This window comes from Trematomus bernacchii, unplaced genomic scaffold (assembly GCF_902827165.1).
Source record: "Trematomus bernacchii unplaced genomic scaffold, fTreBer1.1, whole genome shotgun sequence".
NCBI classification, from domain to species: domain Eukaryota; kingdom Metazoa; phylum Chordata; class Actinopteri; order Perciformes; family Nototheniidae; genus Trematomus; species Trematomus bernacchii.
In genome coordinates this window covers 1-122,500 of record NW_022987775.1, presented here as the reverse complement: position 1 = coordinate 122,500, position 122,500 = coordinate 1, and the positions used below count along the sequence as shown (strand labels likewise).

The 122,500-nt window shown below is 44.6% G+C and overlaps 6 protein-coding genes across 12 annotated transcripts; 5 read left to right on the top strand and 1 right to left on the bottom strand.

Moving 5' to 3' along the window:
- Positions 1 to 20,574: 20,574 nt before the first annotated feature.
- lgals3b (lectin, galactoside binding soluble 3b) lies at positions 20,575 to 30,425 on the top strand. The gene is made up of 7 exons (XM_034148968.1): positions 20,575 to 20,632; positions 22,650 to 22,671; positions 24,599 to 24,668; positions 26,628 to 27,067; positions 28,773 to 28,861; positions 28,972 to 29,140; positions 29,961 to 30,425. Exons 2-7 carry the CDS (start codon positions 22,666 to 22,668, stop codon positions 30,117 to 30,119), a joined length of 933 nt encoding a protein of 310 aa, XP_034004859.1. The 5' UTR covers positions 20,575 to 20,632; positions 22,650 to 22,665; the 3' UTR covers positions 30,120 to 30,425.
- A 2,746-nt stretch (positions 30,426 to 33,171) lies between these two features.
- fbxo34 (F-box protein 34) lies at positions 33,172 to 74,869 on the top strand. The gene is made up of 3 exons (XM_034148967.1): positions 33,172 to 33,380; positions 53,823 to 53,990; positions 71,509 to 74,869. The coding sequence occupies exon 3, from the start codon at positions 71,516 to 71,518 to the stop codon at positions 73,505 to 73,507; it is 1,992 nt and encodes a 663-aa protein (XP_034004858.1). The 5' UTR covers positions 33,172 to 33,380; positions 53,823 to 53,990; positions 71,509 to 71,515; the 3' UTR covers positions 73,508 to 74,869.
- Positions 74,870 to 76,259: 1,390 nt separating this feature from the next.
- jmjd7 (jumonji domain containing 7) lies at positions 76,260 to 100,700 on the bottom strand. Of its 3 annotated transcripts, XM_034148978.1 has the most exons (11): positions 100,532 to 100,700; positions 98,569 to 98,722; positions 97,696 to 97,834; positions 97,122 to 97,236; positions 80,924 to 80,980; positions 80,727 to 80,822; positions 80,570 to 80,646; positions 79,956 to 80,115; positions 76,587 to 76,657; positions 76,507 to 76,516; positions 76,260 to 76,451 (listed from the first exon to the last, which is right to left on the bottom strand). In XM_034148978.1, exons 1-11 carry the CDS (start codon positions 100,578 to 100,580, stop codon positions 76,414 to 76,416), a joined length of 966 nt encoding a protein of 321 aa, XP_034004869.1. In that variant the 5' UTR covers positions 100,581 to 100,700; the 3' UTR covers positions 76,260 to 76,413. The 3 variants fall into 3 exon arrangements, with proteins under 3 accessions (XP_034004869.1, XP_034004867.1, XP_034004868.1); XM_034148976.1 differs by having other exon boundaries at positions 76,507 to 76,657; XM_034148977.1 differs by having other exon boundaries at positions 76,260 to 76,657.
- Positions 81,358 to 95,647, top strand: LOC117497095. Of its 2 annotated transcripts, none has more exons than XM_034148974.1 (14): positions 81,358 to 81,999; positions 82,652 to 82,765; positions 83,245 to 83,447; positions 84,113 to 84,380; positions 84,779 to 84,856; positions 84,935 to 85,096; positions 86,900 to 87,046; positions 87,116 to 87,370; positions 87,738 to 87,875; positions 89,574 to 89,826; positions 90,566 to 90,901; positions 93,808 to 94,038; positions 94,528 to 94,659; positions 95,130 to 95,647. In XM_034148974.1, the coding sequence occupies exons 1-14, from the start codon at positions 81,595 to 81,597 to the stop codon at positions 95,510 to 95,512; spliced, it is 3,105 nt and encodes a 1,034-aa protein (XP_034004865.1). In that variant the 5' UTR covers positions 81,358 to 81,594; the 3' UTR covers positions 95,513 to 95,647. The 2 variants fall into 2 exon arrangements, with proteins under 2 accessions (XP_034004865.1, XP_034004866.1); XM_034148975.1 differs by having other exon boundaries at positions 81,360 to 81,999; positions 90,566 to 90,871.
- A 182-nt stretch (positions 100,701 to 100,882) lies between the features above and the next one.
- On the top strand, positions 100,883 to 112,781 carry tbpl2 (TATA box binding protein like 2). 4 transcript variants are annotated; one of them, XM_034148971.1, is made up of 9 exons: positions 100,883 to 101,026; positions 102,883 to 103,027; positions 104,160 to 104,376; positions 105,178 to 105,198; positions 105,287 to 105,374; positions 108,773 to 108,864; positions 109,642 to 109,809; positions 111,383 to 111,477; positions 112,540 to 112,781. In XM_034148971.1, the coding sequence occupies exons 1-9, from the start codon at positions 100,979 to 100,981 to the stop codon at positions 112,614 to 112,616; spliced, it is 951 nt and encodes a 316-aa protein (XP_034004862.1). In that variant the 5' UTR covers positions 100,883 to 100,978; the 3' UTR covers positions 112,617 to 112,781. The 4 variants fall into 4 exon arrangements, 3 of the variants coding, with proteins under 3 accessions (XP_034004862.1, XP_034004860.1, XP_034004863.1); XR_004557342.1 differs by lacking the exon at positions 105,178 to 105,198 and having other exon boundaries at positions 105,251 to 105,374; positions 109,642 to 109,821; positions 112,540 to 112,554; XM_034148969.1 differs by lacking the exon at positions 105,178 to 105,198 and having other exon boundaries at positions 105,251 to 105,374.
- A 941-nt stretch (positions 112,782 to 113,722) lies between these two features.
- On the top strand, positions 113,723 to 122,305 carry atg14 (autophagy related 14; the record flags this gene model as incomplete). Its single annotated transcript, XM_034148973.1, is given in 3 exon segments — positions 113,723 to 114,241; positions 118,196 to 118,258; positions 122,282 to 122,305. Coding segments are annotated over 3 exon segments (383 nt in total), but the record flags the coding sequence as incomplete, so codon positions are not given.
- Between the last annotated feature and the right edge of the window lie 195 nt (positions 122,306 to 122,500).

The window sequence follows — 122,500 nt, the reverse complement described above, 5'->3', positions numbered from 1 at the left end:
GGTCTGCAGAGAGAATGGGTCTGCAGAGAGAGTGGGTCTGCAGAGAGAATGGGTCTGCAGAGAGAATGGGTCTGCAGAGAGAATGGGTCTGCAGAGAGAGTGGGTCTGCAGAGAGAATGGGTCTGCAGAGAGAATGGGTCTGCAGAGAGAATGGGTCTGCAGAGAGAGTGGGTCTGCAGAGAGAATGGGTCTGCTGAGAGAATGGGTCTGCGGAGAGAATGGGTCTGCGGAGAGAGTGGGTCTGCGGAGAGAATGGGTCTGCGGAGAGAATGGGTCTGCGGAGAGAATGGGTCTGCTGAGAGAATGGGTCTGCGGAGAGAGTGGGTCTGCGGAGAGAATGGGTCTGCGGAGAGAGTGGGTCTGCGGAGAGAGTGGGTCTGCGGAGAGAATGGGTCTGCGGAGAGAATGGGTCTGCAGAGAGGATGGTCTGTAGAGAGAATGGGTCTGCAGAGAGAATGGGTCTGCAGAGAGGATGGGTCTGTAGAGAGAATGGGTCTGTAGAGAGAGTGGGTCTGAAGAGAGAATGGGTCTGCAGAGAGAATGGGTCTGCAGAGAGGATGGGTCTGTAGAGAGGATGGGTCTGCGGAGAGAATGGGTCTGCGGAGAGAATGGGTCTGCGGAGAGAATGGGTCTGCGGAGAGCATTTCTCCGCGATCCCAACTTAGTAGCCCGAAAAACGTTTACCCATTTCAACAGTCGTGGTAGATACCTTGTTTGTTTTAAACATCATAAATACACGAACAACAATGAATACTTACAGGTTGTGTACCCGAACTCCCGCTGGTCCAAACAAAGTAGGAACAGCATCGTTCTTCAGTACGCTCTGCATATCCACCATGAGTCCTGAAAGGTTTGGGAAGCTTTGTTTCGTGAAAGGCTGGCAGAGGGTGTGACCTCTGGGTATCCCCACGTCAGAGTACCCAGGAAGTAAATGAGAAATCTCCAACGAGGCGTTGTGTTAGAGTTTTACTCGCTACAGGGTGTACTTTGAGAGTTTGTGACTCTGCACACCGTTCACATGCAGAAAAACCTTCATAACACAAGGGGACGGGTGATAACCAGAAAAGCATGACATGAGACCTTTAAGACATGGTTGTACTGTTGGGTGGATAAAGATGGACCTAAAAGATGGACCTGTGTGTTTTTCAGGTCTGATGAGACGTCACTGAAGATGGAGACGGACGAGCTGCTGAGTTTGAACGATTCACCGCAGCTGATCCATCTCTCTCCTCCTCACTGAGACACCACTTTGTGATTCTCCCACACAGCACTTTCTGAAATCTAACTGTAGTGTATCCAGCAGGAGAGCACCAGAGGAGGGGTCGCTCTCCCAGGACGGACAGATGTGCAATAGATACTATAAGAAAATACACTTTCCTGGCTCCCATTCGTATCAGAACATCAAACACATCGTCCAAACTGAAAACCCACATGTTTAGTTTGAAGCATTCATTTCAACATAAATACAAATACATTGATGCACTTTAGCCCACAATAATGCACAAGCACTTAGAATGGTTCGGCTTGTTGGAAGCAAACATGTCTGCATTTTTCTTTTGTGTTTGTGTCTTTGTGGTTTATTGATCTAACTTCAGTCGCCTTGGAGGTTTGAGGGAATTCATCTGCACCTCATCAGGACCTGAAAGTCTCTGACATTGCTCTGCCGAATGTGTTCTTAGAGTTTTATACTTTGACGCATCAATAATTATAATCAGACGCGTAAGGAGGGGTACATTTCATTCAGATGCTAAACCTTACGGGCGTCCTTTCCTTTAATATCATTATCTTTTATAAATCAGATCTTGAGGCGGTTTGCAGAGTTTGTGATTCTATCAGCGTTAGCGATCCCTTCTTTATGAATTCACCCGTCGGTGTTTTCTGTCTCTGTCTCCTTTCCTCTTTCTGTCTCCTTTCCTCTTCCTGACTCCTTTCCTCTTTCTGTCTCCTTTCCTCTTTCTGTCTCCTTTCCTCTTCCTGTCTCCTTTCCTCTTCCTGTCTCCTTTCCTCTTCCTGTCTCCTTTCCTCTTCCTGTCTCCTTTCCTCTTCCTGTCTCCTTTCCTCTTCCTGTCTCCTTTCCTCTTCCTGACTCTCCTGCAGTTAATTTCCCCCTGCAGCTAAAATGTTTTTTCCTCATTTGCATTTCAAGCCTCTGAGCTCATTTCACTAAAACACACTCTGTAAATCCAGGAAAGTCAGATTTTACTGCTCTGTGCTGCCAATAAAACATCGACCTGCAGACGTTTTACTACAGGACACACTGACAGGTCTCTCTCTCTCTCTCTCTCTCTCTCTCTCTCTCTCTCTCTCTCTCTCTCTCTCTCTCTCTCTCTCTCTCTCTCTCTCTCTCTCTCTCTCTCATTCTACCTCATGCTCTCTCCATTCAGCTTTAACACAATATTGAATGATCAATATAATTGACTGTCTCTCTGCAGGAGCTCCATCTCGATATTGACGCCTCAGTGTGATTTACACATGGAGGAAATGAAGGCTGCAGACTTAAGAGCACTGGTGACTGATGCAGGTTTGAAATAAAGGTGAGAGATTGAAGCGTTTCATTACCTCCAATAACTGAACACCTGTAAATCTGCACCTGACGTATAAAAAAAACCTTTTAAATCAGGTTCATGCAGCCGGTAGTTATGCACCCCGTTTCTGCAGCTGGCAGAGCAACCCCCATGAACACACACACACAAACACACACACACACACACCAACACACACACACACACACACACACACACACAACACACACGCCTCGAGGCAGTAATCTCAGAGGTCAGTCTGATGTCATCACTGACATGGAGGATCACAACATAACTCACATCAACACCGACACACACCGAGTGTTTACTGCTGCAGGCTGCTAATGCAATCTGTGAGTGTGTGTGTGTGTGTGTGTGTGTGTGTGTGTGTGTGTGTGTGTGTGTGTGTGTGTGTGTGTGTGTGTGTGTGTGTGTGTGTGTGTGTGTGTGTGTGTGTGTGTGTGTCTGAGAGAGTGTGTCAGCTGTAACGTGTTCTCATGGAAACAGAAATACCACTATCTTTGCTGTGATTGGTCAACCGCTTAGAGATGTCCCGCCCACTAAGCCTATCACGTACAATGTGTCGGGGCGCTAGCCAATAGTAGCGTGTGTGTTACTTAGTGATGTCACTATGTAACACTATGACCTTTTCCATTCACAGAACAATTAAAGAACACACTACAGGAAAGAGACCCGAAAAAGCCGAATAGGGCCTCTTCAATGAACGTTAAAAAACATCCGTAATCATAAAAATGCCAATATCTGGACATATATGGCTGTCACAGTAAATAGCTTGTCTGTCTGTGTGTGTGTGTTGTGTGGTGTGTGTGTGTGTGTGTGTGTGTGTGTGTGTGTGTGTGTGTGTGTGTGTGTCTGTTGTCTGTCTGTCTGTCTGTCTGTCTGTGTATGTCTGTCTGTCTGTCTGTCTGTCTGTATGTGATTATAATGAACACAGAATAATAAAATTGGACCCGCTGGGTGAATAAAAAATGAATGATATTCCTCCTCCTTCTCCCCTCAGGTGAGAACAGGCTTAATTAAACGGTTCGTGGTCATAGTGTGTGTGTGTGTGTGTCTGTGTGTGTGTGTGTGTGTGTGGTGTGTGTGTGTGTGTGTGTGGTGTGTGTGTGTGTGTGTGTGTGTGGTGTGTGTGTGTGTGTGTGTGTGTGTGTGTGTGTGTGTGTGTGTGTGTGTGTGTGTTAATCCTGCATGCTGTATTAAACACTGCCATCTCACACACATTTAATTGTCACTGCAGGCACTCAGAGGGAAAACTCACATTTTTATCCTGAACACACACACACACACACACACACACACACACACACCCTCTTTCATTCTCTCTTTGTCTTAGTGTCTTAGTAATTGTCATTTAGGCATATTGAATATAATTATTTATAATGAGTTTTAGTACAGCTTGTTAGCTTAGCTTAGCATAATGAATAGAAAGTAATACAAACAGCTAGCCTGGCTCTGTGTGCTGTATCTGCAGCAGTTAATATTAAAGTGCTCAGATCATTATCATAATGTTTGGGGGATTATAAGACAATGGGCCCCTGGACACAGACATGCAAAATACCCTCCACCTCTCCAAGAGCCAGACACACACACACAAAAAAACAAAAAAAAACAAACACACACCAAACAAATGTTGATTTGTGTGTATGTGGTGGTTGTGTGTCTCTGTGTGGTCGTTGTATGTGTGGTGGTGTGTGTATATGTGTGGTGGTGTGTGATATGTTGTGGTGGTGTGTGTATATGTGGTGGTGTGTGTATATGTGTGGTGGTTGTGTGTATATGTGTGGTGGTTGTGTGTATCTTTGTGTGGTGTGGTGTATATGTGTGGTGGTTGTGTGTATATGGTGGTGGTTGTGTATTGTGTGGTGGTTGTGTGGTATATGTGTGGTGGTTGTGTGTATAGTGTGGTGGTTGTGTGTCTCTGTGTGGTGGTTGTGTGTCTCTGTGGGTTGTGTGTGTCTTTGTGGTCGTTGTCTCTGTGTGGTGGTTGTGTGTCTTTTTGTGGTGGTTGTGGTTGTGTGTCTGTGTGTGGTGGTTGTTGTGATGTGTGTGGTTGTGATGTGTGTGTGTGGTTGTGTGTATATTTGTGGTAGTTGTATATGTGTGGTGGTTGTGGTGTATTTGTGGTGGTTGTGGTGTGTGTATATGTGTGGTGGTTGTGGTATATGTGTGGTGGTTGTGTGTATATGTGTGGTAGTTGTATATGTGTGGTGGTTGTGTGTATATGGGTGGTGTTGTGTGTCTATGTGTGGTAGTTGTATAGTGTGGTGGTGGTGTGTATCTGTGTGGTGGTTGTTGTGTCTATGTGTGGTGGTTGTGTGATAGGTGTGGTGGTTGTGTGTATATGTGTGGTAGTTGTATATGTGTGTGGTTGTGTGTATTGTGTGGTGGTGTGTGTATTGTGTGGTAGTTGTATATGTGTGGGGTTGTGTGTATATGTGTGGTGGTTGTGTGTCTGTGTGGTGGTGTTGGGTATATGTGTGGTGGTTGGTGTATATGTGTGGTCGTGATATGTGTGGTGGTTGTGTGTATATGTGTGTGTGGTGGTGTTGTGTGTATATGTGTGGTTGGTTGTGTGTATATGGGTGGTGGTGTGGTATATGTGTGGTAGTTTGTATATGTGTGGTGGTTGTGGTGTGTATATGTGTGGTGGTTGTGTGTATCTGTGTGGTGGTTGGTGTGTATATGGTGGTGGTTGTGTATATGTGTGGTGGTTGTGTGTATATGTGTGGTGGTTGTGTGTATATGTGTGGTAGTTGTAATATGTGTGGTGGTGTGTGTCTATTGTGGTGGTTGTGTGTCTCTGTGTGGTCGTTGTCTCTGTGTGGTGGTTGTGTGTCTCTGTGTGGTGGTTGTGTGTATCTGTGTGGTGGTTGTGTGTATATGTGTGGTGGTTGGTGTATATGTGTGGTGTTGTGTATGTGTGGTGTTGTGTGTATATGTGTGGGGGTTGGTGTATATGTGTGGTGGTTGTGTATGTGTGGTGGTTGTGGTATATGTGGGTGGTGTGTGTATATGTGTGGTGGTTGTGTGTATATGTGTGGTGGTGGTGTATGTGTGGTGGTTGTGTATATGTGTGGTGGTTGTGTGTATATTTGTGGTGGTTGTGTGTATATGTGTGTGGTGGTTGTGTGTATATGTGTGGTGGTTGTGTGTGTATAGGTGTGGTGGTTGTGTGTATATGTGTGGTGGTTGTGTGTATATGTGTGGTGGTTGTGTGTATATGTGTGGTGGTTGTGTGTATATGTGTGGTGGTTGTGTGTATATTTGTGGTAGTTGTGTGTATATGTGTGGTGGTGTGTGTGTATAGTGTGGTGGTTGTGTAGATGTGTGGTGGTTGTGTGTATATTTGTGGTAGTTGTGTGTATATGTGTGGTGGTTGTGTGATATGTGTGGTGGTTGTGTGTGTATATGTGTGGTGGTTGTGTGTATATGTGTGGTGGTTGTGTGTATATTTGTGGTAGTTGTGTGTATATGTGGGTAGTGTATATGTGTGGTGGTTGTGTGTATATGTGTGGTGGTTGTGGTCATATGTGTGGTGGTGTGTGTATGTGTGGTGGTTGTTGTGTATATGTGTGGTGGTTGTGTATGTGTGGTGGGTGTGTGTATATGTGTGGTGGTTGTGGTATATGTGTGGTAGTTGTATATGTGTGGTGGTTGTGTGTTATTGTGGTGGTTGTGTGTATCTGTGTGGTAGTTGTATATGTGTGGTGGTTGTGTGATATGTGTGGTGGTTGTGTGTATATGTGTGGTGGTTGGTGTATATGTGTGGTGTTGTGTGATAGGTGTGTGGTGGTTGGTGTATATGTGTGGTGGTTGTGGTATATGTGTGCGGTGGGTGTGTGTATATGTGTGGTGGTTGTGTATATGTGTGGTGGTTGGTGTATATGTGTGGTGGTTGTGTGTATATGTGTGGTGGTTGTGTGTATATGTGTGGTGGTTGTGTGTATATGTGTGGTGGTTGTGTATATGTGTGGTGGTTGTGTGTATATGTGTGGTGGTTGTGTGTATTGTGTGGTGGTTGTGTATATGTGTGGTGGTTGTGTGTATATGTGTGGTGGTTGTGTGTCTACTGTGTGGTGGTTGTGTGTCTCTGTGTGGTGGTTGTGTGTCTCTGTGTGGTGGTTGTGTTATATGTGTGGTGGTGGTGTGTATATGTGTGGTGGTTGGTGTATATGTGTGGTGGTTGTGTGTATCTGTGTGGTGTTGGTTGTATATGTGTGGTGGTTGTGGTATATTTGTGGTGGTTGTGTGTATATGTGTGGTGGTTGTGGTATATGTGTGGGGGTTGGGTGTATAGTGTGGTTGTGTGTGTATAGTGTGGTGGTTGTGTGTATATCGGTGGTGGTTGTGTGTATATGTGTGGTGGTTGTGTGTATATGTGTGGTGGTTGTGTGTATATGTGTGGTGGTTGTGTGTATTGTGGTGGTGGTTGTGGTATATGTGTGGTGGTTGTGTGTCTATTTGTGGTAGTTGTGTGTCTAGTGTGGTGGTTGTGTGTATATGTGTGGTGGTTGTGTGTCTATGTGTGGTGGTTGTGTGTATATTGTGGTAGTTGGTGTATATGTGTGGTGGTTGTGGGTATATGTGTGGTGGTGTGTATATGTGTGGTGGTTGTGTGTATATTGTGGTAGTTGTGTGTATAGGTGGTGGTTGGTGTATTGTGTGGTGGTTGTGTGTATATGTGTGGTGGTTGTGTGTCTATGTGTGGTGGTTTTGTGTAATTTGTGGTAGTTGTGTGTATATGTGTGGTGGTTGTGTGTATTGTGTGGTGGTTGGTGTATCTGTGTGGTGGTTGTGTGTATAGTTGGGTGGTTGGTGTATAGTGTGGTGGTTGTGTGTATATGTGTGGTGGTTGTGTGTGTGTGGTGGTTGTGTGTATGTGTGGTGGTTGTGTGGTATCTGTGTGGTGTGGTGTGTATCTGTGTGGTGGTTGTGTGTATATGTGTGGTGGTTGTGTGTATATGTGTGGTGGTTGTGTGTATATTGTGGTAGTTGTGTGTATATGTGTGGTGGTTGTGTGTATGTGTGGTGGTTTGTGTGTATATGTGGGTGGTTGTGTGTCTATGTGTGGTGGTTGTGTGTATATGTGTGGGGTGTGTATTTGTGGTAGTTGTGTGTATTGTGGTGTGTGGTGGTTGTGTCTCTATGTGTGGTGGTTGTGTGTCTCTGTGTGGTGGTTGTGTGTCTCTGTGTGGTGGTTGTGTGTCTCTGTGTGGTGGTTGTGTGTCTCTTTGTGGTAGTGTGGTATATGTGTGGTGGTTGTGTGTATATGTGTGGTGGTTGTGTGTATATGTGTGGTGGTTGTGGTATATTGTGGTAGTTGTGTGTCTATGTGTGGTGGTTGTGTGTATATGTGTGGTGGTTGTGTGTATATGTGTGGTGGTTGGTGTGTATATTTGTGGTAGTTGTGTGTATCTGTGTGGTGGTTGTGTCTTATGTGTGGTGGTTGTGTGTATGTGTGGTGGTTGTGTTTCTGATATGTGGTGGTTGTGTGTATATGTGGTAGTTGTGTGTATTTGTGTGGTGGTTGTGTGTATATGTGTGGTGGTTGTGTGTATATGTGTGGTGGTTGTGTGTCTATTGTGGTAGTTGTGTGTCATGTGTGGTGGTTGTGTGTATATGTGTGTGGTGGTTGTGTGTCTATGTGTGGTGGTTGTGTGTATGTTGGTTTGTGTGTTCTTGTGGTGGTTGTGTGTTTTTGTGGTGGTTGTGTGTCTCTGTGTGGTGGTTGTGTGTCTGTGTGGTGGTTGTGTGTCTCTGTGTGGTGGTTGTGTGTGTGTGTGGTGGTTGTGTGTCTTTGTGGTGGTTGTGTGTCTCTGTGTGGTGGTTGTGTGTCTCTGTGTGGTGGTTGTGTGTCTCTGTGTGGTGGTTGTGTGTCTCTTTGTGGTGGTTGTGTGTCTCTGTGTGGTGGTTGTGTGTCTCTGTGTGGTGGTTGTGTGTCTCTGTGTGGTGTGTGTGTCTCTGTGTGGTGGTTGTGTGTCTCTGTGTGGTGGTTGTGTGTGTGTGTGGTGGTTGTGTGTCTCTGTGTGGTGGTTGTGTGTCTCTTTGTGGTCGTTGTGTGTCTCTGTGTGGTGGTTGTGTGTCTCTGTGTGGTGGTTGTGTGTCTCTGTGTGGTGGTTGTGTCTCTTTGTGGTCGTTGTGTGTCTCTGTGTGGTGGTTGTGTGTCTCTGTGTGGTGGTTGTGTCTCTGTGTGGTGGTTGTGTGTCTCTGTGTGGTGGTTGTGTGTCTCTTTGTGGTCGTTGTGTGTCTCTGTGTGGTGGTTGTGTGTCTCTTTGTAGTCTTGTAGTATCTCTCTTTGGTTGATTCATATCCCTAATTATTATTTTTTGTGTCATTTTGTGGTCTTTTTTGGTCATTTCTAATTATTTTTTGTTTTGTTTGTGTCTCTTTGTGGTCGTTTTTTGGTCATATTGTGACTTTTTTTGTCTCAAGTTTCTTTATTTTGTAGATGTGTGTCTCTTATTAATGTTTTGGTCTCATTTTGGTCATTTTGTGTTTTCTAACTTGTTCTCTGTCTCGTGTCTTTTGTTCCTTTCGCTCATTCTGTGGTCACTTTGTGTCTCTTGTTTCTCCTGTTGCATCTTCTGCATCAGAATCAGGATCATCTCTGTGGAGCTGATGAGAGTTGAGTTGAGTTCACTGCTGGACTCTGTTTTTACTGTTTGTGGTTTCTACTGTAGCATCTGCTAAACTCATTTACACACACACACACACACACACACACACACACACACACACACACACACACACACACACACACACACACACACACACACACACACACACACACACACACACACACACACACACACACACACACACACACACAGTGACCTCAGCTGTCGGGCTGCTGGTGATTTAATAAAGTAATTTAATGAGAAAACGTTCATGAGCCTCAGATTTACGGTGGGAAGATCATGCTGTGTGATTACTTAGAATGCACCAGGACATGAGCTAAATGATACGATGAAGACATGTGATTAAACCTTCACACACTCTCTTTACTCTCGACTTCATTTTTCTCCTTATATTCTGCAAGTAAGAAAATGTCTCGTTGGACAGGAATCAGTCTTTTTATTTTACAACAGAATTAGTCACAAGTCAGTACTTAGGAGGGGAATCAATCTAAAAATAGTCCCTTGTGGATGGTGTCTTATTTATCCTTAACCATTTATTTTATCTTTCCCATTATACGGGGAGATGTCATTTCCTTCATGCTAGCCCCGGCTTCCAAGATGAAATCGAGTCAGTGTTTCACTATTAAGCTTTTATCTAAATGTGAATTTCAATCCTCCTGTTTCATGCACATTTTTAATCTGCACATAAAAAACTTGACGGAGGATTGCATGCGCTGATTGTCTGATTAAATCTTTAAAAGATTACAAAAAAAAGTCTATATTCTTGGCTGAAAAGTTGGTTAAGTTAGATGACTGAAATATGGTCTGACTTTCGCCACCTTTAGCTTAGCGGTGGTGACGTGAAGTCATGTGACCGTGCTGTAGTTCCTCTATAGCCCAACATTAGCCACCTTTAGCTTAGCGGTGGTGAAGTGAAGTCATGTGACCGGGCTGTAGTTCCTTTATAGCCCAAGATTAGCCTCCTTTAGCTTAGCGGTGGAGACGTGAAGTCATGTGACCGTGCTGTAGTTCCTTTATAGCCCAAGATTAGCCGCCTTTAGCTTAGCGGTGGTGACGTGAAGTCATGTGACCGTGCTGTAGTTCCTTTATAGCCCAAGATTAGCCTCCTTTAGCTTAGCGGTGGTGACGTGAAGTCATGTGACCGTGCTGTAGTTCCTTTATAGCCCAACATTAGCCTCCTTTAGCTTAGCGGTGGTGACGTGAAGTCATGTGACCGTGCTTTAGTTCCTCTATAGCCCAACATTAGCCTCCTTTAGCTTAGCGGTGGTGACGTGAAGTCATGTGACCGTGCTGTAGTTCCTTTATAGCCCAACATTAGCCACCTTTAGCTTAGCGGTGGTGAAGTGAAGTCATGTGACCATGCTGTAGTTCCTTTATAGCCCAACATTAGCCACCTTTAGCTTAGCGGTGGTGACGTGAAGTCATGTGACCGTGCTGTAGTTCCTTTATAGCCCAACATTAGCCGCCTTTAGCTTAGCGGTGGTGAAGTGAAGTCATGTGACCGGGCTGTAGTTCCTTTATAGCCCAAGATTAGCCTCCTTTAGCTTAGCGGTGGAGACGTGAAGTCATGTGACCGTGCTGTAGTTCCTTTATAGCCCAAGATCAGCCGCCTTTAGCTTAGCGGTGGGGACGTGAAGTCATGTGACCGTGCTGTAGTTCCTTTATAGCCCAACATTAGCCTCCTATAGCTTAGCGGTGGTGACGTGAAGTCATGTGACCGTGCTTTAGTTCCTCTATAGCCCCAACATTAGCCTCCTTTAGCTTAGCGGTGGTGACGTGAAGTCATGTGACCGTGCTGTAGTTCCTTTATAGCCCAACATTAGCCACCTTTAGCTTAGCGGTGGTGAAGTGAAGTCATGTGATAATGCTGTAGTTCCTTTATAGCCCAACATTAGCCACCTTTAGCTTAGCGGTGGTGACGTGAAGTCATGTGACCGTGCTGTAGTTCCTTTATAGCCCAACATTAGCCGCCTTTAGCTTAGCGGTGGTGAAGTGAAGTCATGTGACCGGGCTGTAGTTCCTTTATAGCCCAAGATTAGCCTCCTTTAGCTTAGCGGTGGAGACGTGAAGTCATGTGACCGTGCTGTAGTTCCTTTATAGCCCAAGATTAGCCGCCTTTAGCTTAGCGGTGGTGACGTGAAGTCATGTGACCGTGCTGTAGTTCCTTTATAGCCCAAGATTAGCCTCCTTTAGCTTAGCGGTGGTGACGTGAAGTCATGTGACCGTGCTGTAGTTCCTTTATAGCCCAATATTAGCCGCCTTTAGCTTAGCGGTGGTGAAGTGAAGTCATGTGACCGTGCTGTAGTTCCTTTATAGCCCAAGATTAGCCTCCTTTAGCTTAGCGGTGGAGACGTGAAGTCATGTGACCGTGCTGTAGTTCCTTTATAGCCCAAGATTAGCCGCCTTTAGCTTAGCGGTGGTGACGTGAAGTCATGTGACCGTGCTGTAGTTCCTTTATAGCCCAAGATTAGCCTCCTTTAGCTTAGCGGTGGAGACGTGAAGTCATGTGACCGTGCTGTAGTTCCTTTATAGCCCAAGATTAGCCTCCTTTAGCTTAGCGGTGGTGACGTGAAGTCATTTGACCGTGCTGTAGTTCCTTTATAGCCCAACATTAGCCTCCTTTAGCTTAGCGGTGGAGACGTGAAGTCATGTGACCGTGCTGTAGTTCCTTTATAGCCCAACATTAGCCACCTTTAGCTTAGCGGTGGTGAAGTGAAGTCATGTGACCGTGCTGTAGCTCCTTTGTAGCCCAACATTAGCCACCTTTAGCTTAGCGGTGGTGACCTGAAGTCATGTGACCGTGCTGTAGTTCCTTTATAGCCCAACATTAGCCACCTTTAGCTTAGCGGTGGTGACCTGAAGTCATGTGACCGTGCTGTAGTTCCTTTATAGCCCAACATTAGCCACCTTTAGCTTAGCGGTGGTGACCTGAAGTCATGTGACCGTGCTGTAGTTCCTTTATAGCCCAACATTAGCCTCCTTTAGCTTAGCGATGGTGACGTGAAGTCATGTGACCGTGCTGTAGTTCCTTTATAGCCCAACATTAGCCTCCTTTAGCTTAGCGATGGTGACGTGAAGTCATGTGACCGCGCTGTAGTTCCTTTATAGTTCAAGGTTCAAGGTTCAAGGGTTCAAGGTTCTTTATTGTCAATCTGACATAGCTACAGAGTAATTATGCAGTTGAAAATCTTATGTCACAGGCTTCTCCAACAATGCAACATAATAACATAACATAATAACAATAAGAGCAAGAGCAATACAAAAATAATAATAGTTATAAAAATGAAATAAAGTTATGATGTGGAATAGTGCAGTATGAGTCTATATACAAGTTATTGGAATGATATATATATATTAGGTATTAGATACATACTACTGAGTAGCAGTTGAATGTTTGATGTTGTTTCAACAGTTCAATTGTTTAACAGTCTCACTGCCCGCGGGAAGAAACTGTCTCCGAATCTTCTTGTCCTTGCCCGGATGCTGCGGTAACGTCTGCCAGACGGCAACAGAAAGAACAGTTTGTGGCTGGGGTGATGGGGGTCTTTGATAATCCGTAGTGATTTCTTCCTGAGCCGCTGGGAGTAAAGGTCCTCCATGGATGGCAGCTCCGTCCTGGTGATGTGCTGTGCAGTTTTCACCACCCTCTGTAAAGCCTTACGATCGAGGTCGGTGCAGCTGCCGTACCAGGCCGTCATGCTGCCAGTGAGGATACTCTCTATCGTGCACCTGTAGAAGTTGCAGAGTATCCTGGAATCCATTTTGAACCTCCTCAGCCTGCGGAGGAAGAAGAGCCGCTGTCGAGCTTTCTTGGTGATGGTGGTGGTGTGAAGAGACCATGTCAGGTCCTCAGTGATGTGGACCCCAAGGAACCTGAAGCTTTTGACTCTCTCCACCGTAGTCCCATTGATGGCGATGGGGGCGTGTCCCTCTCCCTGCTGCTTCCTGTAATCCACAATCAGCTCCTTTGTTTTGCTGATGTTGAGATGGAGGTTGTTCTCCTGGCACCAAGATGTCAGGTTTTCGACCTCCTCTCTGTACGCCGTCTCGTCATCGTCTGTGATCTGGCCGATGACGGTCGTGTCATCAGCAAACTTCACGATGGTGTTGGAGCTGTGTGTGGCCACGCAGTCGTGGGTGAACAGGGAGTAGAGGAGAGGGCTGAGCACGCAGCCTTGAGGGGCACCGGTGTTAAGAATCAGGGTGGAGGATGTGATGTTTCCCACCCGCACTGCCTGGGGTCTGCCCGTCAGGAAGTTCAGGATCCAGTCGCAGAGGGCGCTGTTGAGCCCGAGGTCTCTGAGCTTGATGGCCAGCTTGGAGGGCACAATGGTGTTGAATGCTGAACTGTAGTCAATGAACAGCATTCTCACATATGTGTTCCTGTTCTTCGGGTCCAGGTGTGAGAGGGCAGTGTGGAGGGTGAGGGCTATGGCGTCGTCTGTGGACCTGTTTGCTCTGTAGGCAAACTGCAGGGGGTCCAGAGATTCAGGGAGGGAGGAGGTGATGAATAATTTGACTAACCGCTCAAAGCACTTCATTATGATGGAGGTGAGTGCTACTGGGCGGTAGTCGTTGGGGCAGGTGATGATTGTCTTTTTGGGGACAGGAATGATGGTGGAGTGTTTAAGACATGTGGGGACTACAGACTGCAGCAGGGACCTGTTGAAGATGTCTGTGAACACCTCTGCCAGCTGAACTGCACACACCCTGAGAACACGGCCAGGGATGCCATCAGGTCCAGGAGCCTTGTGTGGGTTAACCCTTTTAAAGGATTTACACACATCTGCCCTATTTAAAACAAAAGGGCAGTGTAGCTCCTGGTCCCTCTGTACCTCCACAGCCCGGCTGCTCTCAAAGCGTGCAAAAAAACTGTTTAGCTCATCTGGGAGAGATGCGCACGCAGACACTCCCGCAGCACCCCCCGCTGCTCCTTTGTAGTCAGTCATTGTCCTTAGTCCCGCCCACATATTCCTAGTGTTACAGCCTTTGAAGTCAGATTCCACCTTCTCTTTGTACTGTCTCTTTGCATTTTTTATTGCTCTCCGGAGATCATACCTAGACTTCCTGTACTCCTCCAAATCTCCCGCTGTGTGCGCGAGAGTGCGCGCTTTCAGTTTGCCGCGCACCTCACCGTTTACCCAGGGCTTTTGATTTGGGAATGTCCGTACAGAAACCTTCGGTACCACGTCATCGATGCATTTCCCAATGTAGCAGATGACAGTGTCCGTGTGTGTGTTGATGTTATTGTCCTCAAACACACTCCAATCCGTAGATGCAAAGCAATCCTGCAGTGCTGAATCTGACTCCTCGCTCCATCGTTGTACTGTCCTTGTTATCGGTCTGTCCCTTTTAAGTTTCTGCTTGTAAGCAGGCAACAACAGTAGTGAGATATGGTCTGATTTGCCGAAGGGAGGGCGAGGGAGAGCCTTATATCCATTCCGGAAAGGGGAATAAACATGGTCCAGTATGTTTCCCCCGCGCGTCGGGAAGTTTATGTGTTGGTAATATTTTGGCAAAACCTTCTTCATGTTGGCGGTGTTGAAATCTCCGGCCACAACGAACGCCGCATCTGGCCGTGAAGTCTCGGTTTTATCAATAAACCCAAACAGCTGATCGAGTGCCGTGTTGTTGTCGGCGAGTGGCTGCGGCGGGATATACACTGCTGTTATCACAACAGATGTGAATTCCCTCGGCAGATGGAAGGCCCGACATGAGATCATGAGGTGCTCTAGCTGTGCGGAACAGTCCGATGAAATAATCTTCACATCTGAGCACCAGTTGTTGTTAGTCATTACACACACACCGCCTCCCTTACTTTTCCCCGAGTTAGCAGTCCGGTCCTGACGAAAAATAGAGAATCCATCAGTGACAATAGCGGAGTCCGGGATAGCGGGGTTGAGCCAAGTCTCAGTGAGAATTAACACGTTACAGTTCTTAATGTCCCGTTGAAAAGCAATCCGGCTTCTGAGTTCATCTAGCTTATTTTCAATGGATTGAACATTAGCCAGAAGAATACTCGGAAGAGGGGGCCGATTCTCACGTTTTCTCAGTCTGACCAGCAACCCGGCCCGGCATCCTCGCTTTGTCTTCTTCTTGCGTCTCTCAGGTAGAACAGCAACAGGTAGCCATGGTGAATCTCCATTGTTTGTCGGAGGGTTAATATTGTCCACGAAGTTTCGCAATTGGAAAAGTTCCTCTCTGCTATATTGTATGGCAGAGTAGGTGCGGTCGGCTAGCATGTTGCGAACCATGTTAAAAGTAAAACGGCAAAGTAAAAGAAATATGTACAAAATACGAAAATGGGCAAAGTTGGAGAGGAGCACGTAGACAATGCGGCCATCTTCACCGGCGCATCTCAGCGAAGCCCAACATATAGCCCAACATTAGCCACCTTTAGCTTAGCGGTGGTGACCTGAAGTCATGTGACCGTGCTGTAGTTCCTTTATAGCCCAACATTAGCCGCCTTTAGCTTAGCGGTGGTGACCTGAAGTCATGTGACCGTGCTGTAGCTCCTTTGTAGCCCAACATTAGCCGCCTTTAGCTTAGCGGTGGTGACCTGAAGTCATGTGACCGTGCTGTAGCTCCTTTGTAGCCTTACGTTGGCTTTATACTCCTGGTGATTTAATTTAGACAGTTGTGAAGTCTGTATAAGAAGCAGAGGTTTGTTGGTTCAGCTCTGACAGGATCAACATTCCTCAGAATCAGAGCGAGCTGCAGATCTCAGATCAGACGATAAGATCTGTGTCCTGTTCGCTCAGCTTCTCTTTGTTTTTGGAAGAAAGACAGAATATTATCTGCGGCTGATCTCTGTTCTCAGTCAGACTCTCACTGAGCGTGTGCGAACAGCTCGCTGCAATGATGACACTGATCTCCACGGGTTGTTGGTTTGTCTTTCCGCTGTTGATGCCTGTAGTGCAGACATGTGACCATGGAGGGATTACTGAATGGGCCAACTAGGCTGAAACCCAGGGGCCAAGGGGGTCAGGGGCCCCTCAGTGCAGAGTCTCTTTTTGAAGTGACTCTTTACATGTCTTATTGGAAAAATGAAACCACAAAGACACACTAAACAACCGCAAAGAGATTTAAAACCACTACAATGTGTCATAAAACCACCAGAAAGAAACATGAAACAACCACTTATAAACGTTAACCAACCACAATAAAGAGACGTTAAATAATAACAACACACTAAACCACCGCACTGAGACATAAAACCACCAAAATCACAAATAAAACCATCAAATAGAGACATTCAATAATATCAACACACTTAACCGCAAAGAGATGTAATTCAACCACAAAGACACAAAAAAAAAACCAATATGGAAAAATATTTCCGAGTTTAAATTAGGACAAGTGTCTAAATGAGACGACTAAGAAGCATCACGCCCAACATTAGCCACCTTTAGCTTAGCGGTGGTGACGTGAAGTCATGTGACTGTGCTGTAGCTGCTTTATAGCTCAACATTAGCCACCTTTAGCTTAGCGGTGGTGACGTGAAGTCATGTGACCGTGCTGTAGTTCCTCTATAGCCCAACATTAGCCTCCTTTAGCTTAGCGGTGGTGACGTGAAGTCATGTGACTGTGCTGTAGCTGCTTTATAGCTCAACATTAGCCACCTTTAGCTTAGCGGTGGTGACGTGAAGTCATGTGACCGTGCTGTAGTTCCTTTATAGCCCAACATTAGCCTCCTTTAGCTTAGCGATGGTGACGTGAAGTCATGTGACCGTGCTGTAGTTCCTTTATAGCCCAACATTAGCCTCCTTTAGCTTAGCGGTGGTGAAGTGAAGTCATGTGACCGTGCTGTAGTTCCTTTATAGCCCAACGTTAGCTTTTTACTATACAAATCATAAAGTGGTGTTAATATGTGGAGATTATCCTGCTGAACTAAAGGTGTAGAATCATAAACGTTTGTTTGACACAGATTTTCATTTTTTAAATTAATCCAAAATCCCATGTATTTTTGTTGAGGGAGCCCTTATGCTAACTTCAGGGTCACAACTAGAAGGATAGTGGAACATTTAAACCACAACCCTCTAACCTACATTGCTCCAACACACACACAAACACACACACACACACACACACACACACACACACACACACACACACACACACACACAGAGCAGCCCCCCCCTCTTACTGTCGTCTGTTTGGGTCTCTGCTCTCTTGTTGAACTTTTTTTGCGTCGAGGTCAGCAGCTCAACTCGGATTATCCCAGTCTGCAGGCGGCTAAAGTATATACTGTTCATACTGTAACACACACACACACACACACACACACACACACACACACACACACACACACACACACACACACACACACACACACACACACACACACACACACACACACACACACACTCTTCTCTGAGCTCAGACTGCAGAAGGATCAGACTCTGAGAGGTCCTGTTTTAAGCATTCAAACACACCACTTACAGTCTACAGAAGCCAACAAAGATATATACCTAATAAATATGCTAAACATAAAATACAAATACCTTTAATAAACTCATTCTGTCAGTATAATATATTTAAAATATTTGTCTTGCTTATTTTTTTGTATTTCTTTAAACAAGTTTCTCTCTTGTATATCAATAATGATTATTAATATCTTTAAATCAGCTAATTATGAAATGACTGGTTTGAACTCCTCTAAATAGAAACATAATGTGGCTATATATATATATAATTACACTTCATGCATATATAATATTTATTACACATACGTTTTGTAACACTGGAGGAACTAAAGAGTTAAATCTTACCTCCGATCAGATTATTTCACAGACAAATTTCCTGGCTGGATTTGGTTTGTTGAGTCAGCTGCTTTAACATTAAACCTCAATTTGGTTTCTTAATGTGAAAACCAGAACCGGAAGTGTGATATTTGTCCGCAGCTCCACAGCGCCCCCTGCTGTGCGTCTGCAGCTCTGCACTGTGAGAGCCTGGAGTGGCTCTGCTGCCCCCTGCTGTCTGTCTGCAGCTCTGCACTGTGAGAGCCTGTAGTGGCTCTGCTGCCCCCTGCTGTCTGTCTGCAGCTCTGCACTGTGAGAGCCTGTAGTGGCTCTGCTGCCCCCTGCTGTCTGTCTGCAGCTCTGCACTGTGAGAGCCTGGAGTGGCTCTGCTGCCCCCTGCTGTCTGTCTGCAGCTCTGCACTGTGAGAGCCTGGAGTGGCTCTGCTGCCCCCTGCTGGATCATACAGGGAAGCAAAGATTAAAAGTTGTTATGTGCACAATATTTACAATTTAGTTGTTGGTAGAGAGAGATCTTGTACTTGAGTAGTAGTACTCAGATCTTGTACTTGAGTAAAAGTAGAAGAACACAGATCTTCAGTATTTATCAGTTTATATTTGATATCCTTTTTTTACTGTAACTGTGGTAAACGAAGGATTTGGATTTTAAATTGTCTATAGGGGGCAGAACGCTCAGTCATCTTCATTTCAGTAACCATGAACCAGACAACACACACACACACACACACACACACACACACACACACACACATGAATGACCATGAGTCACCGGTAACTGTATGAAAAGGATTCCTATTTTACTGGAAGATTTTCTGTGTGTGTGTGTGTGTGTGTGTGTGTGTGTGTGTGTGTGTGTGTGTGTGTGTGTGTGTGTGTGTGTTGTGTCTGTGTGTGTGTGTGTGTGGTGTGTGTGTGTGTGTGTGTTCTGTGGTGTGTGTGTGTGTGTGTGTGTGTGTATGTGTCTGTGTGTGTGTGTGTGTGTGTGTGTGTGTGTGTGTGTGTGTGTGTTGTGTCTGTGTGTGTGTGTGTGTGTGTGTGTGTATGTGTGTGTGTCTGTGTGTGTGTGTGTGTGTGTGTGTGTGTGTTGTCTGTGTCTGTGTGTGTGTGTGTGTGTGTGTGTTGTGTGTGTGTGTGTGTGTGTGTGTGTGTGTGTGTATGTGTGTGTGTCTGTGTGTGTGTGTATATCACGCTGTCAGAGGTGATGCTGATCATTAAGAAATCTAAATTTGATCCAGTTCCGTGCAAACACAGGGTAGGCTATTCAAACTTTGTTTTGTTCACTTTTGAATTCTCATATAATACGGCCAATGTATCATATTTTATATATGTTTATTATGTGGTTATATATTTATACATTTTTTAAATGAAGTATGATGATATATTAAAAAGTTAGATACGTCATTACACATTTTTTTGTGATTATTGTTATTAATAATGTCCTCTCCTGTATGTAGTGTCTCTACTTTAAAGAGTCCTCTCCTGCTGATGTTCAGGTGTATATCAGTATGTAGTGTCTCTACTTTAAAGAGTCCTCTCCTGCTGATGTTCAGGTGTATATCAGTATGTAGTGTCTCTACTTTAAAGAGTCCTCTCCTGCTGATGTTCAGGTGTATATCAGTATGTAGTGTCTCTACTTTAAAGAGTCCTCTCCTGCTGATGTTCAGGTGTATATCAGTATGTAGTGTCTCTACTTTAAAGAGTCCTCTCCTGCTGATGTTCAGGTGTATATCAGTATGTAGTGTCTCTACTTTAAAGAGTCCTCTCCTGCTGATGTTCAGGTGTATATCAGTATGTAGTGTCTCTACTTTAAAGAGTCCTCTCCTGCTGATGTTCAGGTGTATATCAGTATGTAGTGTCTCTACTTTAAAGAGTCCTCTCCTGCTGATGTTCAGGTGTATATCAGTATGTAGTGTCTCTACTTTAAAGAGTCCTCTCCTGCTGATGTTCAGGTGTATATCAGTATGTAGTGTCTCTACTTTAAAGAGTCCTCTCCTGCTGATGTTCAGGTGTATATCAGTATGTAGTGTCTCTGCACTAAAACCTAACACACCACAGGAAAGGTAAAACCCTTAAAGCAGAATAGGGCTTCTTTAAATCATTAGGAATATATATGAGAGTTAAAAACTATGATTATAAAGCAAACATGGGTGTCATAGAGAGTGTTCACTATATATTATATCTAATTATATCTAATTATATACACAGGTTTATTACAGGATGGGTTACAGAGTGAAACCTGATCCATTTAAACAGTAGCCTCGTGGATGTTGAGTGTGTTTCAAACTCCTAAAACATCAAAGAAATTAAAAGGTGAACAAAAAATCCTCCCTGTTAGGAAACACTTAAATGAATCTGCTTGTTAGTTACCATGGCAACACATAATATATATAGTATATACAACAGAGCAAATAGTCTATCAATGATATCGCCCTGAAGTGTCCGTGGGTGGGGGAAAAGAAAAACCTGTTCTGAATCAAACAAAAAAATAAAGTTGACATGGCAACATTCCCAAACACCCCCCCCCCCCTTACACACACACACACACACACACACACACACACACACACACACACACACACACACACACACACACACACACAGGGTGTGGTCTGTGAGGACAGGGTGAGGCTCGGGACTTAAAAACTCTCCCGGTGTTTCACACACACTGTCAGTCTGTGAGCAGCTGCCTCAGGTAAACTCAGGTAGGTCTTATACTTTGTATTCATGCACTCTTTTTATTCTGAAAGGTCTTCTTCATCTTCCTCTGACGATGTTTTAAAACTACTAAGAAGAAGCAGGAAGTAAATCTGAAACCTGAAACTTCTCGCGAAAACTAAAAAATGGAGTGTTGTTTTCTGCCTTCTTCCTTAACACTGAAGAAGACAACCCGTTTTCTGTGGATAGAAATGGTGTCTGGTGTTCTGTTGTTGGTCATTTGATGTACAGATCATATTTCACTTGTTTACTTGCTGAGTTTAAAAACAAAACAGTTTAACAAGCAGATCATAATGCATTATAGGCATGGGCATGATAGAAAGAGTTTAGTAGGATATATAGTATACACACATGTATGTTACAAACACAGAGTGAAACCTGATCGTTTTAAACTTGTTTACTCACTGCATTTTCCAACAAGCAACATTCTTAATCTTATTAGAGAGAATAAATAGATGCTTATAGAAGTCAACAGATTAAGTTAACTGATTTTAAAACCTTAATGAAGTAAAAGTATTTGAGTATTATCAGCAAAATGTACTTCAAGTAGCCTACCTAAGGTAAATGTACTTCAATGTTCAGCCAAATATTCAGTTTTTGTGTTTTACTATTATATACGGGTTGTTTTTCTTTTCATTATATCATGATTTTTAGAATATTGATTAATGTGATGCATATCAATGCTGCAGTTTAGTGTACAAGTAACAGCAACATGGAAATACTAGAGTAATGTCCCGCAAATTAAATACAGTCAATGCAAAAACAATTACTGATGAGAGTCTGCTGACAGTTAGAGGAAGCAAACAGTAAACGCTGCTCTGTCGTGCGGTGTGTGTGTGTGTGTGTGTGTGTGTGTGTGTGTGTGTGTGTGTGTGTGTGTGTGTGTGTGTGTGTGTGTGTGTGTGTGTGTGTGTGTGTGTGTGTGTGTGTGTGTGTGTGTGTGATGTGTGTGTGTGTGTGTGTGTGTGTGTGTGTGTGTGTGTGTGTGTGTGTGTGTGTGTGTGTGTGTGTGTGTGTGTGTGTGTGTGTGTGTGTGTGTGTGTGTGTGTGTGTGTGTGTGTGTGTGTGTGTGTGTGTGTGTGTGTGTGTGTGTGTGTGTGTGTGTGTGTGTGTGTGTGTGTGTGTGTGTCCAACACCACAGAAACCAGAGCTTCAGATCCTTGTAGGCTACTAGTAGGCTACCACACTGTGGAAACACTTTGACAAGTAAAAGTAGGTAGCCAAAGTATAATCAGTTTTTTTTGTTATCCCCTGTGCTATATTATATTATTGATAAATACGTTTATTAAATTATTATTACAAAGCAGGATTTTACCGTTGTAGTTGGTTGAGGTGCAGCTAATTTTGAGCTATTATGTATTTAATATTATTTTTATTATTATTGAGGATTATGTATAATTTATTATTTCATATTTATTTATTTACTTATCATTGTTATTATTATGTATGTACCTTTTTTATTTTACATTATTATTATTTTTCAAAATCAAATCAAATCAAGTTTTATTTATATAGCACATTTTTAAACGATTTTTGGTCGAGCCAAAGTGCTGACCACTTGTCAGATTAGTTATGCAGCAGTTAAATACTTATAACACTAGTTTTACAAAGAAGAATTGCCAAACGAATGTCTGTGAAATTGCAAATAATTTCAGAAAATACAGGAGTTTTAAGTGCAAAGGTTGTGTTGTGTAAAACAGGAAATATTGCATTTTATAATCAAGCGTAAAGCTGAAATACGAGTAGGAAAGCTGGAGGCTAAACGTTAATACTGTCAGAGGTTTGTACTACAAATAAAGCAGAACTCATTAAAGAGCTTAGTATTTGACATGTTAGGAATATGTAGTTTCTTAAACTCCTTCACACAGTAGGAGGAAGAGGAGGAAGATGAAGAAGAGTTTCAGGTTTCTATTCTCCATGATGGGACTCGCCCACCACACCCTCAGACATTGTTTTATTTTCCTGTAGTTTTCAAATGTTTCTTTGTGTTTCAGATCACAGTCGAGCAACATGAATGTAAGTCTGAGTTTCATCCCTCACCTGAATCCTAAATGTGATTTAATGTTTACCGCTGTGTAGCATGTGTTCATTTAGATGTCTAAACCAGACTAAAATAAAGCACATTACATCCCCTAAAGTAAAGAAAGGGCAGGTTTTATTGCAAAATTAAGTTAATGTTTAATATTACTGTGTGGAAAGTCATTACCCGACTTAGATTAGGTCAAACTGTTGCTAATCCTAGCCAGAAATTAGCCCTTTAACTTTTCCCTTTAGGCCTTCTGTGACAGTCACTCCCCTTAAATTGTTATTATGAGCCTAAACAATGAGCATTGCTACTTCAGGTCACCACCGCTAAGCTAAAGGTGGCTAATGTTGGGCTATAAAGGAACTACAGCACGGTCACATGACTTCACATCACCACCGCTAAGCTAAAGGTGGCTAATGTTGGGCTATAGAGGAACTACAGCACGGTCACATGACTTCACATCACCACCGCTAAGCTAAAGGTCGCTAATGTTGGGCTATAAAGGAACTACAGCACGGTCACATGACTTCACGTCACCACCGCTAAGCTAAAGGAGGCTAATGTTGGGCTATAAAGGAACTACAGCACGGTCACATGACTTCACATCACCACCGCTAAGCTAAAGGTGGCTAATGTTGGGCTATAAAGGAACTACAGCACGGTCACATGACTTCACATCACCACCGCTAAGCTAAAGGTGGCTAATGTTGGGCTATAAAGGAACTACAGCACGGTCACATGACTTCACGTCACCACCGCTAAGCTAAAGGTGGCTAATGTTGGGCTATAAAGGAACTACAGCACGGTCACATGACTTCACGTCACCACCGCTAAGCTAAAGGTGGCTAATGTTGGGCTATAAACAAACTACAGCACAGCCACATGACTTCACATCACCACCGCTAAGCTAAAGGTGGCTAATCTTGGGCTATAAAGGAACTACAGCACGGTCACATGACTTCACGTCACCACCGCTAAGCTAAAGGTGGCTAATGTTGGGCTATAAAGGAACTACAGCACGGTCACATGACTTCACGTCACCACCGCTAAGCTAAAGGCGGCTAATATTCGCAACCGCTGCTTTTTAGACACGTAGAAGCTTCAGACATTCACCAGTGGGGTATTAACTGACATATTTTATGTTGTAGAACAAAATGTGAAAAACTTCTTTAGCTTGTGTTGATCACAGACTTTATTTCAGGCAACCAAAAACACATACAAAAAAACATTGACTTCAAGACGAGGGAACAGGAAGTGGTAAAATGCTGACTAATTTCTGGGTTTTAGGAGTCATTCCTGTACCACTCTTTTACAGTCCTGCAACAATGATACCCACATATACCTAATTCTTTTTCAGAGCATTTGATTTATTAAGGATAATTTCAAGAAATATAAAACATTTTTGACCAACCCTAGCTTTAACGGCAATGACCTTGTTCAGTTAGCTAAGATCATAGTTCTACTGTATACTATAGGGGCGTTCACACCAAGTACTTTGAAACTGACACAATACAGACACTGTAGCTTGTGTTTGCCTAGTGTGTGTGTGTGTATGTGTTTGGGGTTTAAGGGGGTAAGAATGTAAATAGGGAGGCATTCATCTCTTAAACCAACACCTACATACAGAACATTCCTGATGAGTCTGTCACCAACACACCCTGAAGTCTGCACACACACCCTGAAGTCTGCACACACACTGAAACACACTGTGCTGCGTTCAGGTGCAGCTCTGAAACATTTGTTTTTATGTGTTTGTTGGTGATGGGAAATACGGCTCTTTAAAGACAGCTGGATCTTATGGTTCTGTTTGCTGTTTTTACTATGTTTAACTGCAAAATAATTGGGATAATGATAGGGTAATAGTTGGGTCGGTTTCAAACGTAGACATCCCGTGATTTCCTTTTTCTATCTCTGCAGCTGGAAGACGCCCTCGGTGGTTGGCCCGCTGGTGGGGGCAACAACCCGCCCACCAATCCCTCCTGGCCAGGTAAGAATACCATCATCATTACACTACACATACTTATTCTTCAATATTATTAATGGTATGAAGTCCAAGAACAGGGTTATGGGATTGAGGATCCTTTTATTGAATTGTATTGAATTCGCATTAGATTTGATTTGATTATATTCAACTTTATTGTCATTGCACAGAGTACAACAAAATACAGTTTGCATCCAACCAGCAAATTAGTTTTCGATTAATTTACATAACAGTACAAACACTTTGTCCAAAATGTCAGATTCTTGGGGACACAGAATCATGCTAATTACTTTTTTATCAATTTCAAATATTTCCGCTTGCATCGACTGAATTCCTTCCTCTGTTTGCATTGACCTTATAGAATTGATTCCTTTACAAAAAACACAATATTTCACTGAACATTTAAACCTAGAATCTTGTAAATGTACGCCTACAACTTTAATCCTGGAGTGTTTCCCCAGAATACGACCCCTGTCTCTAAATCGATGAGTATTAAGAGATAATGTGTTCTTTTCCCCATAGTGACGCTGCACATTATCCCGCTTATTACACGGCCAAATACTAAACAAACTATCGGCTCGACTCCCAATATTAATTGTAAATATGTTATTGAGTTAAAAATCATCGTATTTCTTCAGCTAAGAAAATAAAAACTCTGTTCCTCTGCGCACCGACGGCTGGAACTGAGACAACAACAACTTTACGGCAGCACTGTCCAAATCTGTTTACAGTTTCTGATCCACTAACACGTCCTTAACCTCTGCAGAGCCCTTAGTGTTCACTTCCTGTTAGTGTCCACTTCCTGTTAGTGTCCACTTCCTGTCTGCCTTAACCTCTGCAGAGCCCTTAGTGTTCACTTCCTGTTAGTGTCCACTTCCTGTCTGCCTTAACCTCTGCAGAGCCCTTAGTGTCAACTTCCTGTTAGTGTCCACTTCCTGTCTGCCTTAACCTCTGCAGAGCCCTTAGTGTCCACTTCCTGTTAGTGTCCACTTCCTGTCTGCCTTAACCTCTGCAGAGCCCTTAGTGTCCACTTCCTGTTAGTGTTCACTTCCTGTTAGTGTTCACTTCCTGTCTGCCTTAACCTCTGCAGAGCCCTTAGTGTTCACTTCCTGTTAGTGTCCACTTCCTGTCTGCCTTAACCTCTGCAGAGCCCTTACCGTGTTCACTTCCTGTTAGTGTTCACTTCCTGTTAGTGTTCACTTCCTGTCTGCCTTAACCTCTGCAGAGCCCTTAGTGTTCACTTCCTGTTAGTGTCCACTTCCTGTCTGCCTTAACCTCTGCAGAGCCCTTAGTGTTCACTTCCTGTTAGTGTTCACTTCCTGTTAGTGTTCACTTCCTGTCTGCCTTAACCTCTGCAGAGCCCTTAGTGTTCACTTCCTGTTAGTGTTCACTTCCTGTTAGTGTCCACTTCCTGTCTGCCTTAACCTCTGCAGAGCCCTTAGTGTTCACTTCCTGTTAGTGTCCACTTCCTGTCTGCCTTAACCTCTGCAGAGCCCTTACCGTGTTCACTTCCTGTTAGTGTTCACTTCCTGTTAGTGTTCACTTCCTGTCTGCCTTAACCTCTGCAGAGCCCTTAGTGTTCACTTCCTGTTAGTGTTCACTTCCTGTCTGCCTTAACCTCTGCAGAGCCCTTAGTGTTCACTTCCTGTTAGTGTCCACTTCCTGTCTGCCTTAACCTCTTTTCCTTTCTCTTTCTTGATCCTCCTTACCAACGGTCAATATAGTCCTTGACAGTGGTCTGTACTACGGTATTAACAACGTGTCATATGTTCTGAAGTGACCAATCGGAAGCGGAAGTATACGATTTAGCCGTGTAATAAATTGTTTTAATCCGACCACCAGGAGTCGCCAAAATCCAAAAATCAAATCCAACAGAACAGATTAATAAAAACAGAGAAGTCTGCAATTAAAAACAGTGTAAACCACATTCAAGTCAACTTACTCCCAACCCCATCTGGCCTGCAGCTGCGGGTGGAGGAGGAGGTGGAGGTGCCTGGCCTGGAGGTCCCGCACCAGCTGCAGGTGGAGGTGCCTGGCCTGCAGGTCCCGCTCCCGCTGCAGGTGGAGGTGCCTGGCCTGCAGGTCCCGCTGCAGGTGGAGGTGGCTGGCCTGCAGGTCCCGCTCCCGCTGCAGGTGGAGGTGCCTGGCCTGCAGGTCCCGCTCCCGCTGCAGGTGGAGGTGCCTGGCCTGCAGGTCCCGCTCCCGCTGCAGGTGGAGGTGCCTGGCCTGGACCCCAACCTGGAGGTCAACCTGGGGGTGGAGGTGCCTGGCCTGGACCCCAACCTGGAGGTCAAATGCCCAGCCAGCCAAGCCAACCTGGCTGGCCGTCTCCTTCACCTGGACCTGGACCTGGACCTGGACGTGGACCTGGACCTGGACCTGGCTATGCCCCCCAACAGAGTCTGGTGAGACAGAACAAGAGATTAATTATGGAACAATTGTGGGGAGTGGATGGATGGAGCCGGAGAGATTGTTGGATGGATGGATGGATGGATGGATGGATGGATGGATGGAGCCGGAGAGATGGATGGATGGATGGATGGATGGATGGATGGATGGATGGATGGATGGATGGAGCCGGAGAGATGGATGGATGGATGGATGGATAGATGGATGGATGGATGGATGGATGGATAGAGCCGGAGAGATGGATGGATGGATGGATGGATGGATGGATGGATAAATGGATAAATGGATGGATGGATGGATGGATGGATGGATGGATGGAGCCGGAGAGATGGATGGATGGATGGATGGATGGATGGATGGATGGATGGATGGATGGATGGATGGATGGATGGATGGATGGATAAATGGATGGATGGATGGATGGATGGATGGAGCCGGAGGGATTGTTGGATGGATGGATTGTTGGATGGATGGATGGATGGAGCCGGAGAGATGGATGGATGGATGGATGGATGAACAACGATGGATGAATTGGAAGGAATTTTTGATTGGGTGGATTGTTGTTCGATGGATCGGTGTTTGATGGATGAATGGACGTATTGATGAAGGATGGAAGGATTGGATGGATAACTGGGGGGATTATTGGACGGACGGATCGATTACCGATTACTTTGGTGGATGGATGGATATCCGAATATTTAGGTGGATTGTTGTTGGATGGTTGGCTGGATGGATGATGGATGGACGGGTAAATTGGAGGGATTATTGGATGGATGGATGAATTAATGAATGGATGGGTGAATTTGAAAAAAATGTTGATGGATGAATGGACGTATTGATGAAGTATTGAAGGATTAGGTGGATAACTCGGGGGGATTATTGGATGGACGGATCGATTACCGATTACTTGGGTGGATGGATGGATGGGTGGATGGATGAATTGGAGGGATTATTGGATAGATGGATGGATGAACAATGGATGGATGAATTGGAAGGAATTTTTTATTGATGGATAATTGTCAAATGATTGGGTGGATTGTTGTTCAATGGATCGTTGTTTGATGGATGAATGGACGTATTGATGAAGGATGGAACGATTGGATGGATAACTGGGGCGATGATTGGATGGATGGATTGATGTCCGAATATTTGGGTGGATTGTTGTTGGATGGTTCGCTGGATGTAAAATTGATGGATGGGTAAATTGGAGAGATTATTGGATGGATGGATGCATTTTGCTGAATGTTTGATGGATGAATGGACAGTTGGATGAAGTATTGAAGGATAGATGGATAATTGGGGGGGATTATTGGATGGACGAATCGTTTACCGATTACTTGAATGAATGGATGGACTAGGATGGATGGGTACAATGGAGGGATTATTGGATGGTTTGGTGAAGTGATGGACAGACAGACGGATGGATAGATGGACTGTTGTTGGATGGGTGAAAGGATAATGGATGGGTGAAAGGATAATGGATGGGTGAAAGGATAATGGATGGGTGAAAGGATAATGGATGGTTATCAGATTATTTTGATGGATTGTTGGAGGAATAAATGATGGATGGATGGTTGAATCAATAAATCAATGAACCCATGGATTGTTATTGATGAATTTGTGGGGATTGTTGGATGAATGAATAGTTGATGGATGGATAATCCATTGTTCATGGAAATGAAATCTGTTTCCTGTTTACAGACGGTTCCGTACAGCATGCCTCTGCCCGGTGGAGTTTATGACAAAATGCTCATCACCATCGCTGGAACCATCAAATCAAATGCTGACAAGTCAGTATCAACACTTTAACATGAACAACGAATGGATGGATACATGACTTCACTGTATGACACTGTAATACGTTTAAAGATTTTGAGTTGATGTGTCTGTTGTTTTCCAGGTTCATAATTGATTTAAGTACATCCACCGATCTGGCCTTCCACTTCAACCCTCGCTTCAATGAGGGCGGCAAGAAGGTGATCGTCAGAAACAGCTTCATCAGCAAGAAGTGGGGGAGAGAGGAGAGAGATCTGCAGAACTTCCCCTTCCAACAAGGGAAGCCATTTGAGGTCCAATATTTAATTTATACTAAGAACACTTGTTTTTAATAGCATTCACAAACATTAGGTACGACCGTTTTTCACCTCATGAAACTTGTGTGGTTACGGCTGCCGGGATGTTTTTGTAACTACAATAGTTACAATAAGTTCGAAACTTTTCTTTCATAACAGCAGCTCCATTTGCAATATCAACAAGGACAAATGAATAAGACAAGAAACAAGAAAACAGACATTTAACATAACATTAAAATCACTGAGTACAAGATTTTCAATACTTTTTAATGTTCATTTGAACTGGGATTTACTTTACATTTAAAATCATGTTACCCTGTATTTCAGATTTGACGGCAACAATTCCTCTCGGATGTTACGGACATGTTTGGGTTCAGAAACAGTGTTGTTTTCAAGCCTCTAGATTTTCTATTTTGATAGGCTGATAAACAGTCGCCAATGGGAGTACTTCTTCCAGGAAGATGAGGTGCTTACCTCCAAAGATACCACATACCTTAGCAATATTAATTTCAGCCATTAGCTATGACAGAAATGACCAGATTGGCCAAAAAGCCTTCCTTTTAGGTACTGAAGCTCCGAGTGTCGACAGATGACCAAAAGAAGTTCTTCCTACATTTCTGACTCAGCTTCACTCCAACTTTTGGCTCAAGGTCAAACATGTTTCTGCGTAGACAGAATGTATTTGTCCATTCGCGTCTTTGCATTGACTTTGTTTATGTTTGACACCAAGCTGTGACCAAACACACAGTGAAGTGGGGTTCAGGGCTAATCTGTGGAAAAGCAGGTTGATGATGATTTTGTGGATTTTCCTTTGCAGATGAAGATCTTGTGCACCAACAAAGAGTTTAAGGTCGCCGTCAACAACTCTCATGTCCTGACTTTCCATCACCGGGTCAGCAACCTGAGATCCATCAATGTGCTCAACATCTTCCACGACGTCACCCTATCCAAGGTCAACGTGGAGACCATGCCATGAAGAAGATAACTAAGAGATCTACTGGGAACCCACCAGAGATCTACTGGGAACCCACCAGAGATCTACTGGGAACCCACCAGAGATCTACTGGGAACCCACCAGAGCTGGGGATCCTCAGGAGATCTACAGAAGCTTGTCAGTTCATCCAAAATAAATCTTAAATATATATGTAGATGGTTATTGGTCAAATGTTCTTTTAAACATAAAACATCAACAGAATGTTCTCAGTGTTTCTTGTATTAGTTTGTATTCCTCTATAACACTATACATTAGTATTGACAATATAAATAAAGTGTTCAACATACATTTGTTGGCGTTTGTGTCTGTATCTGTAACCCTGACCCCTGCTGACCCCATCAGTACGACAGAAAGGGTCAGACTTTGATGGTGAGTCTTCTCTTAACAGGATTTGCTCCAGTAAACCTACATAACAATTCATCTTTTATTCTAAATAAACAATCTTTAGGGCATTTAAAATAGACTTTCTGTGTTTATCTTGTGTTGAGTTTTGTATGAGTAACATCGTAGTGCCCAAGTCACAGAAGAACACTCAGTGATGATCCTGGTTCGGTTCAAATAATAAACAATAAATAATGCACATCCAAAGATATTGACACATTGCTCTTCCTTGTTTAAAACCTGGAACTACATTACCCACAATACAATGCACGTAGAAAGCCGACAAAGGTGTGGTACATTCAGGTGTGTTGTGTAAGAAGAATGTCAGATTGGAATCTGTGGCTTTTAAACAGTTAACTCACATGTTGCCCCACGATGTGTTTCATGAGAGAAAGACACAGCAGGATGTTTGTTTGGCTTTTTGTAGTGTTGGATTGTCCTATTGTGTCTTTGTGGTCATTGTGTCTCTTTATGGTATATCTCTGAGGTGTGATGGTTAGTTTGGGTTTTGGTGGTGGTTTTAAAGCTCTTTTTGTTACTTGTGTCTCTTTGTGATAGTTTGACATCTCTTTGAAATCGTTTGGTGGCCTTTTTGTGCTCATAGGTCTGCTTTGGTCGTTCTGTTTCAGGTGTTTTTATGTCTCTTTGTGGTATTTTTGTATCTCTATTAGGGCTGTGCGATTATGACAAAAATCATAATCACGATTATTTGGGTCAATAATTGATATCACGATTATTAAATACGATTATTCATTGACTTTGAAAAAATCCATTTATTGAACTTTAAAACAAATACAAATAATAATTTGAACTGTATTTGTTTAACTGTTGATTACCCTGAACGTAGAATTCAACTGAAAAACCAATACAAAAATAAATAAAATAAATAATACATTTAAATAAATAATATCAAAATAATAAATACCAATAAACAAGATCAACAAATATTTGGGAGCGCACTTCCCCAAGCTACTAAACATATAAATACAAATAAATGAGACCAAAATTAATTAGATCAAATATGTTGCACTGTCTCAACCTAGCAAAGCTAAATAATTGTTTTTTTCGATTATGTTGTTTTCGTAATTGTGGCAGGCCAAAATCGTATTTGCGATTAAAATACGATTAATTGCACAGCCCTAATCTCTATGTCTCTTTTTTGTGTCTCAGCGTTATTGTTTCTTCCTTGTTGGCACCTTGTTCATTTTTACAGCCAAAGGGACCCCTGACTCTTTGGACCCCTGTTCAGTCATCTTTCCGTGTGTGCAGCTGTGCTCCCCAGCAGCTGGAAACACAAGCAGAGGAGGGAAATAGTGTGAGTTCCCCCATGATGGAGGGTCAAACTGCCACCAGAGGGCGACACTGAAACACATATTGCTGCAAGTGTCCAGGTTCCTATTAACTATGTTCAGAGGAAGAGGAGGAACAGAAGAGGTGGAGAAGGGAAGACGAAGAACAATCATTTATTTAAATAAGAAAATAGTCAGTTTTGTTCAAATCTGATCAGCATCATTTCAGTCAGACTGATCAAAAATGTGTCCTGGTCTTGCCCTTTGACCCCTAATGATCCCGGTGTTTCCGGTTCTGCAGGTTGTGTCTGATGTATTTTTTATAATGGAAACCTGCAGCAGGTTGTTGTTGAAATTCAACCCGACTCAAAGATGTATTATTAACCGAGAAGAGGTCTTCCTCCTCTCTGTTGCTGTGAACCAAAACACTCTTATCATGTCACAAACCTATAGAAATACATGCTGGGTCAATAAGCTTCATTCAACTTTTATTTTGTAAAATATGTTATTAATTATTATATTAGACACAAATAAATAAAACGTTTCTTCCAGTTTGAGAAATGTTGTACATTAAGAGTTTGAGATATATGATCATGCATGCAAATTAAGTCCATTTTGTTGTGTTGTTGAATGTTGTTGTTTATTTGTTATGCATTTTCTTCCCCCAAAAGTCATTGCAGCACAAAGGAGTTAAAAACAGACAAAAAAAAACGAATACCAAGGTGTAAAAAAGTAGAACAAAGAAAAATGTTATTCTGTACAACTCTTAAAATGAATACTCTTAATAATCCCTCTTAAATGGTGTACTTCTACTCCACTACATGTATTTAATCCCTTTAGTTACTTCACAGATGTGGATGAATGATGTGAAATATAATCAAGTGTTAAATCAGACTTTAGTTCCACCTGGAGTAAATCCACAAGCTACCCTGCAGTATACAAAGTCATTCAAACTAGCTGCACCTTTACCAGCTTTGAGAACACTTTCATGATCAATCATTATAAAACATATCATATATATTATTCTGAAATGGACCAATCTGCACAATGACTACTTTTACTTTTTGTACTTTAACTATATTTTGATGCTAATACTTTTGTACCTTTACTGGAGTAACATTTTGATTGAAGGACTTTTACAAGTACAAGATCATAGTACTTCTACTTTTACTCAAGTATATCATCTGAGTACTTCTCCCACCTCTGCATTTCCCCGTTGCCGACCAAATAAAGTAATTCTGATTCTTTTAAAATGCTAAATCTTCCGGATGAAGTATCAGTACGGAGACCCCCCACTGATGGAGACGATCTTTGTCAAGCTTCCTACGTCATGACGCATGGCTCCAGCTGGACGTCACGTCACGTCAGTATTTAGTTAGCTCAGAGCAGCAGACAGGTTCGGCTGCTTCGTTTTAAACCGTGATTTGACGTGTACTAAAATAATTGTATCAACAGCTAACTTAGGACACCGAAAGACGGGGTGTTTGACATTAACGAGTCGGACTGGGAAAAGAGGAGTTTATCAGTTCCCGTCGCTGCCAGCAGGTTTTCACCGAGACATTTCCTCCTCCAGGTTAGTCTGACCCTCGGCCTCTTCTCTGGCTGTTAGCTTCTGATGCTAAAGCTAACAGCATCAACACACTCACGTTTACTGTAAAATCATGTTTTATTTAATGACGATGCGTTTTTTTTACCTTGCTCGCACTTCTAAGTTAGTTAGCCGCGGTGGCTAGCTAGTTAGCCAGGTGTGTCATGGTTTCAAACGGCAACGGCTAGTAGCATGCTAGTTAGCGCTGTGGCTAGCAAAGTTTGTCGACTTGTCTCGGAAGTCAAGCTCTGGTTACAGGCTGGCTGCTGGGTTGTGTCTGTTGATTGATTTTTCTCACAGGCTTTGTGTTTGTGTGATTCTTGCTGACTGTTTGTACAGGTTGGCTGTGACAGGCTGGTTTTCTGTGTGTTGAGACAGATTTCTGTTTGTTACAATCTGTTTGTGACAGTCAGTCTGTTACATGCTAGTTGCAGTCAGTCTGTTACATGCTAGTTGCAGTCTGTCTGTTACATGCTGGTTGTTTGTGACAGTCTGTCTGTTACATGCTAGTTGTTTGTGACAGTCTGTCTGTTACATGCTAGTTGTTTGTGACAGTCAGTCTGTTACATGCTGGTTGTTTGTGACAGTCAGTCTGTTACATGCTAGTTGTTTGTGACAGTCAGTCTGTTACATGCTAGTTGTTTGTGACAGTCTGTCTGTTACATGCTAGTTGTTTGTGACAGTCTGTCTGTTACATGCTAATTGTTTGTGACAGTCAGTCTGTTACATGCTGGTTGCAGTCAGTCTGTTACATGCTAGTTGTTTGTGACAGTCAGTCTGTTACATGCTAGTTGTTTGTGACAGTCTGTCTGTTACATGCTAGTTGTTTGTGACAGTCAGTCTGTTACATGCTGGTTGCAGTCAGTCTGTTACATGCTAGTTGTTTGTGACAGTCAGTCTGTTACATGCTAGTTGTTTGTGACAGTCAGTCTGTTACATGCTAGTTGTTTGTGACAGTCTGTCTGTTACATGCTAGTTGTTTGTGACAGTCTGTCTGTTACATGCTGGTTGTTTGTGACAGTCGGTCTGTTACATGCTAGTTGTTTGTGACAGTCAGTCTGTTACATGCTAGTTGTTTGTGACAGTCAGTCTGTTACATGCTGGTTGTTTGTGACAGTCAGTCTGTTACATGCTAGTTGTTTGTGACAGTCAGTCTGTTACATGCTAGTTGTTTGTGACAGTCAGTCTGTTACATGCTGGTTGTTTGTGACAGTCTGTCTGTTACATGCTAGTTGTTTGTGACAGTCTGTCTGTTACATGCTAGTTGTTTGTGACAGTCAGTCTGTTACATGCTAGTTGCAGTCAGTCTGTTACATGCTGGTTGTTTGTGACAGTCAGTCTGTTACATGCTAGTTGTTTGTGACAGTCAGTCTGTTACATGCTAGTTGTTTGTGACAGTCAGTCTGTTACATGCTGGTTGTTTGTGACAGTCAGTCTGTTACATGCTAGTTGTTTGTGACAGTCAGTCTGTTACATGCTAGTTGTTTGTGACAGTCAGTCTGTTACATGCTGGTTGTTTGTGACAGTCTGTCTGTTACATGCTAGTTGTTTGTGACAGTCTGTCTGTTACATGCTAGTTGTTTGTGACAGTCAGTCTGTTACATGCTAGTTGCAGTCAGTCTGTTACATGCTGGTTGTTTGTGACAGTCAGTCTGTTACATGCTAGTTGTTTGTGACAGTCAGTCTGTTACATGCTGGTTGTTTGTGACAGTCAGTCTGTTACATGCTAGTTGTTTGTGACAGTCAGTCTGTTACATGCTAGTTGTTTGTGACAGTCAGTCTGTTACATGCTAGTTGTTTGTGACAGTCAGTCTGTTACATGCTAGTTGTTTGTGACAGTCTGTCTGTTACATGCTAGTTGCAGTCAGTCTGTTACATGCTAGTTGTTTGTGACAGTCAGTCTGTTACATGCTAGTTGTTTGTGACAGTCAGTCTGTTACATGCTAGTTGTTTGTGACAGTCAGTCTGTTACATGCTAGTTGTTTGTGACAGTCAGTCTGTTACATGCTAGTTGTTTGTGACAGTCAGTCTGTTACATGCTAGTTGTTTGTGACAGTCTGTCTGTTACATGCTGGTTGCAGTCAGTCTGTTACATGCTAGTTGTTTGTGACAGTCTGTCTGTTACATGCTAGTTGTTTGTGACAGTCTGTCTGTTACATGCTAGTTGTTTGTGACAGTCAGTCTGTTACATGCTAGTTGTTTGTGACAGTCAGTCTGTTACATGCTAGTTGTTTGTGACAGTCAGTCTGTTACATGCTAGTTGTTTGTGACAGTCTGTCTGTTACATGCTAGTTGTTTGTGACAGTCTGTCTGTTACATGCTAGTTGCAGTCAGTCTGTTACATGCTGGTTGTTTGTGACAGTCAGTCTGTTACATGCTAGTTGTTTGTGACAGTCAGTCTGTTACATGCTAGTTGTTTGTGACAGTCAGTCTGTTACATGCTAGTTGTTTGTGACAGTCAGTCTGTTACATGCTAGTTGTTTGTGACAGTCAGTCTGTTACATGCTAGTTGTTTGTGACAGTCAGTCTGTTACATGCTAGTTGTTTGTGACAGTCTGTCTGTTACATGCTGGTTGCAGTCAGTCTGTTACATGCTAGTTGTTTGTGACAGTCTGTCTGTTACATGCTAGTTGTTTGTGACAGTCTGTCTGTTACATGCTAGTTGTTTGTGACAGTCAGTCTGTTACATGCTGGTTGCAGTCAGTCTGTTACATGCTAGTTGTTTGTGACAGTCAGTCTGTTACATGCTAGTTGTTTGTGACAGTCAGTCTGTTACATGCTAGTTGTTTGTGACAGTCAGTCTGTTACATGCTAGTTGTTTGTGACAGTCAGTCTGTTACATGCTGGTTGTTTGTGACAGTCTGTCTGTTACATGCTGGTTGTTTGTGACAGTCTGTCTGTTACATGCTAGTTGTTTGTGACAGTCTGTCTGTTACATGCTAGTTGTTTGTGACAGTCTGTCTGTTACATGCTGGTTGTTTGTGACAGTCAGTCTGTTACATGCTGGTTGTTTGTGACAGTCAGTCTGTTACATGCTAGTTGTTTGTGACAGTCAGTCTGTTACATGCTAGTTGTTTGTGACAGTCAGTCTGTTACATGCTAGTTGTTTGTGACAGTCAGTCTGTTACATGCTAGTTGTTTGTGACAGTCTGTCTGTTACATGCTAGTTGTTTGTGACAGTCAGTCTGTTACATGCTGGTTGCAGTCAGTCTGTTACATGCTAGTTGTTTGTGACAGTCTGTCTGTTACATGCTAGTTGTTTGTGACAGTCTGTCTGTTACATGCTAGTTGTTTGTGACAGTCAGTCTGTTACATGCTGGTTGCAGTCAGTCTGTTACATGCTAGTTGTTTTGTGACAGTCTGTCTGTTACATGCTAGTTGTTTGTGACAGTCTGTCTGTTACATGCTGGTTGTTTGTGACAGTCTGTCTGTTACATGCTAGTTGTTTGTGACAGTCTGTCTGTTACATGCTAGTTGTTTGTGACAGTCTGTCTGTTACATGCTGGTTGTTTGTGACAGTCTGTCTGTTACATGCTAGTTGTTTGTGACAGTCAGTCTGTTACATGCTAGTTGTTTGTGACAGTCTGTCTGTTACATGCTAGTTGTTTGTGACAGTCAGTCTGTTACATGCTGGTTGCAGTCAGTCTGTTACATGCTAGTTGTTTGTGACAGTCAGTCTGTTACATGCTAGTTGTTTGTGACAGTCAGTCTGTTACATGCTAGTTGTTTGTGACAGTCTGTCTGTTACATGCTAGTTGTTTGTGACAGTCTGTCTGTTACATGCTGGTTGTTTGTGACAGTCAGTCTGTTACATGCTGGTTGTTTGTGACAGTCAGTCTGTTACATGCTGGTTGTTTGTGACAGTCAGTCTGTTACATGCTAGTTGTTTGTGACAGTCAGTCTGTTACATGCTAGTTGTTTGTGACAGTCAGTCTGTTACATGCTGGTTGTTTGTGACAGTCAGTCTGTTACATGCTAGTTGTTTGTGACAGTCAGTCTGTTACATGCTAGTTGTTTGTGACAGTCAGTCTGTTACATGCTAGTTGTTTGTGACAGTCAGTCTGTTACATGCTAGTTGCAGTCAGTCTGTTACATGCTAGTTGTTTGTGACAGTCAGTCTGTTACATGCTAGTTGTTTGTGACAGTCAGTCTGTTACATGCTAGTTGTTTGTGACAGTCAGTCTGTTACATGCTAGTTGTTTGTGACAGTCTGTCTGTTACATGCTAGTTGTTTGTGACAGTCTGTCTGTTACATGCTGGTTGTTTGTGACAGTCAGTCTGTTACATGCTAGTTGTTTGTGACAGTCAGTCTGTTACATGCTAGTTGTTTGTGGCAGTCAGTCTGTTACATGCTGGTTGTTTGTGACAGTCAGTCTGTTACATGCTGGTTGTTTGTGACAGTCAGTCTGTTACATGCTAGTTGTTTGTGACAGTCAGTCTGTTACATGCTAGTTGTTTGTGACAGTCAGTCTGTTACATGCTGGTTGTTTGTGACAGTCAGTCTGTTACATGCTAGTTGTTTGTGACAGTCAGTCTGTTACATGCTAGTTGTTTGTGACAGTCAGTCTGTTACATGCTAGTTGCAGTCAGTCTGTTACATGCTAGTTGTTTGTGACAGTCAGTCTGTTACATGCTAGTTGTTTGTGACAGTCTGTCTGTTACATGCTAGTTGTTTGTGACAGTCAGTCTGATACATGCTAGTTGTTTGTGACAGTCTGTCTGTTACATGCTAGTTGTTTGTGACAGTCAGTCTGTTACATGCTAGTTGTTTGTGACAGTCTGTCTGTTATATGCTAGTTGTTTGTGACAGTCAGTCTGTTACATGCTAGTTGTTTGTGACAGTCAGTCTGTTACATGCTGGTTGTTTGTGACAGTCAGTCTGTTACATGCTAATTGTTTGTGACAGTCAGTCTGTTACATGCTAGTTGTTTGTGACAGTCAGTCTGTTACATGCTGGTTGTTTGTGACAGTCAGTCTGTTACATGCTAGTTGTTTGTGACAGTCAGTCTGTTACATGCTGGTTGTTTGTGACAGTCAGTCTGTTACATGCTGGTTGTTTGTGACAGTCAGTCTGTTACATGCTGGTTGTTTGTGACAGTCTGTCTGTTACATGCTAGTTGTTTGTGACAGTCAGTCTGTTACATGCTAGTTGCAGTCAGTCTGTTACATGCTAGTTGTTTGTGACAGTCAGTCTGTTACATGCTAGTTGTTTGTGACAGTCTGTCTGTTACATGCTAGTTGTTTGTGACAGTCAGTCTGTTACATGCTAGTTGTTTGTGACAGTCAGTCTGATACATGCTAGTTGTCTGTGACAGTCTGTCTGTTACATGCTAGTTGTTTGTGACAGTCTGTCTGTTACATGCTAGTTGTTTGTGACAGTCAGTCTGTTACATGCTGGTTGTTTGTGACAGTCAGTCTGATACATGCTAGTTGTTTGTGACAGTCAGTCTGATACATGCTAGTTGTTTGTGACAGTCAGTCTGTTACATGCTAGTTGTTTGTGACAGTCTGTCTGTTACATGCTAGTTGTTTGTGACAGTCAGTCTGTTACATGCTGGTTGTTTGTGACAGTCAGTCTGATACATGCTAGTTGTTTGTGACAGTCTGTCTGTTACATGCTAGTTGTTTGTGACAGTCAGTCTGTTACATGCTAGTTGTTTGTGACAGTCAGTCTGTTACATGCTAGTTGCAGTCAGGCTGTTACATGCTAGTTGTTTGTGACAGTCTGTCTGTTACATGCTAGTTGCAGTCAGTCTGTTACATGCTAGTTGTTTGTGACAGTCAGTCTGTTACATGCTAGTTGTTTGTGACAGTCAGTCTGTTACATGCTGGTTGTTTGTGACAGTCAGTCTGTTACATGCTAGTTGTTTGTGACAGTCAGTCTGTTACATGCTGGTTGTTTGTGACAGTCAGTCTGTTACATGCTAGTTGTTTGTGACAGTCAGTCTGTTACATGCTGGTTGTTTGTGACAGTCAGTCTGTATGCTAGTTGTTTGTGACAGTCAGTCTGTTACATGCTAGTTGTTTGTGACAGTCAGTCTGTTACATGCTAGTTGTTTGTGACAGTCAGTCTGTTACATGCTGGTTGTTTGTGACAGTCTGTCTGTTACATGCTAGTTGTTTGTGACAGTCAGTCTGTTACATGCTAGTTGCAGTCAGTCTGTTACATGCTAGTTGTTTGTGACAGTCTGTCTGTTACATGCTAGTTGCAGTCAGTCTGTTACATGCTAGTTGTTTGTGACAGTCAGTCTGTTACATGCTGGTTGTTTGTGACAGTCAGTCTGTTACATGCTAGTTGTTTGTGACAGTCAGTCTGTTACATGCTAGTTGTTTGTGACAGTCAGTCTGTTACATGCTAGTTGTTTGTGACAGTCTGTCTGTTACATGCTGGTTGTTTGTGACAGTCAGTCTGTTACATGCTAGTTGTTTGTGACAGTCAGTCTGTTACATGCTGGTTGTTTGTGACAGTCAGTCTGTATGCTAGTTGTTTGTGACAGTCAGTCTGTTACATGCTAGTTGTTTGTGACAGTCAGTCTGTTACATGCTAGTTGTTTGTGACAGTCAGTCTGTTACATGCTGGTTGTTTGTGACAGTCTGTCTGTTACATGCTAGTTGTTTGTGACAGTCAGTCTGTTACATGCTAGTTGCAGTCAGTCTGTTACATGCTAGTTGTTTGTGACAGTCTGTCTGTTACATGCTAGTTGCAGTCAGTCTGTTACATGCTAGTTGTTTGTGACAGTCAGTCTGTTACATGCTGGTTGTTTGTGACAGTCAGTCTGTTACATGCTAGTTGTTTGTGACAGTCAGTCTGTTACATGCTAGTTGTTTGTGACAGTCAGTCTGTTACATGCTGGTTGTTTGTGACAGTCTGTCTGTTACATGCTAGTTGTTTGTGACAGTCTGTCTGTTACATGCTAGTTGTTTGTGACAGTCAGTCTGTTACATGCTAGTTGCAGTCAGTCTGTTACATGCTAGTTGTTTGTGACAGTCAGTCTGTTACATGCTAGTTGCAGTCAGTCTGTTACATGCTAGTTGTTTGTGACAGTCAGTCTGTTACATGCTAGTTGTTTGTGACAGTCAGTCTGTTACATGCTGGTTGTTTGTGACAGTCTGTCTGTTACATGCTAGTTGTTTGTGACAGTCTGTCTGTTACATGCTAGTTGTTTGTGACAGTCAGTCTGTTACATGCTAGTTGCAGTCAGTCTGTTACATGCTAGTTGTTTGTGACAGTCAGTCTGTTACATGCTAGTTGTTTGTGACAGTCAGTCTGTTACATGCTGGTTGTTTGTGACAGTCAGTCTGTTACATGCTAGTTGCAGTCAGTCTGTTACATGCTAGTTGTTTGTGACAGTCAGTCTGTTACATGCTAGTTGTTTGTGACAGTCTGTCTGTTACATGCTAGTTGTTTGTGACAGTCAGTCTGTTACATGCTAGTTGCAGTCTGTCTGTTACATGCTGGTTGCAGTCAGTCTGTTACATGCTAGTTGTTTGTGACAGTCAGTCTGTTACATGCTAGTTGTTTGTGACAGTCAGTCTGTTACATGCTAGTTGCAGTCAGTCTGTTACATGCTAGTTGTTTGTGACAGTCAGTCTGTTACATGCTAGTTGTTTGTGACAGTCAGTCTGTTACATGCTAGTTGTTTGTGACAGTCAGTCTGTTACATGCTAGTTGTTTGTGACAGTCAGTCTGTTACATGCTGGTTGCAGTCAGTCTGTTACATGCTAGTTGTTTGTGACAGTCAGTCTGTTACATGCTAGTTGTTTGTGACAGTCAGTCTGTTACATGCTGGTTGCAGTCAGTCTGTTACATGCTAGTTGTTTGTGACAGTCAGTCTGTTACATGCTAGTTGTTTGTGACAGTCAGTCTGTTACATGCTAGTTGCAGTCAGTCTGTTACATGCTAGTTGTTTGTGACAGTCAGTCTGTTACATGCTAGTTGTTTGTGACAGTCAGTCTGTTACATGCTAGTTGCAGTCAGTCTGTTACATGCTAGTTGTTTGTGACAGTCTGTCTGTTACATGCTAGTTGTTTGTGACAGTCTGTCTGTTACATGCTAGTTGTTTGACAGTCAGTCTGTTACATGCTAGTTGTTTGTGACAGTCAGTCTGTTACATGCTAGTTGTTTGTGACAGTCAGTCTGTTACATGCTAGTTGTTTGTGACAGTCAGTCTGTTACATGCTAGTTGTTTGTGACAGTCAGTCTGTTACATGCTAGTTGTTTGTGACAGTCTGTTACATGCTAGTTGTTTGTGTCAGTCTGTTACATGCTAGTTGTTTGTGACAGTCAGTCTGTTACATGCTAGTTGTTTGTGACAGTCAGTCTGTTACATGCTAGTTGCAGTCAGTCTGTTACATGCTAGTTGTTTGACAGTCAGTCTGTTACATGCTAGTTGTTTGACAGTCAGTCTGTTACATGCTAGTTGTTTGACAGTCAGTCTGTTACATGCTAGTTGTTTGTGACAGTCTGTCTGTTACATGCTAGTTGTTTGTGACAGTCAGTCTGTTACATGCTAGTTGCAGTCAGTCTGTTACATGCTAGTTGTTTGACAGTCAGTCTGTTACATGCTAGTTGTTTGTGACAGTCTGTCTGTTACATGCTAGTTGTTTGTGACAGTCTGTCTTGTTACATGCTAGTTGCAGTCAGTCTGTTACATGCTAGTTGTTTGTGACAGTCAGTCTGTTACATGCTAGTTGCAGTCAGTCTGTTACATGCTAGTTGTTTGACAGTCAGTCTGTTACATGCTAGTTGTTTGTGACAGTCTGTCTGTTACATGCTAGTTGTTTGTGACAGTCAGTCTGTTACATGCTAGTTGTTTGTGACAGTCAGTCTGTTACATGCTAGTTGTTTGTGACAGTCAGTCTGTTACATGCTAGTTGTTTGTGACAGTCAGTCTGTTACATGCTAGTTGCAGTCTGTCTGTTACATGTGACAGTCAGTCTGTTACATGCTAGTTGTTTGTGACAGTCAGTCTGTTACATGCTAGTTGTTTGTGACAGTCAGTCTGTTACATGCTAGTTGTTTGTGACAGTCAGTCTGTTACATGCTGGCAGTCATTCTGTTACATGCTGGTGTTTTGTGACAGTCAGTCCTGTTACATGCTATGTTGCAGTCAGTCTGTTACATGCTAGTTGTTTGACAGTCAGTCTGTTACATGCTAGTTGTTTGTGACAGTCAGTCTGTTACATGCTAGTTGTTTGTGACAGTCAGTCTGTTACATGCTAGTTGTTTGACAGTCAGTCTGTTACATGCTAGTTGTTTGTGACAGTCAGTCTGTTACATGCTAGTTGTTTGTGACAGTCAGTCTGTTACATGCTAGTTGTTTGACAGGTCAGTCTGTTACATGCTAGTTGTTTGTGACAGTCAGCTTGTTATATGATAGTGGTTTGTGACCGTCAGTCGTTACATCTAGTTGTTGACAGTTCAGTCTGTTACATGCTAGTGTTTGTGGACAGTCAGTCTGTTACACTGCTAGTGTTTGTTTGTATGACAGTCAGTCTGTTACATTGCTGGTTACATGCTGGTTGTTTGTGACAGTCAGTCTGTTACATGCTGGTTGCAGTCAGTCTGTTACATGCTAGTTGTTTGTGACAGTCAGTCTGTTACAAGCTGGTTGTTTGTGACAGTCAGTCTGTTACATGCTAGTTGCAGTCAGTCTGTTACATGCTAGTTGTTTGTGACAGTCAGTCTGTTACAAGCTGGTTGTTTGTGACAGTCAGTCTGTTACAATTACAGTTTGTATTTCCATAGGCTGTTTGTTATAGTGTCACTGTGTGTGTTATAGTGTGTGTTACAGGTTCTGTGTTACAATTTACTTTTTGCAGGCAGTCTAGTTGTCTGTTACAGGCTGTGTGTCACAGTTTGTTTCTGGCAGGCTGGTTGTTTGTTTGTTTGTTTGTTTGTTACAGTATATGCTACAGTGTGTTTGTCACATTCTGAGTGTTACAGTTTGTTTGTTAAAAGTTGGTTTCTGTTTCCTGGATAGTTTGTAGTTTTGTTGGTAGCTGGTTTGTTGGTAGCTGGTTGTTTGTTTATCAGAATGCTACATGCTAGCCTTCAGGCTAACCCTAACCCATAAAAAGCAACAATTGAAACATTGTTAAACACCAGAGCAACTCAAATGAATGGTACTTATGTGTGAGGATCTATACCAAACAAGTTATTTTGATTGACCCAGTCCATAATGCCATTTCACAAATTATGTTTCATTGTTCAGCTAAGAAATATATTGGGTAGTCAGTCAGTAAAAAACGATGTCAACAAACAATAAAAGGCACCAGCAGCACTTCCTCCACGCCTTGTGTTGATAAACCACCAAAATCATGAATGACTGGGAAATGTACTCTCTTACAAATCAGAAAAATACGGGCTCCATGTTTTCCCAAATGCTTTTGAGGAGCCATTCAGGGAAAACACCTGATCTCTTCTTACTTCTTATCCAGTGAGTATGAGAGGGAGACACAGCAGCTTTCTATTTTGTAAATACTGTATTACTCTTCTAGCTGGAACATTGGCATAACATATTGCCTCTCTTTTGTATTTAGGGAGTGATCATTTCCATTTAAGTTTTAAAAACAAATACAGGTAAAAGTTATGTTAAAAAAGTATTTCAAGCTAGACTGGAAATGTGCGTACAACTTTTCAGCCATTCTCTCGAAGATTGAGGCACACACACACGCGCACACGCACACACGTACACGCACACACACTTCAGTTGTGATATGCTATCTTTGGGGAGAGAGCACACGCCTAAACACAAAACATAGACCACGTAAAATAGCGTTAAAGCTGTAACTTCTTCACGTTCTGTTCATACTTTATTGATTAGGTTGAATTCTTATCTTACACACCTTTTATTGCAACTGTGTTTTATTCCTGCTGTATTTTCTGATCACTTCCTGTTGCAGACTCCTTGTTTCATTGATTTCTAATCAGCAGCGTGTTCCTGTCTCTGGAGCTGCACTTTGAACTACTTCGTGTGTGTGTGTGTGTGTGTGTGTGTGTGTGTGTGTGTGTGTGTGTGTGTGTGTGTGTGTGTGTGTGTGTGTGTGTGTGTGTGTGTGTGTTGTGTGTGTGTGTGTGTGTGGTGTGTGTGGTGTGTGTGTGTGTGTGTGTGTGTGTGGTGTGTGGTGTGTGTGTGTGTGTGTGTGTGTGTGTGTGTGTGTGTGTGTGTGTGTGTGGTGTGTGTGTGTGTGTGTGTGTGTGTGTGTGTGTGTGTGTGTGTGGTGTGTGTGTGTGTGTGTGTGTGTGTGTGTGTGTGGTGTGTGTGTGTGTGTGTGTGTGTGTGTGTGTGTGTGTGTGTGTGTGTGTGTGTGTGTGTGTGTGTGGCATCTCCTGTGGGCGGGACGAGGATAGGAGTCGAGGAGGGGAATTAGAGAAATGAGAAACCTTCATAGTCTAAGTGTCTGTTTAGGGGAGTCTCAGATTAAAAAAAACTTCTATCCAGGTGCATTTTGGGAAATGTAAGATTTGGTGTTTCTCCACTTCTCTGATTTGGACGATTCTGGTTTGAACTGGATCAGCTGTCTGAGTCATGTGACCGTTTTGTACAGCTTTCTGTAAGTGAGGAATACTTGTCTCGGCCTGTTCAGCCAGACGACCACACCCTCCACTGCCTCAACCACAAGGCATGCTGGGAAAACACCAGAACGCTGTGAGGGTGTGTGTGTGTGTGTCGGGAAAAGGGTTGCAAAATAACGGGTTATCTGTCTTGGCCGTTTGTCATGTGGAGATAAACTTGTACCACCAAGAGCTACAAGATAATACAGCTGACTCATTTACAATGCATTGAACTTTGAAGTTACCTTGAATAACAACATCAAACATTCCCTTTTAAACCTCTCCAAAAAAGACTTAATACATGTCAATGTGAGACTTATCTTGGATTAGGGTTGGCCAAAATAAAATACTTTATTGATCCCAAAATAGGATTTTTACATTGTTGTAAAAAGACATTAAAGGTCCCATGTCATGCTTTTCTGGTTCTGACCCGTCCCCTTGTGTTCTGTAGCTTCTCCATGTAGACGCAGAGTCTCTAACCCTCAGAGTGCACCCTGTAGCTTCTGCATGTAGACGCTCTGCAGAGTCTCTAACCCTCAGAGTGCACCCTGTAGCTTCTCCATGTAGACGCAGAGTCTCTAACCCTCAGAGTGCACCCTGTAGCTTCTCCATGTAGACGCAGAGTCTCTAACCCTCAGAGTGCATCCTGTAGCTTCTCCATGTAGACGCTCTGTAGAGTCTCTAACCCTCAGAGTGCACCCTGTAGCTTCTCCATGTAGACGCAGAGTCTCTAACCCTCAGAGTGCACCCTGTAGCTTCTCCATGTAGACGCAGAGTCTCTAACCCTCAGAGTGCACCCTGTAGCTTCTCCATGTAGACGCAGAGTCTCTAACCCTCAGAGTGCACCCTGTAGCTTCTCCATGTAGACGCAGAGTCTCTAACCCTCAGAGTGCACCCTGTAGCTTCTTCTCCATGTAGACGCAGAGTCTCTAACCCTCAGAGTGCACCCTGTAGCTTCTCCATGTAGACGCAGAGTCTCTAACCCTCAGAGTGCACCCTGTAGCTTCTCATTTAGACGCAGAGTCTCTAACCCTCAGAGTGCACCCTGTAGCTTCTCCATGTAGACGCAGAGTCTCTAACCCTCAGAGTGCACCTTGTAGCTTCTCCATGTAGACGCAGAGTCTCTAACCCTCAGAGTGCACCCTGTAGCTTCTCCATGTAGACGCTCTGTAGAGTCTCTAACCCTCAGAGTGCACCCTGTAGCGAGTAAAGCTCTAACACAGAGAAGACCTGTCTATGCTGCCCCAGAACGCCTCGTTGGACATTTCTCTCTTTACATTTGTTTCTTCCGGGAACCAAAATGGACCAATCCGCAGAGCTCCTCACACAGCAGGATCCACTATCAAACGCAGTGGGGGGGCCTTTAGCGTACATTTTCAACTAACAGGGAGTCCCATTGACTTGCATAGAGCTCCCTGGTTGGTAATAGACGAGTTGGGATGGCGGAGAAATGCTCTCTGCAGACCCATTAGCCGCGTTCACACCAAGTACTTTCCTGCACTTAGTTCCGGCACTCAGTGCCCCGGCGCTTTTAGCCCCAGGGCACTTAGTACCCCCAGGGCACTTAGTACAGATCGCGTTCACACCGGAGTACTTTTCCCTGAGGGAAGATTACGCAAATGAGCCGCTGACGTCACTTCTTCTTCTGCTTTGGCTTTACTGGCAGGCCACAAACCACTTCACGGCGAGTACAGTAGGTGGCGGTATGCACCTTAAAGTTGTTTGCAATCCGCTACAAAACAAGAGAAGAAGAAGAAGAAGAAGAAGAAAAAGTTCCCGCGTATACTGCGACGCCCACCCACTCGCTGTACATTAGGCGTCTGTTGTTTACGACCTCAGACATGATGGAGATGGAGTCGACTGAAGTTGTGCTGTTTGTGCTCATGTTATACAGCTTTGTAACTGAGTTCATGCAGCCTGAGCAACTTGCGTACAATAACAAAACAAGCCGAGCACGAGTGGTGGTGGAGAACGCTTTTGGCAGACTGAAGGGCAGGTGGCGGTGCTTGATGAAAAGAAACGACTGCAAGATGGACAAGATCAAAACCCAGGTGGCAGCATGTTGCATATTACATAACCTTTGTGAAAGTAATGAGTACAGGGACGAATGGACTGCCTTACCGGAGACCCAGCTTTATGAGGCGTCTGAACAGCTCTCATGAGGCATCTGAACAGCTCTTATGAGGCATCTGAACAGCTCTTATGAGGCGTCTGAACAGCTCTTATGAGGCGTCTGAACAGCTCTTATGAGGCATCTGAACAGCTCTTATGAGGCGTCTGAACAGCCCTCATGAGGCATCTGAACAGCTCTTATGAGGCATCTGAACAGCTCTTATGAGGCGTCTGAACAGCTCTTATGAGGCGTCTGAACAGCTCTTATGAGGCATCTGAACAGCCCTCATGAGGCATCTGAACAGCTCTTATGAGGCGTCTGAACAGCTCTTATGAGGCATCTGAACAGCTCTTATGAGGCATCTGAACAGCCCTCATGAGGCATCTGAACAGCTCTTATGAGGCGTCTGAACAGCTCTTATGAGGCATCTGAACAGCCCTCATGAGGCATCTGAACAGCCCTCATGAGGCATCTGAACAGCCCTTATGAGGCATCTGAACAGCCCTCATGAGGCATCTGAACAGCTCTTATGAGGCATCTGAACAGCGTGTAAATTGTAAACATTTTGACAATAAAGATAATCTTTTGTACAGTGCTTTTGTTTCTCTTTTATTTTCCAGTCAAGACAGGCAACATTACAATAGTGTACAGTGTGGCAATATAATAACAATAAACTGTGCCAGGTGTGTTGTATGCACAGTAAATTGGCTCAGCAGCAAACCCACCGTTATTATTTATCTTTACCCACTGCATCCGTCTGCCATAAACATACATGTTAGTTTCGGCCCGTAGTGGACTCCATTTTGTGTTGTGTAAAATGGGGGGGGGAATTAAAAGTTTGCAAATCCCCATGTCCTCCTCAGAGGATAATCATAAAAACATTTAGTTTTAGGTCAAATAATATTTAAAATTATATAAATTATCATATTTGTGTATGTGCCCCTGCCATTCCTCCACAAGGTTGCAACATTGATGATAAATAAATGACAAATAAAGCTTTGCCAGTTTATAACCGATGAAACATGATGGTATCAGAATAATCACTTACATGTGATGGATAGGATGCTACGGTCACTAAAGATAAAGTGTCAGGAGAAATAAGCAAGATACAGGATCTGTTCAACAGTAAATAGAAGTTCACATTTTTAATGTAAATAAAATAGAAGTTGTACATGTAAATTAACATTATCAATATAAAATAAAGTGTCAGTTGTATCAAGACTATATAATAACAGTAATAACAATAATATAAAATGAACTGGTGAGCTTCTTGTCCTCCGTTTCCTGGGCCTTGGTGAACAGCACCATCTGATCCCCGTGCATCGACTCTTTCACCACGGCACGCCGGTCCTCCAACGCCTGGGCGGTGTCAAAGAAATTCGCATCCCGTGTCCGCTTTCCTAAGAGGGGAAAATAAGCAAGATACAAGATCTGTTTAGTCGCCATGTAGTTTTACAACATACTAGGAATGTGTTTTTGGTATTTTCACAAATAGAATTAAGGTTTCACAAATCTGAAACTGTGTTATAAAGAATGTTTGGCCTCTCTGGGATAATCCAGTCCAAATAAATCGGCTATGCAGCGATTTAAGAGGTTCAAACACGGAGGATTGTGCTTCATGTATGCTTGAACTTTGTTTAATGTTGTTGAGGCAAGTTTTCGTACCGGAAGTCATGTGACCTCTAGCCCGGATGTTTACAATGTTTGTGAGAGAGTAAAAAGGCGCGAACATTTGTAAATGCCGGTCTAGGCGAATACGTTTTCACGCTGTTTCATAATTGTACCAAGAAGGAAATAAACATGATTGTGAACATCAGTTCGATGCGTAACGTTCTTTCAAGACCAAGTTACAGTGTGTGTACCTTTGCGTTTGGTTGCTGGTAAGGGGGGGCGAGCTAGCGCTGTGATCTAGAATGCAAAGCTCGCTTGTTTCCAATCCCGAGAGTTGTCCATCCTCGCCTGAAACACACGATTAGTGCCATGAGTTAGTGAAGCAAATTACAGAAACACTGCACAGTTATTCACAAGTCAAAACGTTTTCATAGCGGCCGAGAATATCTAGCTAGCTAGATGTAGCTAGCTCGGGGCCGGTGTTAGCCTATTATGGCTAGCATGGCTAGCTTGATCTACTGAGCAAATAAAAGTACATCTGAGACCATTATTGTGCAGATTAAAACCCCAGTGCATGTAGTTGATTTTACCTTCGTCGTGGTCGTCATCGTTGCCCGAGTTTCTTTATTTTTAGCCGGTGTGCCGTGGGGCTGTGCACAATTCCCAGGTCGAGTGAAAGCTACTGAACTGGCTTCAGTAGCATTCCCTGGGTCGCGTCCTCGGCGTAGATCTCCAGAAGCGCCGACACCTCCTCATCATTTCTTGATGCTTGCCATAACTGCTTTCAAAAACAACTCCGTCGGTCCGCTGGGTTTTCGTAGCGAGGAAAAACAATGGCGGCTCTACAAAACATTTTCACAGTTTACGGGCGTGGTTTGCAATTCGCCCAGCCAATCAGCACTGGGGCACTTTTCACCCACAGGAAAGTACGATCTCTCAGCGGGCTCTAAAAATGGGGGTAAAAGTTCCCGAGATTAAGTACGATTTTTGGTGTGAACGCGACATAAGGGGTACTAACGGAACTAAACGCGAAAAGTACGGTGAAAAGTACTCCGGTGTGAACGCGGCTAATATCAAGCCACACTTATTGTTTTTTCTTCGGCTGTGAGTGTTTGTGTGCTCAGGATGAGCTTCACCAGGGACGTGCACAGACATTTGGAGGGGCTATTGCTCTAAACTGGACAAAGGGCCTCTCCCTCGAAAAAAAAACATAAGACCTTTTGAAAATTCGAACTTGTTTTTAACGTAAAAGGTTAATAAAATAAAAACTCAACACGGTCATTGCAAGTGACTCTCAGTTGACTTTTATGTGCAACTACTAAATTCATCATTCAGGCACATTTTTTGTTTTGCGGTCCATATCTCATTAAAGTATCTAATGTTAGTAACTATTAAAGAACAAATGGGGTTCTGTTTTAATGTAGTTTGCCCTTTGTACCTGCTGTGCAGACACTCTGATAACATAGGGCTTTAACTACTTACCTTAAATAAACTCACTAGTTAATGAAACCAGTTCAATACGCATTATTCTTATTCTTATCATTCTTTATGAGCGCTTCTTTATTACTTATTTATTTAGTATTCCATAATTTAATAACAGAGATGGTCAAATGTAAAGTAGAGACATAAATCCTACAATGAAGCGGGACAGTGAAGTGTCCTCTGTGAGAGGGCGATCAAGAGAAGAGAGGGAGTGGCCCGTTGAGGGAGTTTACAGACGGAAAGACACAGAAGCACAATAACAAGTATATTTAGGTGTATTTTTTGTAAATAACCGACGGTGTCAAGAGGAAGTGAAGTCCCCTGGTTTGTCCCCTATACTCTAACTGCAATGAGAAAACTCAAAATCAATATAAGCATATTTAAAAACGGGACAGATTGACCCGGGGATTGGCCTCCAAAACCAGGCAGGCACATGATCACCATCGCCGTATGAAGCCGGACTCGGAGGGCTTTCCTTTGCTATCAGCTGTCAGATTGTAAACAAAGTCACGTGACTGGGGACAGAGGACAGCGCTGACGAGGTGTGCTTCCCGCAGCGAGACGCTACTAATTGTGGGCTTATCATGTCGATTCGGCCACAAAAAAAATTCTCGCCCTCTCCAGAGTGGCAGGTCAGCCAAAAAGGGCAAACGGGCTGTTGCCCGGGCAACATTAGCCCGTACCTGTGCACGTCCCTGAGTTTCGCGCTGTCCCGCTGTATCGCCGACCCGGAAACCACACCAGTAAGCCAGATCATTGAGCAGCGAGCCTCGCAACGTCCAGACCAATCAGAGCACAGTGGGCTCACGGGGGGGGGGGGGGGCAGGAGCTCCAACAAGCCGTATAGGACAGAGCGTGAATACACAGACTATACCAGAGTTCCCGTTAGCCGGTAATTACCGGACTATGACCGGTAAAATATGCTGAAGACCGGCAAATCTAAATCTCTCCGGTCAAAATGTCCGGTCAAAATAATTTCCCTTTAGCACAATACCGCATCAGTTGCGCCACTTACGTGACAGACAAGAAGAGTCAATTCTAATGTCTAACACGTGGAGAAAGAGATGTCCTGTATGGGTTGATTGTGCGTTGATCTGTTGGTAATGCCTCTGGGTTCCGGTGGGCATGTAAACAAATGCATAATGCTGCGCTATACTTTGCGGCCTCACCCGGTTGCATAGCGACGCTTATTGTTGAGGTGTCTTTTAATAAGCAGGTAGTCATATCATTAGCTAGAACTAGCTAGATCTGATCGATATGGACATAAACGCGAGTGAAGTCTAATCTGACGAGTCGACACGCAGCTCTGCATGATCACCTGCAGCGGTGAGCAGAGCAACACACACTTCAGGTTAGAATATCACGTAGTTATTTTAATGACCTCTCAAACTACCGTAACTAGTTATAGATATGTTTAGTTTGACTGTCGGGTCACTCATTACTGGATCTGCGAGCTGCATGATACTGACGGGCTGTCAGGAGAGAGCGCTCCGTTTATTATTCCCGTGTTTTTGTAAGTTACTGAACACTTTTGAATAATGTAGTTAATCTACTATAATTAGTTTGTTTAATATCGAATCATATCAATTTGTTTAAAAGCTCAATAAATAAGAAGACCTTTGACCGGCACTTTTCTCATTTTGTCCGGAAGATTTCAACTTTAACGGACATGTTGACCGGCAAAAAAATATTCTAACGGGAACTCTGTACTATACAGAGATGCTGTATGAGAAACCAATGTGAGTTTGGAACATTGAACAATATAAATCTATTCTAGTAGACCTCAACTATGGAATTATGATCAGTAGAAATGGCCATGACATGAGACCTTTAAACAAACAGTTCATATATACATTTTACTTATGACAATAGAACAGATTTAGAAACAACAGAAAAATAGAAAGCTATATATCTATGGCGTACAGTACACATTATAAAATACACATTATAAAAACATACAGAATAATAAAAAAAAAACACTAGTAGACTAACCTACTATACTACTTCTAAATCAAATATAAACATAGGACATACAGAATATAAAGTGTGCAAAGTAGTTGCCGTTTTAAATACAATGATGACAACTTTGAGTAAATTATAAACAATTCTTCAGGGTTATTGGAGGGAAGAACTCCACAACCTTCAACATCCAAGCAAGTTGTGTGACATTTTCCCAGATGGCCAATAGATGTCTTAACTAGTTTATTGTTCGGCCTCCATTAGCGTGACTTACAATAGAACAAGTTACTTGGCAGCGTCTCATGTTGGTTTGATCTGAAGGATAATGACTCCTGAAGGCACGTCTGAGAGAGTCGGCTCTTTAAAGCAAAATGTCCCTTTTTTAAACCCTAATTCACAATGTGTATCTTCAATGTGAAATGCTTTAATGGTGCTTGCAGGATTCTTGCTGTTCTGGGTTTGGATCCTCTTGGTTGATTTAGACTTATTGTAAATTGTGGACAAGATATTGAACCCTAAATTGGTGTGTGTGAGTGTGTGTGAAGTCTTCCTGATCAGGTGGCAACTTGTATGGCAGCCAGTGTCTATAAACGTCATGTTGGGAGAATCATGACTTGTTTATGTAGAAGTGCTTTGAGGGTTTGCACAAAATGGAAAAACACTGTATAAATGTACTATGATTTCAAATTGAAGTTTAAAATTCCTAAGCTTAAGAAGCTACTGGTTGTACTGCATGTTATTGATAGCATGTATTGAGCTATCAGTGTAGCGTAAAGTACTGAGGAGGATACAAATGTGCTGGAAAGTGTGTGTGAACTCTTTTATCTGGTAACCAGTAGCAACACACCCACAGAGTCATGAGTAGGTGATGGTCTGACTCTGAACGCAGTGTGTCTGCGCTGGCTTATTGACCACCTGATGCCTTATATAGACACGAGGAGAGCGTTCTGGAAGCTGATTGGTTCACACCGACTGACACACACACACACATTCTATCACCCTCACACACACTCTCTCTGTCTCCCTGTAAGCAGATCTGAGAGCAGCTGCTGGGTGTCACTCTATAGAAGCAGCTGGACCATGTGCTGCTGCTGCTGCTGCTGCTGTTGTTGTTGTTGTTGTTGTTGTTGTTGTTGTGGTCCAACACTTGGGATGTTAAGAGAACGGAAACATAGTGCCAAGTCGTTCCGAAAACGTCACAGTATTTATTTTTCTGCAGTACCGTCAGAGCTCAAGACTAATATTATCACAGGGATGGTAGAACATGTAGTCACGTGTTGTTATAGTATCCAGCTGATTGTGTTCACGAGTCATTCTTCCACATTTACTACACGCCTGTTAGCTTTCCAGCTCGGACAAGAAACTGTTCGTAGCACTTGCACTGGTTTGGATTATCCAGAGCTAATGTGCCTGCAGGGTTCTTCCTTTGCGAGTTTGTATAGTAGCTTTAGGAAAAAGCATCAGCTAAATGAAATGACTGAATCTTGATGTTGCAGGAGGGCTCCTTGATATTGTATAAATGTTCCCTTTCTCTGGTGGTCATAACAAACTGCATTTCTTTGGGTTTTGGACTGAAAAACAAGACCTCTAAAGATGAGTCTCATGAACTTTGAGAGACAGCTTTTACTGTGTTCAATGTTTAAAAAGCAGATGTAAGTTGCAGCCCTATTTGTTAAACTAATGTCTGTATTTATCTGTGTTCCAGTCTTGAGGGGGAGGAGCCAGAAGAGACACGGTGTTTGTTTCTGTTTCCTGTCTGGGAGGAAACAGCAAACGTCTGAGAAATGTGAAACTGAAGAATCGGAGGAGCTGTCACTCAAAACAGGACCACACCCCCACCATCCCCATCAGCCAATCAGCACGCAGTCTGAAGGTAAACGTACACAACTTGATTTTCTAGCTTCAAAAGGAAAAAAGTCGACTGACTCCCAAGGTGCATTTCACTCAATCAATCAATCAATCAATCAATCAATGTTCTGGGATCACTTGTAATAATGGTGACCATCTTTCAACACACTGTATGTTTCAAACTGTCATTCTGTTGCGTTTTCTCCATGGCTTTAACATGTTCCACCTCCATGGCTTTAACATGTTCCACCTCCATGGCTTTAACATGTTCCACCTCCATGGCTTTAACATGTTCCACCTCCATGGCTTTAACATGTTCCACCTCCATGGCTTTAACATGTTCCACCCTGCCTCTCCATGGCTTTAACATGTTCCACTTCCATGGCTTTAACATGTTCCACCTCCATGGCTTTAACATGTTCCACCGTGCCTCTCCATGGCTTTAACATGTTCCACCTCCATGGCTTTAACATGTTCCACCTCCATGGCTTTAACATGTTCCACCTCCATGGCTTTAACATGTTCCACCTCCATGGCTTTAACATGTTCCACCTCCATGGCTTTAACATGTTCCCCCTCCATGGCTTTAACATGTTCCCCCTCCATGGCTTTAACATGTTCCACCTCCATGGCTTTAACATGTTCCACCTCCATGGCTTTAACATGTTCCACCTCCATGGCTTTAACATGTTCCACCTCCATGGCTTTAACATGTTCCCCCTCCATGGCTTTAACATGTTCCACCCTGCCTCTCCATGGCTTTAACATGTTCCACCTCCATGGCTTTAACATGTTCCCCCTCCATGGCTTTAACATGTTCCCCCTCCATGGCTTTAACATGTTCCACCTCCATGGCTTTAACATGTTCCACCTCCATGGCTTTAACATGTTCCACCTCCATGGCTTTAACATGTTCCCTCTCCATGGCTTTAACATGTTCCACCTCCATGGCTTTAACATGTTCCACCTCCATGGCTTTAACATGTTCCACCTCCATGGCTTTAACATGTTCCACCTCCATGGCTTTAACATGTTCCACCTCCATGGCTTTAACATGTTCCACCTCCATGGCTTTAACATGTTCCACCTCCATGGCTTTAACATGTTCCACCTCCATGGCTTTAACATGTTCCACCTCCAATGGCTTTAACATGTTCCACCTCCATGCTTTAACATGTTCCACCTCCATGGCTTTAACATGTTCCACCTCCATGGCTTTAACATGTTCCCCCTCCATGGCTTAACATGTTCCACCCTCCATGGCTTTAACATGTTCCACCTCCATGGTTTAACATGTTCCACCTCCATGGCTTTAACATGTTCCACCCTGCCTCTCCATGGCTTTAACATGTTCCACCTCCATGGCTTTAACATGTTCCCCCTCCATGGCTTTAACATGTTCTACCTCCATGGCTTTAACATGTTCCCCCTCCATGGCTTTAACATGTTCCACCTCCATGGCTTTAACATGTTCCCCCTCCATGGCTTTAACATGTTCCCCCTCCATGGCTTTAACATGTTCCACCCTCCATGGCTTTAACATGTTCCCCCTCCATGGCTTTAACATGTTCCACCTCCATGGCTTTAACATGTTCCCCCTCCATGGCTTTAACATGTTCCACCTCCATGGCTTTAACATGTTCCACCTCCATGGCTTTAACATGTTCCCCCTCCATGGCTTTAACATGTTCCACCTCCATGGCTTTAAACATGTTCCCCCTCCATGGCTTTAACATGTTCCACCTCCATGGCTTTAACATGTTCCACCCTGCCTCTCCATGGCTTTAACATGTTCCACCTCCATGGCTTTAACATGTTCCACCTCCATGGCTTTAACATGTTCCCTCTCCATGGCTTTAACATGTTCCCCCTCCATGGCTTTAACATGTTCCCCCTCCATGGCTTTAACATGTTCCCTCTCCATGGCTTTAACATGTTCCACCTCCATGGCTTTAACATGTTCCCCCTCCATGGCTTTAACATGTTCCACCCTGCCCTCTCCATGGCTTTAACATGTTCCCCCTCCATGGCTTTAACATGTTCCACCTCCATGGCTTTAACATGTTCCCCCTCCATGGCTTTAACATGTTCCACCTCCATGGCTTTAACATGTTTCCCCCTCCATGGCTTTAACATGTTCCACCTCCATGGCTTTAACATGTTCCCCCTCCATGGCTTTAACATGTTCCACCTCCATGGCTTTAACATGTTCCACCCTGCCTCTCCATGGCTTTAACATGTTCCACCTCCATGGCTTTAACATGTTCCACCTCCATGGCTTTAACATGTTCCCTCTCCATGGCTTTAACATGTTCCACCTCCATGGCTTTAACATGTTCCACCTCCATGGCTTTAACATGTTCCACCTCCATGGCTTTAACATGTTCCACCTCCATGGCTTTAACATGTTCCACCTCCATGGCTTTAACATGTTCCACCTCCATGGCTTTAACATGTTCCACCTCCATGGCTTTTAAACATGTTCCACCTCCATGGCTTTAACCATGTTCCACCTCCATGGCTTTAACATGTTCCCCCTCCATGGCTTTAACCATGTTCCACCTCCATGGCTTTAACATGTTCCACCTCCATGGCTTTAACATGTTCCCCCTCCATGGCTTTAACATGTTCCACCTCCCATGGCTCTAACATGTTCCACCTCCATGGCTTTAACATGTTCCACCTCCATGGCTTTAACATGTTCCACCCTGCCTCTCCATGGCTTTAACATGTTCCACCTCCATGGCTTTAACATGTTCCCCCTCCATGGCTTTAACATGTTCTACCTCCATGGCTTTAACATGTTCCCCCTCCATGGCTTTAACATGTTCCACCTCCATGGCTTTAACATGTTCCCCCTCCATGGCTTTAACATGTTCCCCCTCCATGGCTTTAACATGTTCCACCTCCATGGCTTTAACATGTTCCCCCTCCATGGCTTTAACATGTTCCACCTCCATGGCTTTAAACATGTTCCCCCTCCATGGCTTTAACATGTTCCACCTCCATGGCTTTAACATGTTCCACCTCCATGGCTTTAACATGTTCCCCCTCCATGGCTTTAACATGTTCCACCTCCATGGCTTTAACATGTTCCCCCCTCCATGGCTTTAACATGTTCCACCTCCATGGCTTTAACATGTTCCACCCTGCCTCTCCATGGCTTTAACATGTTCCACCTCCATGGCTTTAACATGTTCCACCTCCATGGCTTTAACATGTTCCCTCTCCATGGCTTTAACATGTTCCCCCTCCATGGCTTTAACATGTTCCCCCTCCATGGCTTTAACATGTTCCATCTCCATGGCTTTAACATGTTCCACCTCCATGGCTTTAACATGTTCCCCCTCCATGGCTTTAACATGTTCCACCCTGCCTCTCCATGGCTTTAACATGTTCCCCCTCCATGGCTTTAACATGTTCCACCTCCATGGCTTTAACATGTTCCCCCTCCATGGCTTTAACATGTTCCACCTCCATGGCTTTAACATGTTCCCCCTCCATGGCTTTAACATGTTCCACCTCCATGGCTTTAACATGTTCCCCCTCCATGGCTTTAACATGTTCCACCTCCATGGCTTTAACATGTTCCACCCTGCCTCTCCATGGCTTTAACATGTTCCACCTCCATGGCTTTAACATGTTCCACCTCCATGGCTTTAACATGTTCCCTCTCCATGGCTTTAACATGTTCCCCCTCCATGGCTTTAACATGTTCCCTCTCCATGGCTTTAACATGTTCCCCCTCCATGGCTTTAACATGTTCCCCCTCCATGGCTTTAACATGTTCCACCCCTGCCTCTCCATGGCTTTAACATGTTCCCCCTCCATGGCTTTAAACATGTTCCACCTCCATGGCTTTAACATGTTCCCCCTCCATGGCTTTAACATGTTCCACCTCCATGGCTTTAACATGTTCCACCTCCATGGCTTTAACATGTTCCCCCTCCATGGCTTTAACATGTTCCACCTCCATGGCTTTAACATGTTCCACCTCCATGGCTTTAACATGTTCCACCTCCATGGCTTTAACATGTTCCCTCTCCATGGCTTGAACATGTTCCCTCTCCATGGCTTTAACATGTTCCACCCTGCCTCTCCATGGCTTTAACATGTTCCACCTCCATGGCTTTAACATGTTCCACCTCCATGGCTTTAACATGTTCCTCCTCCATGGCTTTAACATGTTCCACCCTGCCTCTCCATGGCTTTAACATGTTCCACCCTGCCTCTCCATGGCTTTAACATGTTCCACCTCCATGGCATGATGTTCCTATCTTACCTGTTATCATTTGTGTTGCTATTTGAACCCAAAGAACAGGTTGTAACCCAAAGCTCAGCGAGAGGAGCTCACAGAGTCTGTAGTTGGTAGGATAACGTCACTAATGATGTAACTGAGTCTTGGTATGAAAAGTGACTCATTGCAGTTACACAATCCTCCATGAAGCCCCTCGAAACTCCCCTTTAAACACCAAACTGCAGCAGAGACCTGCAGCGGGATTCAGCCCCGACATGTTTCACAGCCTTATATCATCTGGTGTAACGTCGCATACAACATGCAGCCAGATGTCACTCAGGCAGCAGGGGAACTCTCCTTTCACACGTTTTGTAAGAAGAATTGAACAACCAGGAAACAAAGGCTGTGTTTTGTTGACAGTATATATTAAACCCTAAAGGAAATAACTTGTGTAAAGAGAAACCAGAAAGGGTTTGCAAAGACATCAAAGGTAAATGTCACTTCTCTGGTTTTACCTCCGAGTATCGACTTTTAAATGTGAAGGATATTGAGTTTGAAAACGTGCACGATGCTGCAGGCGAGTCCTCGTCACTGCAACTGGAAACAATTAGGATTACACAACCTGAAGCCAGAGAGGCCAATCAGAGCCAGACACACAGAGGTCAGAGGTCAGAGGTCACACACAGCTATCACTATAAAGTCAAAGGAGATATCTGCTTTATCTCACATGTTAAAATGTCTAATGTGAACACGGAGAACACAACACATGATAGGCTAAGGGGCGGGACATCTTTAAGCGGTTGACCAATCACAACAGAGCCGGCCAGCTAACCAATCAGAGCAGACTGGGCTCTGGTTTCAGACAGAGGGTGAAAAGAGCTGCTGCAGCACAGAGAAAAATAAAGAGCTTTTTGAACATTAAAGCATGGAGACATGTAGAGACACTACGTACTGATATACACCTGAACATCAGCAGGAGAGGACTCTTTAAAGTAGAGACACTACATACTGATATACACCTGAACATCAGCAGGAGAGGACTCTTTAAAGTAGAGACACTACATACTGATATACACCTGAACATCAGCAGGAGAGGACTCTTTAAAGTAGAGACACTACATACTGATATACACCTGAACATCAGCAGGAGAGGACTCTTTAAAGTAGAGACACTACGTACTGATATACACCTGAACATCAGCAGGAGAGGACTCTTTAAAGTAGAGACACTACGTACTGATATACACCTGAACATCAGCAGGAGAGGACTCTTTAAAGTAGAGACACTACATACTGATATACACCTGAACATCAGCAGGAGAGGACTCTTTAAAGTAGAGACACTACATACTGATATACACCTGAACATCAGCAGGAGAGGACTCTTTAAAGTAGAGACACTACACACTGATATACAACCTGAACATCAGCAGGAGAGGACTCTTTAAAGTAGAGACACTACATACTGATATACACCTGAACATCAGCAGGAGAGGACTCTTTAAAGTAGAGACACTAAATACTGATATACACCTGAACATCAGCAGGAGAGGACTCTTTAAAGTAGAGACACTAAATACTGATATACACCTGAACATCAGCAGGAGAGGACTCTTTAAAGTAGAGACACTAAATACTGATATACACCTGAACATCAGCAGGAGAGGACTATTTAAAGTAGAGACTCTACATACTGATATACACCTGAACATCAGCAGGAGAGGACTCTTTAAAGTAGAGACACTACATACTGATATACACCTGAACATCAGCAGGAGAGGACTCTTTAAAGTAGAGACACTACATACTGATATACACCTGAACATCAGCAGGAGAGGACTCTTTAAAGTAGAGACACTACATACTGATATACACCTGAACATCAGCAGGAGAGGACTCTTTAAAGTAGAGACACTACATACTGATATACACCTGAACATCAGCAGGAGAGGACTCTTTAAAGTAGAGACACTACATACTGATATACACCTGAACATCAGCAGGAGAGGACTCTTTAAAGTAGAGACACTACGTACTGATATACACCTGAACATCAGCAGGAGAGGACTCTTTAAAGTAGAGACACTACATACTGATATACACCTGAACATCAGCAGGAGAGGACTCTTTAAAGTAGAGACACTACGTACTGATATACACCTGAACATCAGCAGGAGAGGACTCTTTAAAGTAGAGACACTACGTACTGATATACACCTGAACATCAGCAGGAGAGGACTCTTTAAAGTAGAGACACTACGTACTGATATACACCTGAACATCAGCAGGAGAGGACTCTTTAAAGTAGAGACACTACATACTGATATACACCTGAACATCAGCAGGAGAGGACTCTTTAAAGTAGAGACACTACATACTGATATACACCTGAACATCAGCAGGAGAGGACTCTTTAAAGTAGAGACACTACATACTGATATACACCTGAACATCAGCAGGAGAGGACTCTTTAAAGTAGAGGCACTACATACTGATATACACCTGATATACACCTGAACATCATCAGGAGAGGACTCTTTAAAGTAGAGACACTACATACTGATATACACCTGAACATCAGCAGGAGAGGACTCTTTAAAGTAGAGACACTACATACTGATATACACCTGAACAATCAGCAGGAGAGGACTCTTTAAAGTAGAGACACTACATACTGATATACACCTGAACATCAGCAGGAGAGGACTCTTTAAAGTAGAGACACTACATACTGATATACACCTGAACATCAGCAGGAGAGGACTCTTTAAAGTAGAGACACTACATACTGATATACACCTGAACATCAGCAGGAGAGGACTCTTTAAAGTAGAGACACTACATACTGATATACACCTGAACATCAGCAGGAGAGGACTCTTTAAAGTAGAGACACTACATACTGATATACACCTGAACATCAGCAGGAGAGGACTCTTTAAAGTAGAGACACTACATACTGATATACACCTGAACATCAGCAGGAGAGGACTCTTTAAAGTAGAGACACTACATACTGATATACACCTGAACATCAGCAGGAGAGGACTCTTTAAGTAGAGACACTACATACTGATATACACCTGAACATCAGCAGGAGAGGACTCTTTAAAGTAGAGACACTACATACTGATATACACCTGAACATCAGCAGGAGAGGACTCTTTAAAGTAGAGACACTACATACTGATATACACCTGAACATCAGCAGGAGAGGACTCTTTAAAGTAGAGACACTACATACTGATATACACCTGAACATCAGCAGGAGAGGACTCTTTAAAGTAGAGACACTACATACTGATATACACCTGAACATCAGCAGGAGAGGACTCTTTAAAGTAGAGACACTACATACTGATATACACCTGAACATCAGCAGGAGAGGACTCTTTAAAGATGTCATGCTGGACTTGATAAATGATTAAAATAATATATATATATATTTAGTCTCCTCCTCTCTCCATGTGCTGTGTTGTTGTTTTTCCTTTGTCTGTTTCTGTCATTGGTTTAAAAATAATCAAAACTCCAGAAAATATGTTTCCACACAAACCAAAACAAACTGAACCATTATGGGTTTCAATTTGGACCGAGCTCATGGTTTGGTTGTTGTAATAGTTATATTCGCATCAAATTTAAAAGTCTGAAAGTCCGAGTTGTGGAAGGTCCTTAACACGGGAAAATAATACGTTGTGTTTTATAGTAAGATAAGTTGTGGCAACATTAAGGAGGCAGCTCTGCAGAAGAGATTCAGGTTTGCTCAGACTGGGTGTGTTAGTGGGAACACATCCAAAGTGAGAGCTGCTGATGTAATGCTGCAGAGTAGGAGTGTGTGTGTGTGTGTGTGTGTGTGTGTGTGTGTGTGTGTGTGTGTGTGTGTGTGTGTTTCTCTCTGTGTTTTTATCATGATGTAATCCTCTAGTTAAAATAAGTGTGTTCCTGCACATGTCTGTACATGTGGTTGGGAGAGAACACAGAAAACATTCAGAGGAAAGGAAGTGTCAGAAACAGAGGCTGTGATTCGCTGAGACACCTGTCAATCAAAGCTCAAACACATAACAGGTGAAATGATCTTTACTTTAGGTTCATTTTAGAGCTTTTTCCAGAGTGTTCTGTGACGTGAGGTTTAAAGCTCAGGAAAACACCTGTAATGCGGCTTTCACACCAGCGCTTTTCCCTTTCTAGCTCCTAGCGAGAGCTTTTCTGGTTCAGCTCCGGTTTCCCTTTTCAGCTCCCGCTCTGTTCACACCGCCCAGCTGCCGCTGCTGCGTCATGACGTCACAGTTTACGTCGCTGATTTTCTCCAACAACAACAACGGGGGGGGGACTGCGTCGGGTCGATGATCGTGTTGCTTTTAATCATACGAAGCCAGATTAAATTAAATAACGACTTCTCCAACCTTATACTTTTCTCCAGAGTGCCGTGGTTCATTGTTTATTAATGTGTTTCATTTAGCGACCGCTGCAGTGCTGGCTGCTCTTCCACGGGAGTGTATTCTCCCGTTAGCTCCGGGTTAGCTCACACGGCTCTAAAGTATTCACTGTCTGTCACACAAGCAGCTGATACATATCCCCAGTTCCCCTTAAGTGAATGTGTGTCAGTCTGAATTGACGCTGTTTGGCATCACAACGCTGTTATGAAAGTTTCTCTGGTATAACATGGGTGATGTTAGCATAGCAACCGAAGCTAAACTGACTACTTGCTAAGCCGTTTTCTACAGGCACTTTTTACCGACGTATTTTTCATTATGATTCTACTTGTGATAGTCGGACATGACAACCTGTGCAGCCCATGTATTGATTCCATCCGATAGCTGCTATAATAACAAACGTCTGCCTGCTCTCCACAATGATCAATAACAGCGAACGGATGGTCAAAGTAAGGTTTCCTGCACGCCTCGACGTAAGAGACGCCGCGTCATAGCTCCGAAGCTCTTGCCTCTGGACCGACAATTTTTTGGAGCTGGAAGTGAACCGCATTCCGGAGCTATGACGCGCCGCCGCTGCGTGTGAACAGGAACAAACGGCGCTTTTCAGGCTCTAGCTCCCAGCAGGAGCTGGAAAAGCGCCGGTTTTGAATGATGAATTTGAATGAATGATCCACCTCTCCTACACAGCGCCCCCTGGAGGATAGTCGTGAATGAATTCTCCACCTCTCCTACACAGCGCCCCCTGGAGGATAGTCGTGAATGAATTCTCCACCTCTCCTACACAGCGCCCCCTGGAGGATAGTCGTGAATGAATTATCCACCTCTCCTACACAGCGCCCCCTGGAGGATAGTCGTGAATGAATTATCCACCTCTCCTACACAGCGCCCCCCTGGAGGATAGTCCGTGAATGAATTCTCCACCTCTCCTACACAACGCCCCCTGGAGGATAGTCGTGAATGAATTCTCCACCTCTCCTACACAGCGCCCCCTGGAGGATAGTCGTGAATGAATGATCCACCTCTCCTACACAGCGCCCCCCTGGAGGATAGTCGTGAATGAATTCTCCACCTCTCCTACACAGCGCCCCCTGGAGGATAGTCGTGAATGAATTATCCACCTCTCCTACACAGCGCCCCCTGGAGGATAGTCGTGAATGAATTATCCACCTCTCCTAAACAGCGCCCCCTGGAGGATAGTCGTGAATGAATGATCCACCTCTCCTACACAGCGCCCCTGGAGGATAGTCGTGAATGAATTCTCCACCTCTCCTACACAGCGCCCCCTGGAGGATAGTCGTGAATGAATTATCCACCTCTCCTACACAGCGCCCCCTGGAGGATAGTCGTGAATGAATTCTCCACCTCTCCTACACAGCGCCCCCTGGAGGATAGTCGTGAATGAATTATCCACCTCTCCTACACAGCGCCCCCTGGAGGATAGTCGTGAATGAATTCTCCACCTGTCCTACACAGCGCCCCCTGGAGGATAGTCGTGAATGAATTATCCACCTCTCCTACAGCCCTGGAAGTCAAGCCCCCTGGAGGATAGTCGTGAATGAATTATCCACCTCTCCTACACAGCGCCCCCTGGAGGATAGTCGTGAATGAATTATCCACCTCTCCTACACAGCGCCCCCTGGAGGATAGTCGTGAATGAATGATCCACCTCTCCTACACAGCGCCCCCTGGAGGATAGTCGTGAATGAATTCTCCACCTCTCCTACACAGCGCCCCCTGGAGGATAGTCGTGAATGAATTATCCACCTCTCCTACACAGCGCCCCCTGGAGGATAGTCGTGAATGAATTATCCACCTCTCCTACACAGCGCCCCCTGGAGGATAGTCGTGAATGAATTCTCCACCTCTCCTACACAGCGCCCCCTGGAGGATAGTCGTGAATGAATTCTCCACCTCTCCTACACAGCGCCCCCTGGGCATAGTCGTGAATGAATTCTCCACCTCTCCTACACAGCGCCCCCTGGAGGATAGTCGTGAATGAATTCTCCACCTCTCCTACACAGCGCCCCCTGGAGGATAGTCGTGAATGAGATTCTCCACCTCTCCTACACAGCGCCCCCTGGAGGATAGTCGTGAATGAATTATCCACCTCTCCTACACAGCCCCGCCCCCTGGAGGATAGTCGTGAATGAATTATCCACCTCTCCTACACAGCGCCCCCTGGAGGATAGTCGTGAATGAATTATCCACCTCTCTACACAGCGCCCCCCTGGAGGATAGTCGTGAATGAATTATCCACCTCTCCTACACAAGGCGCCCCCTGGAGGATAGTCGTGAATGAATTCTCCACCTCTCCTACACAGCGCCCCCTGGAGGATAGTCCGTGAATGAATTCTCCACCTCTCCTACACAGCGCCCCCTGGGAGGATAGTCGTGAATGAATTCTCCACCTCTCCTACACAGCGCCCCCTGGAGGATAGTCGTGAATGAATTATCCACCTCTCTACACAGCGCCCCCTGGAGGATAGTCGTGAATGAATTCTCCACCTCTCCTACACAACGCCCCCTGGAGGATAGTCGTGAATGAATTCTCCACCTCTCCTACACAGCGCCCCCCTGGAGGATAGTCGTGAATGAATTCTCCACCTCTCCTACACAGCGCCCCCTGGAGGATAGTCGTGAGTGAATTCTCCACCTCTCCTACACAGCGCCCCTTGGAGGATAGTCGTGAATGAATTCTCCACCTCTCCTACACAGCGCCCCCTGGAGGATAGTCGTGAATGAATTCTCCACCTCTCCTACCAGCGCCCCCTGGAGGATAGTCGTGAATGAATTCTCCACCTCTCCTACACAGCGCCCCCTGGAGGATAGTCGTGAATGAATTCTCCACCTCTCCTACACAGCGCCCCCTGGAGGATAGTCGTGAATGAATTCTCCACCTCTCCTACACAGCGCCCCCTGGAGGATAGTCGTGAATGAATTATCCACCTCTCCTACACAGCGCCCCCTGGAGGATAGTCGTGAATGAATTATCCACCTCTCCTACACAGCGCCCCCTGGAGGATAGTCGTGAATGAATTCTCCACCTCTCCTACACAGCGCCCCCTGGAGGATAGTCGTGAATGAATTCTCCACCTCTCCTACACAGCGCCCCCTGGAGGATAGTCGTGAATGAATTCTCCACCTCTCCTACACAGCGCCCCCTGGAGGATAGTCGTGAATGAATTCTCCACCTCTCCTACACAGCGCCCCCTGGAGGATAGTCGTGAATGAATTCTCCACCTCTCCTACACAGCGCCCCCTGGAGGATAGTCGTGAATGAATTCTCCACCTCTCCTACACAGCGCCCCCTGGAGGATAGTCGTGAATGAATTATCCACCTTTCCTACACAGCGCCCCCTGGAGGATAGTCGTGAATGAATTCTCCACCTCTCCTACACAGCGCCTCCTGGAGGATAGTCGTGAATGAATGATCCACCTCTCCTACACAGCGCCCCCTGGAGGATAGTCGTGAATGAATTATCCACCTCTCCTACACAGCGCCCCCTGGAGGATAGTCGTGAATGAATTATCCACCTCTCCTACACAGCGCCCCCTGGAGGATAGTCGTGAATGAATTCTCCACCTCTCCTACACAGCGCCCCCTGGAGGATAGTCGTGAATGAATTATCCACCTCTCCTACACAGCGCCCCCTGGAGGATAGTCGTGAATGAATTATCCACCTCTCCTACACAGCGCCCCCTGGAGGATAGTCGTGAATGAATTATCCACCTCTCTACACAGCGCCCCCTGGAGGATAGTCGTGAATGAATTATCCACCTCTCTACACAGCGCCCCCTGGAGGATAGTCGTGAATGAATTCTCCACCTCTCCTACACAGCGCCCCCTGGAGGATAGTCGTGAATGAATTCTCCACCTCTCCTACACAGCGCCCCCTGGAGGATAGTCGTGAGTGAATTCTCCACCTCTCCTACACAGCGCCCCCTGGAGGATAGTCGTGAATGAATTCTCCACCTCTCCTACACAGCGCCCCCTGGAGGATAGTCGTGAATGAATTCTCCACCTCTCCTACACAGCGCCCCCTGGAGGATAGTCGTGAATGAATTCTCCACCTCTCCTACACAGCGCCCCCTGGAGGATAGTCGTGAATGAATTCTCCACCTCTCCTACACAGCGCCCCCTGGAGGATAGTCGTGAATGAATTATCCACCTCTCCTACACAGCGCCCCCTGGAGGATAGTCGTGAATGAATTCTCCACCTGTCCTACACAGCGCCCCCTGGAGGATAGTCGTGAATGAATTATCCACCTCTCCTACACAGCGCCCCCTGGAGGATAGTCGTGAATGAATTCTCCACCTCTCCTACACAGCGCCCCCTGGAGGATAGTCGTGAATGAGTTATCCACCTCTCCTACACAGCGCCCCCTGGAGGATAGTCGTGAATGAATTCTCCACCTGTCCTACACAGCGCCCCCTGGAGGATAGTCGTGAATGAATTCTCCACCTCTCCTACACAGCGCCCCCTGGAGGATAGTCGTGAATGAATGATCCACCTCTCCTACACAGCGCCCCCTGGAGGATAGTCGTGAATGAATTCTCCACCTCTCCTACACAACGCCCCCTGGAGGATAGTCGTGAATGAATTCTCCACCTCTCCTACACAGCGCCCCCTGGAGGATAGTCGTGAATGAATTCTCCACCTCTCCTACACAGCGCCCCCTGGAGGATAGTCGTGAATGAATGATCCACCTCTCCTACACAGCGCCCCCTGGAGGATAGTCGTGAATGAATTCTCCACCTCTCCTACACAGCGCCCCCTGGAGGATAGTCGTGAATGAATTCTCCACCTCTCCTACACAGCGCCCCCTGGAGGATAGTCGTGAATGAATTCTCCACCTCTCCTACACAGCGCCCCCTGGAGGATAGTCGTGAATGAATTCTCCACCTCTCCTACACAGCGCCCCCTGGAGGATAGTCGTGAATGAATTATCCACCTCTCCTACACAGCGCCCCCTGGAGGATAGTCGTGAATGAATTCTCGCTGTAGTCTCTATGCAGTTGTTTAAGGTTTATTTATAAATATAATATTTATATATATTTCATTTCTTGCCTCTTTGTAGTCATTTGGTGTTTTGCATCTGTTTGTAGTTCTCTTGGTCTCTTTCTATTCGTGCTCCAAGGCTCTCTGAGTGACGTGTAGGTGAGGGCCCTGAAGGCTCAGGTGAGGGCCCTGAAGGCTCAGGTGAGGGCCCTGAAGGCTCAGGTGAGGGCCCTGAAGGCTCAGGTGAGGGCCCTGAAGGCTCAGGTGAGAGCCCTGAAGGCTCAGGTGAGGGCCCTGAAGGCTCTCTGAGGGACATGTTGTAGGTGAGGGCCCTGAAGGCTCAGGTGAGGGCCCTGAAGGCTCAGGTGAGGGCCCTGAAGGCTCTCTGAGGGACATGTTGTAGGTGAGGGCCCTGAAGGCTCTCTGAGGGACATGTTGTAGGTGAGGGCCCTGAAGGCTCTCTGAGGGACATGTTGTAGGTGAGAGCCCTGAAGGCTCGTTGAGTGACATGTTGTAGGTGAGGGCCCTGAAGGCTCAGGTGAGGGCCCTGAAGGCTCGTTGAGTGACATGTTGTAGGTGAGGGCCCTGAAGGCTCAGGTGAGGGCCCTGAAGGCTCAGGTGAGGGCCCTGAAGGCTCTCTGAGGGACATGTTGTAGGTGAGGGCCCTGAAGGCTCTCTGAGGGACATGTTGTAGGTGAGGGCCCTGAAGGCTCAGGTGAGGGCCCTGAAGGCTCAGGTGAGGGCCCTGAAGGCTCTCTGAGGGACATGTTGTAGGTGAGGGCCCTGAAGGCTCAGGTGAGGGCCCTGAAGGCTCAGGTGAGGGCCCTGAAGGCTCTCTGAGGGACATGTTGTAGGTGAGGGCCCTGAAGGCTCTCTGAGGGACATGTTGTAGGTGAGGGCCCTGAAGGCTCTCTGAGGGACATGTTGTAGGTGAGGGCCCTGAAGGCTCTCTGAGGGACATGTTGTAGGTGAGGGCCCTGAAGGCTCTCTGAGGGACATGTTGTAGGTGAGGGCCCTGAAGGCTCTCTGAGGGACGTGTTGTAGGTGAGGGCCCTGAAGGCTCTCTGAGGGACGTGTTGTAGGTGAGGGCCCTGAAGGCTCTCTGAGGGACGTGTTGTAGGTGAGGGCCCTGAAGGCTCAGGTGAGGGCCCTGAAGGCTCAGGTGAGAGCCCTGAAGGCTCGTTGAGTGACATGTTGTAGGTGAGGGCCCTGAAGGCTCGTTGAGTGACATGTTGTAGGTGAGGGCCCTGAAGGCTCGTTGAGTGACATGTTGTAGGTGAGGGCCCTGAAGGCTCTCTGAGGGACATGTTGTAGGTGAGGGCCCTGAAGGCTCGTCGAGTGACATGTTGTAGGTGAGAGCCCTGAAGGCTCTCTGAGGGACATGTTGTAGGTGAGGGCCCTGAAGGCTCGTTGAGGGACATGTTGTAGGTAAGGGCCCTGAAGGCTCGTTGAGTGACATGTTGTAGGTGAGGGCCCTGAAGGCTCGTTGAGTGACATGTTGTAGGTGAGGGCCCTGAAGGCTCAGATGAGGGCCCTGAAGGCTCAGGTGAGGGCCCTGAAGGCTCTCTGAGGGACATGTTGTAGGTGAGGGCCCTGAAGGCTCAGGTGAGGGCCCTGAAGGCTCAGGTGAGGGCCCTGAAGGCTCTCTGAGGGACATGTTGTAGGTGAGGGCCCTGAAGGCTCTCTGAGGGACATGTTGTAGGTGAGGGCCCTGAAGGCTCTCTGAGGGACATGTTGTAGGTGAGGGCCCTGAAGGCTCTCTGAGGGACGTGTTGTAGGTGAGGGCCCTGAAGGCTCTCTGAGTGACGTGTTGTAGGTGAGGGCCCTGAAGGCTCAGGTGAGGGCCCTGAAGGCTCAGGTGAGAGCCCTGAAGGCTCGTTGAGTGACATGTTGTAGGTGAGGGCCCTGAAGGCTCAGGTGAGGGCCCTGAAGGCTCGTTGAGTGACATGTTGTAGGTGAGAGCCCTGAAGGCTCGTTGAGTGACATGTTGTAGGTGAGGGCCCTGAAGGCTCTCTGAGGGACATGTTGTTGGTGAGGGCCCTGAAGACTCGTTGAGTGACATGTTGTAGGTGAGGGCCCTGAAGGCTCGTTGAGTGACATGTTGTAGGTGAGGGCCCTGAAGACTCGTTGAGTGACATGTTGTAGGTGAGGGCCCTGAAGGCTCGTTGAGTGACATGTTGTAGGTGAGGGCCCTGAAGGCTCGTTGAGTGACATGTTGTAGGTGAGGGCCCTGAAGGCTCGTTGAGTGACATGTTGTAGGTGAGGGCCCTGAAGGCTCGTTGAGTGACATGTTGTAGGTGAGGGCCCTGAAGGCTCGTTGAGTGACATGTTGTAGGTGAGGGCCCTGAAGACTCGTTGAGTGACATGTTGTAGGTGAGGGCCCTGAAGGCTCGTTGAGTGACATGTTGTAGGTGAGGGCCCTGAAGGCTCGTTGAGTGACATGTTGTAGGTGAGGGCCCTGAAGGCTCGTTGAGGGACATGTTGTAGGTGAGGGCCCTGAAGGCTCGTTGAGTGACATGTTGTAGGTGAGGGCCCTGAAGGCTCGTTGAGTGACATGTTGTAGGTGAGGGCCCTGAAGGCTCGTTGAGTGACATGTTGTAGGTGAGGGCCCTGAAGGCTCGTTGAGTGACATGTTGTAGGTGAGGGCCCTGAAGGCTCGTTGAGGGACATGTTGTAGGTGAGGGCCCTGAAGGCTCGTTGAGTGACATGTTGTAGGTGAGGGCCCTGAAGGCTCAGGTGAGGGCCCTGAAGGCTCAGGTGAGGGCCCTGAAGGCTCTCTGAGGGACATGTTGTAGGTGAGGGCCCTGAAGGCTCGTTGAGTGACATGTTGTAGGTGAGGGCCCTGAAGGCTCGTTGAGGGACATGTTGTAGGTGAGGGCCCTGAAGGCTCGTTGAGTGACATGTTGTAGGTGAGGGCCCTGAAGGCTCGTTGAGGGACATGTTGTAGGTGAGGGCCCTGAAGGCTCGGGTGAGGGCCCTGAAGGCTCGGGTGAGGGCCCTGAAGGCTCGGGTGAGGGCCCTGAAGGCTCGGGTGAGGGCCCTGAAGGCTCAGGTGAGGGCCCTGAAGGCTCGTTGAGTTTCGTGTTAACTACTGCTCCGACCAAAGAAGAGCAACGCGTCTTTCTGCTTTATTCAAAAACAACCTCCGAGTCTGCAGGCGTGTTGCAGAGACTCAGTTAGTGTCTGAAGAACCTGAGTCTGCAGGCGTGTTGCAGAGACTCAGTTAGTGTCTGAAGAACCTGAGTCTGCAGGCGTGTTGCAGAGACTCAGTTAGTGTCTGAAGAACCTGAGTCTGCAGGCGTGTTGCAGAGACTCAGTTAGTGTCTGAAGAACCTGAGTCTGCAGGCGTGTTGCAGAGACTCAGTTAGTGTCTGAAGAACCTGAGTCTGCAGGCGTGTTGCAGAGACTCAGTTAGTGTCTGAAGAACCTGAGTCTGCAGGCGTGTTGCAGAGACTCAGTTAGTGTCTGAAGAACCTGAGTCTGCAGGCGTGTTGCAGAGACTCAGTTAGTGTCTGAAGAACCTGAGCTTATAAGGTTTCCTCTCTCCATGATGAAGGAGAGAGACGGAGGGATCAGTGTGATCACATGCAGAGAGAAATGTGTCCTTGAAAGGCCCGAGCTGTTTTTAACTTTGTTTATTCTTCTTCTCTGAGTGTCTGTCTGTCAGGAGAGACTTCAATGATTATTCACTTTTAAATATCTTCAGCTTGTTTGGATTTATTAAAGTTCCCTATATGGTTTATTTTGAATGGGTCCAGTTTGTTCACTTCATGTTTTGTTCGATGTAGGTGTTGACAGTAAAGTCTTGTTTGAATGTCTTTCACATGTTTTATTGTTATTGTCTCTAAACGTCTGATCTCTCTGCTTGTCTTTCAGGACCATCATGCACCTGAAGTCGTATCAGAAGATCATGCGCTCAGAGTTGCGTTTGGATGCGTCCAGGGTTCAGACGTCGCAGCGGAGCAGCCCGTTTGTGAACCAGCAGGGGGCGCTGATGAGGACCTGCAGTCGCAACAATGCCAACAACAACAACATCAGCCGCCTCCCGTTCAGCGTCATCTCCACCAACACCATGCGCTGCAGCAACGCCACCAACAACAACAACATCAGCAGCAGCGTGGCGGGATGCAAGAACAACGGGATCAGATTCTACCAAACCACCACGGAGGAAGCAGACGCCCCGCTGGACATCCTGACCGTCATCAAGCCTGGACACGTCCGGGAAAAGATCGCCATCTTCGCTTCAGACAAAGTGCAAACGGACAGCGCTGAAGGCAGTGAACGCACCTCAACCGGCGGCTCAGAGAACCAGGAGCGGACGCCTGAAGTCTGCACGAACACAGCGGTGATGTCGGGAATGTTGCGAGGGGTGAAGGCGAAGGGGAGCTGGGAGGAGAACTGTAACGCTAAGAGGCGCCGCAGGTCGGGGAACAACCAGAACCTCCAGCAGGACGCAAAGCCCGGAGACCAGGAGACACAGCAACACGTCCTCAGTCCATCTCCACTGAGAGCGGTGTCAACGCTGCATTCAGGCGGCGGCCCGTGTGCAAACGAGGCGCCGCCGGAGGACGAGGAGCAGAAGGTGTCGGTCGTGGAGATCGTGGCGTTCATGGAGCAGTTAGCCAGCGAGCAGCAGCCCGACTCCAAACCTCTGCTGACCCTCCAGAGGAGCTCCACCTCCATCACGCTGTCCAGGGCTCTGCCTCCCGAGGGGTTAGAGGTCAAGGGGGAGGAGCCAGAGAGCGTCAGGGTGTCGGACATGGTGGCCAAGCTGGAGTCAGAGTGTCTGAAGAGTAGGACGGAGGGCGATCTGTCGAGGAGCAACAGCCTGAGAAGGGCGGTGGGAAGAGTGCTGCTCGCTGCCTCAGATCAGAGCCCCGCCTCAGATCAGAGCCCCTGCCCGTCATCATCATCAGCGATGACATCATCATCATCATCATCATCATCACTGCTGGGAGCTCAGAGTGATGACAGCGAGCCAATCAGCTGCACAGAAACACCAGCAGCTCCGCCCCCCTCAGGTGAGGTGGAGGTGGGAGAAGAAACACTGACCCCTGTCACTGTCACTCAGACAGAAGCCCTTCCCCTCTCACTCACCGAGGGGGCGGAGCCTCAGCCCGGTTTGTTGTTTTTGTCCCGCCCCCCTCTTTCCTCAGAGCCCCGCCCCCCTCTTTCTTCAGAGCCCCGCCCCCCTCGCCGCCACAGAATGTCTTTTGACCTGGAGCTCAGCCCCCCTCCTGCTCCCTGTGACTCTGGCAGCCAATCAGAGAAGAGGAGGAGGAGGAGGAAGGCTGACAGGCATCAGGGGGAGGAGCCTGTTGCCGTGGTTCCTCTGGTGCGGCGCCCCTCTGCGTCGCAGGACTTCCTGTTGATGCGTCAGCGTCTGCAGCAGCTGTTGGAGCCGCAGCCCTTCCTGGACGTCCTGCCGCACCACATCCTGCTGAAGGTCTTCAGCCTGCTGCCCACGCAGAGCCTCACCGCGCTCAAGTGCTCCTGCAACTACTTCAGGTTCATCATCGAGGACTACGGCGTCCGGCCCGCCGACTCGCTCTGGGTTTCGGACCCTCGTTACCGTGACGACCCCTGCAAGCAGTGCAAGAGACGGTACGTGCGCGGCGACGTGTCGTTGTGCCGCTGGCATCACAAGCCGTACTGCCAGGCGCTGCCGTACGGGCCCGGGCACTGGATATGTTGCCATGGCGCCCGCAGGGACGCGCTGGGCTGCAACGTGGGTCTCCATGACAACCGCTGGGTGCCGGCGTTCCACAGCATCAACGTGCATCAACGTGCCGATCTACAGGAGCTGCCGTCACCACGACGACCGAGACTGAGAGTGTGTGTGTGTGTGTGTGTTGGTGTGTGTGTGTGTGTGTGAGAAACAGGTCACTGATGCTGACATGAACTCCAGCTCCCATGATGCAACAGCAGGTCAGACCTTTGGACACGTCTGTGTGCAACAATTGAAGTGTTTAAAAAAAAAAATAAGAACTATTTTAAAAGGTAAGCAAACTTTAACCTTCATGAGTTTGGAGGTCACGTCGACCTGAGTTGCTTCATGCGGTCAGAGCGGCGCCCCCTGCTGCTCCTCCGCCTCCTCACAGCATCCATTAAGGTGTAGCTCTAATTGTTTATCTCGTTAACAGCAGCTCGTTAGTGAGGAGGGGTCTCGGTCATGACTTCTCCTTCACTGCTGAGGTTAAAACCTGAAGATCAGCTGATACTTAGAGCAAGTTCAACTCGTTTCTGATTAATACTAAAATCATCGTCACTATATTTTCCTCATGTCAATAAGACTCTCCAACAGCATCATGAGTTCATATCAATATCATATCACTGAGGGTTCATATCAAATCATCACTAAGTCCTGAGGGGGTGATGTCCAGATGAACCCATCACTAAGTTCTGAGGGGGTCCAGATGAACCCATCACTAAGTTCTGAGGGGGTCCAGATGAACCCATAAATGCAAACTGCTGCTGGAGTTCATTAATATGACTTGTTTCGTTTCATCTAAAAAAAAAAATCAGAAATCGATGAAATATCCTCAATTTAGCCAAAGTGTGAGTGATGTCAGAATGTCTTGTTTTGTCCGGTTAAAAACCAAAGATACTCAGTTTAATATGATATAAATCAATGAAAGCCTACATTTATCAAAACAGTTTTCCATTGAAAGGATTCTTCTGTTTTTAATCATTAACTTCACGTCTTTGGACAAATCAAGACATTTGAAGACGTCATTTTTAAATTAAAGTGATTTTGAGGAGTATTTTCGGACATTATTTAACGGATAAATGAGTGAGGGGGCGGAGCTTCAGCGGGCGCCACGTTTGGAGCGAAGAGGAATCCACAGTTTTATCTGCACCTTGCTTGTGTTTACATTTGTACATAAAGAGTTTATTACGTCTGTTCGTGAACCAGCGGCTGAGAGATAATCATCTTCAACGGGACGCTGTTCTTGTTGTTATTATTTTGTCGAAGGGAAAAGAGGAAACGTGGCCTTGAGTCTCGGAGACGCTGCAATACTAGAGACTGTAGAGATTATATATATATATATATATATATATAAATGTGTGTATATACAAAAAATAATATCGGGGGAGAAAGAAAACAAACGGCCTTTGACCTTCAGAGATTTTAGTTTTTTTTAAGATATGTTGGTTTTCTGTCGTCTGGCTGTTTTTGTTAAAGATGTTTTGTTTTAATAAAGTGCTTTCTCATTGCTCTTTGTTTGGGTTCAAATCTTGACTCGTGTTTTTATTTCAGCGCACCCCCCCATTAGGAGAATATTCTAAGTCTTCCTTGTGTTCAGATTTTAAAGGTCACCTATCATGCTATCTGTAGCCAATAGCATAGGTCTCAGATATATACAAATCTATAAAAAACATGTCTATGAAGTGTTTTGCTCCAAACACCAAACAGATCATTCTAGCCATGCCTCATATCCCTCTATTTCACTTCCTGTTTCTAAAGTGATGATTTGGGTATAAAGCTTTAAAGAGGAGGGGTCTGAGCTCATGGGGGACCCGGCAGCTACTATCTAAACTAAATGCTGCGGTGATGAAACTCCATATCATGGATTATCAAGGATTGTCTCTGAAACAGTATGGAGCTCAAAGGCTTTCTCTCTTGCCGGTTATACCACAAGGTGAGTTCCTTTTGATTTCCTGCTTCTTCACACACATGCTCTCCAGTACAGGTTAGCTCTGAGTGTTAGCCATGCTAATGTAAACACCGACCATATTACGTCCAAAACAGTCGGGCATTGTTTCTGATAGCAACGTTTCTGATTGGGCCGTGGGTCCACATTTCAGATATTACGTCATATCGGACGCAAATCTGGATCAGCTCCGTTTTTCCCCGTTTTTAGAGATTTGGGTACGGAGGAAAAGAGAGAGGGTTTTGTTTTCTGACGCTGCGTGAGTTCCCCGACACACCGGGGACACACCGGGGACACACCGGGGACTCACCGGGGACACACCGGGGACACACCGGACCGGGGACACGCCGGGGACACACCGGGGACACATGGTGACACATGGTGACACACCGGGGCACACCGGGGACACATGGTGACACACCGGGGACACATGGTGACACACCGGGGACACATGGTGACACACCGGGGACACATGGTGACACACCGGGGACACATGTTGATGTAGAGAAGACATCACAAAGTGCATTTTGCAGGATAGGTCCCCTTTAAAATACAAACAACTATTTATATCTTCCCAAAGAAAAATAATCAAACTACTGAATTTCACTTACTATTATTTCTTACTTCAATAAGGTGGATAATCATGCTCTCAGTTTAGAACTACAGTTCCCAAGATGCATTTGGGGAAAACCAACATGAAGTATAATGCTTCCATTGGTTCAGAGTTAGTTGTGAGCTTATTTTTTTACATTTGTTTTTATTAAGTCAAACCTTTTCCATTAAAAGCACAGTTTGTCATTTTTATGTTGCTAAGTTTGAATAATGCTGGAGTTCGGCTTTAAACCAGATAAAAAGTACTATTTGTTAAAACATGAAGAATTTCCAAAACGATATGCAGTCTTTTTTTTATGATTTCTCAGTGGATTTATTTAGTCTGGATTCTTTTTTAAACAAACCACAATAACAAAGAAGTTGATTCATGTTTTGAGTTTTAATATCATTCACATTTTAAATCTAAAGACGTCTTGATAGTTTTAAACAGAACATTATTTCAGTGCTTCATGGTGCAGCTAACGTCACGTTGACCCCGAGTCCTTGGACAGCGTCTCCAGCAGCTAACGTGACGTCACGTTGACCCCGAGTCCTTGAGAGTCCTTGAGAGTCCTTGGACAGCGTCTCCAGCAGCTAACGTCACGTTGACCCCGAGTCCTTGAGAGTCCTTGAGAGTCCTTGGACAGCGTCTCCAGCAGCTAACGTGACGTCACGTTGACCCCGAGTCCTTGAGAGTCCTTGAGAGTCCTTGGACAGCGTCTCCAGCAGTTGGAAGTAATTGTACTTGATGTCGTACTCCATGTCGTACCAGAAGTTCACTGCAGAGGAAAGAAACACAATATTCCTGATTCATTAATTTGTGAGTTTTCCCCGTGTTACTGCGAGGCTCGAAGAACAGAGAGTCGTATGCTGGACACGCTGTGAAGACCCCAGAGACACATGTACAATGTGTGATATCAGGCTGTATAAATAAAGTTTAATCGATATATTGAAGTTCAGTTGACTAATTATACATTATTTTATCGGTTTGATTAAATGGCTTTTTTGTTTTTGAAAATGATTATGTGTTAAATGTCTCTGTGTCTTACGATACGATAATACTTTAAAGGTCCCTATTATACTCTTCTTCATCAATATATCACAGGTCTCAGATATATCCAGAGCCTGTCTCTGATTGGCTGAAACACCAAACAGATCATTGCAGCATTACCCATAATCCCCCCTGTTTCCAAAGTGCTGATTCTCTGTCTGTGACTTTAGATGAAAATAAGGAGCCCCTCCCCACGGAGGGGACACATGTTGATGAAGAAGAGACATGAAGAAGAGGGGACACATGTTGATGAAGAAGAGACATGAAGAAGAGGGGACACATGTTGATGAAGAAGAGACATGAAGAAGAGGGGACACATGTTGATGTAGGAGAGACATGAAGAAGAGGGGACACATGTTGATGAAGAAGAGACATGAAGAAGAGGGGACACATGTTGATGAAGAAGAGACATGAAGAAGAGGGGACACATGTTGATGAAGAAGAGACATGAAGAAGAGGGGACACATGTTGATGTAGAAGAGACATGAAGAAGAGGGACACATGTTGATGAAGAAGAGACATGAAGAAGAGGGGACACATGTTGATGAAGAAGAGACATGAAGAAGAGGGGACACATGTTGATGAAGAAGAGACATGAAGAAGAGACATGGAGAAGAGGGGACACATGTTGATGAAGAAGAGACATGAAGAAGAGACATGGAGAAGAGGGGACACATGTTGATGAAGAAGAGACATGAAGAAGAGGGGACACATGTTGATGAAGAAGAGACATGAAGAAGAGGGGACACATGTTGATGAAGAAGAGACATGAAGAAGAGGGGACACATGTTGATGTAGAGGAGACATGAAGAAGAGGGGACACATGTTGATGAAGAAGAGACATGAAGAAGAGACATGGAGAAGAGGGGACACATGTTGATGAAGAAGAGACATGAAGAAGAGGGGACACATGTTGATGAAGAAGAGACATGAAGAAGAGGGGACACATGTTGATGTAGGAGAGACATGAAGAAGAGGGGACACATGTTGATGAAGAAGAGACATGAAGAAGAGGGGACACATGTTGATGAAGAAGAGACATGAAGAAGAGGGGACACATGTTGATGAAGAAGAGACATGAAGAAGAGGGGACACATGTTGATGAAGAAGAGACATGAAGAAGAGGGGACACATGTTGATGAAGAAGAGACATGAAGAAGAGGGGACACATGTTGATGAAGAAGAGACATGAAGAAGAGGGGACACATGTTGATGAAGAAGAGACATGAAGAAGAGACATGGAGAAGAGGGGACACATGTTGATGAAGAAGAGAGACATGAAGAAGAGGGGGACACATGTTGATGAAGAAGAGACATGAAGAAGAGGGACACATGTTGATGTAGAGGAGACATGAAGAAGAGGGGACACATGTTTGATGTAGAAGAGACATGAAGAAGAGGGGACACATGTTGATGAAGAAGAGACATGAAGAAGAGGGGACACATGTTGATGAAGAAGAGACATGAAGAAGAGGGGACACATGTTGATGAAGAAGAGACATGAAGAAGAGGGGACACATGTTGATGAAGAAAGAGACATGAAGAAGAGGGGACACATGTTGATGTAGAAGAGACATGAAGAAGAGGGGACACATGTTGATGAAGAAGAGACATGAAGAAGAGGGGACACATGTTGATGGAGAAGAGACATGAAGAAGAGGGGACCCATGTTGATGAAGAAGAGACATGAAGAAGAGGGGACACATGTTGATGTAGAAGAGACATGAAGAAGAGGGGACACATGTTGATGTAGAAGAGACATGAAGAAGAGGGGACACATGTTGATGAAGAAGAGACATGAAGAAGAGGGGACACATGTTGATGAAGAAGAGACATGAAGAAGAGGGGACACATGTTGATGAAGAAGAGACATGAAGAAGAGAGGACACATGTTGATGAAGAAGAGACATGAAGAAGAGGGGACACATGTTGATGAAGAAGAGACATGAAGAAGAGGGGACACATGTTTATGTAGAAGAGACATGAAGAAGAGGGGACACATGTTGATGAAGAAGAGACATGAAGAAGAGGGGACACATGTTGATGAAGAAGAGACATGAAGAAGAGGGGACACATGTTGATGAAGAAGAGACATGAAGAAGAGGGGACACGTGTTGATGAAGAAGAGACATGAAGAAGAGGGGACACATGTTGATGAAGAAGAGACATGAAGAAGAGGGGACACATGTTTATGTAGAAGAGACATGAAGAAGAGGGGACACATGTTGATGAAGAAGAGACATGAAGAAGAGGGGACACATGTTGATGTAGAAGAGACATGAAGAAGAGGGGACACATGTTGATGAAGAAGAGACATGAAGAAGAGGGGACACATGTTGATGAAGAAGAGACATGAAGAAGAGGGGACACATGTTGATGAAGAAGAGACATGAAGAAGAGGGGACACATGTTTATGTAGAAGAGACATGAAGAAGAGGGGACACATGTTGATGAAGAAGAGACATGAAGAAGAGGGGACACATGTTGATGTAGAAGAGACATGAAGAAGAGGGGACACATGTTGATGAAGAAAAGACATGAAGAAGAGGGGACACATGTTGATGTAGAAGAGACATGAAGAAGAGGGGACACATGTTGATGAAGAAGAGACATGAAGAAGAGGGGACACATGTTGATGAAGAAGAGACATGAAGAAGAGGGGACACATGTTTATGTAGAAGAGACATGAAGAAGAGGGGACACATGTTGATGAAGAAGAGACATGAAGAAGAGGATTTGGCACAATAGGTGACTATACAAATAAACTAACCTTGAACCTTAATAGAAAGAATGCAGGTCTAGAGTCCTGTGGTGCGTTCAGGGTCAGTGCGTACCTGCGTGTGGTGCGTTCAGGGTCAGTGCGTACCTGCGTGTGGTGCGTTCAGGGTCAGTGCGTACCTGCGTGTGGTGCGTTCAGGGTCAGTGCGTACCTGCGTGTGGTGCGTTCAGGGTCAGTGCGTACCTGCGTGTGGTGCGTTCAGGGTCAGTGCGTACCTGCGTGTGGTGCGTTCAGGGTCAGTGCGTACCTGCGATGCAGCCGTGGGACTGTTGAACATGGTGGAACCAGAGGGACGGCAGGAACAGCATCTCTCCCGCCTTCACGCTGCAGCGGACCGGCTGAGCGCTGCCGTACTGAGGGAACCGGTCCAGGTCCGGGTCCAGAGGGTCCAGAGGGATCCACGGGACCTGAGAGTTACGTTTATTGACTTTACAACAACTATACTTCCACCAAAACCCGCCTGAACTGTCAGTCCCAATTAAATAATATATATACAAATCTTTACTCTTGAAAAACGCTTTTTAAGTCCTTTCAAAATATATGATATAGTTAGTTATTTTTGACATATTCTAAAATAAAAATCTCCTAAAGACTTAAAATATATATATTATACGTTTCCACTTCAACCCGGTGTGTTTGTCTTCTCTCACTTTGCTCGTAGACAAAGATAGGGGTCGTTAAACGTTGAAGTACCGTAGAGTAACGGTAGCGGCAGAGAAACTCCTCCCGGGTTTAAACCCACGTTCTTCTGACCCGAGCTCCTCCAACAATGCAACATATATAATAGAATTCAAAAATATGAATAAAGAAATAGTGCAAGAAATACAGAAAGTCGTGATATTTACAGACACCTGAACGCACCTTCTCAGAGTCGCTTTGATCGACGACCTCGAACTCCCCGTCGTCCCGCTGATGGTAAACAGCCGGCTGGTACATCCCTGATAGAGACCACAGTTACTATGGTTACTGTAGGTTGTACACAGTGGTTATTAAACTTGGAGGGGGTTACTATGGTTACCATAGGGGATGAAGGGTCGGTCTGTGGGCGGCAGCAAGATGAAGTTTTTCTCTCCAGAAATCACACAGTACAGATTCTCATAGTGATCTTTGTGCACTGAAAATAGAATTCAAAATACACACATTTATATATATTTTTTCCATATTTATGTATATGTTAAGCTATACCTAAAGTGGGGTGTTGTGTTCAGGTCTTACAGGACGTTACGGCGCTCGCTTCTCCAAGCCAGAAATTCACTGCATCTGGTAACTTTCCTAAAAGATAAAAGTGAAAATATGTATTATGAGAAGTTGAAGGAATAATTAGTGATGATGATTCACAGTGATGCACCAAATCTATGTATTACTTTGAAACATGATCATCTGTATAAAACTACAGGTATGACTGGAGTCACATTAAACATTAAAATAGTAGTTGGATTACATGAGCTCAGTTTTAAAAACGCAGGCCACCATCTGTGTAAAAAACATGGTGTAATAGAGAGAAAAACTAAGCAAAAATAGTTTTTCAAAACTTACACATAAATACTTAAACACAGAACAAATGTAATAATTTAAAACGTATAAAAAGTATGACTTAAAAAAAAAAGGAAATCTCTATTGTTGTAGTTCTCCTCCAGGCCGCCGACGGCAGCACTGAGCTCACTGCGTAAAGCCGGCGCCATCTTCGATTCTACACAAACTTTACTTCACCTGAATAAGTTAAGTTTATTTACTTTACAACTACTACACTTCTATCAAAACCCGCCTGAACTGTCACTTATAAGTTTCCATTTCAACCCGGCGGGTTTTTTTCGTCTCACTTTGCTCTTAGACAAAGATAGGGGTCGTTAAACGTTAGAGTACCGTGTAAAGTAACGGTAGCTAGCATGGAGCTCCGGTGCAGTCACTGCGAAAGTCCCATAGAGAGACAAGCCAAAGGGTATAAAAGGAAGTCTTTATTGACATTAATCGATTTAAAGAGCGCAGAAAAACTCTTCCCGGGTTTAAACCCCCGTGAGGCGTTTCTATGTTTCTCCTGTGTCCGTCAGGTGTACCAGAAAACTAAGAAAAACGGTAAAAGGCGTGTTTTTGTGGACCCAAACCCCCCCTCTTGTGCGGCTCCTTCTACCCGGCCTGCCTCCTGTATTCCGGGGGAACCGCCGCCTCTGAAGAAGCTCAAGAAAAGACTCAAAACTCAGATGAACGAGCACGACTATGCGACCCGGGACATGGAGCCCGGATCCTGCAGACCTCCGCCGGCCAGACGCCTCCGCCGAGGGCCGGTGTCCCAGGTACAGTGGTTAAAAAATAATTAATAATTAAGATTACATGTAATTATAGGTGCTTATATCCAGCAGCAGTGCCTACATTCTGTCAGTAAAATGAGCTGTGAGGAAGATATTAATACATCAATAAACACAATTCTGTCATTTAATATATGTTTGTGAAATTACTGTAGCCTACTGTAGTTGAGTACACATTTGAGGTACTTGTGCTTTACCCCAGTATTTTCATTTTATAACACGAATACTTCTACTTTTTGGGAGCCAAAGTTGTACTTTATACTCTACTGTATTGTGTTATAACAGATGTTTTTACTTTTATACATTTATATTTTGACAAACAATAATTAGGAAGAACTTAAAAAATATGATTAAGGTATAGATCAAACTATCCAACATTATATCTAAGTAACTAAAATAATGAGTGGGTTAGCAGAAAAGAAATGTTTTGTTAAAATATATTCCACAGCTTCTTAAATGAGAAGATTTATTTAAAAATATAGAAATATTCTTTTTATTTTTGCAATTAGTACTTTTACTCCTTATACCTCAAGTACATTTTCCTAGGTGTAATTAAATACTTCTACTTAAGTACCATTCTCGATGCAGTACTTTCACTTGATATTGAGTATGTTCACAGTGTGGTACCACCTGTGCTCAGGTGAGTGGGTTCCTGAGGAGGAGGAACTTCAGCTCCGCTCTGAACCGCCTGCTGCAGGAGTCCGGCTTCAGAGAGGCTCTCATCAAAGTGTGCGGGAAAATCATTTCAAACGAGGTGAGACGAGATTATAAAATGTATTTATTAAAACAGGTGAAAGTGACAGGGACTGTGAACATCAGGTTCTTACATTGCTTTAAACAACAGGGTTTCACCATCAAGAAATCACCGTTCTACAGAAGAGGATTACGGCCAAATTCGATTTTGGGGGGAATAAGACCAAAAGGGCAGTGAAAAAGAGGCCAATCTTTTTTTGGAGTTCTGACTTCAATCTCAGAATTCTGAAAAAAATCTCAAATGAATCTGATTTATGAAAAAAAGTACTAGAGATTTGACTTGTGAACACCTTTTTTTTCTCTTTTAATATGATTAGTTTTGTGAAAATTCAGCGGTTTCTTTAAAAAACTATGATTTCAAGTTCCATTTCATGAGACCCAAATCAATGCAGAATTGCAGTACTGCACCGGACACACAGGAGACACCTGTTTTTATAGGTTTGAAAGGTTGTTGTCTATTTTAAATGTATTTTATTTAAGCGTAAACAGATGGTGAATGACCTGGAGGGGCCGTTCAGGAAGCCCTTCAGCCCTGAGAACCTGTCTGCCTTCAGCTGGGATCAGACTACTTCCTGGGCCGAGGGTAAGGCTCCTCTGACTGTAGCCTGCCTCCGGTCCATGTTCCCCCCCGCCAAAAAGATCCAGAAACTGACCGTCAACTACAGTCCTGGGAACAAACCACGGTGGGTCTTTTTAAGGATATTATGGACATACTTTACTTAACAGGGGTGTTAAACTCAATTTCATCGCGGGCCATATTAGCATTATGGTTGTAAATGTAAGACTATATATATATCGTATATATAAAATAATGTATTTTATTACATTATTGCCTCTGCATTGGATTATTATCGGATAGGGTAAGAACTTCATAATTAACTACGTCTGAAAGCAGAAGTCTAGGGCAAATAATTGCAAGTCTCTGCAGTGCCATGTCACGAAATGAGATGCATTGTGGGACATGTAGTTTATGGACAATGTGCTTCTGTAAAGCGGCATGTAACCGTATAATACACATATTATATTCTTTCAGAGCTCTTGCGGGCCGCAGTAAATGAAGTCGGGCTTTGAGTCTGACCCCCCTGCTTTACTATGACTTTTATACATGATGTTTGCAACACCAGTGAAACCTCTCCTCGAGGTCTCTTCCATTGTTCCCCGTTAGCTGCGCGGTTTCTTTGGAGGTTTTTCCTTGTACGGTGTGAGGGTATAAGGAAAGAGCGGGTCGTATTGATATTCTGTACAAACTGTGAAGTCCACTGAGACAAGTGTGATTTTGGGCTATATAAATAAACATGAATTGATTGATTGATGAATTGACAGTGTATGATGATTGCTCTTCTTGCAGGCGGATGACGGAGGAGGAGGTGAAGCAGATGTTGGAGCGCAGGATCTGCCTCCTTCTGTCAGTGCCTCTCTACACCAGCTCCCTCAGGTCCTGCTTCCTGCAGACGGCCTTCAGCGTGGAGATGCTGCGTCACCGCTGCCCCGTCACAATCTTCTCCGTCACCAACAGCCTCGGCCTCTCGATGTCCAAAACCACCGCCAGGATCCACGTCCGGAAACTCGCCGAGGAGCACGAGCGAACGGTGAAGCGGTGGAGAGACGAAATCCAGGTGAGGAGAGGGGGGGGGGGGATTCACGTGTTGGTAACGTGGTTTGAGTTTGATACGAGTTCATTTGAGTTCAGTTTTGTTGATATACGTTGGTGTTAACGAAGAACGGGATAATATGGAGCAGGATCTGCATGTCAGGAAATGCTGAAATATTATTACTATTTTGTCTTTTTGTTTATTTTTTTAATGTAGAATTGTTGTTATTATTATGATGTTTGTCTTATTTGAAATGGTGTGTTCCCAATTTAATTTAACCCTAGTGTCTCACTCTATAAACGTTTCTTTGACATCCTATGAGACCAACATGTCTGCATCAAGAGTTTGTTTACATAATGCCACAGCTGTTTGTGAATGGGAGCAGTATACCTACAATTGTAAATAATATATTTTATTTGTAGACGACCAGAGGGACTCAGTACTGCAGTGAAGACTCCAAAAAGGCGGCAGCTTACACCTTCAGCTGGGGAAAAGTCCGGGTAACACGTCTTAATAACGGGTAATAATTGTTTTAATCTTTTTAAAGAACAATTAAGATCTAATCTCTGTTTCCTCAGGTGCCGTCAGTGTTCAGGTCTGATTCTACTGAGCGAGGATACAGTTTTGTAACGTGGGCGTTTCGCTTCGCTCATCAAGCTCGGGTTAATTTTCGTAACCTGCACGGACCTCCGATAAAAGCAGTGGAAGTTTCTCCTTACAGCATCCTGCCAGCCAAAGAGGTACACATTCAATAACTAAATATGACAAGAGCCACTTAGAAACAAGTGTCTAAATGAGACGACTAAACGTCATCACTCTGAACATTAGCCACCTTTAGCTTAGCGGTGGTGAAGTCATGTGACCGTGCTGTAGTTCCTTTATAGCCCAACATTAGCCACCTTTAGCTTAGCGGTGGTGACGTGAAGTCATGTGACCGTGCTGTAGTTCCTTTATAGCCCAACATTAGCCTCCTTAGCTTAGCGGTGGTGACGTGAAGTCATGTGACCGTGCTGTAGTTCCTTTATAGCCCAACATTAGCCGCTTTTAGCTTAGCGGTGGTTACGTGAAGTCATGTGACCGTGCTGTAGTTCCTTTATAGCCCAACATTAGCCTCCTTTAGCTTAGCGGTGGTGACGTGAAGTCATGTGACCGTGCTGTAGTTCCTTTATAGCCCAACATTAGCCACCTTTAGCTTAAGCGGTGGTGACGTGAAGTCATGTGACCGTGCTGTAGTTCCTCTATAGCCCAACATTAGCCGCCTTTAGCTTAGCGGTGGTGACGTGAAGTCATGTGACCGTGCTGTAGTTCCTCTATAGCTCAACATTAGCCGCCTTTAGCTTAGCGGTGGTGACGTGAAGTCATGTGACCGTGCTGTAGTTCCTCTATAGCCCAACATTAGCCTCCTTTAGCTTAGCGGTGGTGACGTGAAGTCATGTGACCGTGCTGTAGTTCCTTTATAGCCCAACATTAGCCACCTTTAGCTTAGCGGTGGTGACGTGAAGTCATGTGACCGTGCTGTAGTTCCTCTATAGCCCAACATTAGCCGCCTTTAGCTTAGCGGTGGTGACGTGAAGTCATGTGACCGTGCTGTAATTCCTTTATAGCCCAACATTAGCCTCCTTTAGCTTAGCGGTGGTGACGTGAAGTCATGTGACCGTGCTGTAGTTCCTCTATAGCCCAACATTAGCTTCCTTTAGCTTAGCGGAGGTGACGTGAAGTCATGTGACCGTGCTGTAGTTCCTTTATAGCCCAACATTAGCCACCTTTAGCTTAGCGGTGGTGACGTGAAGTCATGTGACCGTGCTGTAGTTCCTCTATAGCCCAACATTAGCCTCCTTTAGCTTAGCGGTGGTGACGTGAAGTCATGTGACCGTGCTGTAGTTCCTCTATAGCCCAACATTAGCCTCCTTTAGCTTAGCGGTGGTGACGTGAAGTCATGTGACCGTGCTGTAGTTCCTTTATAGCCCAACATTAGCCACCTTTAGCTTAGCGGTGGTGACGTGAAGTCATGTGACCGTGCTGTAGTTCCTTTATAGCCCAACATTAGCCTCCTTAGCTTAGCGGTGGTGACGTGAAGTCATGTGACCGTGCTGTAGTTCCTCTATAGCCCAACATTAGCCTCCTTTAGCTTAGCGGTGGTGACGTGAAGTCATGTGACCGTGCTGTAGTTCCTCTATAGCCCAACATTAGCCTCCTTTAGCTTAGCGGTGGTGACCGTGAAGTCATGTGACCGTGCTGTAGTCCTTTATAGCCCAACATTAGCCACCTTTAGCTTAGCGGTGGTGACGTGAAGTCATGTGACCGTGCTGTAGTTCCTTTATAGCCCAACATTACAAGTCGTGTTTTTGTCACTTGATCCAGTGTTGTAGTTTTAAAATAATCAAGTCTAGACGAGATGCAAATGAATGGAATAATCTGCATTAAAGCTGTGATTTATTTTCAATAAACCTTGAAAAGATATGAAAGATATCCTTGCAGTTTAAGTGGCCTATGGGAACATGTTATATTGAAAACCACTCAAGCAAGTAACAATTTTCTCCTAGACGTACGAGTCGTTGCGACAGCGTATGAAGACGTTAGTGATGCGGATCATCGCCGACAACCTGACGGCCCTGAAAGGACCGAGGGGACGAGTGGAGAGACACATTCCTCACAAATACTCCTCCCTGATGAAGGAGCAGAGCAGCACCGTGAGTCCTGTCTGTAATGCTTACTTAATATTGTCCTGTTTCCTGTCCTGATGCGTCCTTCCCCCTCAGGTGAGTCTGGGTGCAGTGATACCGAACCTCACGGAGGAATCTGTCAGCGCGGCGTTCGGCCTGAAGGACTTCATCCCTGAGGTTTCTGGGACTCCGCATCACATCCTGTGTTGTGGAGACGTCCTCAGCACCGAGAGGAAGGAGCAGAGCAACGAAACCCAGAACAACGAAACTCCAAAGCAGAACCCTGAGCTGAAGTTTGACGGACTCGTTGAAGCTCCACCAGAGTTTCAGAAGGAACACCTGTTCCACGAGGTGAGGAAAGCTTCATTGAATTTTAACAACACAAGGTGAAAGGTGAAAATAAAAGTTCTCCAGGTTCTTCAAAATAAAAGCCATCGAGCAGTTTGTAAGAAAAAGTCAGGCTGTTTCAAAGTAAAAGTCTTTCAGCTGTTTTACGATAAAAGTCGTCCAGCTTCTTCAGAATAAAAGTCGTCCAGCTTCTTCAAAATAAAAGTCGTCCAGCTTCTTCAAAATAAAAGTCGTCCAGCTTCTTCAGAATAAAAGTCGTCCAGCTTCTTCAGAATAAAAGTCCTCTGGCTGTTTTTAATGTGAAAGACCTCCAGTTTCTTCAGAATAAAAGTCTTCAAGCTGTTTCACAGTAATAAACACTATTTTTCAGGAAATGATGAAGATGCTTCTCAGTGAGAAGAGTGAGAACGCTCGAGGAACTCTTCATCACATCGTCTCGCTGTTTCACTTCAAGACGTTTAACAACACGGCCAAAGATTACTTCCTGAACATCTGGGACTTCATCACGGTGAGACTCTTTAAACTATTCAGTGATCTAATGATGGTGACGTCTGTCCATCCTACAGACCTCCTTTTACTCAAGAACAGGATCTGAGTACCGGATTAACCCGAATATAAGACGTTTTCTTTGCTAGTAAGAAATCTGAAAGAGGGGTCGTCTTATATTCGGGGTCTAGACTTTTCGATGTAATTACAGTCACAACAACAGACGAGTGTTCCCCCAAGCGAGACACCGTCTTAAAGTACAGTAACGGCAACAGGAGAGAAAAATGAATGAGAAGACGTCTGTGATGTGACGAATAGACGGCACATTTGAAAACAATAAGTGATGTGTGTTATCATTATTTTCAAATTAAGTTATTTTTCTTCATAAAAACAAGATTTGGTCAAAAAGGTATTTTTCCAAAAATGAGTCTTGAAAAGAGGGATCGTCTTATATTTGGGTCAATACTGTACTTTTACTCAAGTACAAGATCTGAGTACTTCTACTTTTACTCAAGTACAAGATCTGAGTACTTCTACTTTTACTCAAGTACAAGATCTGAGTACTTCTACTTTTACTCAAGTACAAGATCTGAGTACTTCTACTTTTACTCAAGTACAAGATCTGAGTACTTCTACTTTTACTCAAGTACAAGATCTGAGTACTTCTACTTTTACTCAAGTACAAGATCTGAGTACTTCTACTTTTACTCAAGTACAGGATCTGAGTACTTCTACTTCTACTAAAGTACCTGATCAAAGTACTTCTACTTCTACTAAAGTACCTGATCAAAGTACTTCTACTTCTACTCAAGTACCTGATCAAAGTACTTCTACTTCTACTAAAGTACCTGATCAAAGTACTTCTACTTCTACTAAAGTACCTGATCAAAGTACTTCTACTTCTACTCAAGTACCTGATCAAAGTACTTCTACTTTTACTCAAAGATCAAAGTACTTCTACTTGTACTCAAGTACCTGATCAAAGTACTTCTACTTCTACTCAAGTACCTGATCAAAGTACTTCTACTTTTACTCAAAGATCAAAGTACTTCTACTTGTACTCAAGTACCTGATCAAAGTACTTCTACTCAAGTACCTGATCAAAGTACTTCTACTTTTACTCAAAGATCAAAGTACTTCTACTTTTACTCAAGTACTAGATCAAAGTACTTCTACTTGTACTCAAGTACCTGATCAAAGTACTTCTACTTCTACTCAAGTACCTGATCAAAGTACTTCTACTTTTACTCAAAGATCAAAGTACTTCTACTTTTACTCAAGTACCTGATCAAAGTACTTCTACTTCTAAAGTACCTGATCAAAGTACTTCTACTTCTACTCAAGTACCTGATCAAAGTACTTCTACTTTTACTCAAAGATCAAAGTACTTCTACTTTTACTGAAGTACCTGATCAAAGTACTTCTACTTCTACTCAAGTACCTGATCAAAGTACTTCTACTTCTACTCAAGTACCTGATCAAAGTACTTCTACTTGTACTCAAGTACCTGATCTAAGTACTTGTACTCAAAGATCAAAGTACTTCTACTTGTACTCAAGTACCTGATCAAAGTACTTCTACTTGTACTCAAGTACCTGATCTAAGTACTTCTACTCAAAGATCAAAGTACTTCTACTTGTACTCAAAGATCAAAGTACTTCTACTTGTACTCAAGTACCTGATCAAAGTACTTCTCCCCTCTGCTGAACATTTCTCTCAGTTTGTGACGTCGGCCTACGTGACTCTGTTTGCTGTGACGGCCTGTGGTCTGGACTCTGTGGACCAGAGACCCTCAGACTTGCCCCCCCAGGCCTCTGCTCAGATGGACTGGCTGAGAGACCTCGCTCACAGACTGGTGGACCTGGTGTGGATGCCTCCGTCTCAGGAGGACATCAACATGGCTGCTGCTGCTGCTGCTGAGCAGAGTGACGGAGAGAAGAGGAACATATTCCCCTTCTGTTACTGCAGAGAAGGTGAGAGCTCAGCAGGAGGTGTTCACTTCCTGTCTGTCTTCTTCTGTGGTTCCCTTTGGTGTTTACATCCTATCTGTCTTCTTCTGCTGTTCCCTTTGGTGTTTACATCCTATCTGTCTTCTTCTGCTGTTCCCTTTGGTGTTCACATCCTATCTGTCTTCTTCTGCTGTTCCCTTTGGTGTTCACATCCTGTCTGTCTTCTTCTGCTGTTCCCTTTGGTGTTTACATCCTGTCTGTCTTCTTCTGTGGATTTCTCTGATGTCCAGCGCTCTGTCTTTTAACCTTTTTCCTTCTTATGTTCTCCTTTTTGAAAGACGATTGAGCTTTAAATACAAATATTTGACCCAACAGGAAAATTCAGCTTCTTCAAATCAAAAGTCCTCCTGCTTTTCAAAATAAAAGTCCTCCAGCTTCTTCAAAATAAAAGTCCTCCAGCTTCTTCAAAATAAAAGTCCTCCAGCTTCTTCAAAATAAAAGTCTTCAAAAATTCTGCCTTTAACTTCTTTATCGGGCGAGGAACCATATTTGGGGGAGGGTTACCCAAACATGGCGTTCTCCCCGCGACTCAGTGAGGTCGAGAAGCATGTGGTTTTCTCCCAGCCAATCAGCGAAGATCACTCTACGCCACAGAACGCGCCATTGGGGAATTTGACGAATCAGCAGAGGCCTGACACGGTTAGGGTTAGGGTTAGTGCCCTATGAAGGGTTAACCCCAGATGTGTTCTTGTTGTTGTTTTAGAGAAACCAGGAGAGCGTCTGGTTCGCTGCTGCAGTAACTTGTGTCCGAGGATCTGGTTTCACGAAAGCTGTGTTCAGACTCGGACCCTCTCAGATCAGGATGAGGATCAGGATCAGGATCAGGATGAGGATCAGGATCGGTTCTGTGGTCCGGACTGCGGCTCAGACGGGACGTACGCTTACTGTCAGTGTAAGGAGCGGAGGGGGGGGCAGATGGTCCAGTGTGGCCTGATGGAGCGCTGCAGGGAGCACGAGTGGTACCACCGAGCCTGTCTGACAGACGCCCAGCAGAGCAACAACCAGCACAGTGAGACTTATATTCAAGCCTTTCCTAAATGTAATAATGTCATCATTATTTTTGTTATTTTATATTTATACGTGCTATGGATTTTTTTTCAATTTTCTTGTTTTATTATTATTATTAGGGTCTGAGACCATAGGTCGGCGAAGACCCTATTGAAATCGGTCGCGCAGAGACCGATAAACCTGCGAAAAACACATAAAAACAGGGATAACGACCGGCAAAAGCACAGAAAAGGTTCGGAAATAGTGACGGCAGATAGTCCGCGCGAGCCCAGTCACGTGGGCGCAACTCGCATAATTAATATCGTTACGATCAATTTAGTCGCTCGCAAAGCGAGCGATAACCATGCAAAACCCACTAAAAACAGGGAAAAAGACGGGTAAAAGTCCATTAAAAGTGGCCTAAATCATGACAGTAGGTAGCCCAACGGCCAATATGGTAAACGAGCACATTATTGATATTGGTCCGATTATTTATTATTATTATTATTCTGATTATTATTTGAACTTTTTGCGCGCACTTTTGACCCCCGCTACATATGTGAAAACTCACCAAATTGTGCACGCACGTCAGAAGTGGTGCAACTTGAGATGTGTAATTGGTCCCGGAACTTTACGTCAAAAATTGCGTAGGCCACGCCCACTTCCGTTTTTAACGTTAACTCCCCCTACTTTAACTTTCACGTAAACGAACGAAACTCGCTACGCATATCTAGGGTGCGGAGACGAACAAAAAAGCCTCTTGGAGGGGTATAAAATAACGTACAGGAAGTCGGCCATTTTGAATTTGGCGTCGAAAAAGGCGTCAAAAAACGCGATTTATCATTTACATGGGCAATTCAAAGTTATCACGGAAGTTTTTTTCTTTCGCACGGCGCAGCCGTTATTTGGCGCCAAAGTTCGCGTTCGCTCGATGCTAGGCCCATCAAACGCCATGGAATACGATGATGTCATAACTGAAACTGACATGCTCACAACGCCACCAAACTTTACAATGTTGTCTTAAGTCAATGGAAAATGGTCAAAACTGCACCAGACTTCAGATGACAGTTAATGGTCCGGCCCTCAACACATTAATATGACAAAAGTGAGTTTTCCTCAAAAGCTGTTGCCATGGCAACGAATCCCTCGCCATAAAACACGGTGTCGCTGTAAATCCAATCAACACGGTCCCATCGTCCCCCAATCTTCACTTTTATATCACTGGTCCATGACTCAACAGCTCTACGTGAAATCTGAGATCTCACCGTATGCCGTTTCCATGGCAACGCATCCCACGCCGTAAAACACGATGTTGTCTTAATTCAATGGAAAAGGTTGCAAACGGCACCAGACTTCAGATGACAGTTAATGCTCCGGCCCTCAACAGCTCTACGTGAAATCTGAGTTCTCACCGTATGCCGTTTCCATGGCAACGCATCACTCGCCATAAAACACGATGTTGTCTTAAATCAATGGAAAAGGTTCAAAACGGCACCAGACTTCAGATGACAGTTAATGGTCCGGCCCTCAACACATTAATATGACAAAAGTGAGTTTTCCTCAAAAGCTGTTGCCATGGCAACGAATCCCTCGCCATAAAACACGGTGTCGCTGTAAATCCAATGGACACGGTCCCATCGTCCCCCAATCTTCACTTTTATATCACTGGTCCGGCCCTCAACAGCTCTACGCGAAATCTGAGATCTCACCGTATGCCGTTTCCATGGCAACGCATCCTTCGCCATAAAACACGAAGTTGTCTTAATTCAATGGAAAACGTTCCAACGGCACCAGACTTCAGATGACAGTTAATGGTCCGGCCTTCAACAGCTCTACGTGAAATCTGAGATCTCACCGTATGCCGTTTCCATGGCAACTAATCACTCGCCGTAAAACACGATGTTGTCTTACGTCAATGGAAAATGTTCCAAACTGCACCAGACTTCAGATCATGGCTACTAGTCCGGCCCTCAACAGCTCTACGTGAAATCTGAGATCTCACCGCATGCCGTTTCCATGGCAACGCATCCCTCGCCAAAAAACACAATGTTGTCTTAAATCAATGGAAAAGGTTCCAAACGGCACCACACTTCAGATCATGGCTACTAGTCCGGCCCTCAACAGCTCTACGCCAATTATGGGATGTCATCATATGCCGTTGCCATGGCGACAGATCCCTCGCCATGAAACACGGTGTTGTCTTAACTCAATGGAAAATGGTCCAAACTGCACCAGACATCAGATGACAGTTAATGGTCCGGCCCTCAACACCTCAATATGACAATAGTGAGTTTTCCTCAAAAGCTGTTGCCGTGGCAACGCATCCCTCGCCGTTAAGCACCATATTGCTTTAACTCCTGTGTAAATAGTTAAAAAGTGTTCAAATTTCACATGTGTGCTAACCGTCAAGCCCTCGAGACATATATGTGTCAGTTTTGAGATTTCGTCAAATGTCGTTGCTATGGTAACAAAATGGTCGCCGTGAAACACGGTTTTCTCATAACTCCAGTTAACATGCTCCAAACGGCCCAAAACTTCACAGGTTTGATAACGATGCAGCCCTCAACACATCTAGGCGTATTATGGGGTGTCATCAAATTCCGTTGCCATGGCGACAGATCACTCGCCATCAAACACAATGTTTATGATACTGCTGTAACTCCCATGTACGTTGTCCGATCGGCCTGAAACTTCCCACGTTTGCCAACGGCCGAGTCCTCGAGACATCTGCCTGACGTCGACGTGCGGACAACAGCCTGCGGAGCGTCGAAGACCCGCTCAACGCTGCTTGCAGCTTTAATTTAATTTGAATTTGTTTAATGCTATTTTACGTTATTACTGTTAATAATAACAGAAATAACTTTTTGTTTTTAGAAAAGCGCTATATAAGTGTCATGTATTATTATTATTATTATTATTATTGAATCTTGAATCTTTCTGACATGTTTGTTGTTGCAGCTCCGTGGTTCTGCTCCTCCTCCTGCTCCATGGGGGGGGGCGGGGAGGAGGACTTCCTGTTGAACTACACTAAGGCGGTGTTGTGGGAGGGGCTTAACCACCTGGCCCGACGGGACGCCATCCAGGAGGGAGACGGAGACGCCATGACGGACTTCTGGAGGACGGACATGGTTCTGCTGTGGAGCCGAAAACACCTGCAGCTCTTCAACAGCAGCCACCAGCTGATCACAGGTACGAGACATCTGATTGGTCAGTGACAACAAGCCCCGCCCACTGAGACACTATTGCGTCCTGTGGTTTTTGTGATTAGATTTACTGAGATCAATTAGAGTATATTTGTTTTGCTGTGGAAAGAGTATTAGTTTGTGTCTGTCGAGGTGATGTTTATTTTATTAAACACATTTTTATCCGACCAAAAACGTAATTTATGATCATTATTGTAACTCATATTCGCTATTAATGCTATTTATTTATTTAAACACATTTTATTCAACCAAAATTGTAATTTATTATAACTATTATTATTATTATTATTATTATTATTATTATTATTATTATTATTATTAAAACAATTGTATAAGACCAAAAATGTACTTTATTATTATTTAATTTTCTAAATGTTTGGGTGGTGAACGGCACTACTCTTGTAGCTTCTCTGTTCTCAGTGTGACTAAAGGGTTGTTGTCTGGGTTGTTGTCATGGTTACCGTGTTGTGTTCAGGGATCGAGGGGTTCTACCCGGAGCGAGTCAGACAGGACATGAAGTGGAACCGAGTTCTGAATCTTCAGGGAACATCGGGAGGGAACGTCAGCCTGGATCTCCTCACTGAGCTCATGATCAACGAGTTCAAAGGTCAGCTCACTCTTTAAAGTAGAGACACTACATACTGATATACACCTGAACATCAGCAGGAGAGGACTCTTTAAAGTAGAGACACTACATACTGATATACACCTGAACATCAGCAGGAGAGGACTCTTTAAAGTAGAGACACTACATACTGATATACACCTGAACATCAGCAGGAGAGGACTCTTTAAAGTAGAGACACTACATACTGATATACACCTGAACATCAGCAGAAGAGGACTCTTTAAAGTAGAGACACTACATACTGATATACACCTGAACATCAGCAGGAGAGGACTCTTTAAAGTAGAGACACTACATACTGATATACACCTGAACATCAGCAGGAGAGGACTCTTTAAAGTAGACACTACATACTGATATACACCTGAACATCAGCAGGAGAGGACTCTTTAAAGTAGAGACACTACATACTGATATACACCTGAACATCATCTCCTCTCTCCTCTCAGGTGGGATAGAGTTCGGTAAAGGCAGCTTCACGTCTCAGCAGGTGGAGCAGAGCGCTCACCTGGCTGGAGATCAGGCCAAACATCTGGACCGACTCTTCTTCACGGGAGGAAACCCTCTGAACCTGTCCTCCTGTCTGCACCGCCTCACAAACACCTCCTCCTCTTCATCCTCCTCTTCTTCATCCTGCAAGAGGACAGCCGACGTGTCCAGGTTTGTGGACGAGTTCAAGAAGGACGAGCTGTTCAGTTTCAAACCGGGCAGAAAGCATCCGGGCTTTGAGAAGTTCCTCTTCCCTCAGAGGGTGAGGAACCCGAAGAAGATGGGGAGGAGCGTGAGGAGTCTGAGTGAGGAGCTCGACAGACGGAGAGACAACATCCTCTGAGAGACGCTCGAGGCACAGCTGGAGTTCAACCATCATCTATAGGAACTGACTTTTGGGATTCTACGTTTGTTAAGTTGTATTTACTTCAGGAGCACACGACTACGGGAGCGACACAGTTACGGGGAGCGACACGAGTACGGGGAGCGACACGATCCGGGAGCGACACGATCTCCGGGAGCGACAAGACACCGGAGCGACAGCGAGTACGGGAGCGCACAACGACTACTGGTAGCGACAACGAGTACGGGAGCGACACACTACGGGAGCGACACGACTACGGGAGCGACACGACTACGGGAGCGACACGAGTACGGAGCGACACGACTACGGGCGACACGAGTACGGGAGCGACACGACTCCGGGAGCGACACGACTAGCGACACGAGTACGGGACGACACGACTACTACGGAGCGACACGAGTACGGGAGCGACACGACTCCGGGAGCGACACTACGCGGAGCGACACGAGTACGGGAGCGACACGACTACGGGCGACACGGACTCCGGAGCGACGACTACGGGCGACACGAGTACGGGAGCGACACGAGTACGGGAGCGACACGAGTACGGGAGCGACACGACTCCGGAGCGACACGACTACGGGAGCGACACGACTACGGGAGCGACACGACTACGGGAGCGACACGACTCCGGGAGCGACACGACTACGGGAGCGACACGAGTACGGGAGCGACACGACTCCGGGAGCGACACGACTACGGGAGCGACACGAGTACGGGAGCGACACGAGTACGGGAGCGACACGACTACGGGAGCGACACGAGTACGGGAGCGACACGAGTACGGGAGCGACACGACTCCGGGAGCGACACGACTACGGGAGCGACACGAGTACGGGAGCGACACGAGCAGGTGATTTAAAGAGCGTGGATGAAGGATGGATTGGGTGTCTGATGTTTGCACAGCGGCATCTAAAGGGCATCTCATTCTTTAAAACCGCTTAGTTTAAATATTGAGTTTTGTTGAATAAGGTAAGAAAACAAATGTGAAAATGTATTACCTGATAAATACAAAGATTATAAATACTACATACAGTAAACATGTTTTTCTTACTGAAGAGACGACTTCTGAAGTTGTTTCTTTGATTTTTTTTACTAATGTATAGATATGTTTCAGTCCCTGTTTTCCAACATGCTGAACTGCAGAACAATAAAAAGTTTTGACAAAGTTTAAGGGATTTCTGTGTATTCTTTAGTGAAATGTGGGTCATGGGACACCGGGGTTAGATACTTCCATAGAAGGAAGACCCTGTAGATATTAGCTGCAGACCCTGTAGACCCCGACCCATCTACAGGTAAGACCTTTATAGATACTCAGAGATGGCAGAAGTACACACATCCTGTACTCAAGCAGAAGTACAGATACTCGTGTTTAAAAATACTCTGGTAGAAGTAGAAGTACTGACTAAACTTCTTTACTCAAGTCAAAGTAAAAAGTGGTCAGAAAAATAAGTAGTGGCGTAAAGTACTGATACCAGAAACATGTACTTAAGTACAGTAACAAAGTATTTGTACTCCACTACTTCCCACCTCTGGAGATACAGTTTGTTTGAGACAGGTAACTGGTCTGGGATCAGGATGAACTCACCGAGTGCGTCGCTCATCCAGGACACGTGAGGCTCCACGTCGTCTGTGAGCTCTGGCAGCTCGTCCAGCAGGTTAGAGCACTGCTTCTGGACATAGAACACCCCCTGCTGCTGCACCTGAGACACACACACACACACACACACACACACACACACACACACACACACACACACACACACACACACACACACACACACACACACACACACACACACACACACACACACACACACACACACACACACACACACACACCACACACACAACACACACACACACACACACACACACACACACACACACACACACACACACACACACACACACACACACACACACACACACACACACACACACACACACACACACACACACACACACACACACACACACACACACACACACACACACAATTTGTTGTGTTACTATAGTAGTTGTCCAGCAGGGGGCAGCGCAGGGGGCAGCGCAGGGGGCAGCGCAGCGGGCAGCGCAGCGGGCAGCGCAGGGGGCAGCGCAGCGGGCAGCGCAGCGGGCAGCGCAGGGGGCAGCGCAGGGGGCAGCGCAGGGTCTCTCACCTTCCCCTCGATGATGTCCAGAACAGAAGAAAAGCTCATGCGTCTTTCCTCCGGCATCACGAAGCGGTCGCCGTTAACGGCATCAGCGTAACCGTTAGGAGTCACCGCTACGCTGATGACCTTTGACCCCACCTTCTCCCTGCAAACAATACAATACAAAGGGGCTTTATGAGCACACATGCTAACAAAGGTATCCCACCTGTAGCTGTGAACATGACAGGATGTGTGATTACCTAGAAGAGCATCAGGACTGTTTGAGGCATATGATAGCTATGTGATTAACATGATGATTCAGCCTCTATGGAGATAGACATATGACAAGCATGCTCATTTCTGACGTGGAGCTAATCTGAAGTAAACATTGAATACTGCTTTCTATTCCTCCATCTTGTGACTGTGTAACTCCCTCTCTTGGATATCAGCATGTGAAGGACACTGTTCAGGAACTACTTGATGCTCTGTATGTGATGACTACTTCCAGATTTTGAGGAAAAGTTAGAATTTTGAGATTTTTAGAAAAAGTCAGAATTTTGAGGGAAAAGTCAGATTTTTGAGATTTTGAGAAAAAGGTCATAATTTTGAGAACATTTTTTAATTTTGAGGAAAAAGTCATAATATTTAGGAACAAGTCATAATTTGGAGATTTTGAGAAAAAGTCAGAATTTTGATATACAAGGTATTCTGTATGTGATGACTACTTCCATTCTGGAGAGGATCACAAATACATGGATCCTGAGGTTGAAGATCAAGCCGGGGACCAGGGAGACACATACTGTATATGCCAACAACGTGCAAATACAAAAATATATATATATCACACCCTGACACCACAGAAGAAGAAGAAGGACCTAAGAGTGGGCAGGGCTTCCTCACCTCAGGTAGTCTGGCGTCCACCTGGACAGAGCCGGCCAATGGCTGAAGGCGTTGCGGATGATGCACGGCTTGTTTGGACCAATCCAGTCGCGGTAGAAGTGCAGCGGGTCGGGCGGCTCCTCCAGGTACGGCACTGATCGGTTCAGGTACAAATCTGAAAGGTAATCAGTAAACAATGAGTCTGATTGATCTCAGCAGTTCAGAAGAGAGACAGAAAAGTGATGAGTCAGCACTTTATACAATACAGCTTTATGTTTGTAAATACCTTTAAAACCTCCAGACTAAAGTGCACAGAGAAATCAATGAATTCTCTAAGTGAAGGTTTGTTTGAATTTCTTTGTGTTGAAATGAGATATATACACTAAAGAAACTTGCAAAGATATTTAATAAGAAGCAGCTACCGTCTAAACTAAATACTGCCGTGATGAAACGCCATATCATGGATGATCAAGGATTGTCTCTGAAACAGTATGGAGCTCAAAGGCTTTCTCTCTTGCCGGTTATACCACAAGGTGAGTTCCTTTTTATTTCCTGCTTCTTCACACACATGCTCTCCAGTACAGGTTAGCTCTGAGTGTTAGCCATGCTAATGTAAACACCGACCATATTACGTCCAAAACAGTCGGGCATTGTTTCTGATAGCAACGTTTCTGATTGGGCCGTGGGTCCACATTTCAGATATTACGTCATATCGGACGCAAATCTGGATCAGCTCCGTTGTTCCCCCGTTTTTTAGAGATTTGGGTACGGAGGGAAAAGACGAGAGGGTTTTATTTTCTGACGCTGGTGAGTTTCCCCGACACACCCGGGGACCACACCGGGGACACACCGGGGACCACACCGGGGACACACCGGTGACACACCGGGGACACACCGGGGACACCACCGGGGACACACCGGGGACACCACCGGGGACACACCGGGGGACACACCGGGGACACACCGGGGACACACCGGGGACACCACCGGGGACCACACCGGGGACACACCGGGGACACACCGGGGACACACCGGGGACACACCGGGGACACACCGGGGACACACCGGGGACACACCGGGACACGTGTTGATGTAGAGAAGACATCAACACGTGCATTTTGCATGATAGGTCCCCTTTAAAGTACATATGGACACACATGTCTCTATCCCTGGGAGGATGAATCTGATCTGATATAAATAAGGCAAGAAGGAAGTTAGTAAAACAATTGTTGAATTAAGTGAAAATGTCTTCTAGAAATAAGTATTTTTTTAGAGAAGTATAAATAAAACAGTAAAGCCTTCTTCATGGTAACCTGAACAAACGTCAGTCATCTATTATATCAATAATGAAGGACAATAGGAGAATGAAGATTTGTTTCTGATCAGCCAGTATCTGAATAACAGTCTTAGTATTTTCCTGACCTCTAGGTTGAAACAGGTGATAGAAAGTAGAGTTAATAGACTTATATATGGGGATTTAAAAAGGTTTAGATCAAATCAAAGACTCAAAAGTGTAATTCCTAAATGTTCTAGATTGGTTAATTAATTGATCGATTATTACATTTCAAAGTCAGATTTGTGCCAAAAAAACACGTTATACTACTAATTTAGTAGTTTGTTCATAACAAATATTTTTAAGTGGCAGCAAGTATTAGTTACAATCTCATGTCACCTGGAACACACACACACACACACACACACACACACACACACACACACACACACACACACACACACACACACTAGTTTGTTCATAACAAATATTTTTAAGTGGCAGCAAGTATTAGTTACAATCTAGTGATTATAATACTAGTAAATATGTTAGTTGTTAATTACTAATACCTATTAGTACTAGTAAGTTACTGGTAGTAGTGATAGTAAGAAGTAGGTTGCACTAGTTGGAGTAACAATGAGTAGTGGCAGTAATCATTGTAATACTAGCAGAAGTACTTCGTTGTAGTACTGTAGTATTAATGTTTCTCACCGTGAGCCTCCACAGAAAACTCAGCCAGTCGTTTCTTCACAGACTCCATTATGTTACTCCGTCATCACAAACAAATAATATCATATATCGGATCAAAATAAAATATATAAATATATAACCGATACATTCCGCTGCTGTCAGATCTCTCCCATCTTCACTGTGCCATGCTGCTTTGTTTACATCCGGTGCGCATGCGCAGAACTCAGCTTCTTCTATTGTGATTGAGACGAGTCGGTTCCCCCTGCAGGAGGGGAGGGTGAACTGCACCATGATGATAAGACTTAATAATGTGAAGTGTGTTTCTCTTCAGGTGAAGTGTGCGTGCGTGCGTGCGTGCGTGCGTGCGTGCGTGCGTGCGTGTGTGTGTTTGCGTTAGTGTGTGTTGATGAGTACATGATTAGATGCAGCTGTGGAAGCTCCTGAATCAAATCCCATGGATCTTCACTCATGGACGAGTTTGCGTTGGAGCGTTACTTCGATGACTCTATTGCAAAAGTGAGTACAGACTAAAAAGAGTCAAGTTTAAAATGTCTGCAATACTCTGAGTTTGTTTCACCTCAAATGTGGGGGTTGATTTTGGGAAGTTTTTGCACGTGCTCTGCTATAGGGTCTAAAGAGGTTATGTTGTAAATTCTGTAAAACCCCCTTCAGGAAAATGTGTTTCCTTTATGGTATTGGGGTATATAAATAAATGAAATATGCGTGTTTGATTGGCTATACTGCTGCTTTCACCTGCTAAAGGTTTATTTAACATCAAATTGTTCAGGTAATCAGTGAACACCTGTTGAGTTTGAGTACATTGAAACGGAAGTGACTTTTCATTTAGATCTAACAAGAGGAGTTTTTATAATTTAAGTTGCACAAATAATCAGTAAAGACAATAATTGAATAGTGTTTCAGTGATTTGTTGCCAACAAAAGTTTTTCAATTTCACACATCACCTTTTAATACAGTACTTAATCTGATTTGAAAGTTTATTAAATTGAAGATGCACAATTTCATCAAAACAATCTGAGCAAACTAAGCTAATATGAGCTATATATATATATATATATATATATATATATATATAAATAAAAACTTGAATTTTCACCTTTAAAAGCACATTAAAAAAAATCCTCTCTGACTGTCACTCAAGTTTCTGTACGACTCTAACTTTTCACGTCACAAATAAAGACAATTCAATCAGGAGAGACGGTTTGGATAAGAATACATATTTATAGCCAGGAGTACACAAATGAATGTGATGGAGTTTTGGCGATTAGGCCCCGTTGTGCAGGAGTATCATTCGGGAGGGGAGAACCGATCCCATGAAACCCCCCGGGGTCTAGACCCTGGTGGTGGTGAATGGATAGTTGGGGTCGGTCTGAAGGGGAGTGGCTTAGCTTAACCCTGGTGGTGGTGAATGGATAGTTGGGGTCGGTCTGAAGGGGAGGGGCTTAGCTTGACCCTGGTGGTGGTGAATGGATGGTTGGGTTTGGTCTGAAGGGGAGGGGCTTAGCTTGACCCTGGTGGTGGTGAATGGATGGTTGGGTTTGGTCTGAAGGGGAGGGGCTTAGCTTGACCCTGGACTCAGAGGGACAGGAGGTGAAAAGGGGTGGAGGAGGGTTGCGTCGAGTCACCTGAAATGACAGCTGTCAGAGGGGAGAGAGCTGATTTTAAAGGGTTAGCGGAGCGCTATGATAGGCTTGTGAGAATAGAGCGAAGTGATTGGTTAAGCTGGGGAGTGACGCCCCCGATCACTTATTGAGAGGAGAGAGAGTAGGAACATAGACATAGGAAATTAATGAGTAAAGATGATCTTCCTGGTTGAACTTGCGCTGAGCTTCATTTGGATTCTGAAATTCTTAGTTTCCAAGTTTAAATGTGACTATGCCAAAACTCCATAAATAAAAAAAGTGATGGACTTACATTTCCTCCACTAAAATAGCTTATCCTGCAATGTGAGAGCTGAGAAATTGTATTTACATTTTTAGAAGTTTACCTGAAAGCCCATCTGTGCAGGAGTGAAAAATGTCGTACAATTTTCTATTATTTTTGAACTGTTTATTTTCATTTTAAAAAGCATTTTACACAAGGAGGGACATTTTTTGCAGGATCGGTTACACAGGGACATTTTCCATAATGTTCTTTTGAAACTCAATTAAGTTAAAACAACCCTTTTCAACTAGCTAGACATCCAGGTATCTTTTAACACCGTTCCACCTTTTGATAAAGGAGTCCATTCTCATTTGTAGACTTGCCGTCATCTTTTCCATCGTGTAGACCTGTTGAAGTCTGTGCCTCCACTGAATAATTGTCGGAGGTTTTACGTAAATGTCGTACAATTTATATAAAATCACTTTCTGCAGGAGGACTTCCTCTTGGAGGATGATCTGGGCCTCGAGGGTCCGGACGCCTCCGCCCCCCTGCTGAAGGTGAAGCCAGCGGAGGATCTGGACCTCAGCTTCCTGCCAGATGAGCTCAGCACGCAGGACCCCAGTCATGCAAACATAAGTATGACGGCACGGGAACACATTTGTAGTTCAGGAATGAGTCCTAAAACCTGGGAAATGAGTTGGCATGTTAGCATTTTTGGTTAGATGTCAGAAATAAGGTCTGTGGTTAACACAAGCTGAAGAGATTTTACGATTTGTTCTATGACATGAAATACGTCAGTAAATACCCCATTGGTGAATAAAAAAAACGTGTCTGAATGAAACAACTAAACGTCATCACGCTCAACATTAGCCACCTTTAGCTTAGCGGTGGTGACGTCAAGTCATGTGACCGTGCTTTAGTTCCTTTATAGCCCAACATTAGCCACCTTTAGCTTAGCGGTGGTGAAGTCATGTGACCGTGCTGTAGTTCCTTTATAGTCCAACATTAGCCACCTTTAGCTTAGCGGTGGTGAAGTCATGTGACCGTGCTGTAGTTCCTTTATAGCCCAACATTAGCCACCTTTAGCTTAGCGGTGGTGAAGTCATGTGACCGTGCTGTAGTTCCTTTATAGCCCAACATTAGCCACCTTTAGCTTAGCGGTGGTGACGTGAAGTCATGTGACCGTGCTGTAGTTCCTTTATAGCCCAACATTAGCCACCTTTAGCTTAGCGGTGGTGAAGTCATGTGACCGTGCTGTAGTTCCTTTATAGCCCAACATTAGCCACCTTTAGCTTAGCGGTGGTGAAGTCATGTGACCGTGCTGTAGTTCCTTTATAGCCCAACATTAGCCACCTTTAGCTTAGCGGTGGTGAAGTCATGTGACCGTGCTGTAGTTCCTTTATAGCCCAACATTAGCCACCTTTAGCTTAGCGGTGGTGAAGTCATGTGACCGTGCTGTAGTAGTTCCTTTATAGCCCAACATTAGCTTTTAACTTCTGGAGATGGCATTTAAGTTTCATAAATCATAAAAGTGATGTTAATATGTGGAGATAATTCTGCTGAACCAAACGTTCAATTATCATAAAAAGCTTTTTTGCTGCAATAATCCAATAGAAAAATCCCACTGGCTTTTTGTTAGGGAACCAGTAACATTGATATCTGCCGACAAAAACAAGTCATCCCTGCAGCGCTCTGTATAGAGAACAGATAAACAATGTGTTTTTTTTAACTTTGAATTAAAGAAGCCCTGTTGTGTGTTTTGTTCCAGATGACAGTCAGACTTCAGCTCTGAATGTCTCTCGGGACAGTGGTGTCGGTTTGGACTTCAACTCCCAGGCTGCCACACTGGAAACACAAGAAAACCCCCAGCAGGAGGCGTCCGTTTCGGGGCTGGAGACCAGTGCTTTCTACCCCATGACCCCCATGACCCCAATGACCCCCATGACCCCTGTAACTGAGAACTCAGGAATCATCCCACAGCTACAGTAAGTCACTGATAACGAAGATCCAATTAGATTTAGATTGTATAGAAGTCTATGAGAGAATGAGCTGTTACCGTAAGTCACTGATGAACATAGGAACATAGTACTGATACTTTGACTGTACTAGTTACGGTTCTGAAGCGCATTCTCTCTTATATCCAGCAGGGGGCGACTCCAATCATATTGAGATTGTATAGAAGTCTATGAGAAAATGACCCTACTTCTCACTTGGTTTATTACCTCATTAAAACAGTTCCTGACAAGGTTATGGTCTCAATTGCTAGTTTCAGGTATTTTTCAATACAGAGTCACGTTAAGTGCTTTAAACCTTGCATTCTCTCTTATATCCAGCAGGGGGCGACTCCAATCATATTGAGATTGTATAGAAGTCTTTATATATACAGTCTATGAGGAAATGATACGACTTCTCACTTGGTTTATTACCTCATTAAACATTTTCCTGACAAGTGTGTGGTCTTAATCTTCAGTCTTCTTCTATTCAGAACCATGTTGTAATATATGTTCCCATTTAAATTCAAATTTGATGACAAAGACGTAGGTTTTATGACTCGGCTACCATGTGATTTGGCTTTGCTCCCACAAGGTTTTTCGGTCTGCACATTTTTAGTGTTATTTTCTAATTGAATGTGTTTTAAATTCATGAAAGTAGAACTAGGTTGGGATCAGCCATCCTGTTTCTCTACCGGTTCCACACAAACAAGATGGCGACTGTTCAAAACCAGGATGGCGACAGACAAAAGAGAAACTAATGGCTTTTTAACCTTGTTTTTATTGCCATTGCAGGAAAAGTCTGATTCGGTTTTGGTCTGTACAAACGGTTTCTACTTTCAAGTTTTAAGTGTTCTGCTGCCTTCAGATCGAGTGACATGCTGGTGTCTCCGTGTGTCTGCAGGAACATCGTCTCCACAGTCAACCTGTGCTGTCCTCTGGATCTCAAGTTCATCGCCCTGCAAGCCAGAAATGCAGAGTACAACCCAAAGGTACCGTCAGATTTTACAATATCTTTTTTAACCAACGCATCTAGAAGAGATATCTACAGAAACATTGTAAGCTAAAAAACACCTCACACTAACCAAATGCCCTACAAACTAAACTAACATTGATTTCTTCAGTGTAAACATTGGTGTGAAATATAATGTTTTCTAGAAGTCCTGAGCAATGTTTGGCTATGTTCTCCTTTTGTCCTTTAATAATGTAACTGCTGTTCAGACAGTCTCACGGCATTACGTGTTATAGTCAAAAAATGAATCTCTTGATTCGTGTTCACCAACACCATTTCCCCCTTTTCCCCCTTTTCCTCCTTTTCCTCCTTTTCCTCCTTTTCCTCCTTTTCCTCGTGTCACACAGAACGATTTTAGAAGCAATGTATTTTTATTGGTAGTGTGTTTCGTGCCTGCACCAAATAATAACAAATTAGAAGGAATAAAAGATTTAGCTCTGAGCCATTTCTTTTCCTCACTGACGGCAAGAAAAGTCCGACATTATAACATTTAAAATAAAAATAAAAACAATTATGATGGCTTGATATTGAGTAAGAACATGTTTTTATGAACCACAGCTTCTGGTCTTCCAAGACCCGACTGGACAAAAAGACGTGTTGCCGGCACGAAACATACTACCAATAGAAATACATTGCTTTTCAAATGGTTCTGTGACACGAATCATTTCCTGACTACAACACGAAATGCCGTGAGACTGCGTTGGTTCAGAACATAAAACTATCATTTGTTGATATATTAGCGCTTAGACATGGTTAGCTCAAAGTTAGCTTTAAAGTACTTTACAGTGATAAGTCAGTACAGTATACACAGAGGTGGGAAGTAATGGAGTACAAATACTTTGTTACTGTACTTAAGTACATGTTTTCTGGTATCAGTACTTACTCCACTACTTATTTTTGTGACCACTTTTTACTTTGACTTCTTACATGTTGAACACAAATACCTGTACTTTCTACTTCTTACATGTTGAACCCAAATACCTGTACTTTCTACTTCTTACATGTTGAACCCAAATACCTGTACTTTCTACTTCTTACATGTTGAACACAAATACCTGTACTTTCTACTTCTTACATGTTGAACACAAATACCTGTACTTTCTACTTCTTACACATGTTGAACACAAATACCTGTATTTCTACTTCTTACATGTTGAACACAAATACCTGTACTTTCTACTTCTTACATGTTGAACACAAATACCTGTACTTTCTACTTCTTACATGTTGAACACAAATACCTGTACTTTCTACTTCTTACACTTTGAACACAAATACCTGTACTTTCTACTTCTTACATGTTGAACACAAAATACCTGTACTTTCTACTTCTTACATGTTGAACCCAAATACCTGTACTTTCTACTTCTCACATGTTGAACACAAATACCTGTACTTTCTACTTCTTACATGTTGAACACAAATACCTGTACTTTCTACTTCTCACATGTTGAACACAAATACCTGTACTTTCTACTTCTTATATGTTGAACACAAATACCTGTACTTTCTACTTCTTACATGTTGAACCCAAATACCTGTACTTTCTACTTCTACATGTTGAACCCAAATACCTGTACTTTCTACTTCTTACATGTTGAACACAAATACCTGTACTTTCTACTTCTTACATGTTGAACACAAATACCTGTACTTTCTACTTCTTACATGTTGAACACAAATACCTGTACTTTCTACTTCTTACATGTTGAACACAAATACCTGTACTTTCTACTTCTTACATGTTGAACACAAATACCTGTACTTTCTACTTCTTACATGTTGAACACAAATACCTGTACTTTCTACTTCTTACACTTTGAACACAAATACCTGTACTTTCTACTTCTTACATGTTGAACACAAATACCTGTACTTTCTACTTCTTACATGTTGAACCCAAATACCTGTACTTTCTACTTCTTACATGTTGAACACAAATACCTGTACTTTCTACTTCTTACATGTTGAACCCAAATACCTGTACTTTCTACTTCTCACATGTTGAACACAAATACCTGTACTTTCTACTTCTTACATGTTGAACACAAATACCTGTACTTTCTACTTCTTATATGTTGAACACAAATACCTGTACTTTCTACTTCTCACATGTTGAACACAAATACCTGTACTTTCTACTTCTTATATGTTGAACACAAATACCTGTACTTTCTACTTCTAACATGTTGAACACAAATACCTGTACTTTCTACTTCTTACATGTTGAACCCAAATACCTGTACTTTCTACTTCTCACATGTTGAACACAAATACCTGTACTTTCTACTTCTTACATGTTGAACACAAATACCTGTACTTTCTACTTCTTACATGTTGAACACAAATACCTGTACTTTCTACTTCTCACATGTTGAACACAAATACCTGTACTTTCTACTTCTTACATGTTGAACTCAAATACCTGTACTTTCTACTTCTTACATGTTGAACACAAATACCTGTACTTTCTACTTCTTACATGTTGAACACAAATACCTGTACTTTCTACTTCTTACATGTTGAACTCAAATACCTGTACTTTCTACTTCTTATATGTTGAACACAAATACCTGTACTTTCTACTTCTCACATGTTGAACACAAATACCTGTACTTTCTACTTCTTACATGTTGAACACAAATACCTGTACTTTCTACTTCTTACATGTTGAACACAATACCTGTACTTTCTACTTCTCACATGTTGAACTCAAATACCTGTACTTTCTACTTCTTACATGTTGAACACAAATACCTGTACTTTCTACTTCTCACATGTTGAACACAAATACCTGTACTTTCTACTTCTTACATGTTGAACACAAATACCTGTACTTTCTACTTCTCACATTTCCCAAACAGGCTGGTTCCTTTAGTTTGAATGTGTGTTTGGTGGCGTGATCATTATTATTTAGAGTCATTGCGTGCCTATTGATTTGAACACGATCCGTGTATCCATCATTTCCTGGTCTTCTCTAAAGAAGAGGGACCAATGAAAACGTTGTCATGTTGCCGTTGTTCAGCATGGAAACATTCATTAGCTAACAATGACATTATTGTTCTATTAATATAAAGGGAGGTCAGGTACTCTTTAAAACAGCTGCTAGTTATGGGTACTTTTTACTGAAGTACATTTCAAAGCCCTCTTTACTTTGACTTGAGTAAAGAAGTTTAGTCAGTACTTCTACTTTCACCAGAGTATTTTTAAACACGAGTATCTGTACTTCTACTTGAGGAAAGGATGTGTGTACTTTTGCCCTCTCTGAGTATACATCACTATACTGACTTATTACTGTAAAGTATTTCCAAGCTAAATGGTGGTGATGGTTGCTGTCATGTCTCCTCAGCATTGTTCAGATGTCATGTTTTGTTTCAGCGTTTTGCGGCGGTCATCATGAGGATCAGAGAGCCTCGAACCACCGCTCTGATCTTCAGCTCCGGGAAGATGGTCTGTACAGGAGCCAAGAGGTCTGTCTGGTTTTTAACTTTGATTTATTCTACTATTTCAACAATTACACAGTTTATACGTCCGTTTATACAAAATGAGTAGAAGGAGGGCAGAGAGTATAGTTTATACAGAGCCCATCCTGTTGGGAAGAAGAAGAGAATTAAACACTCACACAGATAAACACAATTCTATATGTACATATGTACACACATACATATGTACACACATACATGCACCCATTGCCAGGGTTAAAATAATAAAGTAAAACAAACAAATATTCCTACATGTTCAGATAACCAGTTTCATTTATCTTCCTGTGTGTCTGTTTACCTGTGTGTCTGTTTACCCGTGTGTCTGTTTACCCGTCTGTCTGTTTACCCGTGTGTCTGTTTACCCGTGTGTCTGTTTACCCGTGTGTCTGTTTACCCGTGTGTCTGTTTACCCGTGTGTCTGTTTACCCGTGTGTCTGTTTACCCGTGTGTCTGTTTACCCGTGTGTCTGTTTACCCGTGTGTCTGTTTACCCGTGTGTCTGTTTACCCGTGTGTCTGTTTACCTGTGTGTCTGTTTACCCGTGTGTCTGTTTACCCGTGTGTCTGTTTACCCGTGTGTCTGTTTACCCGTGTGTCTGTTTACCCGTGTGTCTGTTTACCCGTGTGTCTGTTTACCCGTGTGTCTGTTTACCCGTGTGTCTGTTTACCCGTGTGTCTGTTTACCCGTGTGTCTGTTTACCCGTGTGTCTCCAGGTAAAGGTGAGACCGTTTCTTTTTTTTAATGCCTCACCCTTGTGTTTGTGCAGTGAGGAGCACTCTCGTCTGGCAGCCAGGAAGTACGCCCGCGTGGTTCAGAAACTGGGTTTTCCCGCCCGCTTCACGGACTTTAAGATCCAGAACATGGTGGCCAGCTGTGACGTCTGTTTCCCCATCAGACTGGAGGGCCTGGTGCTGACTCACCAGCAGTTCAGCAGGTAGAGACACAGGTTAGCCTAGCTTAGCATACTCCCCACGCCCCTCTGAGAGACATCTGGTTACAAAGAACTCAATGGTGCTCTAGGAGGAGATTCAGGTGATAAGGTGGGGGGGGGGTTTCAGAATCCCTTTATACAGAGGGGACACATGTTGATGAAGAAGAGACATGAAGAAGAGGGGACACATGTTGATGAAGAGGAGACATGAAGAAGAGGGGACACATGTTGATGAAGAGGAGACATGAAGAAGAGGGGACACATGTTGATGAAGAGGAGACATGAAGAAGAGGGGACACGTGTTGATGAAGAAGAGACATGAAGAAGAGGGGACACGTGTTGATGTAGAAGAGACATGAAGAAGAGACATGAAGAAGAGGGGACACGTGTTGATGAAGAAGAGACATGAAGAAGAGGGGACACGTGTTGATGAAGAAGAGACATGAAGAAGAGGGGACACGTGTTGATGAAGAAGAGACATGAAGAAGAGGGGACACGTGTTGATGTAGAAGAGACATGAAGAAGAGGGGACACGTGTTGATGAAGAAGAGACATGAAGAAGAGGGGACACGTGTTGATGAAGAAGAGACATGAAGAAGAGGGGACACGTGTTGATGAAGAAGAGACATGAAGAAGAGGGGACACGTGTTGATGAAGAAGAGACATGAAGAAGAGGGGACACGTGTTGATGTAGAAGAGACATGAAGAAGAGGGGACACGTGTTGATGAAGAAGAGACATGAAGAAGAGGGGACACGTGTTGATGAAGAAGAGACATGAAGAAGAGGGGACACGTGTTGATGAAGAAGAGACATGAAGAAGAGGGGACACGTGTTGATGAAGAAGAGACATGAAGAAGAGGGGACACGTGTTGATGTAGAAGAGACATGAAGAAGAGGGGACACGTGTTGATGTAGAAGAGACATGAAGAAGAGGGGACACGTGTTGATGTAGAAGAGACATGAAGAAGAGGGGACACGTGTTGATGTAGAAGAGACATGAAGAAGAGGGGACACGTGTTGATGTAGAAGAGACATGAAGAAGAGGGGACACATGGTGATGAAGAAGAGACATGAAGAAGAGGGGACACATGGTGAACATCATGTGTGTAACTCGTGGCTCAATTCAAACGGGATCGAGCCCCGAGGAAGTGGTGTTGAAGCAGATTGTCATAGTGGCCAAATGGTGTTACTACAACTTATTAGATTGACGCAGGTATTTTCATATTCAAGAGGCAAGCTATTACCACAAGCCACTGAGATGTTTCACGCTTCCCCCTCAGAGAAGAGAAGAAGTTCTTTATTGATCCCAATTTGGGAAATGTTTGTGTTGCAGCAGAATACAAAGACGTGGGATTGTACAATAGTTTGGCTAGTAAGGTTTTGGCATTGGTTTTACCGCCTATCATCTGAAGGCAGCTTTAGCAAATAGTTAGCTTCTAGTTCCTGTTAGCAAGATTAGGGTTTACAGAAACTGGAAAACCTTTTTAATGAATTGTGAAATAGATTTTGAGGAAGGTTATTCTGATTATTAACATTATTTATAAAGCTTTATATCAAATGTTTCTGTCTCCACAGTTATGAACCAGAGCTGTTTCCAGGCCTCATCTACCGCATGGTGAAGCCTCGCATCGTGCTGCTCATATTCGTGTCCGGGAAAGTTGTTCTGACCGGTAACGAAACTCAAAACGTTTTATTATAGACAGAAGTTAAAGCAGAGGATCCAGTTCATTTCAAACAGTCATTTCATCCATTGCATACACTAACATACAAGTGGAGGTTTAAACATTACTTTTGACCAACTGTTTTATAATTACAAGGTTTTTGTGGTTTTAAGTGTTAGTAAAGAAGCAGTTTTTGCTAAATGCTAATTGCTCTCTTCAACTAAAATGTATTTCACATGCACTCAGTACTTGTTATAACCCAAATCTCTAAAAACGGGGGAACAACGGAGCTGATCCAGATTAGCGTCCGATATGACGTAATATCTGAAATGTGGACCCACGGCCCTATCAGAAACGTTGCTATCAGAAACAATGCCCGACTGTTTTGGACGTAATATGGTCGGTGTTTACATTAGCATGGCTAACACTCAGAGCTAACCTGTACTGGAGAGCATGTGTGTGAAGAAGCAGGAAATCAAAAGGAACTCACCTTGTGGTATAACCGGCAAGAGAGAAAGCCTTTGAGCTCCATACTGTTTCAGAGACAATCCTTGATCATCCATGATATGGAGTTTCATCACGGCAGCATTTAGTTTAGACAGTAGCTGCCGGGTCCCGCATGAGCTCAGACCCCTCCTCTTTAAAGCTTTATATCCCAAATCAGCACTTTAGAAACAGGAAGTGAAATAGAGGGATATGAGGCATGGCTAGAATGATCTGTTTGGTGTTTGGAGCAAAACACTTCATAGACATGTTTCTTATATATTTGTATATATCTAAAAATTGCATGATAGGTGACCTTTAATGATTGTACACAAATCTCATTATAGGAATCTTTTTCTTCACGATTTAGAGTTGCACGCTTGTAAAATAAAATCTAATTTTGTAATGTGATTTTTCTTTTTACTTAATGCAGATAATAATTAGGAGATTATTTCTTGTAATTAAATTCTTGATCATGACGGAATAGATATAAGTCTTTGGTAAATGCAGACAATTTGCACATACTGTTTTATAAAGAAAGTTATAATAATTGTTCATTATTAATTATTTACTTGTGATCATTTGCAGGAGCTAAACAACGAGAAGAGATCTACGATGCGTTTGAGAACATTTATCCGATCCTAAAAGGCTTCAGGAAACAGTGAGGCCAACCTCTGACGTCACTTCCAGTTTATTTATAAATAGATAATATATCATTATTGTATGTTTTTATTTTGCGGATGGTAAATGACTCGTGTTTTTTTTTGAGTCTCTGTTGAATCACCATCCTAAAAGAACGGAAATTACTTATAAAATGCTTTGTTATCTTTGCTCTGAATCAGACTCTCCTTATTGTACTGTTTTCATCCTTTATACTTTTTACTGGCCTGCATTTATTTAACATATTCAGATAATAATACATATTCAATTATGTATTTTTGATTTAAAATCCCAGCTATATGTACAGTACCTCATGGACGCGGGAAGGGGGGGTGCTGAGGGGGCTGCAGCACCCCCATCTGCGAGGCTCCACTAGCTACTAGTAGCATCTCTTTTATGAGCTGCGACATTGAAGGATCAAAACATTAATGCAGCAATAATTATATTACGATAGCATAACGCATGGTATTCAGAAATAAGCTGCTTAATGTATACTTATTTACTTTGGTTAAGTTATTTGTACTTAAGTAATTTATTTACAAACCTATTTATTTTAGGACTGGCAATACTTTATCGTGAACTTTTCTTAAAGCTTTGGTCTATGTGAAAATGTTATGAAAATAACCATTAAGTTAAGTCTTTATTGCAAGACTTTGACTTGGATCTGAGCCTTTTACAATGTGGTTTAACAACTATTTCTTGTATACTGTATACTGTATAATAATAATACGCTTTATTGGTGTAAGATGTGCAGCCCGAAGTGCTTCACATTGAAGAATTGACATCTTATAGTCACAAATAGACACAGAATACAGTTACCAGTAAAGGTAAATCTTAAGAGCTTATGTAAATATCCTTTTGATTCTTTTTATTTTAAACTTGCGCTTTTATATATTACATTTAAAGCAGTAGTTTCAGGTGACTCCGCCCACTCCTTCGTCACTTCATAAACGAACGTGTGAGCGTGTTATCTTTTTAAATTATTAGTTCTTTATTCGTTTTTAAAACAAAATATAATGAACGCAGCAGGTTTCCCGTGACTCCGCCCACTAATGTTACGTCACTTCGTAAACAAACCCGTCACGTGTTTAGAAGAAACCGGAAGTGGAGGTCTCATCGTTCTCTAATCAAAACAAAAACATCTCTGTGTCAGCTTATTTTTCAGCTCCTCTAAAGGTTTTATAAATATGACAGCGATACCACGGACAATATAACAGTCACACGTTATCAACATGGAGGGGTTGAAAAACGCTAAGTCACGCTGACTAGTTTTAAATCGAGCTTTTAATAGGTTAGTGTTAGCTTAGCATTAGCTTAGCAGTTAGCTCCTCTCCATGGCGTCCTCCTCTTCCTCCGCGGGGCTCCCTCCTCTCGGACCCGACCGATCTGCCTCCTCCTCCGGCTCTCACTCCGCTGGCAGGCCGCCTCTCCGTCCCCACCATCACCCCCTACACCCGGCCCACTCCTCCCCGGGATGTGTGCTCATGGTGGAGTCAGTGGACGATGCGGAGGGTCTGTATGTTGCCGTGGAGCGATGCCCGCTCTGCAGCACCTCGCGCCGCAGGCTGACCTGCGCGCGCTGCGTCCAGGCCGGAGACTTCGTGTACTTCGATGCGAGGAACACTGAGAGGTAAACAAAGAGGTTCTGATCAGTGGGGTAAAGTGAGATTGGGGCAGTAAACTAAACATTCAGAGTGATAGGGGAACACCAGAGGAATGTCAGCAGTAGAACATGAAGTACTCAAGTGTCGAAAATAGGTAACAGAGAGATGTTGAGGAATCATTTTAATACAGGAGCTCACTTTAAAGAGGGTACTGAGTGAGGGAGCACAGCTTAGGGCCCTGTTATATTTCCTAAGGGGTACTGGGGTTTTTCATAGGATTTGAGGTGCTTTTTGTTTTCATTTCATTTCATTGTGAAGGGATTTATAATGTAAACAATATGATGCAAGGAACACTGAGAGGTAAAGAAAGAGGTTCTGATCAGTGGTGTGAAGTGAGATTGGGGTCAGTGTGCACTAAAGTAAACATTAAGATTGGCAGGGAAGCGCCAGAGGAATGTCAGCAGTAGAACATGTAGTACTGACATGCGAGGAACACTGAGAGGTAAAGAAACAGGCTTATGATCAGTGTGCTCAGTGTGTTCATTTGAAGGAGTTGGGATTACAGGAGCTCACTTTAAAGAGGGTACTGAGGGAGGGTACTGAGTGTATTTCCTGAGGGGTACTGGGGTCTATCATAGGATTTGAGGTGCTATTGGTTGTTGTTTTTTTCCCATGTAATGTTATTGTGAAGGGATGATGCAATAACACTGAGAGGTAAAGAGAGAGGCACTGAAGTACTCCAGATTAAAGCCTTCAATATGTGGTAGAACTTTTAATTCCCTTAAGAGAAACAAATACGTCATTCATGTTAATAATTTGACCCGTTCCCAACAGTTTTTATGTCGAGATAAAGGTTTATTTTATGTTGGTGACAGAAAAATGACAAACCATCTGTGGTCTTCTGCGGTAAATGTTCTCCTTTTCTAACTCTGAGATGATGTCTATTGACAACACATTTGAAAAAGAAGAGTACACCTTGTGGTATGAAGTATGAATACAGTTGCCTTGAAAGGTGTAGCACAGATTTGGGTGATTATTTAATACCATATGCTTTATAACAAGTCAAACCGGGAGGACAAAAGTTGATAGGAAGACAACACGAGGGTTAATGAAGAAAGTCAAAATACATTTGAAATGGATCTCAAACTGTAACAGAGCAACTTCATCACCAGAGGATGAAGAGTCCCAGAAAGAAAGCAGCCGACGAACGCTTCCCATCAATTCTCAAACTGTCTAAACATTCCCACCATTACACCATCAAACCCTCCACTCTTTACTCTTTACACGCCCACACGCCCACTCGCACTCTCAGGTCAGCTGATCAGTTGCTCCTGAGGGTGCCAAAAACCAAGGTTGCAGTCGAATAGTCCCTTTAGCTCAGGAACCTTCCTCACGGAGTGAAATGACCCGGAGGTCCCTCAGTGGCAGCCATGATAAGAGCTGGTTCTCTAGATGAAAGGAAAGGAGGTTTCAAACTTCCTTTATAACCTCCTTTAGCTTAGGAACCACTGGACCTCCCTAACCGAAAGGAGAGGAGAAAATGCTGCCCCACAATGCCTTGCGGCCGCGGCATTTGCCGTCACACAACAGTCGGCCGTTCACGGAAACAACCGATTATGAACGAGAAATGATATCATGAAAGTTACGGTGCTTATTAAGCATTTTAAAAACGTATGTGGTAAGTTGCCAAAGTGCTTTGTTTTGAACGTTCATCAGTATTATAATCAAAAAGAGAAATATGAACGTTAGTTTTTACTGAAATGATCAAATAAAGTCAACATTTCACAGTCTTTACTGAGCTGTGTGGGGTTTGTTCAACTTTGAAAAGATGTTTGAATGGTGATATACACAGTGATAGATGTTAAGGACTAACGTTTATAATAAATACATTTGTATTGATTTGAAGATCTTTTCATACAATCATACGTATTGGGATCATTTGTATTAATGTGGACCGGAGGGAGAGGGTGATGAGCATAAGTTTCAAGCTGTTTCTTCCTAAATGGGACCTCTGTCCATTTATAGAAACCTTGATCTCATCAAATCTTAAATGAATGTTCATTGTTTTTCACATCGCTCTGAATCGAGTCACTGCAGTGCTTTTGGTGGAAGATAGAAGAGGGTGTAGGAGTCATTTAAGAATTGATTTAGTTAAAATAACAGCTTAAATATGTCATAAATACACGCTGAATTTAAAAAAGGATTATAAAATGAAAATGGCATTTTGACAATTTCAGCTTAAAGTTGATTATCCTGTCGGTTAATTCATTATCATCGTTTGGGATAGTTAGCATTAGCAGCTAACACTCTACTGTGGCTGTTTGAGGTCCTTTGTGATGTTTCTGTGCTGCTGGTTTCACGGTTGAGTCTATCCCTGTTGTCTCTCCATGGCTGCATCAGTCTGTGTGTGAGCTGCATCAGTCTGTGTGTGAGCTGCATCAGTCTGTGTGTGAGCTGCATCAGTCTGTGTGTGAGCTGCATCAGTCTGTGTGTGAGCTGCATCAGTCTGTGAGCTGCATCAGTCTGTGTGTGAGCTGCATCAGTCTGTGTGAGCTGCATCAGTCTGTGTGAGCTGCATCAGTCTGTGTGTGAGCTGCATCAGTCTGTGTGTGAGCTGCATCAGTCTGTGTGTGAGCTGCATCAGTCTGTGTGTGAGCTGCATCAGTCTGTGAGCTGCATCAGTCTGTGTGTGAGCTGCATCAGTCTGTGTGTGAGCTGCACCAGTCTGTGTGAGCTGCATCAGTCTGTGTGTGAGCTGCATCAGTCTGTGTGAGCTGCACCAGTCTGTGTGTGAGCTGCATCAGTCTGTGTGAGCTGCATCAGTCTGTGTGTGAGCTGCATCAGTCTGTGTGAGCTGCACCAGTCTGTGTGTGAGCTGCATCAGTCTGTGTGTGAGCTGCACCAGTCTGTGTGTGAGCTGCACCAGTCTGTGTGTGAGCTGCACCAGTCTGTGTGTGAGCTGCTGGTATTCTAGTGAAGCTGCTGTAGTTACTCAACCTGCAAACACCCCAAATAACCGTGTCCTCATAGGCTCCATGTCACAGATCAGCTTCCTGTGCATTGGGGACCACCAGGGGTCTCTGCAGTGCTTCCAGGGGTCTCTGCGGTGCTTCCAGGGGTCTCTGCGGTGCTTCCAGGGGTCTCTGCGGTGCTTCAGGGGTCTCTGAGGTGCTTCAGGGGTCTCTGCGGTGCTTCAGGGGTCTCTGCGGTGCTTCCAGGGGTCTCTGTGGTGCTTTCAGGGGTCTCTGTGGTGCTTCCAGGGGTCTCTGCGGTGCTTCAGGGGTCTCTGCGGTGCTTCAGGGGTCTCTGCGGTGCTTCCAGGGGTCTTTGTGGTGCTTCCAGGGGTCTCTGTGGTGCTTCCAGGGGTCTCTGGGTGCTTCCAGGGGTCTCTGGGTGCTTCCAGGGGTCTCTGTGGTGCTTCCAGGGGTCTCTGTGGTGCTTCCAGGGGTCTCTGGGTGCTTCCAGGGGTCTCTGTGGTGCTTCCAGGGGTCTCTGTGGTGCTTCCAGGGGTCAGGGGTCTCTGAGGTGCTTCCAGGGGTCAGGGGTCTCTGTGGTGCTTCCAGGGGTCTCTGTGGTCTCTGTGGTGCTTCAGGGGTCTCTGTGGTGCTTCAGGGGTCTCTGCGGTGCTTCAGGGGTCTCTGAGGTGCTTCCAGGGGTCCCTGTGGTGCTTCCAGGGGTCTCTGTGGTGCTTCCAGGGGTCAGGGGTCTCTGTGGTGCTTCCAGGGGTCAGGGGTCTCTGAGGTGCTTCCAGGGGTCTCTGTGGTGCTTCCAGGGGTCTCTGTGGTCTCTGTGGTGCTTCAGGGGTCTCTGTGGTGCTTCAGGGGTCTCTGTGGTGCTTCCAGGGGTCAGGGGTCTCTGTGGTGCTTCCAGGGGTCAGGGGTCTCTGAGGTGCTTCCAGGGGTCAGGGGTCTCTGTGGTGCTTCAGGGGTCTCTGTGGTGCTTCAGGGGTCTCTAATGATCATCTCACTGTTTGTTTGCAGATACATTGAGAAGTTGGAGCGACTGAAGAAGCTGAAGGAGGAAAAGCAGCAGCTTCAACAGAGGTAAACATGGCAACAAGAATAAGAGTGGACCAAATGAGGGTCTCAGTCAGTAGGGGCTTGGACTGGGAGCTGTAGGGTCCCCGGTTCAAGTCCCCGACCAGACCTAAAATATGGAGTGTGGACTTGGAGAGGTCCCAGTTCACCTCCTGCCCTGCCGTGGTGCCCTTGAGCAAGGCACCGGACACCCCCCTTCCGCCCCCACTCCCATTGCTCCCCGGGCGCTGTGCAATAGCTGCCCACTGCTCCTGGTGCTAGACTCCTGGTACTAGACTCCTGGTGCTAGACTCCTGGTGCTAGACTCCTGGTGCTAGACTCCTGGTGCTAGACTCCTGGTGCTAGACTCCTGGTGCTAGACTCCTGGTACTAGACTCCTGGTACTAGACTCCTGGTGCTAGACTCCTGGCTCTAGACTCCTGGTGCTAGACTCCTGGTACTAGACTCCTGGTGCTAGACTCCTGGCTCTAGACTCCTGGTGCTAGACTCCTGGTACTAGACTCCTAGTGCTAGACTCCTGGTTCTAGACTCCTGGTGCTAGACTCCTGGTGCTAGACTCCTGGTTCTAGACTCCTGGCTCTAGACTCCTGGTGCTAGACTCCTGGTACTAGACTCCTGGTTCTAGACTCCTGGTGCTAGACTCCTGGCTCTAGACTCCTGGTTCTAGACTCCTGGTGCTAGACTCCTGGCTCTAGACTCATGGTGCTAGACTCCTGGTGCTAGACTCCTGGTTCTAGACTCCTGGCTCTAGACTCCTGGTACTAGACTCCTGGCTCTAGACTCCTGGCTCTAGACTCCTGGTGCTAGACTCCTGGTGCTAGACTCCTGGTGCTAGACTCCTGGTGCTAGACTCCTGGTTCTAGACTCCTGGCTCTAGACTCCTGGCTCTAGACTCCTGGCTCTAGACTCCTGGCTCTAGACTCCTGGTGCTAGACTCCTGGTTCTAGACTCCTGGCTCTAGACTCCTGGTACTAGACTCCTGGCTCTAGACTCCTGGTGCTAGACTCCTGGTTCTAGACTCCTGGCTCTAGACTCCTGGTGCTAGACTCCTGGTACTAGACTCCTGGTTCTAGACTCCTGGTGCTAGACTCCTGGCTCTAGACTCCTGGTGCTAGACTCCTGGTTCTAGACTCCTGGTGATAGACTCCTGGTGATAGACTCCTGGTTCTAGACTCCTGGTGCTAGACTCCTGGTGCTAGACTCCTGGTACTAGACTCCTGGTTCTAGACTCCTGGTGCTAGACTCCTGGCTCTAGACTCCTGGTGCTAGACTCCTGGTTCTAGACTCCTGGTTCTAGACTCCTGGTGATAGACTCCTGGTTCTAGACTCCTGGTGCTAGACTCCTGGTGCTAGACTCCTGGCTCTAGACTCCTGGTTCTAGACTCCTGGTTCTAGACTCCTGGTACTAGACTCCTGGTGCTAGACTCCTGGTACTAGACTCCTGGTTCTAGACTCCTAGTACTAGACTCCTGGTACTAGACTCCTGGTGCTAGACTCCTGGTACTAGACTCCTGGTGCTAGACTCCTGGCTCTAGACTCCTGGTTCTAGACTCCTGGTGCTAGACTCCTGGTTCTAGACTCCTGGCTCTAGACTCCTGGTGCTAGACTCCTGGTACTAGACTCCTGGTTCTAGACTCCTGGTGCTAGACTCCTGGCTCTAGACTCCTGGTGCTAGACGCCTGGTTTCTAGACTCCTGGTTCTAGACTCCTGGTGATAGACTCCTGGTTAGACTCCTGGTGCTAGACTCCTGGTTCTAGACTCCTGGTTCTAGACTGCCTGGTGCTAGACTCTGGTGCTAGACCTCCTGGCTCTAGACTCCTGGTGCTAGACTCCTGGTACTAGACTCCTGGTCTAGACTCCTGGTGCTAGACTCCTGGCTCTAGACTCCTGGTGCTAGACTCCTGGTTCTAGACTCCTGGTTCTAGACTCCTGGTTCTAGACTCCTGGCTCTAGACTCCTGGCACTAGACTCCTGGCTCTAGACTCCTGGTACTAGACTCCTGGTGCTAGACTCCTGGTTCTAGACTCCTGGCTCTAGACTCCTGGCTCTAGACTCCTGGCTCTAGACTCCTGGTGCTAGACTCCTGGTGCTAGACTCCTAGTACTAGACTCCTGGTACTAGACTCCTGGCTCTAGACTCCTGGTGCTAGACTCCTGGTGCAGACTCCTAGTACTAGACTCCTGGTACTAGACTCCTGGTACTAGACTCCTGGTGCTAGACTCCTGGTGCTAGACTCCTGGCTCTAGACTCCTGGTGCTAGACTCCTGGTGCTAGACTCCTGGCTCTAGACTCCTGGTGCTAGACTCCTGGTGCTAGACTCCTGGTGCTAGACTCCTGGTGCTAGACTCCTGGCTCTAGACTCCTGGTGCTAGACTCCTGGTTCTAGACTCCTGGTTCTAGACTCCTGGTGCTAGACTCCTGGTTCTAGACTCCTGGTACTAGACTCCTGGCTCTAGACTCCTGGTGCTAGACTCCTGGTACTAGACTCCTGGTTCTAGACTCCTGGCTCTAGACTCCTGGTGCTAGACTCCTGGTGCTAGACTCCTGGTGCTAGACTCCTGGTGCTAGACTCCTGGTACTAGACTCCTGGTACTAGACTCCTGGCTCTAGACTCCTGGTGCTAGACTCCTGGCTCTAGACTCCTGGTTCTAGACTCCTGGCTCTAGACTCCTGGTGCTAGACTCCTGGTACTAGACTCCTGGTACTAGACTCCTGGTGCTAGACTCCTGGTGCTAGACTCCTGGCTCTAGACTCCTGGCGCTAAACTCCTGGCACTAGACTCCTGGTACTAGACTCCTGGTGCTAGACTCCTGGTTCTAGACTCCTGGTACTAGACTCCTGGTGCTAGACTCCTGGTGCTAGACTCCTGGTACTAGACTCCTGGCTCTAGACTCCTGGCACTAGACTCCTGGTTCTAGACTCCTGTGCTAGACTCCTGGTGCTAGACTCCTGGTACTAACTCCTGGCTCTAGACTCCTGGTGCTAGACTCCTGGTTCTAGACTCTGGTACTAGACTCCTGGCTCTAGACTCCTGGTGCTAGACTCCTGGTGCTAGACTCCTGGTGCTAGACTCCTGGTACTAGACTCCTGGTGCTAGACTCCTGGCGCTAGACTCCTGGTGCTAGACTCCTGGTGCTAGACTCCTGGTACTAGACTCCTGGTACTAGACTCCTGGCTCTAGACTCCTGGTGCTAGACTCCTGGCTCTAGACTCCTGGTTCTAGACTCCTGGCTCTAGACTCCTGGTGCTAGACTCCTGGTACTAGACTCCTGGTACTAGACTCCTGGTGCTAGACTCCTGGTGCTAGACTCCTGGCTCTAGACTCCTGGCGCTAAACTCCTGGCACTAGACTCCTGGTACTAGACTCCTGGTGCTAGACTCCTGGTTCTAGACTCCTGGTACTAGACTCCTGGTGCTAGACTCCTGGTGCTAGACTCCTGGTACTAGACTCCTGGCTCTAGACTCCTGGCACTAGACTCCTGGTTCTAGACTCCTGGTGCTAGACTCCTGGTGCTAGACTCCTGGTACTAGACTCCTGGCTCTAGACTCCTGGTGCTAGACTCCTGGTTCTAGACTCCTGGTACTAGACTCCTGGCTCTAGACTCCTGGTGCTAGACTCCTGGTGCTAGACTCCTGGTGCTAGACTCCTGGTACTAGACTCCTGGTGCTAGACTCCTGGCGCTAGACTCCTGGCGCTAGACTCCTGGTACTAGACTCCTGGCTCTAGACTCCTGGTGCTAGACTCCTGGTGCTAGACTCCTGGTTCTAGACTCCTGGTACTAGGATGGGTTAAATGCAGAGAACACATGTCCCTGTGTGCTCTGCATGTGAGACCATTAAAGGCTGACCAATCAATTGACTTGAATCCAACATAATCACAATGTTGGGAATTATATTATCTTAGCATCTCAAAAACTTGACACAAATTGTAAAAACGATATTAATTTCCCACACAATATATCGTGCCACTCTTGTTGTCATATTGCAATATTAACATCTCTATTTGTCCACTCCTCTCTCCTCCTCAGTGCCATCCAGAACATGGACAAGAACTGCAGGCGGATGAGATGGTGAGACCCAACTGGACTGTAACACCCTGCATGGCTCTGATGACTGTGGCTCTGATGAAGACTGTGGCTAACCATTGTCCAAAGTTTGAATTGATTTCACCACTAATACAAATCAAACACATTCTGTCTGGGACCTTTGATGTCTAGAGATGAGAGTAACACCTCGTTTATTTGCAC

What these genes read in the sequence shown, in the direction of transcription:
- lgals3b (XM_034148968.1), top strand. An exon ending in ATGCCCCCCAACAGAGTCTG is followed by an intron (nt 27,068 to 28,772) that starts GTGAGACAGAAC and finishes TCCTGTTTACAG; the next exon opens with ACGGTTCCGTACAGCATGCC. An exon ending in AACAAGGGAAGCCATTTGAG is followed by an intron (nt 29,141 to 29,960) that starts GTCCAATATTTA and finishes TTTCCTTTGCAG; the next exon opens with ATGAAGATCTTGTGCACCAA.
- fbxo34 (XM_034148967.1), top strand. Translation starts at nt 71,516, where the DNA reads ATGCACCTGAAGTCGTATCAGAAGATCATGCGCTCAGAGTTGCGTTTG.
- tbpl2 (XM_034148969.1), top strand. Translation starts at nt 100,979, where the DNA reads ATGGACGAGTTTGCGTTGGAGCGTTACTTCGATGACTCTATTGCAAAA. An exon ending in CCCCAGTCATGCAAACATAA is followed by an intron (nt 103,028 to 104,159) that starts GTATGACGGCAC and finishes GTTTTGTTCCAG; the next exon opens with ATGACAGTCAGACTTCAGCT. An exon ending in GTCTGTACAGGAGCCAAGAG is followed by an intron (nt 108,865 to 109,641) that starts GTCTGTCTGGTT and finishes GTGTTTGTGCAG; the next exon opens with TGAGGAGCACTCTCGTCTGG.
- LOC117497095 (XM_034148974.1), top strand. Translation starts at nt 81,595, where the DNA reads ATGGAGCTCCGGTGCAGTCACTGCGAAAGTCCCATAGAGAGACAAGCC. An exon ending in GCCGAGGGCCGGTGTCCCAG is followed by an intron (nt 82,000 to 82,651) that starts GTACAGTGGTTA and finishes ACCTGTGCTCAG; the next exon opens with GTGAGTGGGTTCCTGAGGAG. An exon ending in CTTCTGTTACTGCAGAGAAG is followed by an intron (nt 89,827 to 90,565) that starts GTGAGAGCTCAG and finishes TTGTTGTTTTAG; the next exon opens with AGAAACCAGGAGAGCGTCTG.
- jmjd7 (XM_034148976.1), bottom strand. Translation starts at nt 100,580, where the DNA reads ATGGAGTCTGTGAAGAAACGACTGGCTGAGTTTTCTGTGGAGGCTCAC. An exon ending in ATCAAAGCGACTCTGAGAAG is followed by an intron (nt 80,116 to 80,569) that starts GTGCGTTCAGGT and finishes CGTAACTCTCAG; the next exon opens with GTCCCGTGGATCCCTCTGGA. An exon ending in GCTGTCCAAGGACTCTCAAG is followed by an intron (nt 76,452 to 76,506) that starts GACTCTCAAGGA and finishes ACGCTGTCCAAG; the next exon opens with GACTCTCAAGGACTCTCAAG.